Source organism: Lucilia cuprina, chromosome X, assembly GCF_022045245.1.
Source record: "Lucilia cuprina isolate Lc7/37 chromosome X, ASM2204524v1, whole genome shotgun sequence".
In the NCBI taxonomy this organism is placed as follows: domain Eukaryota; kingdom Metazoa; phylum Arthropoda; class Insecta; order Diptera; family Calliphoridae; genus Lucilia; species Lucilia cuprina.
This window is the reverse complement of record NC_060949.1, coordinates 6,350,511-6,464,207: the sequence shown is the minus strand read 5'-3', so window position 1 is coordinate 6,464,207 and position 113,697 is coordinate 6,350,511. Positions and strand designations below refer to the sequence as shown.

At 29.0% G+C, this 113,697-nt stretch overlaps 2 protein-coding genes across 2 annotated transcripts; both read right to left on the bottom strand.

Moving 5' to 3' along the window:
* Positions 1-20,788: 20,788 nt before the first annotated feature.
* On the bottom strand, positions 20,789-21,788 carry LOC124420092. Its single transcript, XM_046951930.1, has one exon. The coding sequence runs from the start codon at positions 21,629-21,631 to the stop codon at positions 20,789-20,791; it is 843 nt and encodes a 280-aa protein (XP_046807886.1). The 5' UTR covers positions 21,632-21,788.
* Positions 21,789-43,918: 22,130 nt separating this feature from the next.
* On the bottom strand, positions 43,919-109,521 carry LOC111686561 (putative uncharacterized protein DDB_G0286901). The gene is made up of 2 exons (XM_046951985.1): positions 107,915-109,521; positions 43,919-45,681 (listed from the first exon to the last, which is right to left on the bottom strand). The coding sequence occupies exons 1-2, from the start codon at positions 109,301-109,303 to the stop codon at positions 44,302-44,304; spliced, it is 2,769 nt and encodes a 922-aa protein (XP_046807941.1). The 5' UTR covers positions 109,304-109,521; the 3' UTR covers positions 43,919-44,301.
* Positions 109,522-113,697: the final 4,176 nt, after the last annotated feature.

Here is a 113,697-nt window from a genome sequence, read left to right as displayed (position 1 = left end):
CGGCAATATTTAGTAGCAATGTTATTTAAATCTGAAAAAGTTTAAATATTTTTAGTATGACGAGTGATAAAAATGTGTATTTTGCGGCAAATGCTGACTAATATATTAGTAAAAGTAAAGACTATTTGTAACCATAGTACGGCGCTACACCACACGATCGTAAACGAACCTCTTAACAAGGGCGTGAAAAATACAAAAATTTTATTTAGTTGCTTCAAAGCATTCAACAAAGCATTTGATGCCGTTTTTTTAATTACAATTTATTACAAATTATTGAAAAAATTTGAAAATATTTTATAGCCATTGATTATTTGCATTTTGTCGATTAAAAGTAAACTTTAAATTATACTAATTCTATACATACAAAGTCGGCCCAAAATAACTAGCTATCACATAACATATTTGTAGGTTTATTTGTAACTAGTTTTTTCGCAAAGTTTTTGTAATCAAATTAGTAACCATTTATTAAATTGTTTAAGGTAGGTACATATTATTTGAACAAAAATAATTAGTTATTCACCCCAAAAGTAATTAGTTTCCACGTGATTCCAATATTACTTTCTAGATTACTAGGTAATGAAAATTTTTGCTGGGTATGAATTCAAATATTTAGTAATGCATGTATTAAATATCATAATAAATTTTTACTTTTTTGTTAAATATAAAATTTTGCTTTCTTCTATTTTATTTTTTCAATAACATTTTCAATCAATGAGAACATTATACAACTTATAAACAGTAAAGAAAAATTACAAGAATTTAAAGAAATTGTTTAAAAATGCTGTTTATAATTTATGTAAACAATGTCTCAGATAGTGAAAGAAAATGTTCACTGGGATTTAGTATTAACTAAAATAGGGTTGTAGAAGTGAAGAAAAATATTATTATTGAGAACTTTCTTCATATTTACCACCTCTAAACAAGGAAACGATATTAGTAAATATGAAGAAATATCTTCATATAAACTATTTACAAAAATACAAAAAAAAAAATTAAGGAACACATCTTTAATAACATTTTCGTTCGTTTCTTCATATTTACACCCCATTTTGCAGTATTTACCACATAAAACTTGGTAGAGAGGTTTTGGATCATAAAAGACTTAATTTTGTTTTTTTTTGTTTTTAAGTCAGTAATGATTGTTAAAGTAATCTTTTGATGGGGACCTAAAAGGGAGGTAGGGTTTGACTTATTCTTAAGCCCGTAATGAGCTTTAAAGTAATTTTCTGAAGACGACCGATATAAAGTCCTTATATGGACTGATCCTCATAAAATTTGGTAGGGAGATTTTGGATAATATGAATCATACTTGTGTCGAATTTCATCGCTATACTCGTACTTTTAAAATAATTATGCCCGTTAAATCTGTTTTCGGCGGTATGTGTTCTATCCGAAAATATTTGTGAAAAGTATTAATTCTCTATCTCATTCCGTTCGGATTCTATCGTGCTTTCAACAGACAAACGGACGGACAGACATGGATAGATCGTCTTAGAATTTATGAAGGACCCAAAATATATATACGTTTGTGGATCTACAAACAGAATGACAAAACCAATATACCCCGCATCTTTTTTGATGATGGCTATAAAAAGAAACGTTAATGACAATAATTAGATAGAACAAAAAATGTATAAAAGAACATTTTTTAGAAAACTAACAGGTTTACTAACTAATTTAGTGCAAATTTGTAATAATTTATATTTAATGAGTGCTATATTTGTCTGTGCCGAATTTTAAATACCATTCAAATACCCTACTTTTTTAATTGATCAAATATTTGTCAAAAAAAAGTTTTTAATAGAAGAACCAAAGTTTTAATTACTTATATTACTTATATTACAAATGCAAGATTTAATTTAATTTAATTTCAAATTCTTTATTTCAATAACCTAGCCTATATAGGCATTACAAACACAATTTTCTTTTATATATTAACAGCGCCTTAAATTATTATTTTTAGCAAAATTAAAGCAATTTGTTTGATGTATTTTTTAAAAAATATCTTATATTTTTATTTTATATAATATTAATTAAACATATTAATTAAACAGATTTTTGATAAAATGTGAAAGTATTGTTAATTTTTTAGGTCAATAAAGTATTTTGCCTTTAAAGGTTTTTTTGTTCATTTTTTGAATATTGCTGCATTATTTTATAAAATTTTATATTTTTATTACTCTTATATATTAGAATAAGATTTTTTAGATAAATTTGGATATCTCTTAACCGATTTATTATCCTATATACCAGTGTTGCTCATACACATACTGTTAAACATTTATTTGTATTTGTAAAGCAGCACAGAACAAAATGTAACCCAAAATAAATATAACATATCCAAAGAAAAGAAAATGTTAATTTCTTCACAAAGATTAGATTTTTTATATAAAATGTTTAAAAAAAGTATTAAAAATATCGTTTTATGTATTTTTACTATTATGCATTCCTGAAAAGTTTTTGGAGTGTATGAGTTTTTTGCAAGTTAGGCGCAATTTACATGAAGACTTTTCAGACGTCTGTTTTTTCCAATTCTCTTTTGAGAATCTTCAAAAAAATCATGAACATTTATACGGTGATTTTTTACATGCACACAGTGTAATTTGTATATTTTAATCACCTTTTTATTGATTTTTAATTCATTTGATTAATAAAGTAATAAAAAATAAATTTTATATTTATTAAATATATAAATTATACAACTAACGAATTAATCAATGGTTAATCTTGTCTCAATTATTGACATTAATTGTTCTGATGAATTCGTTATTTGGAAAAAATATATATTTTTATATATATATATATATTTTTTTTAAATTTAGTAATAATTACTGGCTTTGTTGTGTTATAGTCGAAATAATGGACCGATTTTAACCATTTTCAAAAGGCTACGTCATTGCATCAAAAGAAGAGCAATTTCGACCGAGGATTACATTAACATCTAGTAGGTCAGACGGACAGGCTGACACAGCTTAATCGACTCAAAAAGATGTTCTGAGCTGATTGGTGTACTACTAGTGTATAAAAAACATAAATTTGTCCAAGCATAAATGACCATTGTAATGATGTCATATTTATTAATAGTTAATTATATATTATTAATTACCTAATTCGTCAAAACAATAAATTTTTTAATTAAAAGGACACCAACAACCAATTTTGTGAATACAAAAATGTATTGTGTTATTGAAAATTTTTAAAGCTCAACAATATTTTTTAACGAGTTTATAATAATTTATTAAAAATCAAGAAATGTATTTCAACAATGGACTTTGTCATTTAAATAATCACATTTTTGACCATTACTTAAACTTTTTATTTACCATAAATAATTTTTTTATATAGAAAAAAATTCAATTTTATCAAAATAAGGAAACAAACAAAATACAACAGTTACTTTTTCATTTTGCTTTCCTTTTTTATGCATACTGTTTTTAAACAATTATACCAAATAGTATTTGCCAATAATTAAAGGTAGGATTTTATAATTTGTATGTCTTAATTTTCTCGTTGTTTGAAACCTAAGCGAAAATTTTGATTCAATTTTTAATTGATTCAAATTTTTTTTAAACAATTTTCTGGCCTGCTTTTCTTTATTAGTTTTTTTTATTTTTAATTTTTGTGCTACGAATATTTTATAATTCTTAAATAGCCAATAAAATTTTAGGCTATAATATTTAAGTTTGTGGCAATAAAGTGATATTTTTGTAAATGCTGAACGCATTGTTAAATATCGAGTATTTCTTTAACGTTGTGTATAATCGATTAGTAATTTGATTGTTTTAATTACCTTACTAATTGAGTTTTAAAAAATTCTTTACAAAACATTTTAATTCATTTGATTGATTAATTAATAAAAAATAGATTTTTTATTTATTAAATATTTAATTTATAGAATTAATGAGTTAATCAATTTTTAATCTTGTCTTAATTATTGACATTAATAGTTCTGATTAAATCGTTATTTGGAAAAAAAAATATTTTTTTTACAAATTTGGAAATTAATATCATTATTTTGATTATAGGTGCAAAACTTGCTTAATACAATTATTTTATACATACATACATACATACATACATACATACATACACACACACATACATACATACATACATACATACATACATACATACATACATACATACATACATACATACATATACACACACACACACATACATCATTCAACACGTGTTTTATTGTCTTCATAATAAAATCAATAATCTAACTGCCTATTTCACAATACCGAAACAACATTTTCTTTCTTATAAATATATTGGAAACAAAAACCAAATTTTAAATTTATTTGTTGTTTTCAATATATTTGTAAGAAAGAAAATGTTCTTTCGCATTTAGAGAATAAATAATAAATAAAAAAAATTTTAAAGATCACTTGCATGTCCATCAATATACATATGTACATACATAACTACAGATAAAAACATAAACATTTAAATAAAAAGGTAGACAATATATTTCTTATACTTTCCCTCTTTTGCTTTGTCAGACCGTCATAAAACCTACGGCTACACAATCACACATACTCGCTCGTACGCGAGTTGGAAAAACAAAAACATGTAAATATCGCTTACGAAGCGAATACAAAACACACAAAACTCTAATTAAAATTGTGCTCGCGTGTTCAAAAATAAAACTCGCGATTTTGAATTTTAAAACGAGCGATATAAATAAAATAGCGATCGCGAGCGATATTTTTACCTACCCTGGTTCTACGTGTCTTTATTCAATTTGAATAAAATACAATTTTTAATATTAACGAAATTTCTTCAAAGCTAGAGCCCCTTTTCATTACTAATTCTTCTTTGTATTTTTTCTTCTGTTTTATTGCAAGAAATGACGAAATTTATTCAAAATTTTGTTCATATTAACTATACATTCATCAAATTAACCACCTTCAAGGGATTAAAATTAACTACTTTAGATGCAGATTTGAATAATTGCGATTTTACTATTTTACCACAAAAAATCTTCAAATTTTAGTAATGTGTAATCTAAATAATGTAGTTATTCAATACATTACTAGGTAATTAGTGGTCGTTATAAATGCCACTATTTATTATACCACTATAGTGGGGAGGGTATTATGCGTTTGTGCTGAAGTTTGTGACAATCAAAAATATTGGTCCTACCCACCTTAAAGTATACCAATCGCCTCAGAATCACTTTCTAAGTCGATTCTGTCCGTCCGTCAGTCTGTGTGTCCATGTAAACCTTGTGCGCACGCTACAGGTCGCAATTTTCAAGATAATTGATGAAATTTGGCACATACTCTTTTAAAAATGGTTGAAATCGGTCCATTATTTCTCCTAGCCCCATACAACCGTACCCCCGAATCGGGCCCTTAGACTCATAATTACGTAAAATGTTTTATGTCAACAAAAAAAAATAGTTTTAGAGAACAATAAATGACAATACTAATTTTTATAGTAATCGGGCCTCATTTGACCCTAGCACCCATACAAACTCCCCTTCAGAAAATGACTTGAAGGTCAAAATGAACTTATAATTACAAATAAAACGATTAAAATCTACAAAAATGACTTTGAAGTAGACGTAAATTCATCTACCAAAATTTATAAGGATGTAAAAAATATTTCAAAAAGTACTATAAAATAATGAGTAAGCGGAAAGACTAATAAATACAAAAAAAAAAAACAAGTAGGAAAGTATAGTCGGGCATGGCCGACCATATGATACCCTACACCATGAGTATATTTTTACAATTTTTACTTTTATAAAATTTTTATTTTTTGTAAAGAAACTTTTATGTTGAATATTACCATAATTCCAAAATATTTAAGCCATTTATTGATAAAAAACTAAAATTTCTAAATGAGGCTTTATATAGGTCAAATATGGGCCGATCCTCGGTAAATTTGGGAAAAGGATATATTTCTAAATAACAGTTAGTTTTGTTGAGTTTCATTGCGATACAAATGGTTACAAGTCAATTTTAGGCGTTTAAGTCATTTTTTGAAGGGGGGTTTGTATGGGGGCTAGGGTCAAATATAGGCCGATCCTTACGGAAATCTGCAGCATCATTTATACTTATATAAAACTTATTTGTGCCAATTTTTAGAAAGATAGCAGTATATTTGACGTAATTATAGCATAAAAAGTTCAAATCGGGAGGTACGGTTGTATGGGGGCTAGGTGAAATAATGGACCGATTTCAACCATTATCAATAGGCTTCGTCCTTGTGCCAAAAAACATGCTTGGTCCAAATTTCATCAAATTATCTTGAGAATTGCGGCCTGTACCTTGCGCACAAGGTTTACATGGACAGCCAGCCAGCCGGACAGACGGACGGACGGACGGACATGTCTTAATCGACTCAAAAAATGATTCTGAATCGATCGGTATACTTTAAGGTGGGTATTGAACCAATATTTTTGTATGTTACAAACATCAGCACAAACGTATAATACCCTCCCCACTATAGTGGTGTAGGGTATAAAAACGGAAGAACAGACGTTGGCGCTAGTATTGTTCTGAATACGAAGATCTTCGGCAGTTTACATATATACAGCACGAACTTCTCAAGAAAAACGTCAAAAATACAAATATTTTATTTAGTTGCTTGGCAGCATTCAACAAAATAGGTTCAGAAACTGCAAACGTAGTTTAAAAAAAAAAACAACTTCAAAAACAAGTATGAATTTATAGTCGAGCATTGCCGACCATTTTGAATTTTGAATTTTTTTTAACTAAAGCATTTAATTTGTTTTATTGTGAAATATTTTTACTTATTGTTGACAAAAAAAGAGATTTTCTACAAGAGGGCTCATAGGGGAGAAGGGGTAAATATGGGCCTAAATTTGGTAGATGAATTTACGTCTACTTGAAGAAGACCGATTTCAACCATTTTCAATAGCGAAAAATAAAATAAATGAAATAAAAAAAGAACATGTGCCAAATTTCATCAAATTATCTTGAAAATTGCGACTTAAGTATAGCGTGCGAACAAGGATTACATGCACACACAGATAGACGGACGGACAGACGGACATAGCTAAATCGACTTAGAAAGTGATTCTGAGGCGATTGGTACAAACTTCAGCACAAACGCATAATACCCTCCCCACTAGGGTATACCAAGGGCATAATTTACAAAAACAACATACACCCTAAATAATTTTAAAGAATGCATAACAATGAATGTAAATGAGATCATTCTTATTTGAAACTTTATTTGTACATTTTAATTTGAAATGTTCTTTCTATGTGAAAAAATGATCATAGACATAAGGTCTATTGATTAAATTTTGTTTATAAATATTTCCAATTTATAGTGGTGCAATTTAATCTTCAAAATTGAAAATAGCCAAATATTTTGTGCAATTCCATTGAAAAACAAGTAGGAATGTATAGTCGGGCTTGGCCGACCATATTATACCCTACACCATGAGTATATTTTAAAATTTTTTATTTTTTACAAAGAAACTTTTATGTTGAATTTTACGTTAATTCCAAAATATTTAAGCAATTTATTGATAAAAAACAAATTTTCTAAATGAGGCTTTATATAGGAGTCAAACATGAGCCGATTCATTAAATTTGGGAAAAGGATATGTTTTTAAATAATAGTTAATTATGTTGAGTTTTATTGCGATACAAATGGTTACAAGTCAATTTTAGACGTTTAAGACATTTTTTGAAGGGGGTTTGTATGAGGGCTAGGGTCAAATAAGGGCCGATCATTACGATTATCTGCAATGTCATTTATACTTATATAAAACTTATTTGTACCAATTTTTAGAGAGATAATAGTATATTTGACGTAATTATGACATAAAAAGCCTAAATCGGGAGGTACGGTTGTATGGGGGCTAGGTGAAATAATGGATCATTTTCAATAGGCTTATGCCAAAAACATTCTTGGTCCAAATTTCATCAAATTATCTTGAAAATTGCGGCCTGTACCTTGCACACAAGGTTTACATGGACAGCCAGCCGGACAGATGGACGGACGGACATATCTTAATCGACTCAAAATGTGATTCTAAGTCGATCGGTATACTTAAAGTTGGGTGTAGGGCCAATATTTTTGTGTGTTACAAACATCAGCACGAACGTATAATACCTTCCCCACTATAGTTGTGTAGGGTATAAATACAAATAATGTGTGTGTAGTGGTGATTTTTTTCATCTGCCTATCAATATACCGGTGTATGCTGTAGAGCCGCGGTGGCCAGAAAGAGAATATTTAAAACGTATATGTTGTAGTGCAAAATATAAAAGAGAACATAAGTGAAAATATGTGTGCTTTGCACTGAAAAAAATTATATGTTTGTACATATTTGTGTTATTCATATTATTAGTATTATAAATGAATAACGGAAGGAATGTATGTATTGATACACATTTTGATGTAAAAATGTGTTGATGAATGTATGTATATATTTGTAGGTATTAATATATGTATATAGTTTGTGTGTGTATTAAATGTATTTAATTATTAACATTCGATCGTTTAATCATTACAATTTAAGCGATTAATTGCTTGAACAAATAAAATTAAATAATTATACATACATATGTATGTCTAATAGATCTTTCTATAAAAAGTATTCATACATTAATTTGTAATGGCTTTTGAAAATATTCTCTGTGTATCATTCCATAAAGAGAGCAACTAAATTAAATTGTTTTTGTTTTGTGTATAGTTTTTTTGTCACTGAGAATATTTGTATTGAGTGTGTATAAGTGAGAATAACACATTGCCCGCAAGGGCATGTTTGGCCGCCAATGCTGTAGAGTCAGGTTTACGCGGGGCAAAGTCGGGTAAGCACATTTGTAACAAGTTCTTTTTTAAACCTCGTCGAACAAAAATAATTAGTTTTTCACCCCAAAAGTAAGTAGTTCCACATTGCTTCAATATTACATACCTACTTACCGGGTAAGTAAAGTTTTTCAGGGTTTAACTAAATTTCTGTTGATTTAAACTGAAATTTTTTGGCAAGGATATTACTTAAGACGGCTTTACACGATCACACAAGTAATATGATCTGTAAAAATTTTGTGTAGAAGAGTACGAATGGGATCGTCTAAACGAAATATACATATTTATCAATAATTTTGAAATCAATTTAGCATATTCATCGCTGTCAAAAGCTTTGGAGTCTAAATTAATAGCTAGTAATGTTTCAAGTTTAATAGCTGCTATAAAGCAAAACTACGCTTTTTCACGTTGATGTAAAACCAGCTTTCCTTAGTTATGTAGCTACTTCTAACAAATGGGTTAACAAGTCGTCTAAATAAACGAATACTCTGGATTTCAAGTTATACGCAATAATTATGTCCATCAGTAGGCACAACGCACAGTGGTATAGGAAAAAAAGAGGGAAATAATTCGGTAACTTCTAAACGGTTAATCCGATTTTAATGAAATTTGGTATGCACAAAGAGGAGGTGTTGTCGAGTTTAGGTTTTGAATTTGCCAGAAAGCATATTTCTGTCCACCAATGACACTTGGCTCCACTATATAATAATCCAAAATAAAATAAATCCTGAACTTTTAAATTTATAGAATGTCTAATATCTAATTCTCTACTAACAATTTGGGATATTCTGCATAATTTATACGATTTTAATTTGCTGTAGTACTCTCTTATACGTTTTGTAGATCTAATTTTTCTTTTTGAAATATTATTATTGTTAAATATTCTATCTTAAGTTTTCTTATATTAGGACAAACTTATATGATAAGGACGCATTAACGGATGGACTTGCTGTTCTATATTTCGGTTGCTACTATGTAATATACACGAGTTAAAATTTCATGTTAAAGTGCTAAAAGGAATTAACACTCGTTTTGATTTTAATTATAAACGAAACTGAAAAGAATCACATTTAATTGAAGTGACAAATAAGCGAATAGGAACAGGACTACGGGAGCCTTTGAATTGCCTTTCAGCGGTGTGGGGGGTTCGGTCCTAGCCTAAACGTTATCAGATCCATTACACAGTATTTTGTTTTAGACTCCCTATTTTTAGAATTTTGATGTCAGGTCCAGAATGACTAGAACATAAATAGATTTTGTGCCCCTATCTAGTCATCATAAGAAAATAACTACTAATTACAATGGTGTCAAATTTCAATCCTATTTTTACATCTCTCTCAGATGGAACAAAACCCGCGCCAGCCATAGTTTCAAAGGCCATAATATTATTGAAACCCCAAATACAAATTACAATAAATTAGTCCTACACTATTTCTCCCTTTTTACCGTAAGAAAATACCCTTTTACTTTAATTTACAAATCCATAGTATTTAACACTGGTTTTATTTAATTCCAATTTCATTTTAAATAGAAAAATATTTGGTACTTATTCATAATCTTTCTTAACATTAACAATTATATTCAAAACAAATATAAATATTAACAAAAATCTGGTAACATTCCGTGAATAGTGGAAAGAAAGATCACAAACTTTCTTTAAACATCTTTGTAAGATATTTATTTATAGGAATTGGTAAAGAGATAAGAACAACAACGTCTAATACGCGCGTTTTAACGGGTTAATCAAAATAAAGCATTAACATTATTGTTTGGCATAAATGTTAACATTAGTAGAAGCAAAAACCATCAATAACTTTAAGATCAATGTTAGTCCATCACTTTTAAAAACAATATTATTTAATAAGTTCTTAGAACACTGTTATTTAACACTTTTCAAAGCAATGTTAATTAACATAGGGAACAATTATTAGATTAAAGTGTTTGATGTAATCGTTTACCATTCTCTGTCAACATAACTAAGTAACTTTATGGTGGTTGCTTCTCTTTATGTTGAATTATAAATGCAAGATTATATGATAAGAAATGAATAAAAATTGTGTTCAAACTTACCGCATCATGCAGCACTGGTAAAGTCCTCCAACCGGAACAGGATGATGTGGGCAAGATATATTAATTATAAGGTAGTGTCGTCGGTGAATTCAGAAACACAGAGCGAATTCATTTTATTTTTTATATATGGAGTTTGACAATGAATTTCAAAAGATTAACGTGAGCACCTGCCTTTACGGCCATATCTCACAGTGGTCTTTTTCATCCACCGGGTAGACTAGAGACGGTAGCAATTTTTGTACATGGATATCCGGTCCATGTACAAGTACTTTGCCAAAGTACTCGAGCTATCTAATCTCTTGTCATAGCAGCCCCGTTGCGGAATGACAGGCCGCATTTGGAATTAATCCGCGTACCCCGACAAGGAAAAAGCAATCACTGATCTAATGTCAATAGAAGGGGGTGAAGAGTCCCAATATCAGGTGAAATCAATCTTCCGACAATGCGGAAGTGACCACCCTTAATGACATATTTGGTAGTCCGAAACAATATATAACAATATATCCTGTTGAGATGGCATACTAAATCAGTACTAATCTCCAATATATGTAGACTTTCCCGGTCTTTCACCAATTTTAGCATCAGTTCCATTCCCATGATCATAAAATCGATCTACGGGATGACAGGCAACCATTGAATACTGACCTGACAATTCCCCAGCATATACTGGCGTCCCACTACACGAACGGTAAGAGATACTTATTGGGTTTAGGAATCCAGCATATGCTGCTTTGTACACAAACCTCTTCGAAGAGAGATTTATCCAACCCATTAGGTATAGGATATATCAGTCCTTAAACCAACATTCTCTCCCCGCGATTTCGGGTATTAAACCACAACCACCACGTGGATCCCGAAGTAACCTCAACCAACTGACCAGCCCGGATATAGTCCTGCGGGCAACTGGCCACCCGTAATGCCAGATTATATGGTGCTCTGGTTAGACCTTATGCCAAATCATTCCGAGGCGAAGCCAAGGATACATTTGACATTACCAGTTTATAGTCCCGGCAGACTAGAGGTATTGGTAGCACCTCTTTACCCTAGGATTGCAATACACCATGATGGAGATTTCACCATGGAAACATGCCCCCTGGGGGATGGAGTTTGACAGTATGCCTACACTTAAAAGTGTCACAATACATGTAAAAAAATCAAAAGTGTTTTAGCAAAAAACAATCAGCTGCTCTGTTAACACTACCTTATAATTAATATACCATGGATGTGGGTGTTGTTGTTGAGAATAGGTATTAAAGATTATCTTGCATTATATCTATGTTTGCCAATTAAGTAAATACTTGTTTATGTTTTTATATTAAGATTAGGATAAATTTGTGATATTTTTTTAGACTAGGAATAGAATAAGTTTGTGATATTTAAATAATTTTTGTTAGTTCGACATATTTTAGATAACTATTTATTATTTAGTTGAATTTAAACTTTAGATTTTAAGGTTAGGTTTAATTCTTGTTAAATTTTGTGATAGGATTTTGATTAGACAATCTGAATAGTTTTATATGATTTTGGTTAGATAGGCGAAATAGAAAACTGATATTTGGAATTAAGCCATTAATAAAGTTTTAACTGTCAAGGTATATGCAAAATTCGGCGATCTTTTGATGTTGAAACTTTATGTTATTACTGATTTAATCTTAAGGTGCATGTCCACGTGATGTTGCACTTTATTCTCTGTTGAAATGGTGTTTAACTTCGGAATCGTTTACTAGAGATGTAAGAGGATGTTGGGATTTAACTAGCCCACAAGTTTTTCCTAGTTTACCCAATCTATGCGAGCGTTATTTTCCGAAATTCAATGGCAGAGTAAAAGAAATAGGCCTAGCAGGGAGTAAATGTCCCTTCGCTCCCTAAAAGTTAAAGACGTCCCTGTTTAATCAGATCTTAGAGAATTTATTAAGAATATTACCTGCTATAGATTTCCATAAAAATGAATATATGACGTAGCAATTGAAAATACTGCACTTATCACTCTTCAAAATTTAATATACTTGCACTTTTTATAATTTTTAAACTTTTTGTTCAACTTTAATATATATTTAATGTGGATGGTTCGAGTTTCAATTAAAAAAGAATCTAGAAAAGTTTTATTCTTGACGCCAAACCTCGTGTCTTCTGATTTTGTTAACTGTTAAAGTTGTATCGATTTAGCTTGTTGTAAAAACATAGTAAAATACGTAGTAATTATTTACAATTGGTTATTGGTTATTTATGAGTACTTAGAATTTTTTTAATTTATAAATATTTTTCGTCGCTGGTTTATAGTCATTAAATTACAATTTAAAATTATAATAAATAAAATCTTATTATAATTTTTTCTAAAATTATATATTGCTTTTACGCCAAGAAGATCCAATTTTACTAGACATAGCTTTCCTTTTAAAATATGCGTTTTATCATTTTATTTATTTATTTACTTACTTATTTATTTAAGTTAAAGTGTCCCTTGAAGGGAACACTAAAAAGTTAAAGTTGGGGCCAACCTTTATTATCCAAAATTGAATGAATCTTGTCAATGGTAAACGATACAATGTATACTTAAAATATGTCAAGTAATCAATAATATTTCATGCCCACTTATCAGCAGGGAAACCAAAATATGCAAATGCATGTTTTTTGTGGTGCGTCGTATAGACTCATGGATAAGATATTTATACGTTTCAGACCAATTTAAGAATTTTGGCATCGATTTGTTAGAGCATATTTTTGCATATTTTACCCATAAGAGCATAATTTTGCATGATTTGACTTTTTTTTAGCATATTTAAGGCATATTTTCGAGTTTTTAGAGCATAGTTTACTCTTTTAGTGCATATATTGATGTTTTCGCTTTTTTCATTTTTGTACATTTTCAAAACTTTATTTAAAAAAAATAAAATTTAATTTAAATTTTTCAGCCTATTTTACAATTTTGAAAAAAAAAAATCGTTTGTAGAACTTAAAAACTGCAAAAAATACATAATGTTATAGCTTTTTGTTCAATAAAGCATTACATTTTAAATCAGACATAAAACCTATTACTTTTGATTTCATGAGACCAATTCATTTTTATAGTTTAAAAAACTAATTATTGGAATTTATGACAACACCGATTAAAATGTCAGTTAAGAAGCTATGAATACAATTGGTAGAAATGTGTCAAACTTTGTCGTTTGAAATATGTTTTTTGGGGTCCAAATGGTTTCATGTTATTTATTGGTTATCTGAACGTAAAACGGAATTCTATTAAACTAGTTCTTCAAACTATGAGATGAATTAATTATAAAAAATCTTGTAGGATGAAATATGACACTAAACATTTATTATTTCATTACAATTTCTGTCTTTTTGAGCTTTTCAATGTTAACAAATAATGAAAAATTTTAGTTTTAGAGCATATATTTCAAATTTAAAGAGTATATTTTGAGTTTTTTATGGCATATTTAAAGCGCTTAAAACACTTTTTTTAGAGCATGTTTTAGGTTTCCCTGCTTATCAGTAACCTAATATATAATTTATACTTAAAATATGTAGGTTGCAAATATTGCAACATAAGATAGTTGAAATATGATCGACTACATACTGTCAGCATGTTGCTGCAATAAGTGTGTTTGGCCATTTTAATAATTTATAAAGGTGAATTTTGAAATGAATTTAAAATAATTATAAAAAAAAATGAATTGAACTGCAAACCCTTAAACATTTTGTAAAAAATAGTAGTAGCCTTACAAAGGGCAAGGGTGTCTTGCCCTTTGTAAGGCTTGGGTAATTTTAGAAAAAACTGTTATACTATATAGAAAATAATTGCCATTTTTAAAATAAATAAAACACTTGTTTTTTAAACACCAAATCGTGAACACCAATTTTATATTTTTTTCGCATCGGCTATTTATTGTTTTTTAATAATCGGTCCATTTAATTTAGCAAAAACTCTTGCTAAACATTTTGGCGCCCGAGCAGGGACTGACTTTTAATAAAAAAAACATTTAAGTAATCGAATACTAAAATTGTATTTTTTTCGCTACCAGACATTTCGGTTAAAAAAGAAACATTATAAGAACAAAGTGTTTGTGTTTTAAGTGCTAAAACAATTAACCAAACGTTCAAAAAACCGCTGTTGTTAGTAAAACGCTCGGTTAATAAACAAAACATTTAATAAAAACAATAAAGTTTGTGTTTCATCCCCCTAATCATCAAAGGAGCATCCAAATGCACTGTAATTGCTGCTTGTGCCAAAAAGAAATGGGAAGTTCGAACCAACAACAAAACCAGGTATTCAAGAATAAATAATTTTGTGTGAGACTCGAGATACGGAGTATAGTAAATACTTTTTTCTTTTAATAAAAAAAAATCACGTTCCGCAAGTTTATTCCACACAACGATTATTTTTTCTTACCAATTTATTTTATTATTCTCCCTGAAAAGTGAAACATTAAATAAAAACAAATAATACATTTCACACATTTATTGTCAAAAATATTGCACATATTTTCAGTAATTAAAATTACAATAAATTCGTTGATCTCGATCGGTTCTCTTAGTCATTGTTTTTCTCTTAATTTTTTTACTCTGCTCTCTTCGCTTTAATTTGTTTTATTTTCCTGGAAAATAAAATTTAATATTAATTAATAACTAATACTTACCATTTTCCTACTTTTCTTTTACTTTCACTTTAATTTATTATTGTGTTGTTTGATTGTATTGACATTCGTTTGTATAAACAGAGTTGTTCCTTTTTTGTACCTACTAATTACAACTATTGTAATTGATCATATTTGGCATTACTTGTACACAGCTGTTGTAATATTGAGACTTGGCTCCACTGTTACACATGCTTGTAACGTAGATCAACACATGTAAAAAGTAGAGAAGGCAACATAAGAAAAAACAAACGTCAACCCAGCGAACATTTTTATGTAAACTTAATAAAGTGAAAAAAGTATATGAAAATTAAATAATATATAAATAGATAAATATCTTTATCATTTTTAATTATAAATTTCTAATACTTATAATTATTTATAAAAAGCTTGAGGATTGAGCACAAATTGGTTTAATTAAGTAAAGATAAGATTGAGAAATTATTTTAGTAAAAAATAATTTACAATTGAGAACAAATCGATTTAGAGGTCGTTGTGTTTTTAATTTGTAGAATTCTTGATAATATTGAACGAATTCTGTTGCTTGTGTTTGCAAATTGAATTTGTTTGAACATTTAAGCTAGCAAACGATTATTATAATCAAAAGTTTAATACTTATTTCAATTCTAACGAAAATTATAACGTTTTTTATAGATCTATAAATTTTCTGAAATTATAGTAAATAATTTGGATTATAATTGGAAGTCGTTTAATCGTTTTAGATCTTGAAAATTGTAAATTTTAATAATCAAATAGACAATAAGATTTCATGAGATCCTTCCATAGCTTTTTGTAAAATCAATGTAAAATTTCTGAAATTATAACAAATTATTTCGATGATAACTGGAAGTCGTTTAATCGCTTTTAGATCTCGTTTAATCACTTTTAGATCTTGTTTGAGAGTTTAGTTGATCATGACATGTCGCTTACTGAAATCGAAAAGTTCAATCATTTGATTTCATGTCTCTCTGATGAAGCTCTAGGTACTGTGAAGGCTTATCAAATTACTGAACAGAACTATTCCAAAGCTTTAGCAAGTTTGAAACTTGTTTATGATAATCCTTGTCTTATATTTTTCGACAATATTAGACAATTGTTTCACTTGCCCGAAATAACGAAACCTTCGTCTTCAGCTTTGAGGAGCATGATTGACACAGTTTCGGCAGTATATGATTCACTGTTATCAATTGGTGATGACAAAGCTATCTCAAACGCTATGATTATTCATATGGTTATGACAAAAGTCGATCCAGTCACTCGCTCTAAATGGGAAGAGCAACTTAATTATGATATGTTGCCAATGTGGAGTGATTGCGAAGAGGCCCTGAATAGGAGATATACTCATATATCAGCTGAAGAAGCTTCGTGTTCGCGACCTAAAACTAATAAAATTACTCAATAGAAGAATGACAACAATGCTGATCAGCGGAACATTATGTTTCTAACTGTTATGTTTCTAACTGTTGCTCAAAGATTTGATTTCATAAAAAATGTACCGGCCTGTATAAGTTGTTTGAGAAAAGGTCATACAGTAACAAAATGTACTGCCACAAAATGTAGAGTTTGCAAACGTTCTCATCATACACTTTTGCATCAATATAATAATACTATCACGCAAACTGTAAATCCGACAACTTCAAGTCCAGACGAGCCTTCGATTGCATCTGTCAATATTTCAACCTCTAATAAAGATAATGTTATCTTGGCTACGGCTTTGGTTAAAATAAAAGATAGATCTGGGCAATATGTATTTGCTAGGCATTATTGGACTCTGGATCACAAATTAATTTTGTATCTGAAGAATTGTCGCAACGATTGCAATTAGAAAAAGAAGAAAATAATCTCAGTCTTGTAGGCATAGGGAAAACTAATTCTGCAGCCAAATTCAAGATTCAAGCTACTGTGAAATCTAGAGTGAATTCCCACGAATTTTCTTCCGACTTTTGTGTTCTTTGATCGATTTCCGGTTATCAGCCAGATACGGTAATTTCTACCACTGGTTGGAATATTCCTAATAATATTGAACTTTCTGATCCATACTTTTTCAAACCGCAGAAAATTGATATGTTGATCGGCGTTGAGATTTTCTTTGAACTGTTATGCGTTGGTCAAATAAGACGAAGTCCCGACATCCCAACTGTTCAGAAAACACTTCTCGGTTGGGTTGTGTCTGGTAAATACCAAAAATTGTAAGACTTCCACCAACAAATCTTGTCACATAAGTACATGGGGTAATGATGAAAATGATTTGTCTCTTGATAAAATTGTTCAGAGATTTTGGGAATTAGAAGAAATTCCCAGAGACACAAAAGTTCTAACTTTAGAACACCAACAATGTGAAGAGAAATTTGTTGAATCAATTAGACAATTGCCGTCTGGCAGATTTGAAGTGTCGCTCCCTTTCAAAGACGATCCGAGTAAATTGGGTTGTTTTTTTGACATAGCCAGAAGACGTTTTCTTTCACTGGAACGTCGCTTATCAAAAGATTTGAAAACGAAAGAGATGTACAATAATTTTATGAAAGAGTACATTGAGCTATTATTACAGGTAATAAAGTACCAAATTTCCCACATTATTTTATACCACATCAGTGTGTATTGCGTCCACAGAGCATATCGACGAAACTTCGAGTCGTTTTCGATGCTTCGTGTAGAACTACAACACAACTCTCTCTTAACGATCTATTAATGATTGGACCAACAGTTCAAGAAGAGTTGTATTCTACACTGATTCGGTTTCGTCTACATAAATATGCCCTCACTGCTGACATTGAAAAAATGTACCGCCAAGTTTTAATTGATGAGCTAGACAGAAAATTCCAATTAATAATTTGGCGTGAAAGTGAGACAGATAGCCTTGGAATTTACAAACTGAATACAGTTACTTATGGCACGTCATCGGCTCCATTTTTGGCAATACGCTGCTTAATGTATTTAAGCGATCAATTCCGAACCAAGTTGCCAATTGGATCTAAAGTTGTCCGTAGAGATTTTTACGTCGATGATTTGCTAACTGGAGCAGATTCAATTGAAGAACTTGAGGTAATACGAAATCAAGTCACTGAAATATTGCAATCAGCTGGGTTTAATCTGACTAAATGGGTTTCTAATTATGAAACCAATCCTGATTCCAGTATGATTCAAAAGAATATACAAGAAATAGAATCTTTTACAAAAGCACTGGGCACATATTGGCTTCCGAAGAGCGATATATTTAAATATCAATTAGATGATTCGTTTCATTCGCTTAAGGCTACGAAACGAAATATTTTATCTGTTTCGGCCAGATTGTTTGATCCACTCGGATTATTGTGCCCATTGGTTGTTAAAGCCAAGGTCCTACTACAGGAACTTTGGCTACAGAAATTGGACTGGGATGAATCGATTCCGATGAATCTTTACACATCCTGGGAAAATTTTAAAACAAATTTGTAAAAAATTGATAATATCGAAGTTGCCCGCCATGTATTAACAAGTTCGCATTCTACTAGCGAAATTCATGGTTTCGCTGATGCCTCAATGAGAGCATATGGATGTTGCATCTATGTTCGAAGTAGAGTGGCTAATCAAATCACTTGTCGTTTGCTAACAGCAAAATCTAAAGTAGCTCCTTTGAAAACTAAGTCGCTACCTCGACTTGAGCTTTGCGCAGCACATTTATTAGCGAAATTATGGGCTAAGGTGAGAACTCTGTTATCGTGTAACATTGAAAGCGTTACGTTCTGGACTGATTCTGAAATAACTCTACATTGGATTAAAACTCATCCATCAACCCTAGCAACATTTGTATCAAATCGTGTTGAAGACATTCAGGAATTGTCAGACCAAATTGTTTGGCGACATGTTCCTTCACGGGACAATCCTGCTGATATTGTATCTAGAGGTTGTAATGTCGATGATCTCAATGACTCAATTTGGTTCAAGGGCCCGGAATTCTTGCTTAGTGAAAGTAATGAATGGCCAGAAAATCAACATTTTACGTTGAACGATCAACAAATATCATTAGAGAAAAGAAAAACCAATGTATTTTTTGCTGTCAAAGATTCCAATTCGATAATAGAGCTGATTAATAAACATTCATTCTACATAAAGTTGATTCGAGTGTTTTCGTATGTACTTATTACGTTTCATCCAGCGCTGTCGTAAAAAAGAATTGAATATCTCAACCGTAAAACCAACAGCAAATGAGATGAATTGGTCATTCCTTAAAATAGTGGAAATTATACAGAACGATGAGTATTCGCAAGAAATTAAAAAACTTCAGAATTCACAAGTCTTGCAATCGAATTTGCAAAAGCTGAATCCATTGATTCACGAATTTAATGATCACAATCGAACATTTTCACTAATCAGGGTAGGCGGGCGATTGCTAAATGCAGCAATCTCGTACGATGCGAAATTTCCCTTATTGATGTCTTTTTCATCATTTTCGTCATTTGCACTTCGAAAACTGCCCTGCAGGAGCTAAAGCGTTAGTAGCTCTTCTTCGAGACAAAGTCTGGCTAATTAATGCCAAAGAAGAATGCAGTCGAATTGTTCGCAAATGTATTCATTGCTTTATATATAAACCAAAGCTAATGAACCAAAAAATGGGAAATTTGCCTGCTGATAGGGTGAGAGCTTTGCGACCATTTAAGATATGTGGCGTAGATCTTTGCGGACCAATGAATGTAACTTTAAAAATTCGTGGCTGTCCACCCGTAAAAATGTATATAGCTGTATTTGTATGTTTCACTTCAAAGGCAGTACACTTAGAACTTGTTAGTGATTTATCTTCCGATTCCTTTATTTTGTGTCTCAAAATGTTCATCGCCAGGAGAGGAATGCCGACGAGAATCCACAGCGACAACGCAACGAACTTCGTCGGGGAAAGCCGAGAGCTGCGATAGGCCAGAGGAGAAATCTTGAAGCAGGCAGAATTGTTCGCCGCCAACAGCAGATGAGCCCTGACACCAGCTCATCTATTGGTCGGAGAGAGTCTTCGAGCGCTGCCCAGCGGATTGCCAACAGACGAGTCGGCCAAGCTGTTGTACTTGAAGAGATGGCAGCGTATTTCCGCAGTCAAGAAGACGTTTTGGCGATCCTGGGTGAGGACAGAGGACGCGATGGTGCGAGGAAATGCCCGACGTCGCCGTCGACAAAATCGTCGTCGTACACGACGACAATCTTCCGCCAATGCAGTGGCTGACGGGCAAAATAATAGCCGTTATTCCAGGCCAAGACGGCAAGATCCGAGTAGCGGAAGTGAGAACGAGGAACGGAGTCATTAAGCGGCCAATTCACAAGCTATCGCTTCTTCGTTGAATTGAAGACCAAGGTCCTTCAATTATGCCATATGTTTCATCTTCATTTACCATTAGGTTGTGGTATCTAAGATTAACCTTTTTTCCCTTCAATGATGTAGCTCTTGCCAGGATCACTCGATACTTTTGTGATGTTACCTTTGGTACGGATATTACGTAAAGTAAAATAGTTCCATTGATATACATGGAAGGCTTGGCGTATTCCGCTACTTCAATTAAATTTTGGTATGGTGAGGATTCTTCTTCTGAAATTATTTTCTCAATTTCGAGCTGGTCAAGTAAATTGGTGTTCACGATACTCGTTTTTGCCATCTGTGATACTCTCACAATTTCAGAGATTTGTTCTTTTAATACATGGATTTTATTTGATAGAAAAATTTCCATATTTTCTGAATCCATTCTCTTGTTGATGGAATTAGTGTATGACACTATTTCATTAAGTTTCCCAATTGACGCTTGTGAAATATTGAAAATTTGTTCATTTATAATATATTGATTATTGTTGTTTGCCACTATCTTGTCCTGTCTCTGAAGAATATTATCCCAGTCAATTGCATCCGGTGAGCCCGCAATCCATTTCCAAGCGGATCCAATCCAATTTATGGATCGTGGTCTTCTTTCGTGGATATTCTCCAATTCACATAGCCTCAATTTCGTGATATTGAGGTGAAATTCCATAATGGTTCTCATTGGAGTTGGGTTCGTATTTCGTTTCATGGTTTCTTCCAAATTTTCCAAAACTTTTTCGTATTGCTCTAGATTGATTGTGTGAACTAGTTTAAAGTATCCATTTATTACCCAGCCGCTTCCATAATCCATGGTTACCAACGGCGAATCGTATTTAAATATATTGAATCCGGTAACACCGGAAATTAATAATATTCTATCTCAAAGAAAAAAATATATGTTTAAGAATACAATTTTATTTAAATAAAATATTAAAATTTTTAGGATTACATTTGCATACACTATATCAATTTTTTTCTTTTAAATTTCTTATTTATGATTTTTAATATATTTCCTTTTACATTCTATTCTATATATATTCTATTACTGTTTTTGATTCTGATTTATTACTTTCAATGTAAACAATTTTATTTCTTTTTAATATACTTTTTGATATTTAATAGGTTTTTGCGTATAGGATTAAAAATTTTATTTCTCTTTAAATTTTTTGTTATTTAATAAGTTTTTATGTATAAGATTTCATGATCCAAATACAAAATTTGTTGAATACCTTTTAATTTTTTAATAAATTATTTCAATTTAATAGATAACTTTAAATTATTTTTGTGTAGATAATTTTAAAAATTTTCAATTTTAGAATTCCTTTAGATTATTAAATATATATTTTTTTGTTTCATTACCGTTTTTCAAAATTTTACTTAAAAAAATTTAATATAAAAATTAATATTTTTTATATTATTGAATATATTTTTTCAATGCATTAATATTTTTTCAAAATTTTATCTAAAGCAAATTATTAAATTTTACAATATATTTTATATTTTTAAATTATTAAATGTATTTCTTTCTCTTTTCTTACTCATTAATTAGATTATTATTTTTCCTTTTATATGTGTTTTTAATTAATTATTAAAATATTATTTATTATTTTTTAAAAAAAAAGGTTAAATAATTTCAAAGGTTTTATTTTGGCACAAGTAGATGACATACATCAATAGCATTCCTGGTAAATTAGAAAATAATGCACTTTAGTATTTAGAATTCACTTTCTTGTTTTTTATTATTTTAAGAATATTTTTATTTTCTTTATAATTTTCTTTTTATTATATCATTATTTCATTTTCATTATTTCAATAATTATGTAATTTTTTCATTTTTTGTTATTTTCAATATTTATTAACAATTTTTAATATTTTTCAGTGACTCTTTAAGAATTAAATTTTCTTTTTCATACTAATTTGGTGAGTGCACATTTTTATTAATTTCTACAATTTTTATTGATTATAGTCATGGTTGGAGGATCGTGTTATCCGGTTTCGAACAGTATACTACCGTACTAAGGCACGATTTACCTCACCCGGTGAATTTTTCCACTTCTCATTTTATTAACAGCAGAGGAACAAATATTACTTCCCTCTTCACTTAGTTGTGCGGGTTCTTATGTTGACTGCAACTTGTAAAGATTTTTCCTGATTGTGACAAGTTGGAGATTTCACGTTTTGCCAGCGGACTCACTTATTTTTTATTTGGTGACATTAACATTTCAGGATCGCAGTACACTAGATTTTTTTTTAATCCATATTGGTCACTTTTTTCACATTATTGCACTTCACTCAATGTATTTCACGTTATTTTGTCACTTTATAATTTTCATAAAAAAAATTTTTAGAATTTTTTAACCGTGTTCTTAAGGGAACGGAGGTGGTACCTGATTGGCATTGTAAGACCATCCTTTTTGTGGTTGAGGAAGGGCCGTGTTGTACTTTTTAGTCGGCATCAGATCAACTGAATTCAACCTACTAAGGCACGACTGACTTCAAATTTTCCTTTTTTGATCTCCATATGGAATTACCAACAGAACAAATAATGCTACCAAAAATTTTTCTATCGAGGAGTTTAACCTCAATGACTCTTAGAAGACATTCACCAATTTTAATAGAAAAAAATGTTTCACCTGTGTTGTATTATTTAATTATATTAGTAATACTGGAGGGTCCCGTAGGAATCGCAGTATACCCTTTTATTTTTATTATTTTATGTCTGGATGGTCTCGTAGGAATCGCAGAACACACTACTTAATGATACAATCCAGATGATTTAGGACACCGCATTTTAAGCAGGTCCCTGCTCGGGCGCCAGTTAAAGTGTCCCTTGAAGGGAACACTAAAAAGTTAAAGTTGGGGCCAACCCTTGGCCCGTTTTCCTATGTTTCAAATAAGACAAATTTTATTAGATTACTAATTACATGGTTTATTATCCAAAATTGAATGAATCTTGGCAATGGTAAACGATACAATTTATACTTATAATATATCAAGTAATCAATAATATTTCATGCACACTTATCAGTAACCTAATATATAATTTATACTTAAAATATGTAGGTTTGCAAATATTGCAATATAAAATAGTTGAAATATGATCGACTTCATACTGTCAGCATGTTGCTGCAATAAGTGCGTTCTATTTGTTGTCAGCAGGTTGGAAGAATAAGTATGTTGAACTCTTTGTTGTGCATGGTCAGCAGGTTGGTAGAATAAGTATGTTGAACTTGTATGACGTCAAGATGTGGAGGGTGTTAACTTTTATCTTTTTATTTATTTATTTATTTATTTATTTATTTATTTATTTATTTATTTATTTATTTATAATTGATGCTCACCATGCTATGTAATTTCAAGTAATACGTAATTATACCCTACACCACTATAGTGGGGAGGGTATTATACGTTTGTGCTGATGTTTGTAACATACAAAAATATTGGTCCAATACCCACCTTAAAGTATACCGATCGATTCAGAATCATTTTTTGAGTCGATTAAGACATGTCCGTCCGTCCGGCTGGCTGTCCATGTAAACCTTGTGCGCAAGGTACAGGCCGCAATTTTCAAGATAATTTGATGAAATTTGGACCAAGCATGTTTTTTGGCACAAGGACGAAGCCTATTGAAAATGGTTGAAATCGGTCCATTATTTCACCTTGCCCCCATACAACCGTACCTCCCGATTTGAACTTTTTATGCTATAATTACGTCAAATATTCTGCTATCTCTCTAAAAATTGGCACAAATAAGTTTTATATAAGTATAAATGATACTGCAGATTTTCGTAAGGATCGGCCTATATTTGACCCTAGCCCCATACAAACCCCCCTTCAAAAAATGTCTTTAACGCCTAAAATTGACTTGTAACCATTTGTATCGCAATGAAACTCAACAAAACTAACTGTTATTTAGAAATATATCCTTTTCCCAAATTTACCGAGGATCGGCCCATATTTGACCTATATAAAGCCTCATTTAGAAATTTTAGTTTTTTATCAATAAATGGCTTAAATATTTTGGAATTATGGTAATATTCAACAGTTTCTTTACAAAAAATAAAAATTTTATAAAAAAGTAAAAATTGTAAAAATATACTCATTGTGTAGGGTATCATATGGTCGGCCATGCCCGACTATACTTTCCTACTTGTTTAATAATACGTATGTAGAAATATTTAAATTTTCTTAGTAACTAAAATCCTTAATAAAACGTTTGGGTAAAGTAATTCATTAAATATTTTTATTATTTATTAAATATTTTCAATTTATGTATTTGTACTGTTCTCACTGTAATAAAAAAAGGACTTAATAATGATGATATTGCATTTAGGCGATTTGTACTTTTTATCCTAGACAAGAACCCGATAATAGTAATGAAAAAATGTACCATCTATACAACTATGTATGTACTCTTTTACGTACATAAAAAACAAAAGAGAACCATACAAAAACAAAGTCAGCTGTTACATTTTATTTACAAAAGTACTATTTAATAAAGCTGATAGATTTTTAACTCTAAATACCAAAAACATCTAATTGAACCATAAACTAAGCAGCTTATAAAATTCCTTTACTCACGAGACTTCAGCCACTAAAGATTTTTCCCATAAATTGAACTCTCTTACATGAACCAAAAGAAGGAAATTTTAGTTAACTATCTGACGTGCCAGATACGAATGAAGTGGTGTGGATATGATTGCCTAGACTCTTCCTAATATTTGTATTTGGATACATTCACCATGAAAATTCTGATACAAGTATTAAATCTATATAGGTAAATAGTTGTTTATATCGAAAAATTAATATTTTAATTATGTTCACCGTTTGTAATGAATGGATTAATAGTAATCAGTTGTATAGTCAATTGAGGTACATATATGTAACTATTGTTTATTTAGAAAGAGCAAATACATTAGGGGGAGATACTTTTAAAGTCTGAGCAAAACTTTTGAAATTTTTAGAGAGTAAAGGCTTGTAGTTGTGGGTTATTATGCATTCAAATAGAAAATACACTTTTGATTGTAAGCGACCATTACAACTATTTTTGTATAAGCCTGAAGTTGTAAAATCATTGTGAATTTAAATAGAAGTAATGAATATCCGTCTTATTTCCGTCGGACATGCCGTGATCCATTTCCCTGAGATTTCTTTGCATAATTAGGACATTTGGGCTTATCGTGTCTTTTAATCCACATTCGTAGCAAAACACATGACTAATATTTAAACAGTCCATATAAGTGTGACCTAATTTATCACAATTATAACATTTAATACTTTGTTGAACTGCACAAACTTCCAAATCTGAAACATTATCTAATACTTCTTCTACTTGATCATGTTATCCAATTCTGAATAATGTCCTTTTGTTTTCCGAGAATCAGTTGTATGAAGCTCTTTTGTAAATTTTCTAACTTCTCTACGTAATTGTGCGGCACTCGATATATTTAAATGCAACAACTCATGTCTGATTTCGTACTTTAAATTTCGTATTAAAGTCTCACAAAGATCCCTATCTGAAATTAAAATTTTTAATTTATCTGTCATTTGCTGAAATTGCATCCAAATATTCATCAAAATTTTCATTTGTCCTTTGTTTACGTCTACGTATTTCGTCCATAATATCAAATTCACTATAGTCCACTTTGTACTGATTATATAATGCATCTGTCAATGAAATCCAGTCAATAGAATTGTTTTGTCTATGATATCGCCCAATATTAACCATATACATGATAATTGTTAGAGTTATTGTTGTTAGAATTATTAAAGTTATTGTCATTAGAACTACTAGGATGCGTATTATTATGAGCATTACTCATATTTTGCACTAAAAATCTCCATTCAGTAGATAAGAAACTTGCCATTTCACTCCGAAAAGAGTTTAAAGTTTCGTTGACTATATTTCTAATATAAGAATCATTATTCTCTTCAGTTCTAGAATCTGTCATGTTTGTGCTATTTATAGTTCTTGTTCTCTTTTCTGGAGGTTCTTGAAATCGTTGTACTTCTCGAACTCTGCAATTTCGCGTATTATAACAGTCCATATGATTAGTAAAACTACAGTTAGAAGGTTGATTAGAATGATCTAAGTTAGATAAATTCTCCTGAATCGTAGTTAAAACTATTTTCTTTATTTAATAATAAAATCTATATTTAATTTACTCCTTCGTTTAGATATTTTGGTTAAGTATAAGATTAGAAAAGAAAAAAATATATTGCACTCAAAAAAAATATATAAATAAAAATCTTTGAATCTTTGAAGTTGAGTATTTTCTGACATAATGAAAATTAATTTCAAATAAAATTAAAATATAATATAAAAGTTTTAAATTTATTACCCTGAGTACGAAATCGAAATTAAGCCAGTTCCAAAATCTCAACAATTAAATAAAATCAGAGATAATTTCGAAAACAAAAACGATCCAAAATTAATGTATGTAATCTGTGAGTAAGAAATAAACCTATAAATCAGATTGAAAACAATCTGCAACGAATTCATACAACTATGTAGAAAAAGCTTTAATCTATTTTCATCTACTTGGATAAAGAAATTGTTATACAAATTTCAAAATATATTCCAATAATAGATCAAAATAGAAAATAAAATAACAAAATAAAGTTATATAAATTGATAAGATGAAATTCAATTTACAGTGGTTGACAAAACAATGGAAACTTTTTCAAATATTTCAGAAATTGTTAAAATCCTAAACTTATTATTGATATATTTTTAATAATTATTATTAATTTTTATTAATATACATGTATTTGCCGAAATTAACAAAAAAACAACAACATAATTAATTAAATTCAGAAAAACCACCAAATAACTATTATTTATTTGTATGCTTCTGACAAAACATTGGAATACTCTTACTAAAAAAATATACAAAGCAACTGTGTAAAAAGCATTGATGTTTACTGTTATATCAAGGAATTCTTCATTTTGATAATTTTGTAATTTTTATACTCACCATCGAAGTATTTGTCAAAGACGCAGAAAAGTATTTATATTCTGGGTCCTCATTAAATTCGCAGCCTTGTCTGTCCGTCCGTCTGTCTGTTTGTCTGTTGAAAGCACGATAGAGTCCGAATGGAAAGAGCTAGAGGCTTGAAATTTCACATACATATTTCTTCAAGGTAAGGTTTGTTTGGTATTGAGAATGGGCAATATCAGTCCACGTTTTCGTATAGCCCCCATACAAGTGGTGCCTCGAATACCCCCCATATAACTTCCCCTTAAAAAATGACTTTAACGCTCATTACTAGCTTAAAAATACTAGTATATAGATGAAATGCGACATAAGTAAGTTTCATTCGAGTCAAAATCTATTTAAAACATTTTATGAAGATCGGTAAATAATTGACCCTACCCCTCATATAAGGTCTCCTCCAGAAAATGACTGCAACGCTCATTACTGGCTTAAAAATACGTGTGTAGCGATAAAATTCGATACAAATTAAATTAAATACGAACCAAATTCTGTGTACCAAATTTTATGAGGATCGACACATAATTGACCCTACCCCACTATATAAAATTCACAACCGAAAATTACTTTAACGCTTATAACTGGCCTAAAAATACGAGTATAAATGAAATTCGACGTAAATAAGTTTCATTCGAGTCAAACGAGGTTTGATGGTGGGTATATAAGTTTCGGCATAGATGAATATAACACTCTTACTTGTTATAATTGAATTCGACCAATACCTTGCCCTAAACAATAGTTCTATACCATCATTTTGAGAGAAATCTATTAAATTGGGTATATAAGGATATATACAAATAAAATTCTAAAAAAAATATATTTTTTTTAAGTTTTGAGTTTTGAGTCCGTTTGTGAAAATTTAGAAAAAGTTTCCATTGTTTTGTCACCCACTGTATCTCCATTCATATTATTTTTAGAAAACATTATAAAAAGGAAATTATTGTATCTGCTGGGCCCCACGTTGGGCGCCATTAAATTTATGTATCGATCCTTAATATTATTGGTTTATCTTTAAACAGTAAGTGCTACCTATTTAACCGAATTTGCTCATGGAAATGTTAAATTTTTAAAGACAAACTCGGACCGACACAAATAAATTTAAATTTAGGTAGCAAAAGTACATACAATTTAATTGATAAAAATAATATTCAATAAAACTGAGTGCAATACTTTATAGAATTATGATGGACTTATCATTTTTTCTCTAAACCCGCCCTACCATGCTATAACTCATATTCATTAATAGCCCAAATAACTACACTTACTTAATCAATTAATCTAAACTTTTCGTAAAATAACAACAAAATTTAACCTTTCATATTGAACTAACACAAAAATTAGAATTGTTAGAATTCATAATATAAATTTCTATATAATAATATTAAGTAAACGAGTATTATTGATGATGTATTTTTATAGTGAAAAATAATAATTTTAAATATGTATAATATTTCTTAGAGTGTATATATTAGATGATTTTATAAAACAATTCTTAATTTCTTAATACATAATTTATTTGAATGACTCACCAATACAAATTCCTCGTTGATTTCAGGCCTGATGTCTTGAGATTGAGTTTTACCAATTTTTTTAAATATATAAAATTATTCACTTATACACTTACAAAAATGATTTAGTACATACTCTTCAAACATTTAGAAGACAAAACTATTGCGCATCACCCGAGACACCACGTCAGAAACACTTCTGGACAATTGTCAGACGAGAACGCACATTTTACAAAAAAAATACATTGATTTCGAATTTTCGTCTTCTAGAAATATATTTTTAAGTTACTTCTGGATAATAGTTAGAAGAGTGCATCCATTTTGCTTAATCAAAAAACCATGACTGTTGAATTTTTTTCATCTGGAAGTATAAGTTTTAGTGACTTCTGAATGATAGTTGGGTAAGAACACACATTTTACAATAACGAAATACATTGTTTCCTAATTTGTATCTTCTTGATTTGTATGTTTATGTCACTTCTGGAAGACAGTTAAAGAGTTTTCACATTAATGTTTTATTTTTAATTATTTTAATTATTTATTGTAAAACTTAAATGAGTTATTGAATTTAATATTCATAGAAAAATAGTATAATTATATATTGTGTATATTAAGCAATAAGAAATAATATGACAGTGTTTTGATAAAAGTCAACTGTTAAAAAACATTTAAGAAGGTTTTGTTAATTGGTGAAGTTTATAAAATATATACCAAGAAGTAATTATCTTCAAGGATTATACAAAATGGAATTAAAAAGTGAGTTCTCATATTTTACATTAAAATACTATATTAGGAATAAGTTGACAACTCTAAACGGCTTCCATTTCCATTATTTTTAAACGAAGTTTAATATGTTTAATTAAAAATATTTTTTTCGGCTTTTATTTGATGAAAGTTGCATTTTTAACATATTTAGATCTATTTGAGTGTAATCTTAACTTTCAATATTTTTAAACTATTTGCGCGTTTAGGTTCTGTTTCTAGATTACGTATGATCACTTTGATCTAAAATTTTATTTGTATTTCTTTATAGTAACAAAAAAAATACATAAAATTTTTACTTAACGTGTTTAAACGTTAGCTGGAATCATTATATTCAAACTAATACTACTGTATTATACATAAATTATTTTTTGACTTGGGTCAGGTCACTTGACACGAAATTGTCCATAAGTTATTTAATATTAAAATCAAATATTTTAAAAACCACCCGTTTTAAATACAATTTTATTAATTTTCATATAGATTTGGATTTAATTAATCTAATTATATGTAGGTACTTTTTTAGCTATTAACACCAGGTATTTCAATGACCTTTATATGACACTAATATTCTTAAGTTTTTGAAAGTGTATAACTCCTTAATTAGAAGAGAGCAAACAAAAAATAGTATTGCAGTATTAGTGTTAAAAGCAATATCTCGTTTAGGGTTGTTAAGATGTTTCTATCGTTAGTGAGTGTAAATGATTTTAAAAATAATCCATGACATGTAATTTCAGATCCTTTTAGACCGTTTAATTCCAAGTTATTTAAAAAATGTTCATGAAAGGTAACGTTTTATTGATTCAAAACAATAAATGAATTAATTAATTAATTTTTAATTATTTTATTTTTTTGTTTAGCAGTAACCCCTTATTAAAATACTTCTAACAGAATTAAAATATAACAAGTATAAATGTATAGTCGGGCGTAGCCGACCATATGATACCCTACACCAGTCAGTATGTATGTTAAAAATGGGGATTATTTAAAAAAATAAAGCATTTGGTTTGTTTTTTTAACTTTATTTCGGAATATTTTTACTTATTTTTTGGCAAAAAAAAAGATTTTTTTTTAAAGGGCTCAAAGGGGAGTAGGGCAAAATATGGCCCTATCCTTAAAAATGTTGGTAGGGGGAGTTAAGACTTCTTCAATATTATTTATGTAGAATTTAAAAGTGTTATTAGTGTTTGTAAGTGAATTTTGACCTTTAAGTCATTTTCTGAAGGGGAGTTTGTATGGGGGATAGGGTCAAATGAAGCCCGATCATTACAAAAATCTGTAATGTCATTTAAAGTTCTATAAAACTAAGTTTTGTCGACTTTTGTTAACATAATAGATCATTTAAATTAATTATAAGCCAAAAGGCCCTATTTGGGGGGTACGGTTGTATGGGGGCTAGTCGAAATAATGGACCGATTTTAACCAATAGGCTTCGTCCTTGGGCCAAAAGAAGCGTGTGTGCCAAATTTCATCCAATTATCTTGAAAATTGCGACCTGTACCTTGCGCACAAGGTTTACATGGACAGCCAGCCAGACGGACGGACATAGCTTAATCGACTCAGAAAATGATTCCAAGCCGATTGGTATACTTTAAGGTGGGTATTGGACGAATATTTTTGTATGTTACAAACATCAGCACAAACCCAATATACCCTCCCCACTAAAGTGGTGTAGGGTATAAAAAGGGATCTGGTAAGTTAAGTATATATGTCGTGTCTTATTTCAACACGCGCTTCCATTAAAAATGTCGATTATTTGCAGAAAATGTAAAATATAGATCTGACCGTTTAAACTTTGGTGGGAAATGTATTGATCATAAGATAATTTTATTGCTTCCTAAAGTATAACAATAATAATTATAACATTATTTTTGTTTATTTCGTTGAAGGATTAATGCGTTCCAAAATATAACTCTTACAATTTGATGGATTGATCATAAAATTTATGAAGAACTACAAAAATATTTTAGAGTCCTACATTTTACAATTTTTGAAAGTATACAAGCCAACAGTTGGAATATCAATACAGTTTTTCTGAAAATTATCTTATAAGGTAATAATACTAAAGTTTTGATACATATGTATGTACATTAGACATCATATTACATAACAGCAAATATTTTAAGGGGGTTAACTCATGCACCATTTGTTGTGAGTCGGTTTAATGTATGTACATATATTACTTTTTTAGATTAGTTGTTAAATCAATTATTTTTCTACTATTATAATTTCAACTATTTAAATAAAAACTATAAAATTTCATTTTATTTAGATTTATTTTTATAGATTTTATCTTGGTGAGTATACAAATATAAGAAGAGAAAACTCATCATCAGGAAGACGAGAATACTTATCTTCTAGAAGAAGAGAATACTCATTTGCTAGAAGAAGAGAATATTCTTCTTCTAGAAGAATATTCTTTTCTCGGCATCAGTTCTTCCCGACTGGTGACAAGAATTCTTTTACTTTCGCAAAATCGCTGGCGAGCTTTTAGCACGTTTGGAAGTTTCACACGGGTAACTTCCGCAATAGAAAATGTTTGTAGGGAACACTTAGAAGACAAAACTATTGCGCATCACCCCACCCCCGGGGGCATGTTACCTTGGCGAGACCGCCGCCTTGGTGTTATTGCAATCCCGGGGTATATAAAGGTGGCCAATACCCCGGTCTGACCGGGACTGAAAATTTGGTTACAATCTACTGTTTGGCTTAGTCCTTGCACAGATTGCCAGAGGTCAGACCAGAGCACCGCACAATCTGGTACTACGGGCGGCCAGTTGCCCGTAGGACTATGTCCTGGCTGGTCAGTTGGTTGAGGTTCCTTCGGGATCCACGTAGTGGCTGTGGTTTAAACCCAAATTCGCGGGAAGAGTAAGTGGCGGTTAAAAGACTGATGCATGATAATAGTCAATATTTCGGGATAAGTTCGGTGCTGCTGCCGAAAATCAACAGATACCCCACAGAGGAGTGACTGTGGGACTAAGCGTTGGAAATGAATGTGTCGTATGTTTTTCTCTATGAATGTGTCGAATAAATGAGATGTGTGCTGGGTTGAATGATGATGGATGAAAGGTATCATATACAAGTGATACCGATTAATTTTCCTTCCTTGTCCAGATATGTACAAAGTTTACTCTGTTCATTGACTTGACTTGCCACAGCGTGTCACTGTGAGTAAGAACGATGTCTACGGCTTATTGATGGATCGTGCTTCGGTCCACCGGTTACGTCTCTAGGTGCTGTTGCCGAATCAACAGAGCCATAGTAGTGTGGTTGTCTTTCAACGTGACTACCTTGGCAAGAGATTAGATAGCTCGAGTACTCCAGCAAAGTACTTGCGCATGGACCGGTCATAGACAATGTGCTAAAATTGCCACCTGAGTCTTCATTGAAGACAAAGGGGCGATGGTAGACCGTTCTCAAGTCTACCCTGTGGATGAAAAAGACCACCGTGAGATAAGGCCGACACGGCAGGTGCTCACCTCAAAACTCTCGACAGTCTGCGCATCACCCCAGACGCCACTTCAGAAACACTTCTGGACAACTGTCAGACGAGTACGCACATTTTACAAAAACAAAATACATTGATTTCGAATTTTCGTCTTCTAGAAATATACTTTTAAGTTAGAAGATTAAATCCATTTTACTTAAACAAAAAACCATGACTGTTGAATTCTTTTCGTCTGGAAGTATACGCTTTAGAGTCTTCTGAATGATAGTTGGGTGAGAACACACATTTTACAATAACAAAATATATTGTATCCTAATTTGTATCTTCTTTATTTGTATGTTTATGTCACTTCTGGAAGACAGTTTGAAGAGTTTTTATATTAATGTTGTATTTTATTCATCTGGAAGTGTGGATTGTAGTCACTTCTGGACGATTGTCAGACGAGAGCACACATTTTACAAAATCAAAATACATTGATTTCTAGTTTTCCCATTCTGGAAGTATACTTTTAGGTTACTTCCGGATGATAGTAAGAAGAGTACAATAATGCAGAAATTTGGCTAAGTTCGGTGATGTTTTGTGTTTTGTCCAGTCATGTTCAATTTTAATTATTCATTGTAAAACTTAAATGAGTTATTGAATTTAATATTCATAGAAAAATGGTGTTATTAATATATTGTGAATATTTAGCAATAAGAAGTAAACTGTTAAAAACATTTAAGAAGGTTTTGTTAATTGGTGAAGTTCATTAAATATATACAAGAAGTTTGAGTGCTATATTCGGCTGTGCCGAATCTTAAATACCCTCCACCAGCTACTTTTATGTTATTACTTTTCTAATTGATCAAATATTTGTAGAAATAAGTTTTCTCATGTCTTTAATTGAAAAAAATACAAAAAGTTAAATCTATTACAATTCCAAGATTTATTGAACATTATAAATTTAGTAATTTGCATGTATGTATGTGTGTGAAAGATGTAGAAATTTTCAAAATACAAATACATATATTATTTTACTTCTACACAAAATTTAGTTCAACACGAATTGATAATGCTTTTTAAATACGGTTAAAGCGCTTTTAGGGACTGGACCTAATATAGGAGAAATAGAAGTATACAAAACTAATTTGGCAATAAGTAATGTGCGTTTAAGAGATTTTCAATAAGTAATATGCGTTTGAGATTTTCGTAAAAGGACTTTGTATGGGAGCTATGTCCAATTATGTATATAAAGACAAAATTTACGAATTCTGTATCTATATCATTACTTGGTAATAAATATTGTGATTCTAAGTGATTTTATGGACCTAGTATGAGGGCTATGACCAAATATGTACCGGTCGTAAAACAATTTTATTATGAATTTATGTATACAAGAGCAATATTTTTGATAAATGTATGAATATCAATATTTGGTTATGAGTTATGTACGTTTTTTCTGATTTTCGGATGGGAATTTTGTATGTGTGTTTTTCCAAGAGGGACCTTGTGTGGGAGCTATGATCAATTATGGACCGATCAGAAAAACATTTCATAATATTATTTCTCTGTATATGAGCAACACTTGTGCCAAACTTTATATGGATATTTTAATTTAGTAATGAGTAATGCGCGTTTTAGTTATTTTCGGGAGAAGACCTTGTATGGGAGCTATGACCAGTTATAGACCGATGGAAAAAAATTTCTTAGTAATATTTTTTGTATATGATCAATACCTGTACCAAATTTTAAATTAATATCTTAATTAAGTAATGAGTTGTACGTGTTTAAGTGTTTTTCGGAAGGGGAACTAATATGGGAGCTATGACGAATTATGGACCGATCAGAAAAAGATTTCGTGGTAGTATTCATTTATGTGAGAACAATGCTTGCAACAATTTTATATGGATATATCTTAATTTATTAATCAATTATGTGCGTTTAGGTGATTTTCGGGAGGGGACCTTATATGGGAACTATGACCAAATATGGACCGATCCAAAAAATCTTTCATTGTAATATTTCTGTATATAAAACAATAATAGTACCAAATTTTATATGGATACCTTAATTAAGTAATGAGTTATGTGCGTTTTAGTTATTTTCGGGAGGGGACCTTGTATGGGAGCTATGACCAATTATGGACCGATCCAAAAAAGCTTTCATTGTAATATTTCTGTATATAAGATAAATATTAGTAACAAACTTTATATCGATATCTTAATTTAGTAATGAGTTATGCGGGTTTAACTGATTTTCGGGAGGGGACCTTGTATGGGAGCTATGACCAATTATGGACCGATCCAAAAAAGCTTTCATTGTATTATTTCTGTATATAAGAGCAATACTTGTACCAAATTTTATATCGATATCTTAATTTAGTAATGAGTTATACGTGTTTAAGTGATTTTCGGGAGGGGACCTTGTATAGGAGCTATGACCAAATATGAATCGATCCAAAAAATCTTTCATTGTAATATTTTTATGTATAAGAGCAATACTTGTACCAAATTTTGTAACGATATCTTAATTTAGTAATGAGTTATGCGGGTTTAACTTATTTTCGGGAGGGGACCTTGTATGGGAGCTATGACCAATTATGGACCGATCCAAAAAAGCTTTCATTTTAATATTTCTGTATATAAGAGCAATACTTGTACCAAATTTTATATCGATATATTGATTTACTAATGAGTTATGCGGGTTTAACTGATTTTCGGGAGGGGACCTTGTATGGGAGCTATGACCAATTATGGACCGATCCAAAAAAGCTTTCATTGTAATATTTCTGTATATAAGAGCAATACTTGTACCAAATTTTATATCGATATCTTAATTTGGTAATGAGTTATGCGCGATTAAGTGATTTTCGGGAGGGGACCTTGTATGGGAGCTATGACCAAATATGGACCGATCCAAGAAATCTTTCATTGTAATATTTCTGTATATAAAAGCAATACTAGTACCAAATTTTATATCGATATCTTGATTTACTAATGAGTTATGCGTGTTTAACTGATTTTCGGGAGGGGACCTTGTATGGGAGCTATGACCAATTATGAACCGAATCAAAAAAGCTTTCATTGTAATATTTCTGTATATAAGGGCAATTCTTGTACTAAATTTTATATCGATATCTTAATTTAGTAATGAGTTATGCGCGTTTAAGTGATTTTCGGGAGGGGCCCTTGTATGGGAGCTATGACCAATTATGGACCCATTCAAAAAATTTTTCCTTTGTATAAATTCTATTGTCACAAAACTACAATTTCTAAAATTTTGTGAAGATGTCGACATTACGACGGATGTTATTAACAAAAATCCAAATTTTCGGGAATTTGTACTTTTGTATGGGAGGTATATGAAATTGTGGGCCGATTCTAGCGATTTTACGCAGAGATTAAGCTCTTGTACGGAAACGAATGTATGCCGATTTTTATGGAATTATCTTGCATAGTTTTTGAGAAAATTGCATCAGAATGTGTAAAAAATGCCTATTTTTTCGAGGTTGTTTCAAATTTTTATTCATAACTTTTCCCGATGTGACCGATTTTGCCCATTTTCAATACCAAACAACTTAGGAAAACTAAGAACATTTTGGGTGAATTTGGTTAACTTCTATGGCTTCGTTTTATCGTGAGCGTGTTTTACACAGACAGACGGACAGACGGACATAGCTAGATCGACTCAGAATTTGATAAGGACCCAGAATATATATACTTTGTTGGGTCTTAGATGAATATTTCTTGGTGTTACACACGGAATGACAAAGTTATATATACCCTCTATCACCACTTATGGTGGTGGAGGGTATAAAAACACACGAAAATTCTGCTGAGTGACAACAACCACCCACAAACTCGTTTTGATCGTTCAAATGTGTGGAGAGAAAACTTAACAATTTATTTGTAAGAAAAAAACTACGTAGCAACCAGAGCAACGAACAACTTGAGTGTAAAGCTACGTTCAGACCTGTAAAATATTTGGTACAAATATTTGTTATAAAACATTTATAAAGTAGTTTCAATACATTGTGCAATTCTATCTATCTCTTTTCCACTTGTACAAGGTATTGAAATGTAATTTCAATACATTGTGCAAGTCTATCTATCCCTTTTCCACTTGCACAAGCTATTTAAATGTAATTTGTATTTTTTGTGGTAAAATTTTGATGAAAAACAATATTCAATGAAATTTTAGAATATATAGAAGTTATTATTCAACGATATAGCTTTTTAGTAAATACAAAACGTCAAAATAGAAATACTCATTTTAAGCACATTATGAAATAAAAATGTATTTAATTTTTTGTTTTTAGGCAAAAATTTCTATGAAATCGTAAAAATATTATTAAATAGTTTCTTTAACGTTTAACAAAAATGTTTCATGTTTGGTGTTCACATTGCGTTCACACTAAGAAAATATTTTTAGGTTGACAAATAAAAATGTTTCACGAAAAACAGCTGATATTTTGTTTGCTCTTCAAAAATATTTTGTGTTCACATTACATAATATTTGATAAAAAACGTCAAATATTTGATAGGCGTGAACGTACCTTAAAGACTAGAACACTAACCACTAACCTACCGGAGGCCACAAGGATTATATAAATAGAATTAAAAAGTAAAACATTTTCTATTGCGGAAGTTACCCGTGTGAAACTTCCAAACGTGCTAAAAGCTCGCCAGCGATGTTGAATTCTTGTTACCAGTCGGGAAGAACTGATGCCGAGCTGGGGAACGTCTAAGAGTAACGTGGAAGATACTTCTGGAAGATCCGCAGAAGAAACTTCTAGATGACTCTTCAAAATAAGGTATTGTCAAAGACACTTCTAGATGTGACTATGAAGTCACTTCTTGAAGTGACTACTTAGTATCATCTAGAAGTGTTCCTATCTTATCTTCTAGAAGATGAGTTTTCTTTTCTTCTAGAAGAATATTATCTTCTTCTAGGAGATGAGTATTCTCATCTTCTAGAAGAAGACAATATTCTTCTTCTATTTGTATACTCACCAAGCTAAAATCTATAAAAATAAATCTAAATAAAATTAAATTTTATAGTTTTTATTGAAATAATTGGATATAAAATAGTAGAAAAAATAATTGATTTAACAACTAATCTAAAAAAAATAATATATATACATACATACATTAGACCGACTCACAAAAAATGGTGCATTAGTTAACCCCCTTAAAATATTTGCTGTTATGTAATATGATGTCTAATGTACATACATATGTATCAAAACTTTAGTATTATTTCCTTTTAATAAGATAATTTTCAGAAAAACTGTATTGATATTCCAACTGTTGGCTTGTATACTTTCAAAAATTGTAAAATGTTAGACTCTAAAATATTTTTGTAGTTCTTCATAAATTTTATGATCAATCCATCAAATTGTAAGTGTTATATTTTGGAACGCATTAATCCTTCAACGAAATAAACAAAAATAATGTTATAATTATTATTGTTATACTTTAGGAAGCAATAAAATTCTCTTTTGATCAATACATTTCCCACCAAAGTTTAAACGGTCAGATCTATATTTTACATTTTCTGCAAATAATCGGCATTTTTAATGGAACCGCGTGTTGAAATAGGACATATATAACTTACAAGATCCCTTTTTTATATTTTAATTATGTTAGAAGTATTTTAAAAGGGGGTTAATGCTTTTAAAAAAAATAAAATAATTTAAAATTAATTAATTTATTTATTGTTTTAAATCAATAATACGTTGCCTTTCATGAACATTTTTTAAAATTTCGAAGTCATGGATTATTTTTAAAATTATTTACAGTCACTAACGATAGCAACGTGCTTTTGACACTAATACTGCAATACTATTTTTACTCATTTAAGTTTTACAATGAATAATTAAAATTGATTATGACTGGACAAAACACAAAACATCATTGAAATTAGCCAAATTTCTGCATTATTTTTATTCTTTTTTTTTGCGTTCAAGCTAAAAAATGGAGTATTTATATTTTTTTGTTTTTGTACTCTTCTAACTATCATCCGAAAGTAACCTAAAAGAATACTTCCAGAATGGCAAAACTAGAAATATTTTGTTTTTGTAAAATGCGTGCTCTCGTCTGACAATCGTCCAGAAGTGACTACAATCCACACTTCCAAATGAATAAATTTTTTTCACAAAAATATTTGGAGTGTATGTTGCAAGTTGTGTGATTGTTTTAAAAAATTGTGTTTGAATTTGTATAACAAAGCGACATCAACCTACTTTGTTTAATGCTGGCAAGCAACTATAACAGCCGCTAGGAAAGCATTTTGCAGAAGTTCGTGTGCGTCATCATATCATAACAGAGCATACAATTTTTGAAAAAAAAAAGATATTTTACAAAAATTGTTGCCTTGTGCAGACCTTTAGCTCTAAAAATTTGTAAATTAAAATATACAAACCTGTATCACAACAAGAAAACAAAATAAGTGTGTTGTAAAATTAACTATTTTCGTTTTATTTAGTAAAAATATCTGCGTTTTAACCGCAACAAAGTTTTAAATGTAATAATAATTTAAAATAAACCTGATTTGTTTAATACAGTAATTACATAAGTCTAAAATAAATAATAAATTTTAAATAAAATACATTAAATACCACAACACATATATGCAGCATGGCTTCAAACTATTTGTAATGTTAACATTGGATTATGGACGGATTTAAAATTAATACTCTTTTGTAAAGCGATCATAACATTAAGCCACATTTTATCAATGTCTGCTTAGAGCTTTTCGTGACTGTAAACTGTATATAAGTATGAATGTACTTAGGAATAAAGTTTCCTTTTCAATTTTTTGCCCTCAATACTCACCTAAATATTTCGATACCAAAATTAAATAAAAAGTTTTTATAATAAAATATTTTTAACAGAAATATGTTCGTATCAATTTGCTTAAGTCTCAAAACATTAAATATGCCTATAAATGTTTATGAAGTATAATGTTTCCTTATTTGGTAGCAATAGAATAATATGGTTATGGTTTACAGTTAAGGATCCATATTTTTTACATTATATTTAATTTTATGTTCAGTATAAAATATGCATTTATAAAGCAATCGCGAATAAAATTTACATTTTAAAGAAAAAAGAAAGATTGATATTATTGCTTTAATCGGATGTGGACATACTTAGTTTGATATCTGTTGTGTCGTACAATATTCCATAAATTATGTTAATATGTTTCAATATATAACTGTTGCTGAAGAACTTATTAAAAATACTGAACCCATTAATGTTCTCATTACGTAAGTATTTAAAAAAAAAAATAAGGAATAAATAAAATAAGAGAATTTATTTTAAAAATATTGAATGAACTATACATTAATATTAGTGCAAGTTCTTCTTTATCCGTTAATTCATATAATTTTTTCTGCTTATGCACTATTTGAAATTTGTAAATTTTTGTTTATTCGAACGATTTATCATCAAAATTTTTTCTATTAGCCGTTTGATTATAACGAAACACTTCATGCCATTTACTTCTACAACAACTTTATAGAAACATCTTCAAAAAGCTTTTATGTAACGTATCGACTGGAACAAGTTGAAAAAATCTCAAAAGCAAAAAAAGGTGCTTCCTCGGAAGCATATTGGTAAGGTAGAGGGCAGTTGTACCGCATGAAATTGTTACGAAAGACTACATGATTTTTGAACGGGATTCCTCTCCTCTGCTAAGGAAAATCAAAGATTGCATATTTCACACTATTGAAATTGTACTGAATTCAGTCAATTAATGCCATTTCTCAACACCGAACATTGATTAAAATTTAGAAAGATCCCAGGAAAAACTTCGCTTAGCAAGGCTACCATGACCAACTTTTTATTTTTTTACTTTTAAGTTAAAGTTTGATAAAAATCATAACACACAAGCGGTCAGTATGTTAATAATGTGGATTATTTTTTAAAGAATAATGCATTTAATTTGTTTTTATGATTTTTTTAAATATAAAAATCGACAAAATAGCCTTTTTCAGTCTAAAATATAAAAGATTTTCCAATTTTTGAAATTTTAAATCTATTTTTGGTTTTGTAATAAATATTACTTTAAAATAAAAACGGATCGATTTTAAATTGGACTGAAAAACTTTTTTTGTTGATTTCTTTATTTTCAGAAAAAAAATCATCTCATTAATAATTTTTATCCGTTTGAAACACGGTAATTTAAAATTACCTATCTTAATAAATTGTCGTATTAAAAATTCAACAAATTTAGGTTTCTAAACCTTTTGTTTTTTATTGCCGTTTAACAAAATTAAATTGGATTAAAGAAATTTAAAAATTTTTAAGTTCTTGTGTTCCTTTTCGTAATTTTGTCACACCATGTAATTTTGTTTGGAATTATTAATGTACCTAACACGAGAAGAAAATATTTTTTTTCGGATGGTCCTCAGTTTTCAATCCATGCGTATGAATGTACTAAATACAAAACAAATAAAAACAAATAAGAAATTATAAGACGAGGACGATCATATAATACCACACACCTTTTAATAAAGCAATTAAGTTGAATTATACCTTACCTCAGGTATACATATTTAAGCCGTTTATCGTTGAATAAAATTGGACATTTAAGTGAAATTTTGATGAGGGCTAGGGTCGTATGAAGGCCTATTATAATAGAATTCGTAAGGGTCATCAAGTCTAGAATAGAAATTGGTTTTGCAGCTTTATTAATATTAAACCTTATTATGAACCTTAAAGTCCTATTTGGGGGTTTCGTCCCTGGGACAATAGATGTACCAAATTTCATTAAATTATCTTCAAAATTGCGACCTGTAGTTTAGGTACAAGGTTTAAATGGACGAACGGACATAGCTAAATCGACTTGATTATTCTAAGCCGATTAGTATACATTAAGGTGGGTATAGAACCAATACAAACATCAGCGCAATATTTTTTGTGTGGTCCTCAATTCCTTACCAGCGATTGAAAATCAGTATAATCTGTAAAAAATAAAATATTTTCTAAATTTGCGATTATAGAAAGTTTGTCGCTTTTATTGCTTGAAAGTATGTTTTAAATGTGGAATCAAAAACCATATGTTTCTTGAAAACTGACAATAAAGTAACACTTAATAATGCAAACTATGAAGTGTTTTTGTTTCAAATATACTATTGACCGCTCGTGGGAAAATATATAAAATGTCATCAGCTGTTTGTCCGGGACAAGCTCAAAATTACAAAATTCTTGAAACCCATTTCGAAAAGATTGCAAAATTTTTTTAGCATATTGGACTGAAGTCAATATTTTTAATCGAGGGCCTTTTCAAAATTTTTTTTATTTTTCTTGTATTTGTTACATGAAAACGCATCGTTTGAGAGGTACTCCACGGGACATCTTCATATATTTTAACATAGAATTTAATATGATATTTTTTGTAATAAAAACTCGAAAAAACATTCATCTTCATATATTTTAACATAGAATTTAATATGATATTTTTTGTAATAAAAACTCGAAAAAACATTCATATGGTCCTTAAACTATCAGAAAATATATATTTAGAAGTATATGATTTTCTGATCCTTGTCGTCTTGACAAGGAATTTGGATTTTGGAATTTTTACATTTCTCTTGATGTTGTATATTAATATAACATTTTTAATTCGAAATAGATAATTAATATTAATTATTTACAATTTTCAGTGTCATGTCGCACTTATATAAGCTTGCGAGACGTACTGCTTTCAAACGTACGCGTACTTTTTTCTAATTGGACTTTTAACTACATAAGGCCAAAAGAAGTACGCAAAGCAGTTGTACTTCTTTTTGTACTTTTCATTTTTATTTGTTTACCATAATTTTATAAGTGTAAATATGACCATAGAAAAATATCGCTGTTAAGATAAATCTCATCCATTTGAAAATGGATTAATGAAGTTTAAAAATACAAACTCGACTATAGGATGCCTTCTCATCCATTTTGAAATGGTTTGTGCCTTTATCCTGTATAAAATAATGCGTTTATTAAACATGTTTTATAAATAAAAAGATATCAAACATATATATGCCCACAATAAATTAATTTGAAAATGTAAAAAAACTAAGCAAAACAAATATTTCGTGAATTTGTTTAAGGAAAAATATAAATTAATAACAAACGAATATTAAAAATGAATTTGTGAGTGGATTAACTTTATTCGTATAAATATAAATTAGTTTTTAAATACGTTTGTTATGAAAAGTCAAAACAAATAACGCCAATCTGGCGTTTGTAAAACAATTTAATTGAAATTTTTTAAATATATATATAATATATATATATATATATATATATATATTATATATATATATATATAATATATATATATATATAATATATATATATATATAATTAATATATATAATTATATTATATAACATACATACATACATATATATACTATTATTGGTAAGTAGTGGAATGTTATTTGGTCTGTCCTGTAGGTATTTGATATTTAGTGTAAAAAAATTTTGTACCTATGTTAAAAATATGTATAATTAACGGAAAGTATTACTTTGCATATTGCTGACTACAAGTTTGTGCCAAATTTATTTATATCTGATTTTTTTTCCAAAAGGGAAAAACAATTTTATTATGTTCTTTATAAGTGTGAATATTAAAAATGTATGAGTGTAAATATTTTGATTTTGGTACGATTTATTTTTGGCTTTTTGAAATGTAGATGCTCATTCTTACTGCTGCTTCTGTTCATTCGTTTGAGACTAATTTCTAAGTATTTCGATTACACACTATTAGTTTTTAATGTTTATTTACTCGTTCTACGAACAAGCGCATTCGACTACTTTCATATCGCTCCAAGTGGATATTTTTAATTTTTCACTGTCCTTTTCGTCAACATGCAAACCCTCCAACTCAACTAGTTTGGAAGGAGCACAACACGGACGTGGGGCTTTGTGATGATTTTGTTTCCAAATGAGACTCTGCAGCATGGCATGATGGTGTGCTGGATTATAACGAGGTGGACAACGACCGTGACAGTAGCCGGCGTCAAAAACTTTGGGTTGTATAATAAATTCGAAACCTTTAATTTCTTTAAACGTCACCTCCATCGAATGACGACAGCAACGTTGATTGGCTTTGTAGCAGTTGGTTCGGCGGTTATAACGATTCTTGTTGTTGTAAGTCTGATGGTGGTAATGATGCTGCGTAGTTGCTTCCTCATTTGTGTCCCTTTGTTGGCTGTCGTGCTTGTGAGGCCTCATTGAGCGTTGGGATTGGTCAAAATGACCGATGATATTTAGAACAGGCATAAGTTGATGTCCTTCAGTGTAAGGATCATCTGCCAGAGCATCAGCTACGGTATTATATGCATCATTTAGTATACGGGCTCCAATGCGCTTGCAATTGTCGCACTGTAATTCCAAAACCACGTGTTGTAGCCGTTTGTCGTCTATTGCCGTTTTGACCGCTTTTGAGACGTCAAACTGTAGCCATTGCGTATGGGTTTCATCTGGCTTAGTAAGGTCAACGTGTATGTCAATTTTTCGCCCATCTAGCCAGACTCGTTTACCAGCCCTGGATATAAAGTACAATTTTAAGTTTAATGTATTCATTTGGTGAAGTTTCTTTTGGCCTTCGTTTTTGCTCGAACTGCATGAGTTGTTTTTGGGTTTTGTGTGTGTTTGTTTCTTACTTTTAGAATTTCTTATGGCTAAAATGGGACTATGAATAAGGACCAGTCTTATGTTTGCTTCCTCGATATCACTAGAGCTTAAATTTAAAAATTCTGGTTTTAGAGCAAACATTAAACGAATGTTGGTCTTTCGTTCATCTCTCTGTTTGTTTGTACTTCTCGGTTTTTGATATTTCTTCTTCAATAACAAGATGTTCTTGACACGTTCCTCAAGGCTTTGTTTTTTATCACCATCGTCGTAATCGTCGTTGTCGTTGTCGAAGTCGTCGTCAATATTTTCTTTATTATTTTTGTACACTCGAGTATCTCTCTTTTTTCTTGTCGTTATGAAATGTTCCTGTTCCATACTTGCACTACTGCTCACAATGCTGAATATTTCTAAAGGTCTTAAAATATTTTCATCATACTCGCCAAGTACGTCTCGTAACTCCCGACGTTTTCGCGTATGAACACGTTGCAAATATTCTCGATATTTGGTGACATACTCCTCTTGACTTATGTTAGCCTGTGTAAGAAATTTAACCAAAAAAAATTATTTATTATTTATTTAATACGACATATGTAAAAAAAACTTAATTTTTATACAAAATAGAGTTTCAGAATTCCAGAAGTATTTCGATTCCTCGGACACCGTGAACCCAGAATCCCAAAGTACATGACAAATAAAATATATAGTTTTATAAAATCAAGTAACTATAAATCATGATTGTTCAAACGATTAATCTTCGATCGGTTTTCCGATTAAATTTCAAATAATGAATAAACTAAATAATTTCTATATTGTTTTGCAATGCATCTGTTTTTTGAAATATCACCTTTACTTCTACAACCAGTTTTGAACATTGTTAAGTTTTTAAATTATCTATTTCTAACAAGTTCTTCAGCAACAGTTATACACTAGTTGATGAATGAATTCTAGAACTCGTTGAAAAATCAGAAAACTTAAAATTAATTAACTTAATTCCTTAATATTGAAAACAAGTTGATATGAAAAGAAATAATTTCGAATTATTCAAAAATTTAAAATTGCATATAATTGAATTCGAAGAAGTAAAAAATTATAATTTTGTTTATAATGAAGGAAAAATATTGTCAAAAAGCAATAAAAACATCCAGTGAATCTAACGGCACCCTGGAACGAGAATAATAAATATTTTTTGTTTGATTTAACCTTAATCCTCATACAATTTGATTTATGTTTATACTAGCTATACCCAGTGTGATTTTCTACTCTATAAGCAATATAAATAATTTTGAAGATTTTAACTACAATAGTTTTCAAGATTTACAATATGTCACATTTGAAAGATGCAATTTCGACAATTTCTATTTATCTATGAAACATTTTAGTAATCAAACAGTTTTCAAGATATACGTTCGTCGTTCTCTAAATGTTCACATGAATGCCAAAGTTTTTCATGTAAAATTTTAAGATTCTAGATCTAATAGTATCTCAGATATACCAAAACTGTAGTTATTTTATATGGGAGGCGCAAAGTCCCCCGTTGAAAGTCCGCCCGTTTTAGTCTAAATGTTTACGTCAATGTCAAAGTTTTTCAAGTAAAATTTTAAGATTCTAACTCTAATAGTTTCCTGAATATACGAATTTTACTATTCTATTTATCAAGCACTACCCTCGTTCGCCATTTGAAATTGCCCTTTTTCTCCTCTAAAATGTTTAGATGAATATTAAAGTTTTTCGTGCAAAATTTGAAAAACTTAGTTCTATTAGATTTAAAGATAAACTAATTTTTGTTAGATTCCCAGATACTAGTCCGCACACTATTTGTCCTAAATAATCATATTGACACTAAAGTGGCTCAGACAAAATTTGATGACTCTATTGTCTGAAATATACGAATTTAATATTTTTTGTATATGGACCTGGCTCCTCTCCCACTTGAAATTTTAAAATAATAGGTAACCTATAACCTCTTTCAGACATATAGGAATACGTTGTCAAAATTTCAGAAAATTGGTTCAGCTGTTTAGTAGTAAATAAAGTTCAAACATACAAAAAACACACATTCTTTTTTATATCCTTCATCTTCATGAGAAGGGTATATTTAAATTTGACTTTCCATTTGTAATTTCTGCAATATAATTTTGCAGATAAAAAAGCACCACTACACACGCATAAATTACGTCTTTTCAATGGGATATTTTTTCGGTTTGGTTATTTTTTTGCAAATATAAAAATTATTTTATACCAACCATCAAAAAATATGGAAAGTATATTGATTTTGTCATTCCGTTTGTATCACAAGCTTTTTTGGAGCCGAAATGTTTTTGTCAAAGCATATGAGGATCGGCACATTTTTTAATGGCCATACTCTTCATATGAAGTTCCCTTAGAAAATTACTTTAAAGCTCATAATCAAACCGCAATATAGCCACAAACTTCAACATGATCATGTTTAAAAGAACTAAAATTTCTCTGTAAAATTTTATGAGAATCGGTCCATAATTGAGCTTATCCCCCATATAAGATCCCCTTAGGAAAATGACTTTAACTTTCATAACATTATAATCCTCTATGTTCTGTAAACCGGATTCGAGTAAATTTCTAGTTTAAAAACGAATTTTCATAAATTTTCTCAGTTTAAAAACGAGCAGACAAATCTAGTCGAAAGTAGATCGATTTTAATAATTGAAACTTAATATAAATACTATGGGCATTTTTTTTCATTAAAAATATGATTTCCAAATGAAAACATGAAAATATAAATACTATGGGCATTTTTTTTTCATTTAAAATACGATTATTTTTTACGTTCAAATAAAAATTCAATTTGCAGAACACCAAATTCGGTTTAAAAGTTCCTCGGATTTGAAAGCGAATAGATTTACAGAACAGACTTGAATACCAGTACAGAGGCGAAATTCAACATAAAAAAGTTTTGCAGGAACAAAAATCTACCTACCAAATAATTGAACCAACCACCTATACAAGTTTCATTTCTGAACATGAATTTATAACATTATATAAATTCATGACTTTAAAGTTCTTATCCAAATGAAAACATGAAAATATATATACTATGTGCATTTTTTCATTAAAAATACGATTATTTTTTTACGTTCAAATAAAAATTCAATTTGCAGAACACCAAATTCGGTTTAAAAGTTCCTCGGATTTGAAAGCGAATAGATTTACAGAACATACTTGAATACCAGTATAGAGGCGAAATTCAACATAAAAAAGTTTTGCAGGAACAAAAATCTACCTATATCGTCTTAGAATTTAATAAGGACCCAGAATATATATACTTTCGTAGGTCTATGACCAATATTTCGAAAAAATAAATATACCCCCTATCTTTTCGATATTGGGTATAAAAAAATAATTTTGGTTACTTTTTTCTAAGTTTGGTTATATTTTATTCGAATTTTGGTCAGAAAAAAAGTTTTGTTGTGGCAACACTGCTTTTATTGTATGCATTTCACAAAAATATTTGGAGTGTATGTTGTTTTTGCACATTTTGCTCTTGTTTTTGCAAGTTGTGTGTTTGTTTTTAAAAATTGTGTTTGATTTTGTAAAACAAAGCGGCATCAGCCTTCTTTGTTGAATATAGACTAAAACATTTTAAGTTTAAATTGAGAAAATACAAATTCATATTGAGATTTACAAATTAAAATTTGGATTTAAGTTCAGAAATTTAAATTAATAATGAGAAAACCCTATTTGAAAATGAGAAACCTAAGTTAATATAGAGAAATAATAAAATTAAATTAAGAAATGCAAATTGATATCGAGAAAAAACAAATTCAGAATTCCAACATTACAATGTCCAACATTAAATTGAGAAATTAATAAATGATAACGAGATATTTAAAATGTATGAAATTAATTAAAAATATATTTCTTTAAATCTTTTTAATAGGATATATATTTATAATATTATAAATTTCAATACAAAATAATTATTTCCCAATATTAATTTAGGGTTTCTTAATATCATTTTTTTTATCAATTTCAATTTGTATTGCACAGTGGAGCAGAATGGAAATTTTTTCGAAATAAATCTGGCATTTCTAAACGGCTGATCCGATCGGGATAAAATTTGGCGTGAGCGTAGCCAAGGAGTATTCGAGTTTAAGTTTTGAAGATGAACCCCGCAGATGCCCCAGGGACGGAGCTGTGGCGGCTCAAAGTAGGGTACCTACGACATGTAAAATTTTTAAACTCGTGCCATTTTTTGTTTTTCACCCTAAAACAAAGATTTTTATATTTTTTGAAAGCGCTCGAAGAGATCTTGAAACATACATACTACTTATCTCTTATATATATACCATACCTTGGCCCGCCTTTTTTTTTGAATACCGGGCGTAATTTTGGACCAAATGGACTCCTGTTAGTTAGACAACAAAATTTACAATAATATACAAAAATTTCAGATCAATATCATTTACAGATCCAAAAATATACGTTTTTTAATTTAAAAATTAAAAAAATTTTAGATTTTTGCCCAAAATGTGTCTTAACTCTTTTATTAATAAAATAAAATTTTCTTTAAGAACATATAACAATTTTATAATTTTCTAAAAGGCATCTTTACGCAGAACGCTTTGGCGTAAAAAACTTTTCCTATTTTTTGAAAATGTTGCCACTGCGTCCTTCCGAATATGACCTATTTTTTATCAAAACTTCAACTTTGGGCGACATGTTCTAAAATCCCAAAGCTGGGATCAGAAAACTGAAAGCAGTTTTGGAAACCTCAATATGTTTTCTATTTACTCCAAAAGTATTTTTCCAGCCCTGAAAGAAATGTGGACCCTATGGGCAAAAATGTAAAAATCCCAATTTTGGGATTTTCATTCCTATTTTTGGGAATTGAGGGATGCCCTTTGTCCTTTTCAATTTTTTTGGCATTTTCTTATTTGAAATGACAAATTTAACAAGCGTTGAAGATTTCATTGAGTTTTGTTCATAAATAAAGATTTTGTCATATATTACATATTTGTTAAATTTCTAAAACTATATCAAAATTTTAATAGGGTCGCAGATAGCTACAATAATTTAGTCCATATTTATCCCTTAATATCTTTTTTTAGTTAGATATGGAAATTCTCGACCCTTTACAAAAAATTTCAAGCCAATATCTCAATTACATTCAAAAATATGTTCATTTAAACCTGTATCCTTTAATTTCATATTTTTCATATTTTAGTATTAAATATGACAGAACATGTTTAAATCTTATATTTACCTACTTTCTATTTGTTTGCTTATCCTTATGCTTAAATTTTCAGAAATTTATAACTATTTTTTACCTAAATTTTTTCGACAGATAATTTCGTTCTGTTTCGTTTATGATCATGTAGGTAAAAATATACAGGTAATGATAATTTCGATTCATTCACTAATAAGAAATATCAATGACTGAATTACAGGTTATAGTAATATAGTCCTAAATGTTAATAAGTAGACAGTTCGTAATTTTTTACTTTGGAATACCTGTATCGGAAATGACAAGAATTGGAACATAAGTAAACTTCTCAGATTTTAAGTACCATATTTAATAAATCTTCAATGAAGATTACATTAAAGTACGAAGAGTTGTGTTCCGTTTTATGGAGTGTATCTTCAAAAGGGCCAGAAAGAATTAAAGAATTGAAGACAAAAATTGAAAACTTTTTGACGTAAAAAGTAAGTCTGTGGATGGAAATCAAAAGAAATTTCAATTAAAATTTTGTAGTTGTATGGAAACTACTACGGAAATCTCAACTTAGAACACATCAGCAGGAGCGCCTTGCAAGTCATACGAAGACTTATGTTCAAGGTCCAAAAAAAGAGGGTCACACAAAAACTTTTTTCAATCTCAAATGAGGAAATTGCTGATACATTTAACGAAATGCTGAAAAAGGAAAACCAACCTATGGATGCCGTACATATTGCAACTATTCTTCCTAATGCATCACCAAAACGACTTAAGCGAATTGTGGAAAGTATACCAACTCCAACATCACAATCAAATTTTACTGAAGAGGAAGCAATAGCGCTTATGTTGGAACTGGGTCTCAGTCGAAATAAGTACCAAATATTAAGGAAAGCTCTGCATGAAAAAGGACACAATATATTACCATCATACAAGGCGATCCAGGAAAAAAAACAAACTATCCTACCATCACCTATTGCTGTTAATGATGTGGAAGCTTGTATTGATATATCATCTTTGCTCGAAAACACAGCATCAAGAATTGTGTCAGACTTTTCAGAAGACCAACTAAGGAAAATTCATAACTGTGATGTTGTCTTAATGTGTAAGTGGGGATGTGACGGTTTATCAGCACTTCCAGAAGTCGGACATTAGCAGACTACAAAAGTGTATTTATGTCATCATTAGTGCCATTACGAATTCGTTCATATTCCCTTAATCCATCATCGTCAAGCATCGGAAATTCATTTGAAGATATATGGATCAATACAACTCCGGGTTCAAAAATTTTTGTAGACCCATTGGATTTGAATATATAAAGGAGTCAAAGAAAACAACAAAAGATTTAGTGGAATATTTAAAAGATGAAATAAATGCACTGGAGCCCATTTGCATAAAAATAAAGGAATTCTCTATTAACGTATCATATCAGCTAAGCTTAACAATGATTGATGGAAAGGTCAGCAATGCCATAACAGAAACTTCTTCCTTCTGGAGATGCTCAATATGTAATGAGAAAAAGTCGCAATTCTCAAATATAAACAAAAGCAGAAGTATTAATGAAGAAGTCCTGTCTTTCGGAATTTCACCACTTCATGCCAGAATACGATTTTTGGATTACTTTTTACACATAGCATACGACCTCAAATATAGAAGTGTGCCAGAGAATCTTACTAAATCAACAAAAAATAATGAAGAATTGAAAGAACTGAGAGCTGCGGAAAAAAGCAGAATCCAAGAAGAATTTAAAGTTCAGATGGGATTAAACATCGACAAACCACTTCCAAGTTGCGGTAGTACAAATGACGGTAATACGGCGAGAAGGTTTTTCGTGATTTTGAAATTACTTCAAAAATAACTGGAATCGACAAGGAGTTGCTTCGAAGAGTTAACACTATTTTAATGGCACTGAATAGTAAACATAAAATTAATGGAAATCGATTTGGGGAATATACATCTGAAATTTCTAAATTACTTGTATCTCTGTATCCATGGAGGGAACTAACACCAACAGTACACAAAGTATTGTGTCATGGTCAAATAATAATTGAATCGAATATTCTTCCACTTGGAGAGTTAACAGAAGAAGCCCAGGAAGCGAGGAATCGAGATTTTAAGCATGTTCAACTTTTCAGCTCAAGAAAATGCTCCAGGCAATCACAGAATGAAGATATTTTTAATAGTTTACTTCTATCTTCTGATCCTGTTCTTTCAACTATGCGAAAAAGATGGATTTGTTATGAAACTCTATCATCTCAAAACGAGGAAGATTTAAAGGACTTATATTACCTTCTGGATATGTATACCGATATGACAGATTATTTTATAGAAAATAAGTAGTGTTAGGAATTAACTATATAAGTAGGTTGTAAGAATTAATTGTATTATGTTTAAGATAAACAGTTCAAATAAAAAAAAGCTATTATACTAACTGATGATATTGTATTAAATTGTGTTTTATATTTCGGTTTGTGTGGAGTGATTTAGGTGTTGTTGTGCGTGGCTCATAATAAAATTATATTTTTTTATTGTATATACAATGTTATAGTCTTTAATAAAACAATTAACTAAATAATTTTTAAAAATTGTCCAAATATTTTATTCAACACCAAATGTATGTTCTGTCATACTTAATACAAAAATATGAAAAAGATGAAATTTAAGGACACAGGTTTAAATGAACATATTTTTGAAAGTAATTGAGATATTGGCTTGAAATTTTTTGTAAAGGGTCAAGAATTTCCATATCTAACTAAAAAAAAAGATATTAAGGGATAAATATGGACTAAATTGTTGTAGCTATCTGCGACCCTATTAAAATTTTGATATAAATCATAGTTTTAGAAATTTAACAAATATGTAATATATGACAAAATCTTTATTTATGAACAAAACTCAATGAAATCTTCAACGCTTGTTAAATTTGTCATTTCAAATAAGAAAATGCAAAAAAAATTGAAAAGGTCAAACGGCATCCCGCAATTCCCAAAAATAGGAATGAAAATCCCAAAAAATGGGATTTTTTACATTTTTGCCTATAGGGTCCACATTTCTTTCAGGGCTGGGAAAATACTTTTGGAGTAAATAGAAAACATATTGAGGTTTCCAAAACTGCTTTCAGTTTTCTGATCCCAGCTTTGAAGTTTTGATAAAAAATAGGTCATATTCGGAAGGACGCAGTGGCAACATTTAAAAAAATAGGACAAGTTTTTTACGCCAAAGCGTTCTGCGTAAAGATACCTTTTAGAAAACTATAAAACTGTTATATGTTCTTACAGAAAATTTTATTTTATTAATAAAAGAGTTAAGACACATTTTGGGCAAAATAACGGCAAAAATCTAAAATTTTTTGAATTTTTAAATTAAAAAACGTATATTTTTTGGATCTGTAAATGATATTGATCTAAAATTTTTTGTATATTATATATTTTGTTGTCAAACTAACAAGAAAAAATTGAGTCCATTTGGTCCAAAATTACGCCCGGTATTCAAAAAAAGGATGACCAAGGTATGGTAAATTTTGTATCACTAAATTTTTAAATGCCTATAACTCGGATATTATAAGAGATAAGTAGTATGTCCAAGCATGTTTTTTCAAGATCTCGTCGAGCGCTTTCAGAAAATATAAAAATCTTTGTATTTGGGTGAAAAAACAAAAAAATGGCACGAGTTTAAAAATTTTACATGTCGTAGGTAGCCTACTTTGAGCCGCCACAGCTCCGTCCCTGGGGCATCTGCGGGGTTCATCTTCAAAACTTAAACTCGAATACTCCTTGGCTACGCTCACGCCAAATTTTATCCCGATCGGATCAGCCGTTTAGAAATGCCAGATTTATTTCCAAAAAATTTCCATTCTGCCCCACTGTGTATTGTCTCATTATTAATTTAGATTTCTCAATATAAATTGTTTTTCTCAATACATATTGAGTTGGAATTTTAAATTTTAATTAGTTTTTTCCTAATATTAATCTTGATTACTAAATTAAATTTTGTTATGCAATCAACATTAAATTTAATTTCTGAAATTCATTTTGGTTTTTTTACAATACAAATTTGGTTTTTCTCAATTTAAACTTGAGATGGTGTAGACTATTTGAATAGACTATAGTCAAGAATATATATCAACAGAGTCAGAGCCAAAGTATGGCAGACATAAGTGGGTCAATAATTGAGTCATAGAATTAATATAAAGCTTATTGCTGCCCTAAAAACCATAATTGACCGAGTTTATTATATTGATTGTCAAAGTTCATATATAGAACCACTTACGGAATTGACATTTTTATCTCGGAAGTGGCCCTATATATTCTGCATAGCCAAATATAATCACAATGAAATTGGCGCTAAAAATTCATTTTAGAACACTACGTTACCGCTTAAATAGCGATACCGAAATAAGTCAAAATACCGATAACGCTAAGAAATTGTTACGAATTAAGCCAAAATATCGATAACGCTAAAATACCAATACCGAACTACTCTTTCAGAGAATTATACCTTTGTCAATGAATCATTTAAAACCAAAAAATAAAGGTATTAAGAAATATGCATTTCACAAAATAGTTTGTTTTTAGATATTTATCGCTCACTGGGATTCGGAATTAGTTGATAATTGACCCAATTCCTAATTAAAGACCCTTTTCAAAAAATTGTATGTTCGTATTTTGGTTTTAAATGTTATAAATTTATTACTTTTTAATCATAAATGCGTTTTTAATTGAAGAAAAAAGTTCGTGTTCACCGAACTTTGAAAACCGTACAATGTTCGGGTTCGGCCGAACTTTCAAATTTACCGAAGTTCGGGTTCGGTGTTCGGTACTGAACGAAATTTTGAGTTCGGTCGGACTCTACTAATTTCTTATACTCGAATTCTTCTTTATATTGCATTCTTTGTATTACGTTATTCTGTATTTATATTTTCTTTATATTGCTTTGGTTTTACATTAATTTGTTAAACATAAAAAAGGTTCCTTAATAGAAAAAAAATAAGTTCCACTTTTAAAATTTTTACAGTTTGCTGGTTTAATGTTTAAGAGAATAAATGATATAAATTCAATTTTGCTGCATTTCCATTAACATAACACTAACACTTAGTTAGTAGGTCCCCGGTTGGAAATTATTTCACGCTTAAGTAATTTTAACTGTATGTTTGCCGATGATTTAAGCCTTCATTCATTATTTGCTACTATCTATTACACAAACCTTTTAATACTGTAAATCTGGGCTGAGGAGTAAATTATTTTTTATATACATATTACATCTCCTTTTAATCCATTTCTCTTATTCTGTTAGTGGCTGTTTACACATTACGGCCAGGGGTGCCAAGGAAAATTGTCAAATTTGTGAAAAAAAAAAATCGGAGAAATGGAAAATTATCGGTAGTTAAAAGTAAGAATGTATAGTCGGGCATGGCATACCATATGATACCCTACACCGTTGAGTATGTTTAAAATGTGAATTATTTTTAATATTAAAGCATTAAAATTTTACAAATTTTTGTACATGGCTTATCGTTTTCATTATTCTTATGTTTATAAGTGAATGTCAGACCTTAAACTCATTTTCTGAAACGGACTTTGTATTAGGGCTAGGGTCAAATAAAGTCCGATAATAAGGAAAATCGTAGTATTATTAAGACGTATATAGAACTAAATTTTGCCGATTTTTGTAGAGATACTACAATATTTAATATAATTAGGAACTTAAAAGCCCTTTCCGGGGGGTAGTGTTACATGTAGGCTAGGTGAAGTAATAAATCGATTTCAAACATTTTCAATAGGCTTCGTCATTGGGCCCATAAACACAAATGGTCAAAATTTCATCAAAATATGTTGTACATTGCGCACAAGGTTTACATGGACAGCCAGACGACGGACACGACATAATGGACTAAGAAAGTTGTTCTGAGTATCAATATTTTTGAGTGTTACACACATCAGCACAGGTTTATATTCTATGTCGAAACTTATATGTGCATAATCAAACTTCGTTTGACTCAAATGAAACTTACTTACATATGTCGAATTTGATCTAAGTATTAGCGTTAAAATAATTTTCTGAAGAGAACCTTATATAGGAGGATAGGGTCAATTATGGGTCGATCCTCATACACAGAATTTGGTTTATATTAAATTTATTTGTGTCGAATTTCATCGCTACAATCGTATTTTTGCCATTAATGAGTGTTGCAGTCATTTTCTGAGCGGACCTTAATTGGGAGTAGATTAATCATGTACCGATCCTCATAATTTTTTTAGATAGATTTTGACGAAACTTACTTATGTCGAATTTCATCTCTATACTAGTATTTTTAACCCAGTAATGAGCGTTAAAATCATTTTCTGAAGGGGGCTTTATAGAGGGGGTGTTAGGGTTAAATATGGACCGATCCTCATATGACTGTTAAAGCTGCTTTTATGGGGGCCAAACAAAACTTACCTATAAAAAATATTTATGTGAAAATTCAACTCTCTAGCTCTTTCCATTCGTACTCTATCGTGCTTTCAACAGATAGACGGACGGACAGACATGATAGTCTTAGAATTTAATGAGGACCCAGAATATACATATATACTTTTGAGGATCTATGACCATTATTTCGATGTCTTACAAACGGATCTTTTTTGATGGTGGGTATAAAAGTACAAAAGACCTTAAATTTTAAACAAAATTGTATTCTTTTCACTTCTTTGTAAGTCAAAAAACATCACTTCCTAGTAGAACCTAGTATTTTGTTGTTGAATCGAAATTTGTTGATATTTATTTAAAACGAATTCTAAATATGTAAATACCATATGTTGTGAAAATAAGAAACACAGAGAAAGCAAAACAATTTGTTTAAAAAAAAAATAGAAAATATGTAAAATAAGCTATAAAAATGTTGGAAATATGCATTTATAACAAAGTGTGTAAAAATACGCAACAACAAATCGATGCCATTCTGTAGCTAATTCTTTGATACAAAAATAAAATTAGTTAAAAGTTATTTTAAGTTACTGACTACAAAAATGCATTTGCATAGAAATCCTTTAAGAATGGGGATTCATTTCACTTTTGCACAGATGTTACAGAAGGATGGGTGTGTTTATGTTTTGTAACTTAGCACTTTCTTAAATTCTGCTTTGAATGTTAATAATTTTAACATTTGTCATTTTAACGCTCATAGTATAGCACCAAAACACAGTTCGGTCAAAATTCAGAAAATACAAACATGTTCTTAAAAGCTGTTTATATGCCGTAGTTGTCATCATCGAACCTTGGTAATATAACTAATACAAGCATAGATAAGTATAAATGGATTTCGTATTATTAGAAATGAAAGTTTATGTGTTGAACAAATATAATTATAGAGTGATTGATGGCTATATGGATGAAGGGAATATTGGGACATAATTTGTTGAATAAAGTGAGATTTGGCCTAGAGAGCACATTGTGAATATTTACTTTAAATACAGTAATGTATTACAGTCTGTTATCAGGCGTTCACAAAGGTTATATGCTGCACGTTATTTTGAACGTTGTATGTAATCACAATTTTGGAAAAAGTTAAGGCTTGAAGGAGTTTTGGGTGATGATAATAATGAAAATATTATTAATGGTGAAAAGTTTAACCGACAATCGATACTTTACCCTATTAGTCAACCTAAAACTGTTTTTTTCACTGCATATTAATGGAGGATTTACTTTAAGAAATGTTAATGTTTCCGAGGCATAGACATTTGCATAAAGCAAATGTAAAATCAATAGTATTATACATCAGTATCGGTGAAACTTATGTATGTTCCAGAAGTGTACTTAATGCTATAGGCTTTTTAAAAGTGAGCTTGTGTTACTTGTGGATCGAAATCAACAGATTTAAGAGTATTTATTGTTAGTAAGGGTCCTGGACTATCATGGAGTGTGGTCTTGTCTTGCTGAACTTTATAGTCCATTAGTCAACCAACTAATTTTCATTTTGGTTAAAATTATTATAATTCTTAAGCTAATGGATTTTTTAAGGAAAACATGTTTTCTAATGTACTTACATATGTAAATTTTATGCTTTAAATTAATTCCAACTAAATACAAATATTTACCTCCATATTCATAAATGACTACTAACTTGTTATTGGTTTAATGTTAGAGTTTTAGGTGGAACATGCGCGTAATAAACCTTAAAACGGATTACTGTTTAATAGAATATGTACATAATTATGTAAAGTATTTATTCCTAAACGCGTTTAGAGAAAAATGTAACGATTACTTACAGTTTGTTACCTGAAAAACATTTTAGTCCATTTGTAGGATTATCTAGTTGGTAGTAAATATTGTGAATGGTGCTGTCACGCTTTTGTATTATTATTTGATGACAAAGAATCCGTTTTCAGTGTACACAACATTGCATTTTATGATCAATAAAGAACTTGTTATTTCATCCTTATAAACCCTTCGTTCATGTTTTTGTTTAAATTTAACTAATAGATTTTCGACGCCACCAACTAATGCGTCTGGTTGTATTATTACCTTTTAAACTAACAGAATCATTGAACAAATAGGAGGTAAAGATGTTAGTTTACATTTTTACATTGTTGACAAATTTGATATTTTTAACGTACTGTTACTAAGGAAGTTTTAAAATTAAATTTGTTCAAAATTAAACACATTTGCTATATAATAAGGAGTTTTTTGTTGAAATAATTTTTTTGGAATTAGTACGCCGTATTGTAACAACCTGAACCGCATCATTTAAAATTGATGATACACATTCATAACTTTTTAAATCAATTGAGAGCGAATATGTTTTGAATAGGCTATGGTCTAGACTCTAAACCAGGAGTGCCCAAAAGCTTCTTATGGAAGAGTAAATATGAGGCTCTATAATTATGTGTTCATGATAGTCATTAAGGCTTGTTTAGAACTTGGTTTTACAGCTTTTTGTCGAGATACGAGTTTATTTAATATAATTATGAACGTAAAAGCCCTATTCGGTTCAGTTGTATGGGGGTTAGGTGAAATAATGGACCAATATTAAACATTTTCAATAGGCTACGTATACGGTACCGTAGTAGATCATGTGTCAAATTTCATAGAATTATCTCCAAAATTGCAAACCTGTAGTTTGATTACAAGGTTTACAAGCCCTATTCGGGTGTTTAGTTGTAAACTAAAGTATGTATGTATATATGTATGTTTGTTTGGACTTTATAGATTGCTAAACGGCTCTACCGATTTTCCTGAAATGTTCCTGTACATATGGGCGACGTGCCATATTAAGAAAATATAAAATCAGTATATCTGAAATAATATAACAGTTAGAGTCTTCAAATTTCTTTAATGTTAATATGATTATATAAGACAAAAAGTGGGCGGATTAGTATTAGAGGACGTGGCACCTTCCATATAAATTAAACATAAAAATTCGTTAATCTTGGAAACTATTACAGTTAGAATCATAAAAACTTACACGAGTAACTTTAACATCCATGGTAACATTTTGGGAAATAAATTGGCAGACTACCCATGAGGGGAGCGGCACCTCCCACATCAATAAACTAATAGAACTAAATTCTTCAAATTTTTCACTAAGAACTTTAATATTCATCTCAACATTGGAGCAAAAGAGCGGATTCTAAAATTGGTATGTATATCTTAGAAATTATTAGAGCTAGAATCTTCAATATGAAGAACTTTGACATTCATGTGAACATTTAGAGAATAACGGTCATACTTTCAATGTGGTCTTGGCACCTCCAATATGAAATTTCGTATACCTGGGAAACTATTATTAATTTAAAATCTCGAAAATTGATTACATTAAAATCTTAATTAACGTTCGGAAAAATTTGCGAATTTTAAAAAATTGTATACCTGGAAAGCTTTAACAGTTAAAATCTTCAAAATTATTAAGTGGCTTTTTTATTTATATTGCTTTTAGGGTAGCAAAGCATACTGGGTATAGCTAGTATATATAAAAATGACTATGTGTTTGTATGTTTGTTTGGACTTTGGCAGCTAAACCGATTTTTTTTTAAATTTTCACAGTTTCTTCCTGTATGTCTCAAAGGAACTATAGGTTACTTTTCTCTTCAAAATTGCAGGTGGGCGAGGCGAGGTTTTTGAAGAATGATTTTTTTGTATAAAATTGGGTACCGAATAAAACTATACAACATTATGTATCACTAACATTAAAAATATTTTTAAAAACTTTACTAATTTTTTGTACTGAGATTTCAAAGTTAAATATTTTTTTTAATTAAAAAAAATCAAAAAAATTGATATTTTAGAATTTTTCAGATTTAATTTGAACAAGAAAAAATTTCAAAAATAAATATTTCAAAATGGAACCATCAACTTGGGAATATATTTTGATAGATTTTATTAAAATCTTAGTTTACTTAATATTTTTTGCATTTTTTAAAAAATAGTCTAAAATTAACCTTTTTTTGAACTTTAATGGAATGCATCTTAAAATGTTATCATTTGTTAGCTCTGAAAAATGGATAAAAATTACTACATATAGTCTTCATTAATATTCCGAAAAAAAGTGCACAAGTTTGCTCCATTTTAAGAAATTATGATTTTAATAAACATACCCAGTTCCTCTAAACATAATACAGGAGAACGAATTAGTTATTAGTTTTCTTAGTATTTATACTTACCATAAAAAAGATGGGTCATAGACTCACAAAAGTATATATATTCTGAGTCCTTATTAAATTCTAAGACGATCTAGCCATGTCTGTCCGTCTGCCTGTCTGTTCAAAGCACGATAGAATCCGAATGGAAAGAGCTAGAGGGTTAAAATTGCATATAAATATTTCTTATAGGTAAGGTTTGTTTGGTATTGAAAATGGGCAATATCGGTCCACGTTTTCGAATATCCATATACAAGTGGCCCCTCTAAAAGCAGCTTTAACAGTTAAAATTTGTTTAAATAATTGTCCATAATTGGTTCTACCCCCCATAAAAGGTCCCCTTCAGAAAATGACTTTAAGTCTCGAAACAAATAAATTTAATACAAACAAAATTCTCACGCTTGCTTGTTTATTTATTTATTTATTTATTTATTTATTTATTTATTTATTTTATTTTTATAATTAAAATTGTCTCACGCTTGCTTATTTATTTATTTATTTATTTATTTATTTATTTATTTATTTATTTATTTTATTTTTATAATTAAAATTGTTTTTTTTTTTAATTTTAAAAAATATATAATGGGGTGCAATTTGTTGTACTAAAAAAATTGAGAGTTTCAGAAACTACGCGAATAATACAGCTAGATACTATGTTGAGAAGTATCAATGGTATTACATGTTCCCCACTCTGCATAACTTTTTTATTCATGGCCCTGAAATAATGATCTCTTTTGCCAATTGGCCAACTTTCTGAAGAAGTTCAAGAGGCAAGAAACAAGGATTTCAAAAACTACAGAGAACATTTCTTACAAAGATGTAGTAGAGAAAAAAACAATGAAGACATATTTAATATACTTTTGTTAAGCTACGATCCTATAGTTTCAAGTATTCTTATTCTTTTAAATGACTCGAATAATAACAATAACTCTGCAGAAAGTAGTGATGATAGTGAGAATGAAAATTACATTGAATAAGATAATAATAGAAATAATTTACTTGACTTGCACTCATACAAGCATGTTTAAAATTAAGTCGCAGGAAAACGGACAGTCTCTAGAATAGCCTTAATTTTTTTTAATTCCAAACTTTATTTTTTATATGAAAATAAATAATAATAAAAAAAAGCGTCGAATTAAGAGCCATTTTCGACGCTTTACCCCAATGTGCGACGTGCTACGCTCACATTCCAAATAAGTGTTAAAAGTCACATATTTCAGAATCTGCAAACGTTATAGTCGTCAAATTTTGTATGGACAAAAACGAAAATATTAAATCAGTGTATAAATCATAAAACTTGGAAAGGAGATTCGTAGCGTTAAAACGAAATGTCGGCTTTTCGACTTTTTTCATTTACTTAAAAGTCGACTTTTTTCATTTACTTAAAAGTCGACTTTTCGACTTTTTGCATTTTATGAAAAATCGATTTTTCGGCTTTTCGACTTTTTTCTACTATTTTCGACTTTTTGACTATTTTCGACTTTATCCGAATTTTTATTCCAGCCACCACCATCAGAGGTGATAAAGGCTATATATAAGTTTGTCATTCCGTTTGTAACACCAAGAAATATTCATCTGAGACCCAACAATGTATATATATTCTGGGTCCTTATTAGAGTATTCAATTATTCGGGTTTTTGTCTTATTCGGTTTATTCCACAAATAATTATTTTGGGTTTTAAGTTGGCCGGTTAATAATCGGATAATTCAAAATTATTCGGTTAATCGAATAAGAGGCTAGTGTATGTTGTTTTAATAGTTATTTATTTTCTACAATATTTTTCTTCAGAAACCTGAAATGATTCTGCATGAACTTATTCTAAAAAGTAGATAAATCAGAACAACTTATTACCAAGTTTCTGAAGTATTGTTATAAAAATCATCCAATAAATATTATAAACAAGTAATTATAAAAATAATACAGAAAGTAAATTTATTATAAAAATATTGAAATTTGTATAAGATATACAGTAATTTTATTGTTTAATAATAAGTTTTTGTTAATCGGTTAATTGATATAAATTATTCGGTTTATTTGTTATTTGAAATTTGGCAATTTTCATTTATTCGAGCGATTAATCGTCAAAAATTGATCGGTTAACCGATCGACGATTAATCGTTTGAATACCCTAGTCAGCCAAATCCACTGATATAGCTGCCATACAAGGTCCCCTGACGAAAATAAATGAAACCCACACAATTCATTACTATATTAAGATATCCATATAAACTTTGGTACAAGTATTGCTTCCACATACAGAAATATTACTATGAAAAAATTTTCGGTCGGTCCATAATTGGTCATAGGTCTAATACAAAGTCCCCTCCCGAAATCACTTAAACGCGCACAACTTACTACTAAATTAAGATATACATACAAAATTTAGTATAAGTATTACTTTTATACAGAAAAATATTACAGTGATTTTTTTCCGATCGGTTCATAATTGGTCATAGCTTCCATACAAGGTCCCCTCCCGAAAATCACTTTAACGTCTATAACTTATTACTAAATTAAGATATCCATATAGAATTTGGTGCAAGTAGTGCTTATATGCACAGAAATATTACTGTGAAATGTTTTTCCGATCGGTCATAGTTTTTCCGATCGGTCATATACAGAGAAATAATACTGTGAATTTTTTCCTATCGGTCCATAATTAATCAAAGACCGAATCAAGATCCCTTTCAGAAAAACACTTGAAGCAACATAACTCATTATCAAATACTGACACCCATAAAATATTTGGCATAAATACTATTTTTGTACGCACAAATGTTATTTCAATTTTTTTTTTCACGATCGGTCCACCCTTGGTCATAGCTCCCATAAAAGGTTCCCTCCCGAAAATCACTTAAACGCACATAACTCATTACCAAATATTGATATCCATACATTTAGCAAAATATTGCTCTTATATACATAAATTACACTATAAATTGTTTTACGATCGGTCCATATTTGGTCACAGCTTTTATACTAGGTCCAGAAAATCCCTTAGATTCACAATTTTTATTGCCAAATAATGGTATAGATACGGAATTTTGAAATGTTGTCTTTATATAAATAATTGGACATAGCTCACATACAAAGTCCTTTTACGAAAATCTCTTAAACGTACATTACTCATTACCAATTATAGCTATTGATACAAAATTTGTTACAAATATTAGTTTTGTATACAAAAAATCTAGTTCAAGATTTTTTCACAATCGGTTCATAACACGGGTGCGGTCGGTCCCATACAGCTTCCCTTCAGAAAATCACTTAAACACACATTTGTTACTAAATTACGATATAAATACAAAATTTGACTGAAATATAGCTTTTATTTTCAGAAATTTAGCTTAAATAATGTTTTACGATCGGTCTAGTGGAGAGTATTTAAGATTCGGCTCAGCCGAATATGCACTCTAACTTGTTTCGATTTTCAACTATTTTTGACTTTTCGGCAGTTTTCGAGTTTTTCCGACTATTTGAGAGTTTTTGACTTTTATTACTATTATTATTGTTTTATTATTATTATTATTATTATTATTATTATTATTATTATTATTATATTTTTATTATTAGTATAAGGTCCCCTTCAAAAATTAGTTTAATGCTCATTACTGGCTTAAAAATTCAGAATACAGAAAATCGATGAAATTCGACACACATATGTTGTATACGAGTTAAAATCTCTCTAGGAAATGTTTTGAGGATCAGTCCATAAGAAAATTACTTTAACGTTCGTTGCTGACTTAAAAATACGTTATGAAATTTTATTTTTATTATTACTATTATAATAATAAAAATAAAATTCGAGTTTTTTTCCGAATTTTCGACTACTTTCAACTTTTACCGACTTATCGACATTACGACTTGTTCCGACTTTTATCGAGTTATCGACATTTTTGGAACAAAATAGACGAATCCGACTTTTTTCGATAAAAAGTCGATTGTTCGATTATTCTAGAGATTTGTGATCATAAAAAATTACTTATGTCGAATTTTAGCGCTATATTCGTACTTTCAAGCCAGTAGTGAGCGTTAAAGTAATTTTCTGAGGGGGACCTTATATGGGGTGTGGGGTTAATTATGGTCGTAAGAAACTTACTTATATCGAATTTCAGCGCCAAACCCGTATTTTTAAGTTAGTAATGGGGACCATATATGAGGGGTAGGGTCAATTATGGACCGATCCTCATAAAATTTGATAGATATAAATAAGTCTTAAATGAGTCAATATATAATAGCTATACTTGAATTTTTAAATTAGTTATGATTGTTAAAGCTGTTTTTCGTGGGGGCCATTTGTATATGGGTTTGCGAAAATGTTTAGAATACCAAACAAACCTTACCTATAAGAAATATTTGTGGAAAATTTCAATTCTCTGTTAGAATTTAATAAAGACCCAGAGTATATACTTTTGTGGGTATTTAAGACTATATAGAACTCTAAATTTTTACTTTTTTACTTACAGGAAATATTCTTCCTATATTGTTTTTTTTTTTCAAAATTTTAAAAATTTTGCTGACCATTTTAATATTTAAGTCATTACCAAGTTTTGCTGGGTTTGTTTAAGTACGGAAAGAAGTGCATGTAGGGCCATAAAATTATAGGAAGAATCACACTTTGACTCTTTTCATACATATGTCAATACTGTAAAGAAACTTTCCGAAAACAATAATCTTATAACATGAAGAATAAAAATGCAATACAATACATATGTATGTATAGCAAATGGTACACATAATATATATATATATATATACACATATTTTTTTGCAAAATTTCAGTAAAACAAAGAAATATAAATTTGTACATAGAAAGACATGCTACAAATATGCCATCATTCCTTTGTAAAACATACATACATGAATAAAACATTTACTTTCTATTCTATAGACATCCATAGAATTATATTCATGGTACATCATTTACAGGATATGTTAACAAAAATGTACGTTTGCCATATCCAATTCCGGGGTTTTGTTTACTTCTCTTATCGTATCTCCAGCTGTTAATAACTGCAGGGATGGATGAAAGTTTGAATAATAGGAAGTCACTCAACTAAACTGTAATCAGATCTCATCTTATTTTTGAAACATTCGTTTCAATGAACGTTATAAAAAATACATGTTAAAAACAAATGAATCCTTTATAAATTTTATAAATGAAGACATTATCAATATACAACCAAGACGAAAGAAAGTATTGTTTTCTTATGTCAATTTTAGTGGAAGTATTCTTTTAATTTATAACTTTAACATATAAGCAAGTCAACATTTAGAATGTGAGCGTGTTAAATTTTTTTACCTGTTTTATTCTTAGAAACTGCAAAACATTTAGTTTTGGTTACAATATGTCTAATGAATCATTAGAGAACGATGTGCCGTAACAAGTTGGTCGGTTTATTTCACACTGTTTACCAAGCATAATCACACAATGATCTTTATTTTGTATTTTTTATTAGAGGTGTTCAGGTTTTGCAAAAATGAATATAGTTTGTATCAACACATTAATAACCGTAGTTATGTGTTTCTAATATGAAGTTTTTTATACCATTAACCTTCGTAAGAAGGGTATATACTAGGGTATTCAAACGATTAATACATTATATCTTATACAAAATTCAATATGTTTATAATAAATTTACTTTCTGTATTAATTTCCTAATTACTTTTCTATAATGAGGAATACTTAACATATTAATAAGTTGTTCTGATTAACCTGCTACTAGAATGAGTTCATGCAGAAACATTTCAAATTTCTGAAAAGAAATCTTGAAAATAATGATATCGCCTCTACTTCTACATCCAGTTTTGAAGAACAGTGTTGCGTTTCTAAAGTATTTCTAATAAGTTCTTCTGCAATATTAATACACTAATTCATTGGAACGTATAAATTCTGGAACTCGAAGAAAGGATTTCACATGAAAAAATTTCTCATATATGAGAAAAAGCTCAATAGAATTGAATTTTAAGAAGTGGAAAATTATAATTTTGTTTGTTAAAGGAAGAAAAATATCGTAGAAAACTTGTGAGTTAAATATCATTGACTATTAAAAAAAATTCTTGGAGCCTGAAGTAATAATTTATTCATCAATAATAAACTCAGTTCGAATAAAATTAATACTTAAATGTAGAAAAGAAATAATGTTATAAGAAAACATCCACTTGCCTCTGATTCGATTAACAGAACAATGTTGAATTATCCTATTATTAACCAGCCATCTTAAACCCCAAATAATTATTCCTCATAAGGTACAAATACAATTTTCAACTCCTCCCGAAGTCGGCTTAGCAATGTCCGTCTGTCTGTCTACGCAACCCCCTCTTTTAGTTAAGTTTGTAGATATGAGAAAAAATCCAAGACATGCTCAGACAGAAATTATTAACAAACAACATATTTATGTTTCTGCCCAATAAAAACACAAAATTTACCGTATGACTAATCCCTGCAAACAATTGCTATCTAAATAGTATCCATAACGTAACAACGTGTAGGTAAAAATATTTAAAAAACATCTTATATTGCACAATTTGAAAGGAAGAAAAGTGACCGCGTTGGTAAGAAACTGTTCCTCCTGTTTAATACTTACTTAGTGTGTCGATTACGTTTCAGTTTTAAGTCACTTTTTTATAGCATAAAAGTGCGTAAAATTAGTAAAATTTCCTGTTTTGCCATAGCAATAGGGAAACTGGCAATTTATCTAATTTTACACTATTTTACGTAGTAAAAGCGACTTTATAATACATTTTCTTTATGTCTTTTACTTTATGAATAATTTAAAATTGTTTATACTCACTAATCTCCCACTTATGTTTATTATATATTAAATTTATTTTTTATATATTAAATTTCAAATAAAATCATGACAAAATTTCATAATGTGTTACTATTCACACAACTGAGCAATAAAAACTTAATATATTTACTGAAATATACAAACACTTTTTCTTTTAAATTTTGAGAGCAAAAATAATTCTGCCTTAAATTATCTTGTTAGTGTATTAAAAAATGTTCTTTTTATACATTTTTATTCTATCTAATTATTATCATTTACGTTTCTTTTTGGTATATTAGATCGAACTTAAATTTTACAAAAATGGGATAAAAATTAGAAAATAATGTATTTTCTTTTTGTAAATATTTTTATTTAGCACTGAGAAACATGAAGTTGAGCCTGAAACTCAAATTTGCTGGCAGGGATTTTGTGTTTTGTTGGGCAGCAAAATAAATTGTGTATGTAGAGCCCGGATTAAGAGTACTTTTTAGTTCTTCAAAAGATACTTTTTGAATTTTCTATAATATTGAATTTAGAAACATGGAATTAAGAATGTAGAGCCCGGGCTAAGTAAGAAGAATACTTTAACATATTCAACTTAGGAACATGAAATTAATAATGTAGAGCCCGGATTAAATTTTTTGTTCTTCAAAATGCACTTTTCTATAATATAGAACATAGAAACATGAAATTAAGTATGTCCTGATTCAGTAAGAACCCATAACAGAAAACTTTTTTGTACCTTTTTCTTCTTCAAAAGGTACTTAATAAATATTATAATACTGAACATAGAAACATGAAATTAAGTATGTCCGGATTCAGTAAGAACCCACAACAGAAAACTTTTTTGTACCTTTTTCTTCTTCAAAAGGTACTTAATAAATTTTATATAATACTGAACATAGAAACATGAAATTAGGTACATATGTAGGGCCCGGAGTAAGTGATAACCAGGGCAAGGATTTCTATTAAAATGCATGTTTGTAGTCAGTAACTCAAAATACATTTTTACTAGTCTTCGTTTCGAAGTAAAGAATTTGCTACAAAGTGGCATCGATTTGTTGTTACATATTTTTGCATATTTATTTATTTACGAAATACCAACCGAGCCCATAGTTGGTAGACTAGCATATATGTTAAAATAGGCAACTTAAATCAATATTACAGATAATTTCATTAATACATAAGAGGCTGACTACAAAAATGAATTGCTTATATGTACATATGTGTGTGTAAATAACTTCACATATGATAATATCTATTAGCGCTGTATAATTTAAAAAATTCATTGCAATCTTTAAGAAAAAAGTAATAAATACATTAAATCACATTAGTGGATGCATATTCAAAAAGCTGCGTTTTAAATGTTGTAAATCGTAACTCAAAACATCTAAGAACTCGAGGAAGAGGGTTCCAATGTTTAGCAACTCGCACATGAAAAGATCTTTCGTAAGTGGTTCGATTTATTATAGAAATTAAAATTTAAGAATCTCTGCCAGAATGCAAAAATTCAAAAGTATTTCTAACATATTCAGGGCAATTAGCTATTATTACCTTATAAAAGAACAATAACAAACGGATTTGAACAAAATTCATAAAAGAGCAACCCAAGAAATCTCTAACATAGTCAGACACATGATCATGCATTTTAAATTGATAGACATAACGTATTATTCTGTCAATAAGTAGTAAACACTTATTAAACTCCTGAGCATTACATCCAGAATAAACTTCAATACAATAGGTTAGACATTAGCAAAGAATGTGCAATAGTTTTTCGAATAGTAAATGGTAAATACAAATTTAAGGAATATAATTTCCTTAGAGTAAAATTTATTTTAGAGCTCAGAAAATTAATTTGTTATAAATGCATAAATTGCATTTTCTGCTTTAAATTACATATGTTTATCCAGCTGAATACCAAGATATTTGATACATTCATCGAACTCAATAGGTTCATCATCAACTGTAATAGATAAATGCACTTCGGAACCATGCGGTTTAAAAAGCATAGCTTTAGTCCCTCCAGAGTTTATCTTCAGATTATATAATATATTTTGTTATAAATGCATAAATTGCATTTTCTGCTTTAAATTACATATATTTTGCATATTTCCAACATTTGTTTAGCATATTTTACATACTTTTTAATTTTTCTAAAACAAATTGTTTTGTTTTCTCTGTATTTCATATTTTTGCAACAACTTTCATATTTACATATCAACAAATACAATTTTACATAGTTTTATTTAATTTTTAATACCACAATTGAGGTAGTGCTGCTAATTGTAACGTCCAAAATATTGGTCCTTAAAGTATCGGTTCAGTATCAATTTCCGAGTCTGTCCATATAAAAAGATAACTTTATGGAATTTTGTTCTTACATTTCTCTTACGTCCATATTTCATTTAAGAACATTACCAAACGATCAAATTCGAAAGAAATATAATTTATACAAAAATACATTCATTCGCGAAATTTTATTAGAATTGCTATCAAGCTTTCAGAAATTAAAAATATACTATTTAAGTTTGTTTTGTAGTCTTTATATTTGTCATTCTCGAGCAGTCCTTAAGAACCTGTATATTTGTTGTCAAAAACTTAAAATCTGAATATCTATTAATATGTACCTTTACAATGAAATATTTTTTGGTGCATATTTTTCACATTTTAAGTGCATGAAAATCCTTGCCGTGGTGATGACCTATAGAAGGAGTTTTTTTCAAAAGGTACTTTTCGAATTTTCTCTAATATTGAACCAAGAAATTTGAATTTAAGTATGTAGATCCCGGATTGAGTGAAAACCCATAAAAAGGGACATAGTTTTTTATATTATTAAACCTTGAAACATATAAGTACATTCTGGAACTGTTTCGTTTTAGAACTGCTTTTTTAATTGTCGTAATAAATAAAACGTGTAGTGACTGTTTTTGTAATACATCATGGTAAAAGGTATTACTTGTTTTTATGTAAAACGTAAAAGCGGATATGACCGATATATCTACGTGCATAGTTATTTTCACAGATGAAAAAATCTTTATGTACAAGAAATTGTGAACTATTTGTATCAACTCTGTGTACAAAATTTTTTTATAATCAGTTCCTAATCCCTCTCTAACTTACGTTTGTATTCATAAAAACTTATTGAAAATTTTTGGGCAAAATTGACGATAATAGTATTCACAATTGTCAAATAGCTTAAAATACCTACAATTAACAAATATAAGAATTTTATTGTAGGCTCGACCATTCTTTAAACATTTGTTCAATTCACTATCAAGTTGCCCGTCCCCCCTCTAGAATTGTTCTTTGGGTTGTAAAACTATGTAATGCAAAAATTATGCCGAGCGGATAACGTTAACAGGTGCTGCAAAGGCTCTGAAGTTTCTAAGTGCATTTACAAGAGAAAAATATTGATCTTTTTCAGATTTTGCTTAAATTTTGCAATTTAGTAATAAATTATGCACTTTTTTAGAAGAATCATAATATGCACAGAATAGGATATAGAACACAAAAATTGCTTGAAAATTTTGAAAGTTATTGGAAATTCCCCAGGCCAGCAACATGTCTCACAGCACATGAATTCCAAATGTGACAAAAAATTTACTTTTTTTATTTATTCTAAAAAAAACATTTTGTTACATAAAATATATTTAAAATTAATCGAATATTAGTTTTTGTCCTTTGGGCCAAATAATTTAATTTTTTCAACGGCCGTTTCAGTTTTTTTTTTTTAATTTATGCAAATAGAACGTATTTTTTTTAATTTTTGAACATTGGTGTTAAATTGTTCATAATTGAGCTTTTTATATTAAACGGACTATATACAATAAATTCCAGTCATTTTTGGTAAATATGGACGACAAATAAATATTATTTCGACGTAGTACACTGGGAATCCCAAATATTTCAAAATGTGACCTTTAAAGTTCGCAGTTTATGGGTTTAGAATGACCGATTTTAATTAAACTTAATATATAACAATTTTATATTATCTGGACTATAACACTCGAAAATTCTTTATTTAAAATTTACTAGTTAATATAATACCGTAATTAATGGATCATAACCTGCCTTTTGGTGCACTCATCAACTTAAAATCACTTTATGGGTCGTTTCAATCTCGTCCGTCCTTCCGTTAATATTTTATGAAAATTTTTATGAAACCTTTTATTTAAAGTACTTGCGGTACTTATATGAAAAACATTTTGTGGAACTAGAGACTAGTATTTGGTAGATTGATTCCACCAAATAAAATTTCAAACTGAAAGTTTTATATTTTGCATAGACAGATGCTGTGCAAATAAGTTAAAATTCTAAGATAAATGATTTAATAAGAATTAAATAAGTATTTCTTATCATTTATACAAGAAAAGTAATGACACGGTGTGCTATCAAGTCATATAATACTAAAGTTTTATGACAGTAAAAAAATTGTTCTTGTGCTTCAAAGAAAAAAAGTCTTAAAGTAATAATACCTACCATGACATGTTTATAGTTTTGTCATAACTAAACAGTGTAAATCAAAGTCGAAAGCTAAAAACTTTTCATCGAGCCGGTGATAGTATTTAGAAATTCTCCCAATTGAACATATGTAATACATATGTATGTACGTAAACATGACAAAAATTTGTGTAAAATTCTATAACTTCTAAATTAATTAGATGTTATTAGTATATTTGTAACAGTTATTAATTTTTATAAAATCAAATTAAAAATTAATAAATTAATAATATTTGCAATAATATCAAAAATTGCAGTAAAAACAAGTAATAGCTTTATATTCGACTACGCCAAATCTTATTACCCATCATTAAACCGTATGCAGTAATGGAATGCTCTCCTATAAACATTACGTTTATAATATTATGAGATTTTGGCTTGCAATAATCAAATTTCTTAGATATACTCGCATTTTTAAGCTAGTAATGTGCCTTAAAATCAATCTCTAAAAGAGGTCTTATATGACCGATTCTTTTAAAATTCGGTAGAGAATTTCATGTTTCTATGTTCAATATCATAGAAAATTCAAACAGTACTTTTAGAAGCTTGAAGAAGTACCAAAAAATCACCTTTAATCGGTTTTCACTTACTCAGGGCCCTACATGATTATTTTTATTTTTCTAAGTTCAATATCATAGAAAATTCAAAAATATTTTTAAAGAACGAACAATTACCAAAAAAGTCCCAATTTATATGTTATCACTTTATGTCTCTGGTTCCAATATTATAGACAATTCAAATTCATGTTTCTTTGGTTTAATTTCGCAGCAAACTCAAAAAAGTACCAGTGCAGAACGAAAAAGTACCTAAAAGTCTCTTTATTATTATCTTCATGTTTTGATTTCAATATCATAGAAAACTCAAGAAGTAGCAGCTGGAAAACGAAAAAGTAAAAAATATCACTTGCTGAAACTGAATCTAATTTTTTATCAAAATTGACTCATTGTGTTTAAATATGGTCAAATTTCCCGTTTTTACCCACTTTCGGTACTTTTTTTCTCTCAATTAAAGAAATATCAAGTAGAAAAGTATAGTCGGGCATGACCAAAAATATGATACCCAACACCATTGAGTATATACTCAATAGTGTTGTTTGCCATAATTGCGAAATATTTTAACAATTTGTTGGAAAAAGAGACTTCCTTAAAGAGGGGTTACATGGGAGCAATAGTAACTAAGGACCTAGCTTTATAAATTTTGGTACATGATTTTACGTTTCCATCGTGATACTACTGTTTAAAAGTGAATAATTGACCTTCAAGTTATGTTCTGAAGGGGACTTTATATGGGGGCTATGTTCAAATAAAGGTCGAAAATTACAAAAATCGGTAGTATTATTAAGACGTATATAAAACTAAGTTTTGCTCGATCATCGATTACACGCATTTTCAATAGGTTTCGTCGTTGGACCGAAAAACACGTATGGTGCATATTTCATTAAAATATCTTGAAAATTACGACCCGTGCTTAATCGACCCAGAAAGTGATTTTGAGTCAATCGGTATACTTTAAGGTGGTTGTAGGACTAATATTTTTGAGCTTTACAAACATCAGCACAAACGTATAATCCTCTCCCAACTATGGTGTTGTAGGGTATAAATATTGTGGTTCAAAATGTTGCAAACTTTTTTAACTTTTCCGCACTTACCAAAAACGGCGATACCGCCCCATCCATGGGGTAAATGCGCCAAGGGGATGGGGCAGATTTGTCATTAGTAAAATAAAAGAAAAAATTACAAAAATAAAAACTTATTTTGCTGTTTTATACCTTAATTGATTAAACAAAGTATAATAAATCAGATATTTATTGTTTATTTCACAAAAATTAACAAAAAAAATTATTACTGATTTTTTCTATATTTTAACCAAATTTTGTTCTACATCACAAGCATTACATATATTTGGCGCATGTGCCCCACAGGCAGTTCTGGGGTTTAGTTTCAATTTTTTTCGGGCTTCAAATTAAATTATCGAAAATTTTATTATTGACATTCTAATACTGACCAAGATATTTTTCTATCACAAAAACTAAAAAAGTTAGCACAAAAAGTTCACACAGTGAAATATTTTCACAGCCCTTTGAAAAACAATTAATCTTGTCTCCCTCCCATCATATGTAAAGTTAATGTTTCAAATTTTCAGGGATGATAGATAATCGATAAATGAAAACAAAATTTAATAATGCGATAAAATCGATTACTCGGTTTTCAAGTTATTCGCATTGACAGATGTGCCCCTATGGCGAATGATCTCCTTCTACCCTACTTTTGTACACTCGCCCGCTTATTTTTTAAGTGATTGTCTTAAAGATTTATTATAATTTCTCTTGATATATTTCATTTAAATTCTAAAATAATACATAATAAATACATGATCTATTTATTGCTTATACCTGCTTAAATTTAATATATACTTTTATTCTTAAAAAATAATTCATATTCTTATGTTGGGATATACAATATTTTTTGTTTTACCCTCTAGTATAAATTAGAAACCCACTTAAAGATTTTAAAAACTCTATCCACAAAAATTTTCCAAATTAATAATATGTTACATATGAGTGATAACAAGCAAATTATTGCAAGTTTGCCAATTTCTATCTATCTATGAAAAATTTGAATTATCTGACAGTTTTCAAGATATACGAAATTTTCTATTTAATTCATATATGTGGTATCAAGCCCCCATTGAAAGTCTGCCCGTTAGCTTCTAAATGTTCGCATGAATGTCAAAGTTATTTATATAAAATTTGAAGACTCTAGCTCTAGTAGTTTCTTAGATATACGATTTTTTCTACGTAATTCATGTGAGTGGTTCAAGCTCCCCAGATGAAAGTCCGCCCTTTTTTCTCCAAAAAGTCCAGATGAATATTGAAGTAATTTACATATATAAATTTGACGAATCTAGTTCTGTATTATTCTAGACAAACAATATTTTGTATTTTATTCATATGGGAGATGTGAAGTCCTTATTAAAAGTTCTCTCGTTATACTCTAACCCCTTATTCACAAACAGAATTTCCTTACAAAAACTAATTTATAAACCATTTATAAAATAAATGATAAATTCAGATGAATGTCAAAATTCTTTAAGTGAAATTTTAAGATTTTAGCTCTAATAGATTCTCAGACATACGAACTTTTCTATTTTATTTATATAGGGGCTCCAAGCTCTCATGGGTAATTTATCAATTTATTACCCAAAATGTTTACATGGATGTTAATGTCTTTAAACGAATTTTTGTATTTAATTTATATGGGAAGTACTTCGCCCCCTAACGCTAGCCCTCCCACATTTTATACTTAATAATCATGTTAACACTTAAGTGGACTGACAAAATTTGAGGACTCTAACTGTTAAATTATCTTAAAATAAACGAATTTTTGTATTTAATTTATATGGGAGGTGCCGCTCCCCTCATGGGTAGTCCGTCGACTTTTTATTCCATATAATTATATTGACACTAAAGTGCTTTCGACAAATTTTGAGGACTCTAACTATTATATTATCTCAAGATAAACGAATTTTTGAATTTAATTAATATGGCAGGTGCCGCTCCCCTCATGGATAGTCCGTCAATTTATTGCCCAAATTGTTTACATGGATGTTAAAGTTATCCGTTAAGAAATTTATGATTCTATCTGTAATTGTTTCCAAGATAAACGAATTTTTGTATTTAACTTATATGGGAGGTGCTACGCCCCCTTACGCTAGTCCGTGCACTTTTTATGTCATATAATCATATTGATACTAAAGTGCCTCCGACAAATTTGAGGACTCTATTTGTTATATTATCTCAAATATACGAATTTTATATTTTCTTAATGTGGGCGTGGCTCCTCGCCCATTTGAAAATTCAATGTAAAAAGTAGTCTATTACCTCTTCCAGACATACAGGAATACGATGTGAAAATCGGTTCAGCCGTTTAGTGGTTTATGTATATGTAGTATATGTATTTAAGCAATAAAATAAAAATTAATACATATGCTTAATAAAATTAATTTGAACATTTCATTAATTAAATCAATTAATAAAAAAAGTTAAAATACATATATACATACGTTCATTTCTATAAAAAACTACAATTTAATGCAGGAAAATATGGTTTTATGACAAAATATTATCATTTTATGTATTATCTTCGATTTTCTTTCTATTTTTGATCTATTTATGGTATTCTTGAAGCGATGCAATGATATACGCAGATTCTTTATAAATTTATTATGGATGAGCCAATTTAGTTGATTCCGTAATAAAATTATTGTTATTATTCAACTTATTACCGTAAATTGCCTTTATTACGTTGCTATATCTTTTGATATATCTCCTTAACACCTTCATAATTGTAATAGCTTATTATAGATTTATTTTAAATTCGATCAATATTTTATAAGATTTCTGCAATTACTCGGGTCAAAATATATCTATATATATTATTATCAGGGCAAGGATTTTTATGCAAATGCCTGTTTTCGGTTAGTAACTCGATATAACTTTTAACTAGTTTTCTTTCCGAATCAAAATATTTGCTACAAAATGGCATCGATTCTAAGAAATATAAGTTACACAAAACTTCATTAATTCACGAAGTTTTATTAGAATTGCTATCAAGCTTTCCATATTTTAGAGTACTTTTTTGGATATGTTTTTGCCATAAGTTTGTATTTATACATTTTTAAACAGAAGTAAATATTTGCGGTCCCACAATGTTAACCTCTTATAATTTGAAGAAATTTGCTACAAATTTTTTTTTTGTCGAGAAAATGTTTGCATGGTATCTCATATCAAATATACAAATTATACCCCGATATTATACTCTTTAAAAATGTTATTTTTAAAGCAGTCATGATACAAATGATTGTAATTTAATAAGTAGTGTATTTATGAAATAAATCTACATTTGTCACTATAGCATAGGCCGACACATTTTTGACCCAGAGATCAATGTATGCTTTTCTAAAGCCTTTATTTTAAAGCTAATAGAATATAATTTCAAATGGCATACAACATTTTACATACATATAAAGTTATCTTGGCGCTGTTATAACGTCTCAAAAATTGCAAAAACGGTGTTATCTCAAAATTCAGAATACAATATCTGAAATCCCAGATATGATGGAGAAAATCCTAAGAAATGTCTAAATTGGTCTCAGGGCTTTGACTTTTTAAAATTTTGTCGGTATTAGCCTAGATTTTTTGCCATTACATCCCTTATATAAGTGTTATTAAATTAAAATAAGACGTAGGTGTTCATTTGTTAAAAACTCAATTGTCATAGCAAATTTAATACATGACTCTATGATAGTTGACCAATTTGGTAAATATTGCATATTGGATTTCCATAAACAAGTGTCATAGACAGTCGGCCTTAGGCCGGGCGCAAGGGTTTTAAACTCTGGGGTATTTCCTTTTAAAAGTTAATTTTTACAAAATTGGGTTTTATTTCATTTTACTCCACAGAAAAAAATTAAATTCCAAATCAAGCCAAGTATTTTTTACAAAAATAGGACCTATCACGAAATTCGTAAAATCAAATTCGTAAATTCTTTATATTTCGAAAAACATTAATAAATATTTGCAACATTTCCAGACAAATATTTTACTAAAACAATAACGCATGTTATTTGTACTGAAATTCAAACAAATTTTTTATCTGAAACAGATAAATAATTTATTGTATTTGGCAATAATAATACACAAAATTTCTTATTGAATCTATAATATTTTTGTTAAAAACATATATGGAATTTTGACAAAAAATTTACTAATTCTATAAAATTAAAAATTTTAAAAAAGTACTTATAACAATGTTGTTTCTCATTCTAGAAACTAATATTTTGTACCATGATAAAAATAAAGAAGGTAGTGTCAATCAAAAATTTTTTTATCAAATAAGGATTTTTGAAGTTTAGTTTTTTGTGAGCATTATATAAAGCGTTGCCACATTCTTAAAAATGATTTTGATTTTCGAGAAATTTTTTACAAAAAATATGTAATTTAAAATTTAAATAATAATGTACTATTACGTTATTTTGGACTAGCAGTTTAGAAATTTCAGATTTATTTCCAAAAAAAATTCGATTGTGATCGGAGATATGTATATACATACCTTAAAACTCAATGTTTGCAGATCAATTAGTATTTTAAAGTTACCTTGTGGTCATTGGCACAGCATTTTTATCCAATCTTACACGTTTTGCATTATCTGAAATATTACTTTTAATGCAATGGTCGGAGCATAAGATTGGCTCTTTTGGCAAATCTTCTTCGGAAATTTTACATATATCTAGCCATTGTTGTCGTTTGTTGGGTAATGTAGGGACTTTAAAAATATATTTGCTTAAAAAATAGTTGGTATTTTAGCAGTTGGGGACTCATTTTTAATATTTGAAAATTAAGATCATCCCTTTAATTCCAATTTAAAAGTAAACGTTTTTATATTTTTCAACAAATAAATGAAAATTATGTATTACATTTTTTCTTAAACTTCAAATATATGGGAAAATTTTAAATTAATATGGTATTACTATTTTTTTGAAAACGTCAAAATCCTTAAGCATGTCAGATATAGAATTTTAAAAAATATAGAGAGAATGACACTACCTTCTTTATTTTTACCATGTTTTGTACTGTGAAAATTGAAACATTTGTACATTAAATGTTATAAACCAAATAAGAATTATATCAATTTATTTAAGAACATTCAAGACTAAAATTTTGTACTATGAAAACTGAAACACTTATACATTACATGTTATAAACAAAGTTGTGGTATTCCATATGCTGTCAAAAATATAAACTCAACCAAAAACATTTATTGGATCAGTAATAATATTTACTGAAAATTAAATATATTTCAATAAAGTATTTGTTAAAAAATATTTTCCTTTTGTGTGAAAATCAAACAAATTCGTTATAAACCCAAATAAAAATATTTATAAAAATAGAAATTATATTTAAGCAAACAATTGTTAGGAAAAAAATTATGCATATTTTTTTGTGTACACAGATATAATTCTTATTTGGTTTATAACATTTAATGTATAAGTGTTTAAGTTTTTACAGCACAAATGTGAAATAAAATTGTTGTAAGTCCAGGGTCGGCAGACATATACTACTACGTTTTGCACATGTATACGTGAAAGAGCGAAAAAACAAAAAATCATTGTACTCTCATCTCCACAAAAATGCATGTATGGAAAAATTAAATTCGGAAATAATATTGGTGTAACACAAAACTAATATTTTTAGTTTAAAAGCAGCAAATATTTTTTGCCTTTGCACATATTTATTTAAAATACTAAAATATATGTACATAAAAACTCAAATTTGAGCATTTTAACTATATTTTTAATTAAATATGTATATTAGAGTGCTCCAAAAAAACGAAGTTGAAAATTTTCCCGGCGCCATTCTAGAATTGTTCTTTGGGTTGTAAAACTATGACATGCAAAAAATTAGGCTTTCGAATAACGTTAACAGGTGCCGCAACAGCTCGGAAATTTTTAAGTGCATTTACAAGAGAAAATATTGTTTTTTTTTAGTTTTTGCTAAAATTTGGCCATTTAGTAATAAATTTTCAACATTATTGCATTTGAACTCTGCGGATTTCGGGACAACCACATTTTTTGTAAAATTTTGGAAAATACGTATTAATTCTTTACTGCTGCACATTTTAAACAAAGGATTTTCAGAGTATTTAATACCAGATAATATAAAATATATATTCCAAATTTTATTCAAATCGGACATTCTTAACCCATAAAATTTGGAGTTCAAAGGTCAAATTTAGCAAAATTTGTTCAAAAAAATCGTTAAAACACTATCCATTTGAATAAAGCTCTATATAATTAGAGGTATAACAGAAATAATACAAGAAATTATATATTAGGTATAAATGCTTATGAATTAAGCCTTTTTGGTCACATACACTTTGTTTTTTTTCGACATATTGAATTGAAAATCCACCATAAAAAAGGATTACATAAATTATCAGTTTCAAAAACAAACATGTTTTTTTTTTAATGTAAACCTCAAGTTAACTCCATAATCAAAAGGGTTTAACTATAATTTTTATGCGTAATAACCAGGGAAATCGAAAACATGCTCTAAAAAAGTGTTTTAAGCGCTTTAAATATGCCGTAAAAAACTCAAAATATGCTGTTAAAATTTAAAATATATGCTCCAAAAATAAAACTTTTTATTACTTTTTAACATTAAAAGCTCAAAAAGACTGAAATTGTAATGAAATAATAAATGTTTAATGTCATATTCTATATCCTACAACATTTTTTATAAATGTTTCATCTCATAGTTTGAAGAACTAGTATAATAGAATTCCGTTTTACGTTCAGATAACCAATAAATAACATGAAACCATTTGGTCCCCAAAAAACATATGTTTTATGTCCGATTTAAAATATAATACTTTATTGAATAAAAAACTATAACATAACCAATTTTTTTCAAAATTGTAAAATAGGCTAAAAAAATAAAAAAAATTAAAAAATAGAATTTTATTTTTTTTAAATAAAGTTTTGAAAAGAAAATTAAAAATGTATAAAAACGAAAAAAACGAAAACATCAAATAATGCACTAAAAGAGTAAAATATGCTCTAAAAACACGAAAATACGCCTTAAATATGCTAAAAAGTCAAATCATGCAAAATTGTGCTCTTATGGGTAAAATATGTAAAAATATGCTGTAACAAATCGATGCCAAAATTCTCAAATTGGTTTGAAACGTGTAAATATCTTATCCATGAGTCCATACGACGCACCACAAAAACATGCATTTGCATATTTTGGTTTCCCTGGTAATAACGAATGTTTTTATATATCTTTTATTCATTCCTCTAATTGTATAGAGCATTTTTCAAATATATAGGGCTTTTCAGAATTTGTTATTATTTTAATAAAAAAATCCTGTATTATTTCAATAGAAATTTTACGCATTTGAGTGCTTGATTAACAAAAATCTATTTTTTGGAGTAAAATTAAAAATTTATTTTTCCAAAATTTTATATATGGTCAATTAGTTTTGTAGATAAAAATAAATTTATTATTTTTTTGTTAATATTAAGTAATTAAGTCAAATTAATTACTTCTGTAATATTAAATTTTTTTTACTTCCAAAAAATTATATAAAAATTATTATTAGTGAATTTAAAATTATTAAAAAGGCAAGCTTGTGTTAAAGTCATTACTTCTGCAGCTCTTTTTCAGTGCATCTGTGTACATCTATATAGTTTTTTTGCATTTGCAAAAATTAAAAATGATAAGGGATTCTGTATGCACTTACTAAACGATTTCTATTATTATGTTAATATTCCTTCGTGGTAGGAATACCAAAACATAATAAAAAAAGGATTATCACATATAAAACAGAAATATAATTTTAAAAGATTTCTATTTGTATTAAATCATAAAATGAATTTGAAATGAAAAAAATTTAATTTGGAAAAATCAAAATGAATAATAATGATTTTCAAATTAAAAAAATTTAATTGATATTCCAAAAAAAATTATGTTATTTATGTAAATATAAAAACTAGAGTATTCAATTATTCCGGTTTTTGTCTTATTCGGTTTATTCGACAAATAATTATTTGGGGTTTTAAGTTAGCCGGTTAATGTATGAGTTTATTATTAATGAAAAAAATATTATTTCAGGCTCGAGTTCAACTTCTACCTGGGGCAGGAAAATTTTTCAAATAGTCAATGATATTTTTTAGAACACAGAAAAGGTTATTTTCAAACACAAACAGAATGGAATGTAATTTCGGGCCAGCTACGGCTCCTCATCTGCATTCTTTGTGCCATATTTAATGTCACTTGTAAATATCATCTTTTTAACTCACAAGTTTTCTACAATATTTTTCTTCCTTTAACAGACAAAATTATAATTTTCCACTTCTTAAATTGTATTGCAGAAGAACTTATTAGAAATACTTTGGAACAGCCAAGCGCAGAAAGTGAAACTGTTATTGTAGTGGTGAGAAAATACTAAAAAACACTTAGAAAAAATTTTTCCTAATTACGCTTGTTAAGATCAAATTTTATAATAAGTAAAATGGTAAATTTTATCTGTAAAATTTACATATCCAAAGAAAAGAAAATTTTTTATTTCTTTACAAAGATTAGATTTTTTATATAAAATGTTTAAAAAAAGTATTAACAAGTAAGAGTGTTATATTCGGCCATACCGAATCTTATATACCCACCATCAAATCATTCATGTTTATGTAGAATTTTACAGATGTACTAACATTTTTGAGTCAGTAATAAGTCTTAAGATCATTTTCAGAAGGGGACCTTGGTAAGGTCAATTATGGACCCATCCTCATTAAATTTAAGAAAATTGTTTAGTTCCTATAAAACTTTTTTATGTTGAATTTTATTGCTTTATGTATATGTTATGAACAGATATGAGCATTAAAGTCAAGGGGACCTTATATGGGAGGGTAGCACAAATAATTGGCCTATCCTTATAAAAAAAAGAGATCTAAGTTCTCTTTAAACATGTTTATGTTGAATTTCACCGCTATTGATACAATTCTTAGCGATAAAGTTATTTTCTAAAGGGGGCCTTATAATAGGGCTAGGCGAAAACGTGAACCGATATTTTCACTTTTAATAAAGATCGATCCTTATAAAATTTGATAGGGAGATTTTGGCTCGCACGAAACTTGTTTATGTAGAATTTTGTAATAATGAGCGATGAATTCATTGTCTAAAGGGGACCTTATTTGGGGGGTTAGACAATAATGGACCCATCCTTATAAAATTTAAGAAACTGATTTTAGTTGCTATAAAACTTTTGTATGTCGAATATTATTGTTATATATATGCTTCTTAAGGTAGATATGAGCATTAAAGTCGTTTTCTGAAGGGACCTTATAGGTGGGATAGGGTCAATTATGGACCAATCCTTATAAAATTCTACAAAGAGATTTATGTTCCCGTCAAACACATTTGTGCCGAATTTCACCGCTATTGATGCTTCTCTTAGCCAGTTATGAACGATAAAGTAATTTTCTGAAGGGGACTTTATATAGGTGGTAGGGTCAATTAAGGACCGATTCTTATAAAATTCTACGCAGAGATTTATGTTCTCATAAAACATATCTGTGCCGAATTTCACCGTTATTGATGCTTCTCTTAGCCAGTTATGAGCGATAAAGTTATTTTCTGAAGGGGATTTTATTTGGGGGGTAGGGTCAATTATGGACCGATCCTTATAAAATTCTACGAAGTGATTAACGTTCTCATAAAACATGTTTGTGTCGAATTTCACAGCTATTGATGCTTCTCTTAGCCAGTTATGAGCGATAAAGTTATTTTCTGAAGGGGACTTTATTTGGGGGTAGGGTCAATTATGGACCGATCCTTATAAAATTCTACGAAAAGATTTATGTCCCCATAAAACATGTTTGTGCCGAATTACACCGCTATTGATACTTTTGTTAGTCAGTTATTGGCGATAATGTCGTTTTATAAAGGGAGCCTTATATGGGGGCTAGGCGAAATCGTGGACCGATATTGCCAATATTTTTCAATACCAAACAAACTGCATCAACTATAAGTAACTGTGCAAAATTTCAGCACGCTAGCTACTTCCGTTTGGACTCTATCATGTTTTCAACAGACAGACGGACAGATGGACGGACATGGATAGATCGTCTTAGAATCTAATAAGGACCCAGAATATATATACTTTTATGGGTCTTAGACGAATATTTCAATGTGTTACAAACGGAATGACAAAAACAATATACCCCCATCTTTTTTGATGGTGGGTATAAAAATATCATTTTTATGTATTTTTATACCCTACACCACTTTAGTGGGGAGGGTATATTGGGTTTGTGCTGATATTTGTAACATAGAAAAATATTCGTCCAATATCCACCTTAAAGTATACCAATCGGCTTAGAATCATTTTCTGAGTCGATTAAGCTATGTCCGTCCGTCCGCCTAGCTGGCTGTCCATGTATACCTTGTGCGCAAGGTACAGGCCGCAATTTTGAAGATAATTAGATGAAATTTGGCACACCCGCTTCTTTTGGCCCAAGGACAAAGCCTATTGAAAATGGTTAAAATCGGTCCATTATTTCGACTAGCCCCCATACAACCGTACCCCCCAAATAGGGCCTTTTGGCTTATAATTAATTTAAATGATCTATTATGTTAACAAAAGTCGACAAAACTCAGTTATTTAGAACTTTAAATGACACTTCCGATTTTTGTAATGATCGGGCTTCATTTGATCCTATCCCCCATACAAACTCCCCTTCAGAAAATGACTTAAAGGCCAAAATTCACTTACAAACACTATTAACACTTTTAAATTCTACATAAATATTATTGAAGAAGACTTAACTCCCCCTACCAACATTTTTAAGGATAGGGCCATATTTTGCCCTACTCCCCTTTGAACCCTCTTTTAAAAAAAATCTTTTTTTGCCAAAATAAAAGTAAAAATATTAATTGCCGAAAATCTTCGTAATTAGAACAATATGAACGCCCACGCTGCTTTAGAACCACGATCGGCAACTAATATACACAGTGTGTTTTAGCCGTTACTCGTTTCTTGCTTTTGCAATGAAAATGAACGAAAGTATATTAATGAAGGGATGAATAATACTAATTATTGTTATACTTTTTTAGTATCTACATTACATATTAAGTGGTTTTTAGAATTATTAACTTTTTAAAATGATTTTTTCCTTCAACATAGTTTGTAAATTATAATAATTAACCAAAATGTAATTTTTTTTTAAACTATACTTTTAATATGTATATATTTAATTACAAACATAGTTAAAAAGCTCAAATTTGTATATTTTAATATTTAAAATAAATATGTGCAAAACGGGGCAAAAAATATTTGCTACTTTTAAACTTCAAAATATTAGTTTTGTGTTACATTAATATTGTTTTTAAATCTAACAGTTTCCCATATATATAATTTTTGTACTTAATTCATATGAGAGGTGCCAATGCTCCCTAATGCTAGTCCGCCCATTTTTTCTCCCAAAAGTTGGATGGATGGATGTTAAAGTTCTTCGTACAAAATTTAAAGATTATAGATCATTTCCCAGAAAAACGAATTTATGTATTTAATTCATATGGGAGTACCCGCCCCTTAAATCAAGTCCGCTTATTTATTACACAAATATTGACATGGATGTCAAAGCTGTTAGTGCAAAATTTTTGCTTTAATAGTTTCTGAAATAAACGAATTTTTGTATTAAATGTCATCGTGCAAAATTTTAAGATTCTAACTCCAATAGTTTTCCATATAAACTAATTCTAGTATGTAGTTCCTATCGGGATAAAATTCGACTTGAGTATATTTTGTGTACATAGAAATATCTTAAACGCACATATTTCATTGCCAAATAAAGCTATCTGAATAAAACTTCGACACAAATATGTTTCGTGTACATATTATCAATTATTAATGTTTAAAATTATTCGAATAAAAACTTACATTATTTTTTTTTATTCGATTAGTCGACTAAATTTTAAAAATTATTCGATTATTATAGAAAATATAGATAGTAGGAGTTAGAGAGTTGAAATTTTGAACAAATATTTTTATAACCGACACCGCTTAGTGGGTTTAGAAAAGCGCGGATGGCAATGAAACTCGAAATGTAGAAATTTTTAAAGAACCAAAATGGTTTTGTAGAATACTTTGAGGATCGGTCAAAAATCAATCCTACCTCCCATATAAAATGACCTACCAGAAAATGACTTAAACGTTCATAACTCACTAAAAACTACCAGATTTAGTATTCGTATATTTCTTTGTTCAACTTGGTTTAATAATGGATAAAAAAACATTAAAATTTTATTCGAATATTCGACAAAAATTGTTCGAATTTTTCTTTATTCTAAATTGGAAATTTTTTATTCGTTCGAATAAAAACAAAAAATGTTCCTCGATTAATCAAATAATTTTTATTCGAATGACAACCCTAGTACATATGAATCAGTCTGCGATATTTTTTTTCAAAAATTACTTTAACGCACACTGACAATCCAAGCTTTCGGAAAAAATTTTCACATAATAATATATGATAATATTTGGATAAAATTCGACATGAGTATATTCTGTGTATAGATAAGTCATTCTGATAAAATGTTTTCGAACTGGCCTATTAATGATCATACCCTCGATATGAAATCAACAAAATCGTTTCAAAAATCGCTTAAACGATTTTAGTTCATTTAAAATATAAATATTAGAGTATTCAATTATTAGGGTTTTTGTCTTATTCGGTTTATTCGACAAAAATTTATTTGGGGTTTTAAGTTGGCCGGTTAATAATCGAATAATTCAAAATTATTCCGTTAATCGGATAAAAGGCAAGTGTATGTTGTTTTAATAATTATTTCTTTTCTACAATATTTTTATTCCAATACCAGACAAAATTACAATTTTCTACTACTTTAAATTCAATTCTAATTATTTTTTTTCTCAAATATTAGAAATTATTTATTTTCATGTGAAATCCTCTTTTATATAAAGAAATTAAGTTTATTAAATTTATGTTTTTGAGATTTATCAACGAGTTCCAGACCAGTTCCATGTATTGCTCAAGAACTTATTAGAAATACTATAGAAACTGTTCCTCAAATCTTGATGTAGAAGTAACGGCGATATTATTATTTTCAGGATTTCTTTTCAGAAATCTGAAATTATTCTGCATGAACCCATTCTGACAAGTAGATAAATCAGAACAATTTATACAAATTAATACAGAAAGTAAATTTATTATAAAAATATTGAATTTTGTATAAGATATACAGTAATTTTATTGTTTAATAATAAGTTTTTCTTAATCGGTTAATTGACATAAATTATTGCGTTTATTCGTTATTTAAAATTTACCAATTTTCATTTATTTGTCAAAAATTTATCGATTAACCGATCGACGATGAATCATTTGAATACCCTAGTAAATAAACAATTTTTTGCATGGAAAAGATCGGCCTATAATAAGTCAAATCATCCATAAGGAGGTCCACATCCAACACTCACATAGTATAAATTTTTCTTGACCTATTCAAATAATTATGCACATGTGAAACTAATGTGCATAAATATTAGTACCCTCACTACGGAAACAAAACTTTTGTCGCGTTATCTGAAAATTAGATATTTTTAATTAAAAAGTAGCTAGCTGGTGCAGGGCATTTAAGATTCGGCACAGCAGAATCTTAAACCTGTTTTACTCGTTTTTTGATATGTTATAAAACACAACCAAAATTTGAGAAAAAAATAATTCAAAAAAATTTTGGGAACCGTCATACCTGTCCTAAAAGGAATATAAATACAAAAACCCATATTGAAGGTTCTAACTACAATAGTTCTCCTGATATACAATTTGTTACAAGTCGCCAATTTTTCCGAACGTTTATAAAGATTTTAATTTAAATTATGAAAATTTTTAAAATCTTATAGTTTCCCAGATATAAAATTCTGCATTTAAATTATGTATGAGGTGCCAAGTCCCCATTGAAAGTCCGTCCGTTATCCTGTGGGTAAGATCAGTGTTGCCTCATCATATGTAATTACCAGGGCAAGGATTTTCAATGAATAAAAAATGCAAGATATGCGCTTGTAATATGCACTCTAAAATGGTGAAATATGCATGTAGAATGTAGAGGATTTATATGTGGGAGGGTCTCAAAAATTTTCCGATATTCATAAAATTTAGTGAGAGGATATATTTTTGTTATAAAGTTAAAATAATTTCTAATTTCTGTGCTATGTTTTAAACTGACTTATGGACGTTAAAGCCATTTTCTGAAGGATATTTTATATATATATGATTATATGATTGTGCAAAAATTTCGTCTATTTATTTGTTTATATAGATACACAGAAAGACAGATTAAGAAACTGATTCAGAGCCTATATTTTAGGTGTGTATAGGACCATTATTTTTGGACGTTTAAACCATCAGCACAAACAATAAGCAACAATAAATAAATAAAACATGTAAGAAGTTATAGTCGGGCGAGGCCGACCATATAATATCCTACACCTCTATACGCGTAACATTCAAACGTTTAAGTTGAATTGTACCTTGCCTCCAGTGTTGAAATTTTTTACTTTTAGTGCTAGATTTAGCTCATTTCAAACTCATTTAACACCAAAAATGTCATCTAGTACGTAGCACCTTTTCTAGCATTTTTCAAATATTTGTTGCCAATTTTTTAGCACTATTTATTATTAATTTTACATATTTTGTTTTCGGCAATTTTAAGGGGTTTTGGTCTAAAAATATGTTTACAAATTATGTGCAACATAAAAATGGTTATTTGTAGAAATATCGATTCGTATAATATTCGAAAGAAATATTTTTTAGATATAATCTATTATCAACAATAATTGTTTCAATATAGATACTATAGAGAAATATAACAAAAAACTAACAAATGTACCTACGTTTTTAAGAATTTTCCATAATTTTTCGGAATTGTAATAATATGTCTGTTACGAATTATCAGTGTTAAAAAAACTACACTACAAGTAGTTGTAGTAACTACTTTTGTAGTTTATAAATGTTCAAAAACTAGCAGCAAATCCTTTACAAATCCTTCATTCTTTAAAGGCTTAATTTCTTGCTGAATGATTTTATTTTTTTTGAATTCAAATCTATTACAAAATAGTTTTAATCGTTTTTTCTTCATTCTTTTTGTAGGGGATTAAAGAAAAGTTTTTAAATAAAAAGTTATATACATTAGGGGGCTTTTGTTTTTAGAAATTTTATTTTGTATTTTACAAATACAATTTTGTATTTTAATTTCAGCTAGATAAAATTTAACTAAAAAAATATAGCCCCCATTTAAATCTACATAAATTAGAAATCTTACTCGAAACATATTATTTATATTAAGTTTTTAAAAAATTATAACGTTTTGGAAAATTTTAATAATATTTTCCAAATATAATTTCCATTCGAAAAAAGTTTGAACATATATTTATAAACAGAATTATAAATATTTCAAATTAAAAAATATATTTCCAAAATAATTGCTATCATAAGTATATTAGAATTTTCATCTGATGAATCCATCGGTGATAAAAATTATGTGGTTCCAAGGCAAAAGCTAACAAGAAAGGTTATACGAAACCAAATATAACAACTGATATACATATGTATTATTTAAGAACTATTTTCAAATTAAACATTTATTTGAACATCCTAATATACATACACATGTTGCAATATTTGTCAAATAAATTATAATTTATTTTTTGTAATTTAAATTTTTAAATGTATTATGTTTTGGATATGAATGGAATGATAATGAAAACTTACAAAAAACTTATTTTAAAGAGTATAAATCCTTTACTGCAGTAAATGCAATAAAATACTTAAATATTTACTATGATTAATCAGAGTCCCTCTAAGTTAAAGTTTTCAGAAGGTTTGAGAAGGAAAACTTAGCACCACAAAAGGCGTTCTGTGACTGATTCTTTAGCGTTACGGACCGATTCTGTTCTGAGCAAACTTCAACGTACTTGTTATGTTTTATTATCATAAACTTATGGTCACATACTATGTATGTATGTATGTATGTATGTATGTATGTATGTTTGTATATTGCACATAAATATTATGTATCTTTATTTGCAGCAATATTGTTATAACTAAAAAATAGAAAAATTTAGTTGTACCCACAACTTGAGATTATTAGTCAGAATTATCATTCTTATTATACAAACTTACAAATATCAACTGTAAACTAGATTATTTAAAACTTATACGCAAAGACTTTTTATATAGAGATAAAAAACATAACAATTTATAAACCTTTTAAATTGAAATTTTAGTTTTTGAGATACAACACTCTGGCTGCAAAGGAAAGATTTTTCATTCAGTCTACTACAAAATGAATTTAAGAAAAATTTCGTAATTCAATTTGGAGTAGATTAAAATTAAAGAAAAACTGAATTCAGTATATGAATGAATTAAAATGAACTAATAGTCTTTTAATTAAGCTATTGAATTAATTCCTGAGAATTAAAAAATGGATTGGAAGATTAAACTTTATATTTTTGAATTCAGATTTTGGTGAATTAAGCTCAAATTGAATTGATTAATTCGAAGCTCTGCTATTAGCAGAGATGGGCATAGTGCATTAAATTTGCAGTTTCCACAAAATTCCAGTGATAGTGCAAAATGTTTCATTATCACTAATAGATATTTTGTGATGAGTTGAAAAAGTACAGCCTCACTAAGCAATAGTGGTAGCGATACAAAAAATTTTTCACAGCTTGGACTAATCTAATAGAATAGTTGAAAAATAATATCATTCACTGTTAAACATTTGGACTTTTTTAATTGTAGTGCAAAATTTTCACTACCACTAATGGTTAGTGGTAGTGGAAAAATTTTCACTACCACTAATGGTTAGTGGTAGTGGAAAAATTTTCACTACCACTATTTTTTTTAGTGGTAGTTGATATATGTTTAAAATATGTTTCACTACCACTATAGTGATAAACAAGTAAGAGTGCTATATTCGGCTGTGCCGAATCTTATATACCCTTCACCATAGTATATTTTAAACATATTAGTTTTATAAATTTTTTCCCGACTACATTATTATTACGCCAAAAGCAAAACAAAATGAACAACAACGCTAAACGAAATAAAAAAACAAAATACGCAAGGCATCAAAACCAACAGACATCTAACGAAAAACACAGAAAAACAAAATAAACAACGCAATAAAACCAACCTACATCCAAATATACGAAGAGAATTCACAAAACAAAAACACACAGCTGAATAAAACCATATACATTAGAGTGCTCCAAAAAAACTAAGTTTCGAATTTTGCCCGTCCTAAATTGTTCTATATATAATAACAATAGGACTAAGTTAACTGGTGCCGGAACGGCTCTGATGTTTGAAGGTGCATTTACAAGGGGAAAATATGCATTTTTTTCAGTTTTCACAAAAGTTTTGTCATTAAATAATTTGTTTTGTATTTTATTGTCAAAGAATCGTAATGTACACAGAATTATTTTTTTTCACTATTATTGTAAATATCGGTTGTTAATAAATAAATTTCTTAAGTTTTGTGATAATCTACCTAAAAATAGAAACAATTTCGACTAGTATCCATCAAAAATTGCAAATATTACAAAATTTTACCTTTGACCTTTAAAGTTTATGGGTTAATGACGTCCAAATTGCATGAAACTCTTGATTTTTATTTAGGAATATGTGTTTACTAATAAACTTACAAAAAGTTTCATTTAAAATACACAACAATATAATAAAAAGGCTAATTTTGCAAAATATTACATAAAAATGCGTTTTTCTCGAAATCCTCTTAATTCAAATTGCAGGTACAGGCAAACTATAAGAGATATTGAACTAATTTTTTTACCGTTTTATTCCCTAATCTTTTCTCCATAAATCCCTATGTGTTCTCCCAAAAATATTGAAATTTGTTTAACAAAGTATCAAAAAACTAAAATTTGAATTTTGAAACGACCGTTAAAAATATCAAAATTTTTCGACCATAGCTGAGAACAGATTTACGTTATTCTATAAGGACAAAAACTCATATTCAAGTAACTACAGATGTATTTAAGGTAATACAATTGTATTATTAGAATATTTTCAAAAATTTGTTTATTTTTTTTATCAGATTTTGAATTCAAGTGCTCTGAGACACGATAATGGCCTGGGGAATTTTTAATAACTTTTACATTTTTCAACCAATTTTTGTGTTTTTTATCTTTTTGTAACGCTAATTCTGTGTACATTACGATTCTTTGACAATAAAGTACAAAACAAATTACTTAATGACAAAACTTTTGTGAAAACTAAAAAAAATGCATATTTTCCCCTTGTAAATGCATCTTCAAACTTCAGAGCTGTTGCGGCACCAGTTAACGTAGTCCTATTGACCTAATTTTTTGCACGACTTATTTTTATAACCTGTAGAACAATTTTAGAGGGGGACGGCCTGTACAAGCTTGGAGCACTCTAATATACATACATCTACACACGTGTACATCGTTTTCTAATATACAGTGTTGTTGTTGCTTATTTATAAAAGCATTAAAAAAATATGACATTTTTCGATAAAATTTTCAGAGGTTGTCTCGGATTTTTGCTCATATCTCCGTTATTTACCGATTTTAAATAGCGATCTTCTCGAAAGCATGTCTAACAGAATTATTGAAGATTCGGATCTCGCAGATATCTGGGGTACTCTAAAAACTGATTTCAACAGACAGACTCGACTCCGCTATCTATAAGGATCCAGAATATATATACTTTATAGGGTCGGAAAATTATATTATAGAAATTACAAACGGAATGACAAACTTATATATACCCTTCTCACGAAAGTGAAGGGTATACAAATAGTGGAAAATCAAAATTTCGTCACTATCTTGGGCCTTCTAAAGACATATTTACATATTATAAAGATGCGATATTAATTTCTCATTGAGTTAACCTAAGAGGACTTTGTTTTCTCTACTAAAATGATTTATTCACATCAAAGGATTATGTAAAATTTTTTATAAAAATTTGCTAAATACATTTTTTATAAGTTATAACGAAAAAGTCAATATAATTATTAATTTAATTTTCTATACGAACATTTTACAAATCCTTCAAATGGAAATATAATAGTCTTCTTAATTAAGCATGAAACGATTTTGCAACGCGACTGGATGTAATTGTGTCTATAATGAGTTTAGTAAGGTCCATATCCTGAACATTTTCCCCTCTGTATATGCTTATTTGTTAGTTTATTGTTTGTTGTCGATGTTTTATTCTATTGTTACCTCAATTATTTGTTAGAAATAAAAATATGAATTAGTAAGAAAGATTTATATTGCTACTTGTCAAAAGTAGCAATAAAATTATTTATATTTTTAAGCTTCTACTTTTGTAGTTTATGGTTTATTTAGAACTATTTCTACTGCTACTAATTTATTACTACATTTTAATATTTACTTTTTTTATAAGTAGCAATAGTTTTGGAAACGTATGATTTTAAAACAAAACAAATGCTACTGCTAAAAATTCAGACAATTGTTTAAAGAAGTAGTTAAAGCAGTAAAATAAAACTTGGTAGCAAACGTAGTTTTATCACAAATTGTTTTTGTATTTCAATACAAATTTCAAATATTTTTGTGAAAATTAGTATCAACTTTTAGTTATTGGGCAGACATATTTTGTACAAAGGATTTAAATTTGTATATTATTGATCTCTATTTCTAAAATATATAGAATCAAAAATTTCAATTGATCAGTTTTGAAATTAGTTCGACTCTGTTGACACGACCACATTCAGAACATTTTATCAAGTCGTGATTTGGCGATTCATTCGTATTGCGCCTTATTACCCCAATTTCAAGAGGGCTTGGCCTATAATTAAATAAATAAGAATGGCAGATATTGCTGTCATCCGCAAATGCAATTAGTTTTGACACAAGTGCACCATGTCACACGCTACCAAACGCCTTGCAAATTTGTCGAGCCTCCACTTTACTTTCGCCAAAATGGTGAATGGAATGGCAACATTTCTCCGAAAGGAAAGTTAGTAGGTCTCTACGAAAGCCATACTGGCTGTCGTTAAGTAAATTGTTGATCTCTAAATACTTAAAATTAACTATACTTTCCACAACTTTAAATGGTGTTGAACGAATTTTCAGGGTTTTTAGCCTCTCCCTTTTTAAGACTTGGCGTTACATTAGCAGTTTTTCACCATGAAGGAAATTTGCAGGCATGGTATAGAATGCTAAAAAAGATAATCTTATAGACGAGCTAGCGTCGAAGAGCACTGCTTCAAGACCAGGGTCGATATCATCTGGTCCAGGAGTCTTGTTGAGATCTGTTGAAACCCTTTTAACGGCACGCGCTCTAAAGAATATTTTCGACGTAGTTACTGATATCCTTTCGAGCGCAGGCAGTTATTGATCGCTTACTGGCAAGCAACAATCTCTTGCGTCGGAGTTGAAGAATTACCATTATCCTTTACACTTTTAATGAATTTCCAAAAGGTTTTGCCGTCCTAGGAGCAGCGAAGTCGCTGCTCGTAAAGAACTTTTTGTCGACTTAGCACTCTGGCACTCGATGACCTCGCCTTTTTGTGCAGCATATCAGTTTGGACGTTTTTGTTATCAAATCAAATTCTGAAAGCTTCCTCTCCGGATTTGATTGCATTTTTGCAATTCTGCTTGGTCTAATCGATATTTTTTTGGAGGAATGAATGTTTTCATTCCCGGCATAATTCTATTTTTAACAATTTTCGCCATGGCATTGTCATTATTGTCTAGGAAATAAAGTTTCAAATCAAAATAAATAAAAACAAGTAGGAAAGTATAGTCGGACATGGCCGACCATATAATACCCTACACCATGAGTATATTTTTAAAATTTTTACTTTTTATAAAGAAACTTTTATGATGAATATTATTCCAAAATATTTAAGCAATTTATTGATAAAAAACAAAATTTCTAAATTAGGCTTTATATAGCTCAAATATGGGCCGATCCTCGGTAAATTTTGGAAAAGGATATATTTTTAAATAACAGTTAGTTTTGTTGAGTTTCATTGCGATACAAATGGTTACAAGTCAATTTTAGACGTTTAAGAAATTTTTTGAAGGGAGGTTTGTATGAGGGCTAGGTTCAAATAAAGGCCGATCCTTACGAAAATCTGCAGTGTCATTTATACTTATATAAAACTTATTTGTACCAATTTTTAGAGAGATAATAGAATATTTGACGTAATAATGGCATAAAAAGTTTAAATCGGAAGGTACGGTTGTATGGGGGCTAGGTGAAATAATGGACCGATTTCAACCATTTTCAATAGGCTTAGTCCTTGTGCCAAAAAACTGTCCAAATTTCATCAAATTATCTTGAAAATTGCAGCCTGTACCTTGCGCACAAGGTTTACATGGACAGTCAGCCAGCCGGACAGACGGACAAGTCTTAATCGACTCAAAAAATGATTCTGAATCGATCGGTATACTTTAAGTTATTGGGTATTGGACCAATATTTTGTATGTTACAAACATTAGCACAAACGTGTAATACCGTCCCCACTATAGGGTATAACAAGCAAGAAATTATTGTTGGGCGAGACCGACTATATAATACCATACACCTGTTACAAGAATAAAATGTTATTTAGTTTCAGCATTTAGGTTGAATTGTACACTGCCTTAGATATACAAATTTTGAAGCGGGCTTTTTATAATTATAAATTTCATGAGGGTCATCATGGCTAGTGTAGAACTTGGTTTTTATTTTATGGTTTATTGAATTATTCGAATTATTAGTATATTTTAAGGTGGGTATATGAGTAATATTATTGTGCGTTACAAACAGCAGTGCAAGCCCAATAAACACTCCTCGCTAATGTATAATAAGCGATTCGAAGCTGTTTTTACGAAGTTCAGAGAGCGAAAAGGAGGCGGAGATGGTATAGTGATTCGAATTTTCGATAGATGCAAGAATATCCACTTCATATTTATCAGGATGACAGGATATGTTGGTGACCTTTCAACACTTGAAATATGTGTTGGTTATGCGTGGCAAATAACTCAACATATTGGTCTTCCCGAGTTGTGTAAAATCACCAGTAACTACAATTTCACTATTTGGACAACTCTCAAGAATCTTCCGTGTAGAATCGGAAAGGCCATACTTCGCCATACTTATACTTTTTAACCAGTAAAGAGAGTTAAAACCATTTTCCGGCGGTTTACTTTTATTGGGGCTATTCGAAAACTTATTTTAATTCTAAACTAACCTAAAATACGGATTATTTGTAGAAAATTTCAACCATTTTGCTGATTTCGTTCGGACTCTATCGTGCTTTCATTTCAATATTTGCTAATATGTATAGACCCATAGCCTATGATCAATATTTCGATGCTTACAAACGGAATGAATCTTTTTTTGGTGGTGGGTATAAAAAATATGAAGAGAAGTTTAATCTGGTATGGCTGAGCATATGATGCCTAGCAGTGTGACCACTTTTTCGACATTTTTTATTTTGCAAAATGTTAAGTATTTAAGTATTTTAAATAAAAGTTCCATCGTTTTACAAAAGAATCTTTAAAAACTTGTAAATAATTAAGTTTTAAGCTTGGATTAGCTAATTTGGTTTATCATATACATTTTTTTATTTAAAATAAAGAACAAGCTGTGTCGAAACTTATATACCCTGCGCCATAGTATATTTTAAACATATTAGTTTTATAAATTTAAAATTTTTTCATGATTAGATTATTATTACACCAAAAACAAAACAAAATGAACAACAACAATGCTAAACCATTCGTAATTCAGCTTTGGGTGGAGGAAGACCGTCGTGCTTCATTGCCATTATCGCTTAAGGGTAATCAGTCCTTTTTGCTCTGCCTTCGAGAGTTTTACGCATCAAACCGCATTGGTCAATGTGTGACGTAAGATAACTGTACCGATTTACGGTTTTTCTTGAGGCGCATGTTGACCATATGCAATCGTGTTAACTTAACCTAAGTTTTTAATTTTTATTATGGTAGATAACCAAAGAAAACTAAAATTTTTATTTTGGACAGTTGTACTGGAAAAATTAGAGTTGGCGTAGTGAATCTTCGATTCGGCCAAGTTAAGTCTTAGCTACATGTGTAGCTAAGCAAATTTTAACAAGTAGGATAGTATAATCGGGCATGGCCGATCATATAATACCCTACACCATAAGTATATTTTTAAAATTTTTATATTACATAAAGAAACTTTTATGTTGAATTTCACCTTAATTCCAAAGTACTTATGCAATTTATTGATAAAAAAAACAAAATTTTCTAAATAAGGCTTTATATAGAATATAGATTAAACATGGCCGACCCTAATTAAATTTGGGAAAAGGGTAAAACTTTAAATAACAGTTTGTTTTGTTGAGTTTCAATGCGTACAAATAGTTAACAATCAATTTTAGACGTTTAAGATATTTTTTAAGGGGGGTTTTTATGGGGGCTATGGTCAAATAAGGGCCGCTCACTACGAAAATCTGCAGTGTCGTTTATACTTATATAAAATTTATTTGTGCCGATTTTTAGAGAGATAAAAGTATATTATAGAAATACAAACGGAATGACAAATTAATATATACCCTTCTAACGAAGGTGAAGGGTATAATTTCAAAGTAAAAAATTTTAATTCGTGAAATTTTGTAATTTATGTAATGTCAATTCATGAATTTAAAGAAATTTGTATATTTTCTTGCAGAAATGTTAGTCAATATATAATATACTAACATTACACATTTTGCATACATTTACCAAAGATCCTTGGAATCTAGAATCCTTGAAATTTTCTTAATAACCCAAGAAAATGGTCATAATTTTCAACCCATGCTTAATTTTTGAAGGATAATTGCTAAATATGACTTTTTGCAGATTTATGAAATAGACACTTTAAAAAATAACACAAAAATGCAATCCTATAGGCAAAAATTACTCAAATACGATTTCAATTCGTTAAGAACATTTTAAGTTAACCCATCAATCATTAAGCTATTGCATTTTCCATTTCTGTGTATTTTGAGTCCAAATTCGAATTAATTTGCTTTACGTATATGTGGGCATTAATGGATTAATTTAGCATTTTGTTTTTGCAATTGTTTTAGCAGTTTTAGCATTTTTTTATTTTAATATACAGAAACATAAAAAAACAAGTATGAATGTATAGTCAGACATGGCTGACTATATATTTTAAAAATCATCAAGTGGACTCATATGGGGGTAAGAGTAAATATGGACCAATCCATATAAATTTTGGTAAAGGCATTTAAGTTAACTCAAAATTATTCATATAGAATTTAATCGTTATAGTAGTGTTTATATTCGATGTGTTTATATTTTCGATGGGATTATTACAAAAATCGGAAGTGTTAACTAAGTTATTCTGGTTTTTGTTGACAAACTTTTAATAACATATTCGGGGGCTACGGTTGTATGGGTGCTAGGCCATATATCCCACCATCAAAAAATGATGGGTGGCATATTGTTACACATCGAAACATCGGTTTAAGAACAATAAAACTCTATAGAGATACGAGTGTAGTTGTATGGGGGCTAGGTGAAATAATGTACCGATCTTAACCATTTTCAATAGGCTTCGTATCCAATTTTTAAAACCTTTAAAATAAAAAAGTTTTTTTTTGATAAAATTATGTGTTATTATTCTTATTTTAATGTAAACTTGTATTGTATACAATAAATGAATTAAAAAAATCTTGTAATTAAACCAAAACATTGTTTTTATTCCCTACACCACTTTTGTGGACATGAATGTGAACCCTCAGAAGTTTCCGCTTTTAAGTTCATAATTATGTATAATAATCTCGTATCTCGACAAAAAATTGCAAAACTAAAGAAATTGAAAATTAAATTTTTTAAGTTCATATTTATGTATAAAATACTCGTATCTAGACAAAAAGATGCAAAGCCAAGTTCTATACTATCCTTAATGACCCTCATGAACTTTATAATTAGGGGCCTCATTTGACCTTAGCCCCTACAAAAAACCCCTTCAAAATTTGACTTAAATGTTCACAATTTTATTCAACAATAAATGGCTTACATGCTTGGATGAAAAGTCTTATAGGTTCCATTATCATATGGATCGATAAAAAGCATATAATAATATTATTTGTGTAAATTATGCACTAAGATGAGAAAAAATAATAACAAATTATTCCTACAACAAGTTTCTGCTTTTTTAAGGGATTTCCTTATTTTTTTATTTTCCTTTCCAACTCCTTGAAATTGAAGACCGTCTTAGATATTCAAATTAGGTTTTATGATATTTCATTTCGAAACTCTAGAAAAACTTTAAACAAAACATCCTACATAAAATTCGTTTCAAATTGTTCTGTGTTTCTAAAATATTATACCAAAAATTTACTCCTTACTTGGAATAAAAACAAATTTATTTATAATAGATCTGACTTAAAGAATTAAAAAATACATTAGATACAACTCTAAAGTGTATTTAATAAAAATTCGTACAAAATAACTCAAATTTATACAAAAAAACTAACTTTTAAACGTTGTTTTCGTTCTAATATAAGGTTTAAGTTTTTATGAGTGTGTTATATTTATACTATAAATAAATCTTTTATGAAACCTTGAAAACCACAATACAACGTGAAAGGGCTTTTGACTTTATACATTAAACATTTTGTTGTATTAGAAATAACTTCGAGATCATATTCTATTTTTTGCGCAAAACCTCAAACTGCAATATCAAAGAAACAAGTTTACATTACATGTAGTGTTTTATGTTTTAACTATAAAATGCTTTATGAATACATATCGCTAACTTACATAAGATTGGAATAACTCAAAATTTGTGTTTTTTGAAATCATGAATAGAAAATATGCTCCATTCTACGTAAATCGTTTTATATAGTTTTATCTAGTTTGAAAAATGTACATATATTTTAGGGTTAGATGTATTATTATTTTAAACGATATAACCAGCGAAAAGGAAAGTTTTTATGGTGCGACATAATATTTTTTAAATACACTATGTTAAAAGCTATATAAGATTCGACAAAGGCGAATATATGTTTACTTTTTTCTTGTTGACACTAATAATTGTCGAAATTACGATATCACGTCAAATCTGCCAACAGTGTTCATATTCTGTATTTTTGCAATTTTTGTTTTTAAAACTAAACAACGCAAAATAGAGCGTTGTAAGTACTTGTCTCCAATGTCATCATCGTTTTAAAATAATGACTTATAAAATGTTAATGAAAAAGTAATGGAAAGCGTCATTTTTATTATTAACTTATTACTTTTTAATTTATGTTTTTGCTGGTTTTTTATTTAAGTCATGGAAATTATAACCAGCAGCAAATTAAATTTTTTTGGTAATGACTAGAGTCCGACCGAACTCAAAATTTCGTTCGGTACCGAACACCGAACCCAAACTTCGGTAAATTTGAAAGTTCGGCCGAACCCGAACTTTGTTCGGTTTTCAAAGTTCGGTGAACACGAACTTTTTCTTCATTTTATAGCATTTAAAACCAAAATATGAACATCCGCAAGATTATTTGAATAGCGCCTTTAATTAGAAATTGTGATTGACACAATCAACTCATTCCGAATTCCAGAGTAATAATTTTCTAATATCAAACCATTTTTGTGAAATGCATATACCTTAATACTTTTATTTTTGGTTTTTAAACGATTTATTGACAATGATATAATTCTCCGTAAGAGCACGCAGAGAAAAACATGGTTGTGGTTAAAATTATGATTGTAGTCTAAACATATTATCGTTATTGTAACAATTTTAAAATATCAAATAATGATTAAATACCGTCAGAATATTTCATCATGATATTATTGTATTTATCATAATATTGTTATACATGATTTTATTATGATCTAAGGTGATCAAAATTTGGTTTTAAATATGTATCGGAATCAAAATGAATTTTATCGAGTCAGTAAAGTTATAGTTTCCAAAAAAATTAAGAAATATATATAAAATAAAAATAATATACTTACAATACCTAACGCAATTCGCAAATTTGAAATTGCTGATTTATATGAAATTTTGGTTCATAAAATAAAATTAAGTATAATTTCATAAAAATACTACTATTTTTAAGCATGTTATGAATGTTAGTCATTTTCTAAAACCATGTCCAAATGTAAACCGATTTTGTCCATTTTGAATACCAATCAAACTGGCATGTCTAAATCGTTTGAGAATAGTGATCTAGAAAATTTCGACGTTACAAATGAGATCAAAGATTTATAATCGAAACTAAAGCCGGCTTTACAATGGAAAATTTGACAGTCGTATGGCTCTCTTCATTTTTTGAAATGATTTAAAAAACAAGCCAGTTTCATTAGATCAGGGATGTATTTTTATGTAAACATGCATAAAAAAGTGAAACAGCTGGTTCCATCTGACTTTTTAATTGTTTTATACCAATCGTGTAAACATAAAAAATATAAATCATACGACTTTTATTCTCTTTTTTATTGTACGGATGGAATTTCATTTTACTTTTTCATTAGACTTGTCGTACGTAAAGTGTGATCGTCTGAAGGGCCCTTAAATAATTCAAATTAAATGTTTTTCTTTCTGATGATGTAAAATATGATAAATCAATCAAAATTTCGCCGAACACCGAACATTGGCCGAACCTCACTTTTTACCGAACTCGAACCCATACCCGAACGTTCGGTCGGATACAAGTAATCACCAATGGTTGTTTTTGCTCCTAAATACCTACCTGTCTTCGAAGTAAGCAAAGTTTTTGTTGGACATATTTAATGTATTCATTTAATCCAATATATGTAGAAGACAGTTATTATTAGGTACGGATTGATCCATAACTAAATGGGTATAGATGTATAAATGTATTCGGTTTAGTTGAGAGTTTTTAATATCTATGTATATGTGTCGTTAATATTTTAATTTTTGATATACACATTTTCAATTAATATTTTGTACATATTTTCAAAATCACAAGTAGTCAGTCAGTCATTTTATGTGTTGAAAAAATTTTCACTTTTATATTGTAAACAAGTAGGAAAGTATAGTCGGGCATATAATACCCTACACCATGAGTATATTTTTAAAATTTCTATTTTTTATAAACTTTTATGTTTAATATTACAATAATTCCAAAATATTTAAGCAAATATGAGGCAAAAATTTCTAAATGAGTCTTTATATAGGTCAAATATGGGCCGATCCTCGGTAAATTTGGGAAAAGGATATATTTTTAAATTTTTAACAGTTAGTTTTGTTGAGTTTCATTGCGATACAAATGGTTACAAGTCAATTTTAGACGTTTAAGACATTTTTTGAAGGGGGGTTTGTATGGGGGCTAGGGTCAAATAAGGGCCGATCCTTACGAAAATCTGCAGTGTTATTTATACTTATATAAAACTTATTTGTGCCAATTTTTAGAGAGATAATATAATATTTCACGTAATTATGGCATAAAAAAATCGGGAGGTACGGTTGTATGGGAGCTAGGTGAAATAATGGACCGATTTCTACCATTTTCATTATGCTTCATACTTGTTTTTTGCATCAAAAAGATCGTAAAGAATTAAGTAAATAAAATAAAGTTATCAAGAGGGAATTGTTTTCGTTAGACTTTTCTGCTTCCGATTGTACCAAAACTGTATGTTTTGCTAACAAACTTGGTGTTAATTTTGTTTGTATATAAATTCCAATAAGAGAAAAATGTTATGAATACGGACCCAAATGATTTCATATTTAAATAGAATTGTCAATAATATTAAATTTATAAATTACATATCGTCACCTGAAATGCAAAAAGACGTAACAACCAAAAAATTTTAAATCGACTTTTGGATTGAAAATGGTCCACTGCATCAAAATATATGTTGTAGTAATTTTTTAGAGATCTATTGTTAAAAACTTCGTATTTACTGACATGAAATTCAAAAGGGCGTAACAAAAATTTAGTCAGAAAGTCCTAAAAAGCAACATAATAGGCAATGTCTTACGATACGTTTTTATTAATTATGTATTGTTGGAATATAAAATATGTAAAAAACAAGTAAGAGTGCTATATTCGGCTGTGCCCAATCTTATATACCCTTTACCATAGTGCATTTTAAACTTATATTAGTATTATAAATTTTAAAGGAGGAGCTCAAGATTGGCATTTCATAGCACGCGTGATAGGGTAAGAAAATTCTGCTGACGCTAAGTTGATACTCATACACCAGGGTTGGAAAAATTGGTACAATTGTACTTTTTTTTTTTTGGTAAATTTCGATCTTCAAAAGTACAATGGTGCATTAATGACCCATTTTGTACAATTTTAAAATATGAAATCATTATTAAAATATTTTTTTTAAGCAAAGATTAAAAACTTCCGATTTCGGTAAAATTTTTACTACACTTCGGAAGAGGATATTGTAAAGAATCCTGAATGAAATTAAAACCAGAGAATATTTAACAAAGAAAGTGCTTTTTTGAATTCTTTAAAGTAGTAATATTTTATAGACCCGACAATAATATAGTTTTGTGTAGCAGACTACTTTATCCTGAAGTATATAGAGAGACTGTAGAATGTCTATTGACTAGTCTAAGAACCAGTACATTTAATGGTCTTTAATATTGACTTGTCTAATGACTAATCTATAGTTTTTAACTACTCTTAACTAGACGTTTAAAGTATTTCAGAATTAGACTAGTATAAAAATTTTATAAACTAGTTATAAACATCTCTCTAATCTATTATATAGAATAGCTTTTTGACTTGTCAATGGACTATTACATTGACTAATATACTACAAATACTGATTAACTTTCAGAGTTGAAATATCTGATTTATATTAATTTGGGAAAAATATAGATTTGGTACAATCTGACCCCATTTGTCATCCCTGACATACACTATAGGTTTAATAATTCTTCTTATTTTTATAATGAGCAATATCAGTTGGTTTGCTCTCAACTTGAAGAACAAAATCGAATTAGTTGTTGATCAGTACTTGTCAAAGCAAGGTTTGATCGCGACGTTTTTAAAATACATACAGAAATACAACAGCAAAATTTTGAGAAAGCCGAATTAATGTAGGAGAAATTTAAGACAACAGTTGAAAGTTTTTTTATAGACTTTGATATATACTGGCTGTCAAATTCCATAATAAATATTTGACAGTTAGCATATACTTTATAGTTTGTAGTCATTTTATTAGTATACTTCCAGGTTCGGCAGACATATACTACTACATTTTGCACTTGTATAAGTGAAAAAGCGATAAAACAAGAAATGAGAAATCAGTGTACTCTCATCTAAACAAAAATGCATATATGGAAAACTGAAATTTAGAAAATTATTAATCTAACACAAATCTAATATTTCTTTAGTTTAAAAGTAGCAAATATTTGTTGCCCTGTTTAGCACATATTTACTTTAAATATTAAAATATATGTATATAAATATACACATTTGAGCTTTTTAAGTATATTTTTAATTAAATATATTCATATTAAAGGTAAAGATTTAACAAAAATACATTATATTTTGGTAAATTATTGTAATTTGTAAATTATGTTAAAAGAAAAACATTTTAAAAAGTTAATAATTCTAAAAACTATTAAATATGTGGTGTAGATGCTAAAAAAGTACAAAGTATTTCCATCCCTTCATTAATATATTTTCGTTCATCTTCATTGCAAAAGCAAGAAACGGGCGACAACACAACCTTCTTCTATGACTGCTCAAATGAGACTGAATTGTGTTTTCTATGCGTGTGAGTAGTCTGTGTAAATTTAGTAACGGCCAAAATACGCTGCGTATTAGGGTTCTATAGTTGAAACGAAAAGTCGACTTTTCGACTTTTTTCATTTAGTTAACTTTTTTCGAGTTTTTCCGACTATTTTAGAGTTTTTGACTTCTTTTTTAAACTTTTTAAAAATTTTCGACTATTTTTTACTTGTTTCTACAATTTTCGACTTATTCCTACTTTTTTCGACTATTTTCAACTCTTGACTATTTTCGACTTTTTGACTACTTTCGACTTTTTTCCGACTATTTTTTTACTTTTTTCGAGTTTTTCCGACTATTTTATAGTTTTTGACTTTTTTTCCACTTTTTTATAATTTTCGACAATTTTTGACTTATTTCTATAATTTTCGTGTTTTCGACTTTTTCCGACTTTTTTCGACATTTTCCGACTTTTTGACTATTTTCGACTTTTTCCAACTTTTTATGTGACTTTTATCGAGTATGTTCGACTATTTTAGAGTTTTTGATTTTTTTCCACTTTTTTAAATTTTTTTACTATTTTTGACTTGTTTCTACAATTTCGAGTTTTCGACTTTTTTCGATTTTTTTCGACATATCGATCATTTTCGACTTTTTACTTTTATTAACAAAGTCGACTTTTCGACTTTTTCACAGACATAGTCGAGTTATCGACTTTTTTGGGATAAAATAGTCGACTTCGACTTTTTTCGACAAAAAGTCGATTGTTCGATTATTCGGAAGTCGATTTATAGAACCCTACTGTGATAGGAGTTGTCGATCGTGGGCAGTGTTGCCAGTTTGGTTATTATTAACCAAAATTGGTTATTTTTATTTTGCACGTGTACATGTGGATTATTTTTGCGTTTTGGTTATTTTTTGCAAACAGTTGTACTAAATGCTTTTGTGCTTTTATTAAAATGAAAAAAAAAATCATTGATCACCAACTATATAAATATATATATTTTTTATACCAACCATCAAAAAAGAGAAGAAATATTGGTCCGTATTAAATTCTAAGACGATCAAGCTGTGTCCGTCATTCTGTCTATTGAAAACACGATAGAGTCGAAATAGATAGCTGAAATTTGTCAAACTATTTTAAGTTGGCCTAGTTTGTTTGTTATGGGAAATATCGGCCAAAGATTTTACCTATCTCTAATGCAACTTGAAAGCTTTTTTGGAGCCGAAATGTTTTTTGTCAATTGACCCTACCCTAATTGACAAAATATAGACTTTACTCTCCATATTTAGCTCTCTTAGAAAATTACTTCAAAGCTTATAATTTGCTATAAAACCGCAATATAGCAAAAAATTCAACATAATCATGTTTAAAAGAACTAAAGTCTTTATGTAAAATTTTAGGAGAATCGGTTCATAATTAAGCTTACCCCCACCATAACAGTCTTTATAATCATATATATTCTGTAAACCTAATCCGAGTAAATTTCAAGTTTAAAAACTAAATCATATCAATTTACTCGTTTTATAAGCAAGCACACAAATCAAGTTGAAAGTAAATCGATTTTAATTTTATTCAAATAAATTAAATAATTATTTTTTTGAGTTTTTCAATATAATTATAACTTAATATAAAAAATCATGACTTTAAAGTTCATATACAAATGAAAACATGAAAAAATAATTTTGATTACTTTTTTCTACATTTGGTTATTTTTATTCGAATTTTGGTTTGAAAAAAATGTTTGTTGTTGCAACACTGATCGTGGGTATACTTTTATTTTGAATTGAATTCTGATCTCTGCTGCTTTACCAACACAAATAAAACTATGGTAGTCTATGGTAGTATGTGTTTGAGCACCACTTATCTAAACATACAAAACGACCCAGCTAACATTTTTTGAAATTTTTGATCACATTCGAGTCATTTATGACTCTTTTGCACGATTAAAATGATCATATATGCGCTCATTTTCTAATCATAAATGATACATTCGTCGAATCATATTATAGTCATTTTTGAATCTTTTCTGAGTAATTTTTATGTTTGTTACAGACAAATACAATACAACAGAAAACAGTTTTTGATCTTCCGACTGCGCGAAATTTAACTACAAACTAAATTTTTAAACAATTATATTTCAAATATCTGGATGACCTATTTATGATTGGTATACATTTTGTTATGTTTTTTCCAATAAATCAGATTTAAACATTAATTCGAAATATTTAGACTTAGTTTAGCGATTAGTCGCCCAACTATCTTCCGTAGAAGACCATTAATTATATAAAATTATTATAATTAAAGCATAATATAATTTCAATTTCCTTGACAGAAAATCGACTTTATAAATATCACACAAATACTTATACATTTAATTTTATAAACGAAATGAAAATTAAGTCAATTCATTTTAGGCCACACAAAATATTTTGCTAACTCTTCCAAAAGAGTCTTTTCTGAGCCCCATTTCTAATCAGTTTCAACTCATTTCTGAATCGTTTTTGAGTCATTTTTAAGTTTAGCTATTTCATTAAAACAAAAGCAATAACATAAGAAACAATTTTAGATCATTCAACTGCTTGAAATATGTCCACAAAATAAGTTTTTAAAACCATCATATTTTAAACACCAGAATGATCAATTTATGATTGCAATATTGTTATTGTTTTTCAAATATTCAGTTTTCAATCATATATCGGGATCATTTTCGACTCATTTTTTAAGCGCTCAACTTATTAAACACTTTTAGGTCATCAATAGGAGTCAAAAATGACTCAGTTTACTGATTAATTATCCAACAATTCTCCAAATGCTAGCTGGGGAAAGACACAGAAAAACAAACAACGCAATAAAACCAACCTACATCCAAATATACTAACAGAATTCACAAAAAAAGACATCCAAATATACAAAACAAAATACACAGCGTAATACAGCAAGAAACACATGTACATCTTTTTTCGAATTCACTGTGTTGTTGTTTTTTTATCAAATCATGAAAAACTTGTGTTTTTTAATAAAATTTTCAGAGATTGTCTAGTTTTTGCTCATATCTCCGTTATATATGGACCCATTTTGCTGATCTTAAATAGCGATCTTATCGAAAGCAAGTCAGAAGAATTATTAAGATCTCGCCGAAATCTAGGGTCCTTTAAAAATTAATTTCAACAGACAGACGGATATGGCTTAATCGATTCCACTATCTATAAAGATCCAGAATATATACTTTTTATGGTCGGAAAATTATATTATAGAAATTACAAGCGGAATGACAAACTTATATACATATACCCTTCTTACGAAGGTGAAGGGTATAAATTACGTTTTGAAAGCAGCAATAGTTCTGATTCAAATAAGAGCAATTTCAAAAGTGTATATTTAAATATTGATAAACTTACTGTTTTCATATTTGGGGCTTTTTTTAAGCCCAAACCATCCATTACTAATTTCATCAGTTTAATGTGATCCATATGTTGTTGTTGTAAATGATGATCGGTGTTGTGTTCAATAGTTTGCAGTAATGAATTATCATGATCATCGTTGTTGAATGTTTGGCTTGAGGTGATTATTGTTGTAACAGGTGGCAATAAATTAAGTGACGTGTACGTGTTGTTGTTAATTTCAATATGTTCATCATTCACAACTTGATCATTAATTACATCATTTGCATCTTCTTTTAGTGTATTCACATTAGCTAAAAATGTTAGCTTGTCATTACTAAAGTTGTTGCTATTAATGTTATTATTATAATTATTGTTATTTTTATTAGCATAATTATTTGTACGAATGTGCTGTAGAAACTTGTTTAAATTCAAGTTGTTATTTTTACTTGGATCTTCTGTGTTTTCTTTGGTCGGATTATTTTTGTTTATATTATTTTTAAACTTAATTATATTTGTATTGGAATTTAAATTTTGTATCTGTTTATCTATCATTATTACACTTGAATCATCTTGATTGTGATGCTGTTTCTGATTGTCGTTATGTTGATAATGATGAAAATGTATGGGATTTTGATTACGGTTCGAAATACTATTGAGTTTTAGTTGTTTGTTGCTGTAGTTAGTTTTGTTGACTATATTGACTTCATTATTCTTCATTATATGATTTCGATGTGCTGTACGGTGTCGATTAAATATATGTCGTATATTGTGGCAAATATTCGGCTTGAATTTTAAGTTAGAATTAGTGCCCGCTTTGGTTTGTAAACTATTTGGGAAATGGTAACAAGGCATGATGGCTCTGGATGTTGGACTTGTAACAGCATTATGTGATGCGTCTAATAATGATGGACTAGTAGTTGTTTTCATTTTTAATTTTATCCCATGAGGCTTCTCCTGAGTGTCTATACTATGGGCTGTGGTCGTAATTAGAGCTAATAAAAAAATCACTATCACTAATTGTATGTTATTAAAATTCTTTTGGAAATAAAACCAAATGTGTCGTAAATATTTTTTTAAATTCACTCTACTCCAATCGACGTTAAAATTTGCACAATAACACTGATTCGGAATATTATTAGCCGCCGTAGTAATATTAATATTACTATTATCATCGTTACTACTAATAACACTATTATTACTATTAAGATATTTTGTTTTTGGCTTGTTTTTGTTGTTTCTTCTTGCATTTGGGGATCTTCTTTTTTGTTTTTTTATGTTGTTGCACCTAGAAAATAGGTCATCAAAATACCACTTATGATGTTGATAACAATTTTTAATTTTGTATATGACATTTAATAATTGATCGTGTGTTGAAGAGATCATACTTTTTGAACTTTTCAACATTCTGGCGGTTTTGCTTGTTTATTTATTTTTATTTTTTAGTGGTTGGTGTGTCTTGTTGCAGCAACTGTTTGTTATTTACATGAACTGTTATCTTAATACATTTGTTTTAGTTTTCACATTCATAATTATTTTATTTTCTTTTTAATTTTCGTTTTTATGTTTATGTATTTCTTTTATTTTCATTTTAGAACTGTTAAAAACTAAATATACACATACATCATTAGTACTTTCTAGTTATTTTTTTATTTAGATAATATGTAATCTGTTAAAAGTTATATGTATATAATAACAATATTAATAATTACAATGATAAATACTTTGGTTAATTTTTTTATTGTAATTTTCAAAATAAACAACACAACACAAGATAATTTTAAAAATATTGAAATTTTGGTATTTTTTTTTACGAGTTTTATTATTTTTAGCATGAACATGCTGTTTCGTCTGAATGTGAAATGGTACTAAAGTACACATTTCCTACCAAACACTACATTAGGCAGGCAAACAATTCAACCAACCAACCAATCGGCCGGTCAGACAGCCAGTCGAACAGACAACAAGTCAATCTGCTGCTTGGCTGCCTATCATCATGCAAGAAGTAAACAAAATAGTGTTTTTGTTTGCCGGCATTAATGTCATGGTACATTCCGTTTAGTCATTCATCGCAGGCCTGAATTTATGGCTACAAATGTACATTTTTTGGTACTTTTAATATGTACGTATTAACTGCAATTATTGATCATCAGTGTTGCCAGGAAAACAAGTAACAAGCACGAAGTATAAAAATATATTTGTACCTACAAAATTGTAAACAAGAAAAAATTGCCGACTCAAAGTCTACTTTTAGGCAAAAAAACTTATTTGTTTATATTTTTATGTTGAGCTTATTTAGAAAAATAATTAAAAACATGTTAGGTGTAAAAAGAAAGTATATACTCAAATTCGATCTATAAAATAAAATTTTTCATTTAAGTTTTATTTTCCATTAAAAATTATAAATTTTATCTATCAATATACAAATTTTCATTAGTAAATTTTGTATAGTTTGCACGATAGTTATTTATTTTTTCTTGGATCGTATCAATCATGTAAATCGAGGGAAAGTGTATGCATATACTTTGTTCAAGTAACAAGGATTACGTTGAGATATTTCTTTTGAACACTTTATTCCCTAGGATCGAGGAAAATGAAATAGTCCGGCACTTATATGTAAGAATAGGTAACCGAACAATTTACGCGGAATTGGTATATTACGATTCAACAATAACTAGATTTGAAATTAGTAAATTTTCTATTCATAAAACTTGCTATTTACAGATTTTAGATTTTCTTATAGACTTTGGGAAACTAATGTTGTATATGCACTTTTATAAAAAGATATTGACTCTACTTATTCATGCGCTATTGCGGAAATAACATTAAGGGCGAGTATCATACAAAGTTACTGTTATACCAGAAGTAAAATTATCTGTTAAATATTTTTGTAAAAGAGTATGATGTAATATGTAATGAAACCATCACACATTAGAGAGAAAACGAATGAAAAATTTAAAAGGCGTATGGCTCTCTTCACTTTATAAAATAATTAAAAAATCAAGAAAGGTTTTAAAAAATACGGAGAATTTACTTTTATTTAAAATCGCATAGTCTTAAGGCATTTTAATAAGTTGAATATTAAGGCGGATTTTAATGGGTAATTGTATTTAAGTAATGTGTTCTGTCAAAAATATCAAGAGAAAACTGTTATTTTTTAAAATTTAAAATGTCAGAAAGAATTAAAAAGCAATATTTATATTAACATAAAAATAAACAAATTAAAAAAAATAATATTTAAATATCAAATTAAGTTTTTCTTCTTCCGAATTGATTGTTTATTATAAGCTTTGAAATCCTGTTCTGATCAATTTCAATCATTTCGTTAATACTTGAAAATGTCTGGAACAATTTTAAACGTACTTACGCAGCGAGCAATCTAGTTTTTCTTCATTCACACGTAACATTCAAACTAAGAGAATGGGAGTATGGAAGTTTTTTTATTGAGATCAATGTTGCCATATATGAAGATTTATCTTAATTTTGAAGTTTTATGAGGCGGGGTGAAGATATGAAGAATTTTATATCTTAAAAAAAATATTTTTAAAAAGTTGTAAAATTTAGATCTTTTACTCCATCAAGAATGATTTTTTCTAAAAATATTGTTGAAATTCAAAATTTAATAATCAAATACATTTATAGTTATAGCATTCTAAAGTTCCAGTATCACTGTTTATTAAAAAAATTTCAAACCTATATAATGATATATAGATCGTTCAAAAATAAGCCGATACAAAGGGAGTCAGAAGGCTCAAATAATTAAAATTATAGATTAATACAGTCCGACAAGGAGTCAAAGACAACAATTGCTAACCTTAGACTTTAATTGTTGTAACATCTAGTTGTAGGTTTATACATATATTGGGCCATTCACCATTTATTCCTACCGAATGATAAAACCACAGCGAAGGAAATCGTTTCAAAATAGAAAGCAGGGAAACACACATACCTATTTTGTAACTATTTACAGTTAGGATTTAATCAATGTACGTATATTTATATGGTAGCGCTGATTGAGATAGGGTAAAAGGGGGATCATTCGCCATAGGGGCACATCTGTCAATGCGAATAACTTGAAAACCGAGTAATCGATTTTATCTCATTATCAAAGTTTGTTTTCGTTTATCGATTATCTTTCATACCTGAAAATTTTAAACATTAAATTTACATATGGTGGGAGGCAGACATGATTATTTTTTTTTCAAAGTGCTGTGAAAATATTTCACTGTGTGTACTTTTTGTGCTAACTTTTTTAGTTTTTGTGACAGAAAAAATATATTGGTCAGTATTAGAATGTCAATAATAGTGAACAATAAGACATAATAATATTTTCGATAATATAATTTGAAGCCCGAAAAAATTCAAACTAAATCCCAGAACTGCCCGTGGGGCACATGCGCCAAATATATGTAATGCTTGTGATGTAGAACAAAATTTAGTTAAAATATAGAAGAAATCAGTAATAATTTGTTTTAATTTTTTTTTGTTAAGTTTTGTGAAATAAACAATTAATGTCTGGTTTATTATACTTTGTTTAATGAATTAAAGTATAAGACAGCAAACTAAGTTTTTATTTTTGTAATTTTTTCTTTTATTTTACTAATGACAAATCTGTCCTATCCCCTTGGCACATTTACCCCATGGATGGGGCGGTATCACCGTTTTTGGTCAGTTCGGAAAAGTTAAAAAATATGTACATGAGGATGACTTAGGAAAGATTGAAAAGAATGAAACTAAAGCCAACGTATCTAAGTATCCGAACAAAGAAAATAATTAAGAATATGTATTATGGTTTTAATTTGAGGCCGCCTCAAAAAAGTAGTTATCTATTTAATCATATAAGATATTTCATGAACTATTTTCATAAAAAAGGAAAAATTTGTGTGGATGATAATTTGTTAAAAAATTAGAAAAATTTCTTTAAAATTAACAAAAACTCTTGCATAAATTTATATTTCGTAAATTTTACCATATTTATTCAAAATTTACATATTACAATTCTTGAAATAAGTAAATTTGTCTAAGATTATTTTAGATCATACAATTACGAAACAATATCGTGGTACAATGTACGCCATTTTTCCTATACACTGGGCAATAATTATTTTCAGTGCAGTTATTTTAACATTTACTTTTATTAATTCATAATATTTTGCTATCAATCATCATCGAGTATTTCTCAAACTCAGCTGTCTGTTTTGATCGTTTGGATATAAATAAAAAATAAATTACATAAAAATACAAATAAATAGAAAATATATAACATAATTTGTCATTCAGAGGCCGAATTAAGTAATTCAACTATTCTTGGAAAAATGGTATTACATGATTTGCCATACAAAATTTCAGCTGCGAATTACACAAACTGTAAGTAATCTTGTTTGAATTACATATGAAATACTAATGTATGAGTGTCATCTCCAATTTTTATCGGGTATTTATTATAAACAGCTGTTTTTTACATTGGTTGGAGACAAATAAAAAGTATAAAAATTATAAAAAGTATAAAGTATATAATATAAACATTAATTTGTTAAATTAATGTAACAAACGATTTTTTTTATCTTACACACAAATAATCCAAAAAATTACAAAATAATAAACGAAAAAACCAACATGGCGAAGAACTGTCGAAAATATTAATTCAAACTTTTTAATAAATCGAATTGAATCTACAATGACATTATATTATTTACACACAATTACATTTCCAAACTCAGAATAACTACTCTGTTCTATTCGTTTTAATATGATTATAATTTTATTGAAGTACAATTTGTTTATAAAATTCACACATAAGG

Excerpts from the sequence above, each read along its gene's own strand:
- LOC124420092 (XM_046951930.1), bottom strand. The coding sequence starts at position 21,631 with ATGGATTATGGAAGCGGCTGGGTAATAAATGGATACTTTAAACTAGTT.
- LOC111686561 (XM_046951985.1), bottom strand. The coding sequence starts at position 109,303 with ATGTTGAAAAGTTCAAAAAGTATGATCTCTTCAACACACGATCAATTA. Across the intron at positions 45,682-107,914 it reads AAGCCCCAAATATGAAAACA|GCTAACATAAGTCAAGAGGA; the intron begins GTAAGTTTATCA and ends TTTCTTACACAG.